The sequence below is a fragment of the Sinohyriopsis cumingii genome, chromosome 19 (genome assembly GCF_028554795.1).
Source record: "Sinohyriopsis cumingii isolate HCF-2022 chromosome 19, ASM2855479v2, whole genome shotgun sequence".
Lineage (NCBI taxonomy): Eukaryota > Metazoa > Mollusca > Bivalvia > Unionida > Unionidae > Sinohyriopsis > Sinohyriopsis cumingii.
Genome location: NC_142979.1, coordinates 71104873 through 71249051, shown reverse-complemented (window position 1 = coordinate 71249051; position 144179 = coordinate 71104873). Strand labels below are relative to the sequence as shown.

Below are 144179 nucleotides of genomic sequence, written 5' to 3'. Positions count from 1 at the left end.
CTGTCGTGTTTTTCAAAAACTTCAAGCGTTTGTTACTTGACCTGTTGCAGCAGATCCTTGTCGTAGACAGACAGCGTAAACAAGTCTGTTATTTGTTTGAAGTCTGTCAAGCCGCACTAGCCATGGGAGTATATTAACGATGAACTGAAGATTAATATGTTGAGGTAAATATACCCTGAAGCAACGGTTTCAGGTTTTTGACGTCAATGTTTTGACCGTATTTTTAAATATCACGGTTTGGCCACATCGAGTTTTTCGACGTTGAGTTGTTTGTATCTGGTTGGTGATATGCGCTTAGAGTTCTTTTTGTCAGCTCTATTATGTACAGAAACAATCGCATGAAACATGTTCCATCAGAGGCAACATTCTGATCTGAAGTTTTTTTTCTTCTCTTACAAGGTTGCTATTTGGAATTTCCTTGTCTGGAAATGTCACCGATCATTTTGTTCGTTTCACCATTTTCCTGCAGTTTTAGCATTCCGATGTAGTTTTAGACATCCCCTTCAGAGCTAAAGAATTTTGAGCAAGGCACGCGCTTGTTTCATGCTTCTGATTTTGTCATGGTGAAAACGGCTATACGTGTCAAGCGTGTTCTCAGTCATGAAATTCGACGGTTAGCCAATTCAAAAGCTTGGCGATTTTATGTAGAGTAAACATTTGACGAAATTGTCCATAATAACGTTGCAAAAGTTTCTCCACCAAATCAGCAAGTTTGAGCATTCTTCATTCAAAGTCCAATGTGTCATTATTTTGAGTTTGGTATCATGAGTTGAAAAATCCCCGATGTACCATTTGCATACCATGTTGTAGTATCGTTTGTCAGACAAATGTGGTATGAATGCATGTTGATTTAACTGTTTTGGAAAAAAAGTAAGGAAAACAATATTTAGCCAATTCAGTCATTCCAAAACTGTTTAAGCGTCTAATTCAATGGCTGCGCCAAGTATCTAGTGGAATCTTTGAACTGTGCTGTTTCCATTTTCATGAAATGATATTATTTCTGTTCATTTTAAAATGCTAGTATTCGATTTCGTTCTCTGCACATTTTTTCAAGAACACTGTCGTACTCTTAAATAGCGTAATCTATAAATTGTGACAATTGTGTAACGACATAATCGTCTTAGTCCCTGTAGTTGATGGGGTCCATGTCCCACTTACTCCGCGAATTATCTTGTCTCTTCGCCTAGAATACGCTTCAGTGCCAATAAAGACGCAGTATGGATTTCTGGATACGCTCATTTGAGAATGTGCCACACAAACCTAGATAGTGAATATATGTTTATTCTAGACATTCAAATGTAAAAAGGGCTAAAGTCTATACTTTTTATTCTTGCTGTGGATGACTATTCCTTCGTCTTGTTCGGGGGCCCCGAGTGGCCGAGCGGTCTAAAGCGCTCTCCGTTACGGATCACTGCCATCCCACCTCTGTCTGCGTGGGTTCGAATCTCGGATTCGGCCAATGTGGGTATGTGAGAAAGTTTGCCAGTAGCTTCTCGTGGGTCGGTGGTTCTTTCCGGGGTTTTCCCGGGTTCTTCCTCTACCATTAATACTGGCCGCCATGTATGGCCTATCGTGTGCTGAAAAGTGGCGTTAAACCCAACAACAACAACAACAACAACATCGTCTTGTTCCGCAAATTATTTCTTAGCACCTTTAAAGCTATACAGGGAGGGACTAAAGCTTCCTGGATTGCCTGCATCTCATGGAGACACCACAAGTGTTTACAACTCTATGTTTGATTCCATGTTGGTCAGTCAGTTTCTCTTCATCGATTTGATTAGGTTGTTTCTCTAATGCCCTTTCATATTTGCATCCTTTCCGGTGCTCTAGACGCCAAAATAGCGCGTGTTGTTTTCTTTACATGAGCTCAAGCCGCCACAGTAGCGCGTTCTAACCACAATTCATCATTAGAGTTGACATATATATAATTGTTATTTCTTCCGCGGATCATCGTTATATCTAATCATAAAACTATTACATTAAAGGTCAAACTAAAACATCCCGACTACGCCATGCTGAACGAAAACTATGCCGTCTGTTTCCCACGAGTATTTTTGTAATTTCTATGCTGAACAAGATTCTTAATGGTATGCAATTTTAATATTCTGAATCCTCAAAAAAAATCTTCTTACATTATATAATATGAGAAATGTAGAGTCAAATTGTTTAAAAAATATTTTAATAAGCCTAAACATTACATATTTAATTATTTTTACAAGTAGTTTGATTCGTATTTGGGTTCGAAAGATCTAGTTCCAATGTGCTTTACGTGATTACGTTATAGATACAAAATTTTAAACCGCGGGTTTGAAACAAGGAGGAGTTATAGCAAAGACTTGTAAAAATGATACAAACAGTGGCCTCGCTTGGCCCAAAGCATGCAATCCAACGTCGACATTACAATCACAGCACAGCGTCGGCACAGCTAGATTTTCCAACATCAATTACAACCGCTGAACGATGTCAGTCCAGCTGGTGCCCCAACGTCATATGCCCAAAGCCGACAATGCAATTATCAGCCAACGTTTGCACAGCGTATGTGTACTGTCGATCAATATGATGCTTGTGTGTATATATGTGTGTGAGAATAAACAGACAGATAAACACACTGTGTAAAGATAAAAAATAATATTTGGAATATCAAAAACAATACGTTGTTCTCCGCCATTTTCGATTACATTAGGGCATTTCTGAAAGTGACCAGCCTTTGCCAGAAAATGATACACTGTGCTAGAGAATAATTTGTTTGTGGACCGCTCCGGTGGCCTAAGTGGTCAGAACATCTGTCTATGATGCGGGGTTTGCGGGTTCGAACCACGGATGAGTTATAGCATAGACTTGTAACAATTATGCAAACAGATGCCTCGCTTGGCGCTCAGCATTAAGAGGTAAGTGTTAGGACTGGTAGGACTGGTGTCAGGATAATGTGACTGGGTGGGATATGATGCTACATGTCTGCGGCATGATGCTCCAGTGCTAGATATCACCATCGACTGCCACACTGTGAAAGGATTGAAAACATTCGGTTACTAACAGCACTATATGATATTCACAAATCCATGGCGGGTTTGCTTAATGCCTTCCGTTATTCCAAATGACAAGATCAAAAATCATGATTGGAACTATAATGTTTAAATAAGTAGCCAAAGGCTTGTTTATTTCCCAGTCACGGACCAATGCATCGTCTTCGGACAGTTCCCGAGTTGATCTAGTCTTTGTAAACAACTTAAACAATCGCCCCATTTCATACCTTATATGTAAACACAGAATCAAATGTGTATTCAATCTGAAGGCAACATACGTTACATAATGTCCCTAATTTGGTATCTGTCTTGTACCGGTGTTTGTGTGTGTAACGGATTGTCCGAGAAAGTCTGTTTGAAAGTACAATGAAACTTTAATTAGAAATATTTTAGCAAATCACCAACATTCATTTATCCTGAAGCCCATTAGTGCCAGGTGATTTTTTTCCCCGTTTACGGAGATACTATTGTTTTAAAGAGATAAAACTGAGTTATGACGAGTTAGTAATGCGTTATTACAAGAGAATATTGCGATGTTACAAGACAACTTTGCGTTTTTACGAGATAGTATTGCGATATAACAAGATAGGTTTCGCATTATTACGGGATAACCATATGTTATTTTGTAATATTATGATATTCCGTTGAAACGAGATGGCATTGCGTTATTACGAGACAGCTTTACGTTACTACGAAATAGTATTGCCTTACAAGGAGATGATACTTATTACGAGGTAATACTGAGTTATTGCAAGATAGGATACAGTCACGTTTCTGATATATAGGATTTGTGTTTAGACAGATTAATTGAATATGGCGGATATATTAGTGTTATGCATAGTTAATTTGTATTTATTAGTTTTTCTCCAATATTATATGTTACGTATAAGTTTATTTTGGATTTGACTTTGTCCGAAGTCAAGTTCATTGTATACCTGATTTGTACATTTTATTTTGTAAACAAACAATACAAAGTTAATACTTCTCTTTGAGTGTGGTATAAATATTCGGATCATTATCAATATAGACAAAATTGTTTATTTGGGTCTCAGTCTAGGGCATTCTAGTTCCCGATACTAAACATGATCTACCTGATGTTTCCCATGCACTTTGTCAGAATTTTAGCTATTTGTCGACAACTTAAAACTTCCTACAAATGAACGTTTGACCCTCATTTTGGTTCTTCTATTGTATTTTGTTTGCTGGAGAAATTACTCATTCTTGCTTTAACACCTTTAAGCAGAATCAGTCTTTTTGATGTGTTCAGATTTTCATTTGGGTGTAATTATTTATTCAAATTATTATTCACTGGAAATACAAAATGCTCATCTATAATATTCCCGGACTGGCTCGAAAATTTGGAATTATAGTGATTTCTGACAAGAGCATTTTTTGGATTATGTTACTATGATACATCGAAATACTGTTAGCATCGGCACACTAGAGCGCAGTTGAACATTAGCATATTCGAGACTACATGCATATCTACACATTCAATAATGGAATTTAATTGGAATACAACTGAAATTCATTTGTAACCTTATACATCTGGACTTGGAATAAAACGTTTAGGACAATTTTGGTTTTATTCACAGTACTCTAAGTTCTTTATAAATTTGCACTATGTATTGTAGAGAAATAAATTAGTTTTTAATTTTACAAACCATGTTGGTTTTCGCTCTTTTTCTGTTAATTAGTTTAAGACTATAGAGTTGTAATTATTGGAAATATACAATTGGTTTGGTTAGTTTTAAGATTAAATGTTTCTCACAAACATACACACATTCACACGCACGCATACATCAACGCACACGCGCACATACATACAAAACACACACACACACACATGCTGATTATCAAAACCACTCGAGAGACTGGACTTGTAAACATGAAGCTGATGTAGCTTGTTTATGATCGGGTTTTTGTTCCATGGGGAATATACTCTCAGGGCAGTACTTACCCCCTTCCTATCTGTTTTGATATCTTGTATTTAATAAATAATACAGAACGCCTTCTGCAGAACTGAGCCGCCAATCCAGCACACAGTGGAACTTGGAAATTACGTTATACATGACGAAGGCAAGGAAACAATCCTCGTTATATGAGAGAGAGAGAGAGAGAGAGAGAGAGAGAGAGAGTTCTTTATGTTTAGCACTGTTTCTTCGAAATAAACAAGAACTTTTCTAAGAGAGAGAGAGAGGAAGAGAAAGACATGTACGACATGTTTAGTAGTGTTACTTCGACAAAATTCAAGTAATTGTCTACAATAAGATTGTTTAGATAGCAGTTCAGCCTAATTTATATGGACAGAGAATAGAACATTTGCAATCGGGGGTTAAGACACAATGCTGAATATAACAATCGCTTAATTCACTGACGCGTTAGGTTATGTTATAAGCAAATCCAGATACAAGTAGAAGAGAGTATTATTGGAATATTTACAGTTTAAAACAACCAAAAACTAAATAAAAATAAACTAAACTCAAAGACCTCGTGAATATTTCACTAAATAGTAAGACTAACAGGTCATTATTGTACAGCTTAATGATACATATTGCCCCTGGTGATCCATTAATTGTTACCTTCCGGGGTTTGACCTCTAAAATGTTTCGACCTACTTCCGTAAATGTTAATAACTGAACACAATTCCTTTTCAAATCAGATCTCCAATGTCCTACTTAACTTAGGACAGGACAGATCGACTTTAATCAGGCTGTAGCTGACCACTACCTGTTTGTCCTCCCACCCGAAAACAAAATTAATTCTGCGGGGGCATCTGTTTGTGAAAATGTCTGCTGTTATGAAACCAAACACAACATTTTGATTGATTACTATACGTATTTGAGCTGTTAAAAAGTCCTAATTTAACACAGAACAATAAACCAGTTGAACAAACTAATAACATTAGGCCTACGATGTTAAATACAACCGATACTATTCACATTCGCAAATGATACTTGATCTAAATCAAAATTCAGGTGATTAGGTTTAAATAAAGATTTGCTACTTTCACAAATCATATGACACCAGACGATAAGAAACACAAATCATTTACGTATGCTAAACTCTTAAATCCATTCAAACAGAAGCGCATCAGTTTCGAAAATACGTTTAGAATCATCCCTTCCAAACGAAAGTAGTTTCAATTTAATGTTTAAACTGAATTAGTGTCATGTTTTGTTCTATCCAGTATAAATAAACGAACAGCACCTGATGTATGTCTATCATGTACTATTTAACTTGCAAACTACATGAATTATTGGGAGTTTTCACACGTCAAAGGACGCCTCAATTCAGACTTGCATAGACGAAATCTCCTGTGTGGAAAGAAAGATCCAAATCAAGCACAATATCTGATTCGTTGTCGGAGGTATTAGGATCTATTTATTGGTAATGTAAATGGATTCCAAGAATCGCAAGAAACAAATCGTAAATATTAGTTCTCGCCAACAACGAATGTCTTTGAAGTCTTAGATAAATATATATCAATACTTGTGCAAGGCACTTCACTTAACTTGCATTGGTGATAAATAACCTACTTGTGTTGCTGTACCATAAAACACCAAAACCAAACCAAACTAAACTAAGTCCCAGTGTGGAAGGGTGGTGGTGTTGAGGCTCGACTCTGGTGTAAATTGCTACGCAGATACCATCTCTATTCACTTTCTGGTAATGATAGAGTAATCAGAACAAGAAATACCCATTCAAATATATTCACCTCTGTTGAACATAATTGCAACTTCTCTGTAAAACAAATACAGGAATCATACATAAATACATACATACATACATACATGCATGCATCCATACATACATACATACATAATTACATACATACATACATACATACATGCATGCATCCATACATACATACATACATACATACATACATACATACATGCATGCATGCATGCATCCATACATACATACATACATACATACATGCATGCATCCATACATACACACATACATACATACATACATACATACACACACACACATACATACATACATACATACATATTCAGATACTCTGTTCATGTTTATACAATAACGTCCATAGCACTGGACAACAAATTTTTACAAAAGTCATGTTACTGAAATAAAATTAGTCAATTCTTATCAATTTTTATGTGCTGAACACGAATATGACAGTCAAATTGCAAAATTGGCTCTAGTTTTTTTGTAATCTGCAAGAAATTAATGTTTACATAACGAAATGCATTCCAATAGTAAAAGGTCAACTGTAATAGCCTACCTATAAAAAATCAAGTCATTGACTACATCTTAGATTTCTTCGCCTGTCTCTTGTACAGCTGTTCGGGAGCATCTCTGAGGAGTGTCCAGCAGTAGTCAGCCAGCATTGTAGTGGACCATTTTCCCTGGTATCTTTGTTCCATTGTTGCGATATCTTGATGAAAACGTTCGCCGTGTTCATCACTAACAATACCACAGTTGCTAGGAAAGAAATCCAAATGGGAATGAAGGAAGTGAATCTTTAGAGACATATTGCAGCCAAGTTTCTTATACTTCATCAACATGTCTTCTACTAGTTCCTTATAGTTTTCTGCCCTAACATTTCCGAGGAAGTTTGTAGAAACTAGGCGAAAAGCATTCCATGCTTGTTTCGCGTCACCTTCCAGCAAGTTGTTGAACCGGTCATCTTTGAAAAGCTCTCGAATCTGAGGACCCACAAAAACTCCCTCTTTAATCTTTGCTTCGCTGAGTCGAGGGAATTTTTCATGCAGGTATCGGAATGCTGGCAAAGTCCGGTCAATGGCTTTCACAAAGTTCTTCATCAAACCTAGTTTGATGTGAAGGGGTGGTAGCAAGATTTTCTGAGCCTCAACCAGAGCTGGGTGTTGGATATTCTTCTCTCCAATGGCTACATTCTGCCTGTGAGTCCATTCCTTCCTCATGTAGTGCATTTCCCTTGCTCGGCTATCCCACTCGCATAAGAAACACATGTATTTTGTATATCCTTGCTGCAGTCCCATTAAAAGGGCAACTACCTTCAAATCACCACAGAGGTGCCAGCTGTACTTGTTATACTCAATGGAATTCAGTAGCTGCCTTAAGTTATCGTATGTCTCTTTCATGTGGACAGCATACGCTACTGGAATAGATGGAAGAATGTTTCCATTGTGCAAAAGCACAGCCTTGAGACTCAGTTTCGAAGAGTCCACAAATAGTCTCCATTCTTGTGGGTCATGAGTGATTTTTAAAGCATTCATGAGGCCCTCAATATCGGAACAGAATATCAGATTACTTTCCTTTCTGAAGAAAGGCTCCAATTGCTGGTGGCGCTTTCGATATGCAGTAATTGTGACATCTTCTTCTAGAAGATTCCATTGTTGGAGTCTTGATCCTAGCAATTCTGCCTTGTTCTTTGATAAGTCCAAATCACGAATCCGGTCATTTAGTTCTTCCTGTGTTATTCTGTGTGGGGTTGATGATGCACCACAGTGAAAATCTGGATCACTGCATGCTGATGGACCAGGAGAAGAACAGGTCGACTCACCTTTGTCTTCGTCAGATGAATCAAGAGAATATTCTGCTGGAGGTTCTGGAATAGGAAGTCCCTCACCATGTGGAACTGGTCTCAATGCAGACGGAATGTTTGGGTAGACTATTCTCGACTTCTTTCGCTTCGTTATTCCGCCGGAAAGAGGAGGAACCAAGCAGAAGTAACAGTCATTTAGGTGGTTGCTTGGCTCTCTCCACACCATTGGGACTGCAAACGGCATTGATGACCTTTTGCAATTCAACCACTGTGAAAGCTGTGTTGTACATGTAGCACAGCATATATGCGGAGCCCAAGGCTTGTCTTGGTCACCAACCTTGCATCCGAAGTAAAGATGATATGCCTTCTTCACTTGAGAATTGATACTTTTCTTCTGGTTGGCAAATGTCACTTCCCCACAAATATAGCAAAAATTGTCCGCGGTATTAACACACTTTCGAGGCATTACTGTTCTTTATTGTACGTAAATGGATAAAATAATAAGTTTTATGTAACAGTAGCTTGAACTGTCTCGCACAACGTCTAAAATATTTTAAATGCTGAACCTATCTGATTGGGCTTTATATAGTACACTGCTTACGTCAGCTTCAGCAGCCACCTGGCATTAGTATAATAGGCCTACACATGTATAGTACACTGCTGACGTCAACTTACTTCAGCAGCCGCATGGCATTAGTATTGCATTGCATCAGAAAATGATGCAATCAACTGTGGATGATGTGAGCATGATGGTATTATGCAATGTTACATCATTATTCCGGATGTTGCTGCAGTCCTACTGGAGAAATTTACACAGTGAAACATAGAAAATGAGGTATATGAATATCTTCAAAACGAGAGCCAATACAAATTTTTCACGGTTATATTCGTGTTCGGCACACCAAAATACTACAGATTAGGGTCTTTTCAAGTCAGTAATGATTTCACTGTTGACCAGTGTAGTCAATGATGTTGTTCTTTGCAGAGTATTTTTATACATGCTCTCAGTTTATGGCACTACAGCTTCGCACCGACTTACTGGCTTGTTCCAGTCATTCCGGTCCATCAGAATCAGGCACAGCTATTTTAAATCCTGGTCGAAAAGCGAGCCATTCTTTGTTTGGTATTCTTCCACAATGATTTCAATATCCAAATTGTCTACTTGGCAGATTAAATTCTAGAATCCATACAGGTGGGACAATGTGTACAGCAATACGGGATCGTCGCAAGGTAGTTCCGCCCTCCGATCACTTTGGATGCAATAAGTGTTCTACATACACTTTAGCTGCGCTATCTAGTTCAGCAAGTGATACTTCAGCGTGTAAATCAGTCAATCAAATTTTGTCCAACCATCTTCACTATACTATATATTTCATATCGAGTGTAATAAGCAAATGCCGTATTAAAGAAAGAAAAAAAAAGAAAAAAAAAGTCAACAAATATAATTACTTTTGCGTCAAACATTTCCTAAAACTTCATTCGGTTACTGTATTTGTTGCCATCAAGAAATCTCGATGTATTCTTAAATGTTTAATCAAATTACACATTAAATCATTATTCATATTCAACGTGGCTAATTTCATAGAAATTCTTCATGCAGACGTTTTAAATAAATACAGAAATAACGTAGATCCAAGGAAAGCTGTTTTGCCTTTTTCTACATCTGCCTACTACATTGCCGTTACTTCCAGTAGTGTCCATTAAAGGATATGTGGGGATGTCAATCATTGGTTCCAAGACAATACGAATTAATGATGTGAAACTGAAGACCAAGAAACCAGTTCCAAAAGGGCAGGAAGAGACCCAGTGGTATTTGCTGACTTCGTGCATATTTACAGTGGCATTTGCATTCTGAAAAATGTGTATGTAGCTATGTTGTGGGTATCTCGATGATTTTTTTAGTTATGAACGCAAAGTTGTGTCCCCAACGACAGGAAGGCAACATGTGACATAACCCAGGGGTATGACTCTAGGGCACGCTTGGTTTAGAAAGAATGTAAATTGTTTACATGTACAATAATTCAAACATAAAAGCACACTTCCTGCAAATTCACAATAATCTAACAAAATATGCAGAAATTGGTGGTTCCTTTAACCTGAGAAAGGGACTCCACATTAATGAAAAAGAACACCCCGCCGTTCCTCACCATTAAGTATTGAAAGTTTCATAAAGTTCCAAAGAGTAATGTTAGAGTTATAGGTAGTGAGGATAATAACACTGGTCAACAGTGAAATCATTACTGACTTGAAAAGGCCCTAATCTGTAGTATTTTGGTGTGCCGAACACGAATATAACCGTGAAAAATTTGTATTGGCTCTCGTTTTGAAGATATTCATATACCTCATTTTCTATGTTTCACTGTGTAAATTTCTCCAGTAGGACTGCAGCAACATCCGGAATAATGATGTAACATTGCATAATACCATCATGCTCACATCATCCACAGTTGATTGCATCATTTTCTGATGCAATGCAATACTAATGCCATGCGGCTGCTGAAGTAAGTTGACGTCAGCAGTGTACTATACATGTGTAGGCCTATTATACTAATGCCAGGCGGCTGCTGAAGCTGACGTAAGCAGTGTACTATATAAAGCCCAATCAGATAGGTTCAGCATTTAAAATATTTTAGACGTTGTGCGAGACAGTTCAAGCTACTGTTACATAAAACTTATTATTTTATCCATTTACGTACAATAAAGAACAGTAATGCCTTGAAAGTGTGTTAATACCGCGGAAAATTTTTGCTATATTTGTGGGGAAGTGACATTTGCCAACCAGAAGAAAAGTATCAATTCTCAAGTGAAGAAGGCATATCATCTTTACTTCGGATGCAAGGTTGGTGACCAAGACAAGCCTTGGGCTCCGCATATATGCTGTGCTACATGTACAACACAGCTTTCACAGTGGTTGAATTGCAAAAGGTCATCAATGCCGTTTGCAGTCCCAATGGTGTGGAGAGAGCCAAGCAACCACCTAAATGACTGTTACTTCTGCTTGGTTCCTCCTCTTTCCGGCGGAATAACGAAGCGAAAGAAGTCGAGAATAGTCTACCCAAACATTCCGTCTGCATTGAGACCAGTTCCACATGGTGAGGGACTTCCTATTCCAGAACCTCCAGCAGAATATTCTCTTGATTCATCTGACGAAGACAAAGGTGAGTCGACCTGTTCTTCTCCTGGTCCATCAGCATGCAGTGATCCAGATTTTCACTGTGGTGCATCATCAACCCCACACAGAATAACACAGGAAGAACTAAATGACCTGATTCGTGATTTGGACTTATCAAAGAACAAGGCAGAATTGCTAGGATCAAGACTCCAACAATGGAATCTTCTAGAAGAAGATGTCACAATTACTGCATATCGAAAGCGCCACCAGCAATTGGAGCCTTTCTTCAGAAAGGAAAGTAATCTGATATTCTGTTCCGATATTGAGGGCCTCATGAATGCTTTAAAAATCACTCATGACCCACAAGAATGGAGACTATTTGTGGACTCTTCGAAACTGAGTCTCAAGGCTGTGCTTTTGCACAATGGAAACATTCTTCCATCTATTCCAGTAGCGTATGCTGTCCACATGAAAGAGACATACGATAACTTAAGGCAGCTACTGAATTCCATTGAGTATAACAAGTACAGCTGGCACCTCTGTGGTGATTTGAAGGTAGTTGCCCTTTTAATGGGACTGCAGCAAGGATATACAAAATACATGTGTTTCTTATGCGAGTGGGATAGCCGAGCAAGGGAAATGCACTACATGAGGAAGGAATGGACTCACAGGCAGAATGTAGCCATTGGAGAGAAGAATATCCAACACCCAGCTCTGGTTGAGGCTCAGAAAATCTTGCTACCACCCCTTCACATCAAACTAAGTTTGATGAAGAACTTCGTGAAAGCCATTGACCGGACTTTGCCAGCATTCCGATACCTGCATGAAAAATTCCCTCGACTCAGCGAAGCAAAGATTAAAGAGGGAGTTTTTGTGGGTCCTCAGATTCGAGAGCTTTTCAAAGATGACCGGTTCAACAACTTGCTGGAAGGTGACGCGAAACAAGCATGGAATGCTTTTCGCCTAGTTTCTACAAACTTCCTCGGAAATGTTAGGGCAGAAAACTATAAGGAACTAGTAGAAGACATGTTGATGAAGTATAAGAAACTTGGCTGCAATATGTCTCTAAAGATTCACTTCCTTCATTCCCATTTGGATTTCTTTCCTAGCAACTGTGGTATTGTTAGTGATGAACACGGCGAACGTTTTCATCAAGATATCGCAACAATGGAACAAAGATACCAGGGAAAATGGTCCACTACAATGCTGGCTGACTACTGCTGGACACTCCTCAGAGATGCTCCCGAACAGCTGTACAAGAGACAGGCGAAGAAATCTAAGATGTAGTCAATGACTTGATTTTTTATAGGTAGGCTATTACAGTTGACCTTTTACTATTGGAATGCATTTCGTTATGTAAACATTAATTTCTTGCAGATTACAAAAAAACTAGAGCCAATTTTGCAATTTGACTGTCATATTCGTGTTCAGCACATAAAAATTGATAAGAATTGACTAATTTTATTTCAGTAACATGACTTTTGTAAAAATTTGTTGTCCAGTGTAATCAAACAAAAAAACAAGTTGCTGTAGATAACGCGGGCATTGACGACTTAATCACTATGTCTGACATTTTTTCTCCTGAGGAGACAAGCATGTCGTCTCTCATATTGATTTATGAAAGTGAACGGAACACTTGATGAGAAACAAAGTGGTTAGCTTATAGCTGTCTTGTAGTCGTTTCCGATTACCTAAATCATGCACACGAGAAGCCTTTAATATTGAAAACAATCCTATGCTAACAAATGCTCATTTGAATACTTTTCAGGAAGCAAAATCGTAACAAATGTTTCACCAGATAGTCGCCACTAAAATAACTATCTTGTTGTATTTTCAAAATAGATCGATATATAATTGTAGACATTGTTTCTTGAGGACACTCGACCAGAATTCAACGCGCTGATTTGCTTCGTTGTCTCCTCATGTAGCAGTATTGTCATCCGCACGATCATCTTGATGAGTTCTAAAAAAGCTTGCATTTTGTGGGGAAAAAAAGATTATTCTCCACCCCCATGACAGCACGCAGTTTTTGAGTGTAACCTTTCTTACACTTAACCGCTTATATGAAATAATTATACGTTACTGCATTTGTATGGGGAAATATGAACAAGTTTTTCAGAAAATAATGCAAGACCTACCGGAATGCAATATTTTTCAGAAGAAAAAAAAGCGAATTCATATTTTTCTATCAATACCTTCAGTTGACTAGTTTTTCTCGAATCTAGTACTTTGACAAACTTGCTAAAAGGTCTACATGGTTTATTTGCAAAGTAGTTTCTAATACACTATACTCTCTTTAGGCACACGTGTCGTGACCATACGAGCACTATGAAGGTGTTCAGTATCCTAAAACACTGCACAATTCTGACAATGTAAAGTTAATGGAGAAAAGAATGAGCAAATAATAATGAGCAATACTACGGGCCATTCCTCCACAATTAGCCTGTAACCAAACTATATGTTGCGAAAATCCACCAACGCAGTGCCGGATTAACATTGTAGCAAAAGTAGCAGATGCTAGTGGCTCCGCACTTTCAAGGGCCCCGCACTAAATGCTTTCATGTAATCAATTACCTACATGTAAATAATATTATTACTGAAATGACTGAAATATTTTGTCGTATTACCTGGCTGTATGGCAAATCAAAGAAATACAATGACTTTACTATGCAAGTTAAACATTTATGTGTTTTAATATCCATGTGGTGTTTTTGGTTGAATTTAGGGCCCCTTTATAACATATGCTAAAGACCCCACGCTAGCTTAATACGGAGTCAGGACAAACAGCTGCTCAGAATGTCTTGCTCTGAGTATTTAAGTCTTCATTAGATTTAAGACCGCTCCGGTGGCCAAGTGGTTAGAGCGTCCGTCTCAGATGAGGGAAGTCGCGGGCTCGAACCCTTGCCGAATCGTACCAAAGACTTTTTAAAACATCGTACTATCGGCTGTCTCTCTCGGCGCTCAGCATTATGAGGCTAGTGTTAAGAGTGGTCGGCCTGGTTCAGGATAATGGGACTGGGTGGAACATGATGCTACATGACAGCGGCGTGATGCTTTACTGATAGACATCGCTATAAACTGCCACAAAAGCAGCCATTATAACAATATGACTGGAATGTTGTAAAAGCTAAGCTAAAAATCCAAATCACACACACACACACACACACACACACACATTTAAATTTGACTAAGAATAAGTTGTGTACAAATCTGAACGCCAGCCTTGCATACAGTTGCTTGAGCCTATACATAATCAGGAGAATTTAGAACCCATTTAAAGCTTCCTGCAGAGAACTTCTCTACTGATGCAAATGAACCATAACTTGAGACCCAATCAGAATGGGGGAAGGTGACCAGCTGAGCCACGTTGCCCGGACCTCAACCCCTCAGAAGCCTCGAAATTGTTTTGTAATACAAATTCTGAAAACAATAAGTGAACTTCTAAATCTTTATATAGTAAATGATATTGGTTTGTTTTGGCAATACCCCGAAGCTATCTTCGCGTCATTTTTCCCACATATATAAGTATATGTACCAACTCATGCGTATAATCACAATCATCACCACTCACACACACACACACATATATATATATATATATATATATATATATATATATATATATATATATATATATATATATATATATATATATATATATATATATATAAGTGATGAACGTAAGTGTTGTCCTTTGTTAAATACTCAACGACACCATATATTGTATTATTGAGGCCTTACACACATCAATAAACACAGAGGCCTTACAGGCATCGATAAACACAGAGGCCTTACATACATCAATAAACAGAGGCATTACATCCATCAGTTAGGGCAGAGGCCTTACATATATCAATAAACACATGATTTTATTTTTTTTGTGTAGAGATATTTAAGCTCTTTCTAAATGATACGATTGGTACACACGGCACAAATCATGTGAAAAAATACGTCTATAGTTGTTGCAATAATACGCCATTCATATTAGAATGAATGTTTATGTTCAGGTTGTTTAAAATAATTTTGGTGGGGCTCACAGAAGACCCTTAGACTCTGAAAAGCTTAGATGTAGTCCAAACGTAATACAAAATCTCCAGTATCTATACTAATCCATGAACCGTCTTCATTGACAAGGTTACACACTTTACACACAAAATTGCTTCTTTTCATCCAGTCATGTACATAACACAAATACATTTTCAATTTTAATATTAGGGTTTATCCATATTGGTGTCTTAGGTAAATCTTCTGTTTTATATACAGTAAATGTATCAAGTAAATATATGCTTCAAAAATATATGTTTAAAATTACATTCAAAGTATGCCTTTGCGTTTAAAACTAATATTCCGTCTTTGCATTTCAATTGAATAGTCCATGCCTTTGTATTTAAATCGAATATCAAATGCCTTTGTGTTTAAATCTAATATCTCATGTCTCTGCATTTCAATCGAATACCCCATGCCTTTGTATTTAAATCGAATACTCCATGCCTTTGTATTTAAACCGAATAACCCATTTCTTATCAAACCCGAAAGTAATAACAAAGTAACCGGAGGTCGATAAATCCATATGATGACTCTGAAAACATTCTTGCACTGGATCAAGCCTAAAAGTCTGGGTCATTGTTTCACAGAGTTTCACCGATTATAATACGATGCTATGATACCCCTTATCCAAACAAACCAATATCAAATGAAAGCGATTTTGATGATGTTTTCACTCATTTCCTTGGCTGTTATCTATTTTTATAGATAATAATCTTGTCGCTTTCGGGTGACCGGTAGAGTTGTTTAAATTCGGATTTCACGTGGTTTTACCGTTCATAATCCTTTGCTGTACACTATACAACCATTCAGATGTCAAATAAAAGTGACGTTGATATTGTTTCACAAATTTTCATCGTTATAATCTTCCGGCTATTTCTTTTTGTTTTTAATAAGAATCTTGTCCTTTCCAGGTGACCGGTAGATTGTTTAAAGTGCGTAGTACACGGGCTTGGCGGAAACTGAATCGCATTTGTCAGGGATATTTGATAAACGATTTAAATAACAAAAGGACAGTATGTGAAATATTTTCAAAACTGATCGGCAATGACCAAAACGCTGTCCAAACGTGTTTTTGTGCGATAGTTTGTTAACGACACAAGATAATACCAAATATGTTGTTCCCACGAGAGAGACACGAAAAAGCTATGTCGTTCCTGTGAGAAAGTTAGGTCATTCCTTCAAGGTAAATATGTCATTTCTACGCGATATTGTGGTGCAGCATACGAACGCATATGAATGGCAAGTAAGGTAACTCTTCCTTCTTTTCTTTTATGTCATTCTGATCCTTTTCTGTAGTATAATTCGGGCTCATCTTTCTACCCCATCAACTAATCTTCCAGACAAGTCCATTGCTTGCTTATATTGTACCTCTACGGAATGGATCCCGAAAACAGGGGTGGGGGGGGGGGAACTACTCCAAGACAATACCATTATGTGCCGAGATATCTACAGTAAATTCACTTCTCTCATAAAGCACTCTGTGTCGTTCTTGTTTTCAGCATGGTGGAATTACCCTATTATTCTACCATCAATGTACAGAGTAATATATTCCCCAGTTCAGAAACAAAATCTTTTCTTTGAAATCCTTCATTGTGATCTTTGCCGCTTTTGCTTGATTAGCTAGCTGGTGCTTAGTTAACTGCGAGTTTTGTGTTAGAACTAGACATGACTGATAATCCTGGCACAGTTGGGATGTAGAGCTAGAAATTGCGGGACGAATTTTTTTGTAACTTTTGTGAGGGCTAGAGATTGCTGATATTATTGGAAACATTGTTTTTTTTGTGAGTGTTATGCATATTTAATTTGCATTTTTTTTTTAAATTTCGTCATATGCTATTGGCAATGTAATATTGTATCTAGTTTGGGACCTTTACTAAAATCAGTGTCAGTTTTGTAAAAAACAACAACATAGTTTACCTTTTTCTGACTGGTGGATAAATAAGGATAAATATTAGGATTATTATCTTAAGCTGAGTCATTTATATGATTTGACATAGCTAGACCTGGTCTACATGATGATTGTCACATGTTTTGTTATGGTTTCAGTAACATACTTTCTAATTTTAATTAAAATTCTTCTAGGAAAATGAACTAGCGACTAGCCATCCGGGATTTCTTTGTTTTGTCTTTTTTTCAATATAAATCTTGTTTGCTGGAAAATTAGTCATTCGTATGATATCATCTGAGCAGAATCAAACTGTATTATTATTTTACATTACTTTGATTTGGGTGAAATTATTTTATTCGAAATATTATTCTCTGGAAATACGAAGTGCTCAAATATAATATTCTTGGATATAAAGACTTGGATTTGTAGTGAAATTCAAGTAAGGATATATTCTTGGATTGTAATATTGTGATCCAACAAATGACTGTTAGCACATCGCCACGACACAGGCCATCATATGCACATCAACAATTCCATCGTTTGATTTATTTTGTAAAATCACTAATGTTTGTTTAGAAATTTGACCATTATAACTTGTATTAGAAATTCAAGAATTATTTGGATTTACTTTGCTAAACCGTAAGTTATTTTTTTTTACATTTTCACTTTATATTTTAGTGGAATAAATTATTTATTGAATTTTACAAAGCTTGTTGCTCTTCACTCATTTTTGTTACTTATTATTATTACTGGCAATAATGGGATTTTTTTTCTGAGAGCTTGATATTACTGGCAATACTGGGATTTTTTCTGAGAGCTTGATATTACTGGCACTAGTGAGATTTTTGGGGTGCTAGATCTTACTGATATTAATGGCAATATCGCGACCTTTTGTGAAATATAGATATTGCTGGCTGTATTCGGCTTTTTGTGATAGCTAGTTATCACTGGCAATATTCGGATATTTGGAGTTATGATATTCCTTGGAATATAGAAATGTTTGTGGAGTTAGATATTTCTGGCAATATAGTTAATTTTTTAGAGTAAAATTTCATACACTGTTTGAAAAATAAAACCAAAATTGCACATCTCGTCAGTATTTGGTAAACGAAGCAAATTGTTCCACAACCAGCAGTGTTAGAAAGATATTATACGAGATTAATAGGAGGAATAAGATCTGAGATATTTAGTGAAACCAGGGGCTGATGTTGCCACAGATGAATTCACTCACCTCTATCATAGCGATATTGTTTATCGGTGAAAACGATATGGGCTAATTCAACCTACAATTCCCACACATTCTATCCTCATCTGGCACATTTTCTGTCTAAACGCATTCAAGACACCTTTTTTCCCTACACCTATAACTCAAAAGCTGTAGAGAAAGTTTTAAATCTATGTAAAAACACGCAACCTATTGTTTCTTGGCTAATTATGAAAAATCGCATTGAAGTATGTACGAGAAGAACTTGACTTCTCAGGCGTTAGTTGTTGCAGATAATGCTGGTTTCGTAAGATCAATGGACATTTGAGCTTTGTCTCCATTTATTTCTGATGTCTTTTCATCTCACAAAGCCAGTGTTTATCTGGGACAATCGACACCTGATGGGTATGACTTTGTATTTATTGCTTTAAAATGGGGTGGGGGGGGGGGGCGGGGAAATAGCTTCATTGTTTTAAAAAGTACAAATATGTATCCATTTAAACATACATTTCTTTAATTTTTAATTTTAAGTCAGTCAGCGCTGACTAGACTGCTTTCCTTCCGGAAAATGGATTGGTATAATGGCTGGTGAAAATTAATCGACGCCACAACAAGTTATTTATAATGGACGAATATTCATACCTTAGAAGGCTTCAAAGGTCAGAGTTGGAAAACAGAGATGAAATTAAGAGACTCAAAGATTTTAAATCAATGAATTTAGGTTGGAAATAATAGATAAATAAGTGTATTTCTTCAGCGTTTATACGCTGATTTCCCTGCCTTAAATCTTTAAACAGAAATTATATATTTTGTAGGCGTGTATGCTGTTCTAGCAGTAACACAGAAACTGCAAAATCGGTGTTTGAAATCACACTAAGACAACTAATTAAAGAATTTGAAGTCTCTAAAGGCTCAGAATGGAAAAATAGGTGTTCAAACACACACTGACACCTATTATAAAAATTACGAGCCCTTGATGAGTTCAAAATGGAAAATGAATATATATTTGCCCCTGGGGCCAAAACTTTTGCCATGCATCCGCAGACAAGACACCAGCTGAGGTGAGAGCATGTCAGTTTTTGTCACCGACCTATAGTTGTACAATGTATATACACTAAGCAGCAGAGAAAGGGGAATAGACCACTTGCTGGAAGGTCCATTTTCGAAACAAATGTTTCTACGAAAATGAAAATTAAAAGTCAATAACGTCAAACCGAAACTTCTAACTTACCGAGAGTTTCTCTAATTGGGTTACTTTATCTTTGTCGTTTGTGTTTTTCAAAATTATGTTTACCCACCGCGACACTCATCTGTGGTCGCACCTTCTCTTCTGCTGTATTTTCACGTAATTAAATCATTAATATATCAGTCTCTCAACAAAATACTTTATCAAGAACTATACCGTATCGCGATCGAGGATCATGTAAAGCTATTGTTACAAATCCTTGTGGAGCAGATTGTGCTTTTGAAAAGACATTTCTAAATTTAATCATGTCCATATCCCCACTACACCAAGTCTGATGAATATTTCGCAGAAAATGTGTATCAACTCCATTAAACACAAGTAACATATTACAATTATCTCTGATCACTTTAAGGTATTTGTGTATATCGCTGAGTAACATAAATCACATCAGTATTTTTATGTCTGCCTCGAGAAAATATTCTTGCTGGATTTGATTGTTTGTCCAGCATTACGTCATTCTATACTACAAGATTATTAATAAACCTATCTAGAGATGGGGCTTCATCAATATCGGTGATAAAATCAATAATGTCGTTACCATCGTCGTCCAACAATTTAGCATTTTCATTAAAATCTTTTAGTACATGTTAACATCTCCGATCATCAACTGACGGAGCTACTAAATACAACTTATCCCATCTGAGCCATCTCATTATCAGATTAAGTAACAATTGCGTCTTACCAGACTCAGATGGACCTGTGATAAGTGCTCTGATATAATTCGGTAGCGCTGGATTATGCTTGACTGGCTATTGCTTGTGTCCCTAAGAAATCAATGACATCCATGTTATACAAATATAATAAATGATATGAATCTATATTGTGTTTGGTGTAGAGCATCCACCCCCACAAGTGAAGAAACAACAATAATAACAAAATATAAAAAGCGTACACTTACAGGCATGTGTAAAATATGGTACAAATAAATATAACTTTATTTCGTCTCGTATGAAGACAAGTGATGATATCGCTACTTCATTATAAAAATTAGCAAGAACTCCATGGGCTAAATACCCAGGATAAAAATACCTTCCAGGATATAATTATTGCGGTCCTGGAAATCGACGTGATATTCGACTTGACCTGGTGAATGTCCTATAAACGCTATTGATAAAGCATGTCACGTTCATGATGTAGCTTATAAAACTAATGATTTACATCAACGACATATTGCAGATGTGAAGTTAATTCACTCGTTGAATTCCATAAAAAATAAATCTGTTAGAGAATCATTAGCTAATTGGTTATTAAGATATGCGATTAAAGGTAAACTAGTGATAGGGGCTGGTAATTAATCATCGATTATTAAAATAATGAAATCGATTTAGTGTAGCCCTCGAGGATATTGGAGGGATACAGCAACGATTCGTAAACTTGCTGATGTAGCAAATGTTACACGTTCTGTTGCTGCAAAATTGTTAGCACGACAGGCAATGTGGCAAATTTATCTACCACCACCTAAGCAAATTCAGCATGAACATTTTGATGTCAGCACTCCTAATGAGGTTCATCGAGCAGATATTCTGTTTTTACCACATGATACTATTAAAACACGTAGACGTCAATCACGTACATACAAATACGCGTTAACTTCGTTGATGTTGCAAGGATATATAAGGAAGCAGATCCATTATCAACTAAAAAAGCAGCCGAAGCTGTATCTGCTTTTGAACGAATTTATCACCGATGTCCCTTGCGATGGCAACAATTACTACAGGTTGATCCTGGCAAGGCATTTCTTGGTGCAGTATCATCTCTGACGAAAAAACATGTCAAAAATACAAGAGGTCAGCAATTCATCATGATCAGGAAACTGTTGAACGATTTAATCGAGCACTTGCTGAGCAGTTATTTGGATATCAATATGCGAAGGAAATATTTCAGAAAGATATGTGATCTCGCGAATGGGTTGCAAGATTACCAAATGTGATAGCTGCGTTAAATAATGAAACAACTGCCATGCAATCCATTAATGCAATTACAATATTAAAAAAGACACATACTAATATAACGACATGACTTTTCAAAACAACCACTACTAAGTAATGTGACTGTAAAATATTGTATGAACCTGGTGAACTTAAAGGTGGTAAAGAAAGAGCGACTGTCCTATTTGGAGTATTACGACACATAACATTTATAGCGTGGTAAGATCCACGGGTAGACCTGCAATCTACAGACTAGATTCAACTGTTCCTCAACGTGGATTTGTACGTGAACAATTACAAGTAATTCCTGGAAAAAAAAACAATTACAACCGCATTCACTTTTATAAACTAGCACCTCGACGTCGATTACATTCAAGACAGGTCAACATCACATTTTCACGTACATGACCAAAATTACTATTAATTCTATATACGGGAAATTGTCGTGGAATCTTTTTAAATATTGCCACAACATTACCGTGTTACAGCTGGCATAATGATTATTCTGTTGTTGTCTTAATGTCATGATAAATTTAGCGTCAAGATCAAAGTTACGCTTATTTTTGTCACTCTGTTTATAACTATATTTTTATTACTATATCGTCGTTAGTTTCCTGAATTTAGTTATTATTTTCTGTGAAGTGTATGACAGTTCTCCAAGCTGAGATATTCTTCTGACTCAAGACACCGCGAGATAAACTAAATTTGACCGTTCGATATGATCATCGACGATCCAAACATTTGTGTCAGAGATGGTTAATCATTGTGATGAATGAATTGTCATTGCATATTCTAGCGTCCATGGAGTTTTGTCCATAGTTAACACTCTCTCAACAACACTGACAGGAACTAAAACAATATCATTTGACACAAGATTTTGTTAATCTGACGATCCTGGTATACCAACGTCGATATTCTGTCGTCGCGTATCTGCTGGACGATAACACAATCGTACGGGTAGACTTGAAAACTTTTCTTTATGTAACATAAATAATTGTTGTTGAAGTATATCACGAACTATATTTTTACTTGCAACTACCAAATCAGCTGGTCTCCATCAATTCCAAAAATTGTTAATAGGATTTTCTGCAATTATTTCACGCATTATTTCACATTGAAATGTATTCAGTTATAGTCTTACTAATTTCTTAAACTCGATTAATTCTGATCAAGTGCTCTATGATCATCAGTTATATTCTTCATAAAAATCCAGAAGATTTTCAGCCTTTTATATGGAGACAATCCAACAAAAGGTGGTGGTTGACAATGATTGCCACACATTATTACAGCAGTATTTTTTATCAATAACCAATTAAGAACTATTTTTAACATATCTAATGAAACAGTGCATATTTCATTCCAAACAATAATACTTGGAATATATTTCTCTCCCATTCGTTCATCAGTCCATTTATCTCCCTTCCATCGAAAGAACTGGTGTTAAGTGCATGATTTAATATTTCTTTCTTTCATTTCTCTTGCTAGTCTGTGTGTAGGTGACAATACCACTATTTCTGAACAACAGTTCAAGAATAATTTAATCACACGTGTTGTTTAACCAGAAAAAATCAGGAATTTCATCATCAGAATATTTCTTTTGTTATGGTAACCAAATTTATTTATGCGAACTATATGATATAATTGCTTCACTTACAATCAACGATATCCGTATTTTTACATCAATCATATGTCGTAATAATACTGTTTGTGTCCACATTTTTTTCTGAAAAATGTTTGCCAAAAAAGAATTTATTCAAGAATTATACTTTCATGTGCGGTCACAGGAAACGCTCTTTCATAAAAGGGATAAATAACTGCGGTCACAGGACACGCTCTTTCATAATACGGTTTGTCAATACCAGTCAACATTCCTATGTTTGGAATGTTTAATTAATACGGTGATTTTTTCATTATGAATGACAGGGTCACGTTTGTCACTGATAATCCAAGTACCTTCTATTTTCTTAATAAACTTTACTCTGAGAAATGTATTTGATTGTGGAGATAATTAATTATCGTCGCCGCTCGTTGATCGTTCATTGTGGCATCAATGACTTTGGCGTTACTGCGTATGATTTTGAACGTTGACGACACTTGAGTTGCTCCATCTATACGAAATTCTTTCTTAGTATCGCGACTAATTTCAATTCGAGTTTCCGTTGGATCAACAAAAGCTTGTCCTCGTGGGTCGGGGTCCTTCTATCAAGTTCGAATCTATATTCAGACTTGATCTTAATCACTGTTAATTCGTTCATATTATAATTAATAAAAATCTTTCTCTCTCTCTCTCTCTCTCTCTCTACATATATGTATATATATATATATATATATATATATATATATATATATATATATATATATATATATATATATATATATATATATATAATATATATATATATATATATATATATATATATATATATATATATATATATATATATATATATATATATATATATATATATATATATATATATTGATTCAAACAAAGAATAAATGCAAATGGTTTATCATAGGTTTTACAACCCCCTGTAACAAAGCTTGCGTAAATTAATTCTGTGGACTTCACGTGTAAAGCGTACAGAGTGGGAGTTTAGCCAGATTTTCCAATCAATCATTATTTAGACAAATGATATTATTATATAAATGGGGCAAAAAGAATTTGTCAAACATCCTATCTTCAAGGATTGCGAGACGTCTCTTGATGGTATCATCATGCACTTTCGACTAATAAAACAATCGGTTCTGTTAATAGTAATGGTTTTTTTCAATTAATTGTTGGGGAAGAAGCAATATTTTGTCACAGGTTCGTTTACGAATGTTTTAACGGATTGATCGAAGACGGTCTTGTGAACAATCGTATTGATCCAAATCCAAAAAATAATGATTTATGCAATTTACAGGTGGTTACACGGGGTCAGAATTCTACATCCGGTGGTACAGGACAACTCCTAGGGCCGTTAAGTCCATAAATACAGAGACTGGTGAAGAAATAACATTTCGATCGATAAATAAAGCTGGTAAATATTTTGATATTCACCCGCGTTCTGTGCAATATGTCACATATAATATTATCAGATCGGCATTTTCTAAGAAATATAAAGAAGATATTACATTTCAGTATATGCTGATTGTGTTATATATAAACTGAAGAGAGATAACTCTGTCAAGATACGCTCTCTCCGGCAAAGTAATTCAGCAATTACCCAGCATGTTACTACGTAATATTTTTTTTTTTAACTTTTCAGTATCTCCCATTGTGTTAGATACAAACAGATGAAAAGAAACACTACCAGCAGAGTATAGATTTATAAAGCAAATCCAGCAGGCATTGTTCCAATATTTGGCTACTGTGAAAGCACAGAAGTTTTAAAAAATCGCATCTCTCTCAAGGGTGATTGAGAATATTAGATTAGAATTATCTCGCGAATACGAAACGAAAACATTATTAACTCGCGTTTGAGGCATTTGAGAAAGATTATCTCAGATCTTGACAATCGAAACATTGACAAAGTTATTAGTGGAAGTGAAAGTAGGAAAGGGGATTTTGAAAGTGAAAGTAGTGAAAATGTTACTGATGTAAACGAACATTACGGCAACTGGGGTCGTGGTTAATTTTATTTTGACTTTTTTCTGCCTGAGAAATATATTAAAAAAATAATTTGACCTGTGCAATTTTTTTCGATAATTTGAATATACCCATGAAATCGTTAAGATTTTGCGTAGAGATTAATATTCAGATTTTTATTTCTTAAATCAGTTAAGTGTCCGGAATGGTCAGAAAGGTTGAAATGTATCCTTGATAATAACGGCTTATGCCATCGAAAATGAACCGGAATATGGTTTGTTGTACAAACAAATATTCAGGAGGTACTTGAGATGTAAATGTACATAAAGTATGTCCTTGCTGGGCCTGACTAGATTTTTCAAAATCTATTTGATAGCTGCCATCAATTGCATCACATACAAGCCTGACTGCGATTGTTGATGTTATGTTTACAATTCCGGGTGAAATATCTCTGCCGCCGCCGTACGGATTGTTGTTATGTGTGAGAATATTTGATGGTGGGGCTGTTTGTTTGTTTTTTCCATTCATCAACGATTTCTAGAAAATGTTCATTAATAATACCATGAACACTCATTTTTAGTTCGCCAGTTTCAAATTCTGGTATCATAAATGTTGCTAGATCTACTTCGGTTATTTTATAAAGGTTGAGAAATATCTCTATATAGCTAAGTATTCTTTTCTGGTGATTAAATTATCGCATTACATTTTATAATATCAACAGTTGCTTGATTAATATAATCAATGTCTGATGTAATTTGATTTAAATGTTGTATTGTTTCAACGACTTTCTTTTTTAGATTATTATTTGGATACTCCAGAATATAATTTTTTAAATAACCATTCTAATGCTGCAGATAGAATTGCATGTTCATCTTTAATTTTTTCTAGATAATGATTTGAATATTCTTTCATGAACAACATACACGTAATTTTCATCACGTCTGACTATATAAGATGGATAGAGATAATGAAGATCAGGGTGTAATGAAGATTCTTCTTTTCGATATTCTGGATTATTTATAAAAACAATCGTTAATAGAGAAATCATCTCGTTGAGGTTCTGGCTATTTTTTATACTCTATTGCTATTTCAGGCCATCCTAACACTGATCGGATTAATGGCTGATAAATATCTATTATGTAATCTGGTGAATATATTTCTATCGCAGCTGATAAAGTTGGTTATTGAACAGTGATAGCTATTTTGATTCATTTCGATTTAATTCTGCGCTGGCATCCATCATTGATTTGTTTGATTTGATAATTCCCTTTTGAAATTCTTAAAACTTGCAAATTTGGAATTCCATCATCTTTATTTTTATTTGCAAATATAAGCGAATCGTTTGCTGGCAATCCATCGAATGATTTTGATATGATATTTGGCCAGCTGTAAAATACTCGTAATTGTACTAGCGATACTCCTATTGCTGGAATTGCAGTAGGAAAGTTAACACTGGAGTACACTGATATCATCGTAGTTTTTGACAAAGTTGTATTAACGACAATCTGCTTATTATTATTTAAATCACGATTTTCTAAATCAGGCGCGGATTCTATGGAAGTTATTACGTCTTTGTAAATTTTAATGATCTCCGTGAACTCAAAATCTGATATTTTCCCATCACTAAGGCTTGTTGATAATAACGAAGATCATGTGGAGTATGCTAAAGTCGCTGCCCACAGTTTTACTGCGTCCTCGTGTAATTTTGTGTTGGTGCATGTACATACATTTTTGCGATGATATTAAGAAGGCCAGAAATTGTTGTTGCAGCCGAAACACAAAACAACTGCTGGTGCCATCACTAGCGATTGTGTTATTGTTGATAATAATACACCGGTTCCAGCAATAACAGCAAACGCCGAAAATCCAATTATGTCAACGACAGCTAGAAATCTGCGATAGTTTTTACTTTTACAGTATAATCGTCAACATATATTTTAGTTTTGTTTGCCATTTACTTGCTTGATTATATCTGTGATGTTGCGCTGCACGTTCAACGTTGATTTGGTAGCTCATTATATTTTAAGTAGGTGGTAGTTTAGCAATTAATTGGATTCACCAATAATACAACACCGGGTAACCTTTTTCTTCGGGTTCCACCATGAATATTCCCTCGTCGTTTTGATCCATCTAACTAATATATATCCATATGATCCAGTTAAGTGGACAACGTCGTGAAATCGTAGCAGATATTGTATATGTTGTAGTAGCGAGTATTGAAAATCTATATATACCGGTAACTTCAGCACGATGTTAAATGGATTGATTGAGTGGTGACCATAATGCTGATCCAGATGATAACGTATATACTACACGATCGGTAAATGTTTTATTATCAGAAAGCTTAATGTCGATATCTGGTGGACTTTAAAAAATTCATTAATGCCTCTATTTATGTCTCTACGAAAATTTTAAAAAATGTTTGTACATGATTAGAATATTCAGATCTAAATATGGTCATTCCAACGTTGATTGTCGTTAAAGAGTTCGAAATCACAATGTTGCTATCATCGACATATTTCTTCGTTGCAGCGTCATCGTTTCATTCTGGTTCTACAAGACCAGTAATTTTATTATTAGTCATATTGAGAGAACCAGACATTGTTTCACCTGTGGTTAATAAAAGATCATTGATCACAGTTCTGATCGTGTTGTTGTTGCTGTCTACCTATCTTTCTGTTACCACATCATCGTCTGATTTTGGTTCTCTCACATTATTAATTGTATTTTTACTCATATTGAGATCGCTGTACATAACATCTCCAATTCGTCTGATACGTCCAGAGATTTCTCCCATGGTTGATAGAACTAATTCCTCCGAGGTTTTAGTTTTAGCGTTTTTAGTAAACACCATTAAGGTATCTTCTGTTGCGTCAGGAACCCGCAGAATAATATCTGTCAGCGGGATATTACTCGCCTTTAATCGTCGTTGTTTATATTGAAAAACGACGACTTTGTTTTGGTCCACGTTTGCAAGACTAAAAAGATTAGCGAGTTCATCCTTCACCTCGTCAAGGGTTACATATTTGGATAAGTTGCCTTGCTGAGTCTTACTTAGGCGAGACGATCTTCCGTAAATGTATACCATTATACTTTAAGATCTGTTGAAAACGACGTGTGTACTTGTTTACTCGTGTACGATTTTATGAGGTGGTACTGTTGATAAAGACACAGCATCGAGTACAGCAATTACTTCACGCCCTCATATTGGCGGATATTTATTGTTTGTGTTGGCAATGTTGAATAACAGACTGAAGTTTGTATTGCGTTTACGTAATTTGTAAATTCTTTCGGTGGAGCCAGTCCATACGGATCAAATAAACAATTCCATGTGGATCAATTGCGTATGCAACCCAATGAGTACCAGGACCAGAACTATTATCGACATTACTAATGCCGGTTTTAATACTGTTTGGTTGTTTTTGGTCATTGATCGCGCATAAAAACACGTTTAACTTTTCTATGTTTATTTTTAGCAGCATCAAGTAAATCAAACTTTGACATAGGAAGAATCAGCTAAGTGTCCCTGGAAGTCTAAGATCTCCTCCGTATCGATAAGGAGTTCCTGGTAATCTTAGACCCCTTCCTCTTTATTTATTCCTTTTCCTGTTATTAAATATGTTGCTGCTAATCCACCAACAGCTCCAACAGCACCAAGTACAGCTGCTTTTGCAACAGCTGGAGTTTAAAGCCTGTTTTTGATTGTTTGGCTCTACTGAAATACCTAATTTGACATCCTGACAATGTGATCTGATCTTTTTTTTAGTGATATTTTTATTCCACAGTTCTTTGCTGAATTTGATTGAAGTATTTTAATCTGAAGGGAGTCAGACTGACACTAACATGCTGATATGACATTTTTATAAGTAATAGGTTATTTTCAACTGAAAATGTTACATGTTTTCTATCAGTGCGTCAATTGCTCACTTTCGTCTGCCAGTGCCTTTAAACAAGATTGCTTTATCGCTGAGGAGTATAACTGCAAATGCTCTATAATTAGAAATAGCTTCCTTATTTACACGAGCTCGAAAGTGAATATTAGCAACAGATCGTTTGAATAAATCTACATGTTCCAATGAAAAATAATATATAGGATACAGTGCTGTAAAATACAGCTTTGATATTTACAAACCAGTATCTATAGTTTGATCAAGCACCATAAATGTCATTAAACAATGGTATGCACGTGCTTCATGATTTGTTTTCAAAATTTAACAATATATCTTCGTTTCTTTCATTGATGTTCCTTTATCCGTAAAGAAACTTCACTAACTCCAAGTTTGTCAAATATGATATGACTATGTATTTGTGAATTTACTTGCCCACTTTATAAAGCAATAAAGATATGTCTAGGTGCATAAACTCCTTGTTGTGATCCGAAATGCCATGTAAATAACTCATTAATATTACTTTCAGTGCTACCTGTAGTCATTATTAGCCATTATAACAATGATTTTCCGCCTGAATTCATGCAACTAATTAACTTTTCTTCTTTGGCAATTGTTGGAATCATTACTGGCATCCACATCGAAAGTTTTGGTAATATTACATTTCCATGGCGTGCTGCAGTTGCACCATCATCAGCACATAATTGATGCCAAAGTGCATCATCATCAGTAGCTTTTCTAACAAGCAAAAATGTGTGTTTAGCTCCAAAGATAACTATTCTGATATTTCTACAAAATCCAAAGTTATGAGATAATGGAATTGCGCATGAAAATCTTTTACGATTATCTTCCAACATTGTTCTACGTACAGTAAATCCTAAGTTGTAATTTGCGTTGATTGATGAAACTCCTGGTCCATCCGCTGCTTCTCCAGAGGCTCGTACATTACCCTCAACTTCCTTGACGTTTTCAAGACTGTCACTGTTATTTTTAGCAAACATCATTCATGGACCAGCTGATCTTGTATAATTATTTGAATATCTCGCTAAATTTAGTATCGTTGTAGCAACATATTCTTTTTGATTTGTTTCAGTATTTCTTCCATCAGTCATGTACGTAGCGCTGTCAAATAACGCCATAATACCATTGTTAACAAAACTAACTTTAACATCATTTCCATATGGTATATCATCTCTTTTTATGATTTCTCCTTCTACTTCTATAAATGCTTCAGCAGGCAACAAATATCTGCTGGTATCTTGAACTTGTAGTTCTATTCGACCACGTTGATTTGGTATACGTACGTCATAAGAATAATATTGATAATCGCGAACAGGTTCATCTTTACGAACTGGTACGTCCATATCAAACGTTGGATCGGATATAGGCTTAAACCTTTTTATTATGAATGTTATCATCTAACACGAAGACCGCGTTGTCTTGAAATTCCACTTCCTGAAATAAAATTTATATTTGCCAGTATAATTTCATTAGCCAACTTTGCAGGAACGACTTCATTAGTCAGTTTTGCTTATTTTCTATCCAACTTTGCTAATTTTTCATTCAACTTTGCAATTTTGTCATTTGCAATTTCATTAATAGCCAATTCTTCAAGTTTTTCATTAGAGCTTGATTTATTTTACTAACATATGCAGGTATAACTTCGGTACTGGGAAGATTAATTAGCTGTGAGGTTTTTTGTGTACTAATCGAGCTAATCTTTCTTTGATAAATGAACTGCTTTACCAGCAAGATTGCCAGCTGAACCTAATGCTTTATTTCCAACAAACTCAATAGCTTTCATACCTATTTGTTTTGCAATTGGCATGGCTTTTGGAGCCATTCTTCTGAATAAACCAGTAACGATATCACCAAGTCCGTCTCCGTAAGTCACTTGGTGTGTTGGTAATCGTGAATTTACTACCCTAACTATTACAGTCCACATTAAACATTGTGTATACTCATTTTTTAAATTACAAATTGGTTAATTAAATGTTTCAATCGCTGTAATAATCATCGACAATTTCATTAATGAAAGAATGATAAACATTACGATCCATAACACCTCCTGTAAAAAATATTTGGCAAACATCAGACATTTCATTAATAATTTCTGGATAATTATTTCCTACATGTTTTCCTCCGATGAGAATTTCTAATCTTTCAACATCAGCGAGAACACTTTCATGACAAGTTCATAATCCGCTTCAGGTTTTCGGTTCAGGAGCATCTACACTGCAAAGAAGATCTTCTTCTCGTTGTAATCCTCGTTTTCTTTCTTTTACTTTATTATAAAGCATTTTTTAAAAAATATATTTCCTTATCCCTTTCAAGAGAAGGATCAAGACCAGTATTAATAGCAAGTACACTTTTAATCCAATCATTTTCTGACAAAGATTCAACATATTCACGTTTTAAATATTTATCTATTTCATCATATTTTACAGTGATATCTCTTATTTCATCACCTTCTTTTATTTTTCTAATATTTATTAAAGCCTCAGGCATACATGTTCTTTTAACTTCATTTGCTCTCTGTATTCTTCTTTCCTTTCTTGTTCTGTATGACAAATTTGTGGTCGAGTTGGGGTAGATTGAGGTTGAGCAGGATAAGGTTGTTCTCTTTTTCGTACTTCTTCAAATGTTTGAAAATCAGAATCATCAGGTTTGAGAGAACTTTGTTAGGTAAAGATGAATCCAATGATATTTTGTCGATGGTCCATCATATCTTATTCTTGCATATTTATTTTTATATATATCCATGTTTTGCAGATAAATCATAAATATCTTCTACTTTTGCATTCTCGATAGCATTAACACCTTTAATCGGCAATTTATCTCTTAGAAAAACTTCAGGTTTAGGTTTAAGTTGTCTTTTAGGTTTAAAATGTTGTTCTATCTCTGAATAATAATTATCTATTTCATCTAAATATGCTAAATTATCAAGATCGCCATTCCTGAATTCTTACCTTCTTTTTTATTTATTTGAAATATCCATTTGAACCACTTTTCTTTTGGCATTTGTTCAGCAGCATGTTCAGGGTTAAAATATATATCCCTATAACTATAACTCTCAGCAAAAAATGCAGCTAAATCTTTTGGTGTTTTTTTTTGTAACCTTTATCGTAACAATACCTTTATCGGTAAATTTATCAAGCATTTCAACTCTTTCTTTTTTCGTTTCTGGTTTTGGTTCTCCTCCAACAGCGCCTTCAAGTTCTTCTTCAAGTTAAGGTTGTGGTGGAAGCTGAGCGGCAGCTTTTCCAGCTGGAAGATCTCTTAAGATCTTTTTGGTCCGTTTGGTTCTTCTTGCTATTATTTTTTCAGTTTGCTCAGCAGTTTGTCTTACTGCCGGACGAAAACTTTCAGTTGCTTCTGTAACTCTTTCAGTAGCCTTTGTAACAGGTTTAAAAAATCGTCATTTTTCTTTTCGCATAATCAACTTGTGCATCTTGGCGTTCTTGAAGTTTTCATTTAAGAGCGTCACGAACAGGCATATCTTGTCTGATTGCTTCTAATCTTTCTCTAGCTAATCTACTATTCTAAGTTTCCATTACTGATATATTAATGATTTAATTACTCACACATTGATAGCAGCAGAGAGGGTGTGACCACAAAGAAGTGTAACGACAGAAAAAAAACAAATTTTTAAAATCATAAACGTCAAAAGATAAAGTAACCCAATTAGAGAAACTCTCTGTACGTTAGAGGCTTCGGTTTGACGTTATTGACCTTTCATTTTCATTTTTCGTAGAAAGCTTTATTTTTCAAAAAAGGAACTTCCAGTATGTGGTCTGTTCACCCTCTCTGCTGATCACTATGAACCCGGACGTTATTCTTTGACGAGAACGCATGATGTACTTCATTCAAATAGGAAAATCTGGTACTATAAATATCCACTCACGTGACTGGTGCTGCATACTAGGAAATATTTTTTAGTTAGGCTGTCTACGTATTATTTTAGAAACAAAACGAGCTGAGGTGTCCAAATCCTAACCATCAATATATGCGGAGCTCGGGCTAGTGGTTGCCAAAATTAATCTCAATAATGAAAATATAGTTTAATCTATAAAGCATTTTATGTACAAGAATGTTTTGACCTGATCCAATCAAACTTAGCGGACAATGTCCTCGCTGTCTGTCCACGTGGGGACGGATTTAGAACACGCTCCGTTTCCCTCTTGCGGGTTTCTCTAATCTTAGGACAAAGCTGTAACACATAGTTGGGAAGTCGCGCTATCTAATGCCTGTGCCGATTCAAGATGTCGGATCTTCTCTCTGGTCACGGTAACCTTGCGTAAGCGATCAACTCTAGCTTGCGGCAACGTTTAAACATCAAAACATGGCTTGTAATAATACCTCAGTTTATACACAACTTACGAACTGGGGCTGGGCATGCGTGAGAGCGAGATAATGGCGTAGTTCTGTATACAGGTACATACATAATGAAATACTGTACGACTGATTATCATGAATTGCCAGTTTAATTGTGCAGTGTTTTCAAAACAGCACATTCAGATTAATGCATGCTTTAAATAGTTTACTTTATTTCAATTAGAAATAATTGAACCGCTCCGTTGGCCATGTGGTTCGGGCGTCCGCCTCGTATGCGGGAGGTCACCGGTTCGAACTCCTACCGAGTCATACCAAAGACTTATTAAAATGATACAAACAGCTGCCTCACTAGTCGCTCAGCATTAATAATTAGTGTTTGGTCTGGTCGACCTGGAGTCAGGATAATGTAACCGGGTGGTACGTGATGCTACATGTCTGCGGCATGATGCTAGACATCGCTATAAACTGCCGCACTGCGGACATCGTAGCGATATGACTGAAAAATTGTTAAAGCTATGTTGTTGTTGTTGTTGCTGTTGTTAAAGGGTTTAACGTCATTTTTCAGCACAAGATAGGCTATACATGACGGCCAGTATTAATGGTGAAGGTAGAACCCGGGAAAACCCCGGAAAGAACCACCGATCCACGAGAAGCTACCGGTAAGCTTTCTCACATATCCACATTGGCCGAGCCCAAGACTCGAACCCACGCAGACAGAAGTGACATGGCAGTGATCCGTGACGGACAGCGCTATAGACCACTCGGCCACTCAGGGCCCTTAACGATAACAGTAAAATATAATATTGGGTTTACTTATAAATAACTCTTTACACACTATTTATTTGGTAAGCATAATGTTAAGAAATTGCGATATGTATGATGAATAAATAAAATCCAGGGGTCAGTTTGTATTCATTGCAGTTTGATATCGTTTGAAACTTGATCATACTGACCTTATTTTTGTTAAATGATTCAATTTGTTATTCAAAGATATTAGTCCAAATAATATTTTGTTGCCTTTAATGTAATCATTGAAACATGATTTTCGTTAATAAACAATGAACTTGATGGCTCATACCTGTTAAATTTTGATTTTGGCAATACATTTAAGAACAATTATTTATTCGATTTGACGTGACGGAAACATTTCATATTAATGCAATAGCTCAAAATCACCCTTGTTCACTTTCTCATTGTATTTGCAAAATTGTAATAATTGAAACATTATTTTGGTTTATAAACAATACACTTGATATCTCTTATTGTATTTACAAAAAAGAAAAAACAAGTACCCCAACCCACCCCCAAAAAACAGAAAAATACATAATAAATCATGAGTGCGTTCCGTTGTTTTTTCGATAGCTATATAATATTTCACATTGTCCGTATCAGGCTCGCATCTAATCTGAATCAGTAGGTAATTTGGTCCAAGTAAGCCATGCTCGGCATAACGCTAGCGTAACGCAAATCCGATGTTTTATTTGCTATTTGATTATGAAACTGACTGTGGCTCCGAGTGGCCGAATGGACTAAAGCGCTTTCCGTTACGGATAACTATCATCTCACCTCTGTCTGCGTGGGTTCGAATCTAGGATTCGGCCAATGTGGGTATGTGAGAAAGCTTGCCAGTAGCTTCTCGTGGGTCGGTGGTTCTTTTCGGGGTTTTCCCGGGTTCTTTCTCCACCATTAATACTGGCCGCCATGTATAGCCTATCGTGTGCTGAAAAATGGCGTTAAACCCCACAACAACAACAATGAAACTGACTGAGAGTAGAAACAAAAAGTGGAGTTTTACTTATTGGTCTACTCAACTGACCTAATGGACGCATTAAATACAATATTCTGAAAATGCCATGTCGGTAGACACAATAAGTCAGCCTGTACACAAAATAAGGAAGACGGGCATTGGTTTTGCCCATTTCATATTTCGGGTTCATTACACCTAACTTAGTTATATTGGATGGTATCTGTTTCCGATGGACATAAGTAGGACTCACTGTCCTAATTCAGTTCCCATAGTAAACATATGCAAGCACCATGATATTAAAAATTCAATAACTTACAATTTTTTAGTGGTCATGATTAAACCTATAGTTATCAGTATAGATGAAACCTGGATGTCAGCTTCTGAAATAATAGAGTATTTACGGGTTTGGTGGTCCATAATTGGTTAATAATGAAACTTAAAATTTTAGTAAAAATATCTTTAGAGAGCTTATCCTATATGTAATTTTAAAAAAAATATAGACAAATTTCTACTGATGCAATTTTAGTATTTTTACAGGCGTGACTCAGGAGTATTCAACAATGAAAGTAGCACCTGATTTATTTGGTGCAGGATCAATAACATGTGTTTCATGCACATGTAGATAAACAAAATGTCGCGGCTCATATGGTGTTCTCCACACATAAGCTTGCACCAAGGTTAGATGTGCATGGAGAATTATAGGTCTCATCATCAGCACCCAGAAATTTTAAGTTATTGAATTTTGAATATGATAGTGTTTCCATATGTTAACTATTGGAGTTGAATTAGTACCGTGAGTCCTTCTGTGTAGAGGAAAGGATATGAGGCCGCATTTTCTGGACCTGCATGTGTTTGAAACATGAGCTTTCCATTCCGCACGAAAAAGTCAGGTGCTAATTTTAGTAATGAGTGTTCCAAACTCAAGACTGTTAAAGGACTGAAGTCCATGAATTAAACAATTTCTCTATGTATTTTCCACTTACAGCTAGGATCACCTCTCAAAAGATTCTTTTTCCTACAATATAACTTACATTATTAACCAATCCTGGTCAGCCTAACCCATATATACTCTATTTTATGTCACTCATTTCCAGGCTGGTTCCCATTTTTCCGTACCATTAGTACCGTGTGTCCTGGAGGTTTATTTAGGATATAACGGTACCAATTGTACAACGCCAGGTGGGCGGAGCTTATATTCAGAAATAAACAATACTATCTGTGATTGGTACATTATGTAAGAGTTGTACTTTCTGTTAGGCTTAAAAAAGTTTAGCCTCTTGGCAATATGTTAGATTATGTCAATTCATATCTAGATCATATTTTGTATGATTTTTTTTTTTTTTAAATGTGGTACACATGGCTGAAAATGTGTTGTGACTAGATTACTCTCACCACTGTCTAGTTCCAGCAGAGTTATCTCTCTTAAATGCAAAGGAGTATTTGGTTTTGTCCTTGTCAAATTGACAATCTAACATTGTTCCCTATGACAGTGTGTTGCATGCGTGCTGAAGTACGATAGAAAGTATATATATTTCACAAAACATTCAAATTGAGGTCTAAGGAAAAACAATTGGGACCGTTATATTTAGAGATCGCTACTGAATGTTGGAATATCTCTACTTTTACCGTGTTAATTCAGTGTAATTTGTCAACAGAGGGCGATGATGTGGCTTCCTGTTAACATGACGTCATTCTTGTCACCGGTACTCCAATAATGGAGACCATCAATGCCCGGCTGATGTGAAAATATCCAAGGAATTCACACCTGCACTAGGTAAGCCGATAGCCAAACCACGATGAAGGATTGTTTAACATTCTGAGAACTCAAACAGGGGGTTAGTTGCTGGCTCATTTAATGTTAAACTTGCTCAGTAAGAAGACAAATTGTACAGGTCAAGATAATTACTTCACGGAAAAATAAATTCTCACGACGAGGGTAGGTTTTAAAAAAATAAGGTCAAAAATAGGCCTGAATCAATATTCAGCATTGATATACATAAAAGGTGGCTGGGGTAGGTGTGTGTTGATTTATGATGGACAGTAAGCCTATATTCGATGTAAAAGTAGACGTGATGTGAGTTTAAAACTTTGTACGCGACCCCTTTTGTGTTATTATTTGCAGAATTTAGTTTGTACATAACATTATATAATGTTGAAAATACATTGTTGTAATTTTGCCGTGCATGCGGTATAACCTTGATAAGTATTAATATGTGATAAAATTGATTGATAGTTATGGTGAGCATAATTTACTACTTTCAGTTTAATAACAGACCAAATTCTGATTTTTTCTTCTTCTGATTGTTGGATGATATAGTCCTACATGTAAGGTCAGACGCTGATAACACCTAAACAAAATCAACATGTGCTATATGTCTTACATGTAGGACTAGTTGATAACAATTTGGTGAAGACATGATTATCATGGAGTGTCCACTTAAGGTGAATTATTGGGCTGCTCACTACTAATTATTTCGAATAATCTATGTATATGGACAGTAAGTATACGGTCTCTCTAAACACCCTAAGACTCTCCAAGAACACCCCAATATTACATATATTGGCACCAAAACTCTCCAAAACGTGCTAAGAAGCAAGGGAAAAAAATGCAAAAACACATACGGATATTGTTACCATCAATGATTAATAGTATTGGTTGATGTCCCTATTTCCAATAACCTACGGAAACTAACTCTTATGCATCAAATCTCTTTAATTTTATAATATTATTAAACAATTTCCTTATTTAATGGCTATGCACCATACTTTTCTCATTTATTTTGTTATTAACTGTTTATATACAAATTTTAATTTTAAATCATGCATCAACATTTTTTACCTAGACGTTTAGAATACATGACCAAAGAGTGTTACAAGCTCCACGTGAGTGATTTCCCTTGATTTTATGTAACGGTGAAGGAAAGTCGCTCTGTAATTCCTTTCGATTTTACATCAATGTCGTGCTTGATATATCAGATGTAATTTATCTAATCTGTCTGATTATATAGGCCATTTAATGATTGGTACAGCCATATAGACAATTAATTATCAACAATAACTCACAAACCACCAAGTCATTTAATTCTCTGTATGAATTACTCTGTCTCAATACCAAATCCTGAGGACATGACAAAAATATTAGCCAAATTACAGACTGATTAAAAGAAGAAAAATGATGAAACACACATAACTGGTTTATTTTAGAAGTTATTAATGTTTTCGCAAGCATAGTAATAGAATATAAAAGGTAGATTTTCATCGTTTTACATTTATTTAATATAGCAAGTTTCTAGCTGAAATCAGAAAAAATATATATGAGCTATCGAATTTACATTTGTTTTTACCAAAATAACTTTCCAGTGTTTCCATAAAGAAAATATAAAATTAACTTTTAGTAAATCAGGCCATTATCAACACTATCAAACAACAATGCATATTTATTGACTATTGAGTTCTCTAGCAAATCATACTTTTTTCGCATTATATTTACAAAACAAATTGCATAAAGAGTTATTGACGAGCAAAACGATAGTACAACGTATCAAAGAGTTATTGATGAGTAAATCGATAGTATAACATATCAAAGAGTTGTCGGAAACATTACAAACTAACATCCGATATGTACTGATCCTGTCCTTCTGTACACAGACGCTTCTTACAGAACTTACAAGAGCTTTCTGGAACATATTGCTACAGAGCTAGATAGAGGTGTTGAGTCTGTGGAAGTAAGAGTGTCTGAAATTATGGAATTTGGAAGTGATGATGAGAAGAGTATAACCAAGCCAATAGAGCCTGTATTCCCCTCGGTTACACGCTATCTTCGCACGAAACATCTGAAGGATAATGTCAGGCACTTCCTTCAAAATAAAATATGGGTGGAAAAGGGTGAACAAGATGTAATAAAGACCCAACTGTTTGATACCGGTGTCATCACAGACGCAAATACTACAATAGATTTTGAAAGTCGTCCGGAACTTTTGGAAACAGTCATAAATGAACATCATCCGACATTTACACCATACTTTATAAATAACTTGAAACCCAAACTACATAAATATTTTTTCAAAAGATAGCTGCATAAATACTGAACGCATGAATTTGACTAATGACAATGCATCCATCAATAACATTCTAAATCTTTTCATTTGACTGGAAACCACAACACGTGCAAGATCTAATACATAAACTTTTCAGCATGACACAGCTCCATTTCATGGTTGATAGAAGTGCTCTTTACGACGGCGCGAATTATCAGTTAACGAAAAAAGAACACATTTGTCACATACATGACAGCATCTGGAGGTGCAAATCTGAAAAGCAAACCAGAGATTTTCGGAAACGTCCTCAAGGACATTAAACGTATATAAAAATCAAAGTACATGAAATCACTAAATGGAAAATACACCGTAAATTGATAAAGCTATTATTATTATATACTACTAATTATAAAATATATATTGTGTATTGGAAAGCTAAATGTTATTAAGAATTTACATGTATCTGTAATCGTAGTATTGATTTATTGTATAGAAGATTTCGCTACTAACTTTATGCTCATTAATAATTAATTTAGAAATAATTTTGGAAACTACAGAACATGATATATTGGCATTTAAAGTCAAAGATTTAATACTTTGCAATTGCTTCAAACAATGTTGGACTGCTCCGGTGGCCTAGTGGTTAGAGCGTCCGCCTCGGATGCGGGAGGTCGTGGGTTCGATCCCCGGCCGAGTCATACCAGAGACTTAAAAAATGGTACTAACAGCTGCCTCGCTTGGCGTTCAGCATTAAGAGGTTAGTGTTAGGACTGGTCGGCCTGGTGTCAGGATAATGTGACTGGGTGGGACATCATGCTACATATCTGCGGCATGATGCCCCAGTGCTAGACATCACTATAAACTGCCACATTGCAGACATCGTAGCGATATGACTGAAAAATTGTTAAAGCTACGTTAAAAATCAAAATCACATCAAAATCACATCAAACAATGTTGGAGTCAGCCTGGAATACTGAAATTAGTAAGATGTTTTTACTAATCGTTAATTGATTCAATATTTAATTATTTACATTATGTTCTAAAAATAAAGAAATTCTATAACTGTATGATGGTTGGTAAGCTTGAAGGAAAATATATATATATATATATACATACATACATACATACATATATATATATATATATATATATATATATATATATATATATATATATATATATATATATATATATACTTTTATATCTAAAACGTATGAATATACAATCATCATCTATGCTACTTGATATGTTCAATTCAGAAATAGATAAATAAATAAGAGCGGAAGACTGACATAATAAAAAAGGATAACGAATCATTACACTAACCTATATCGCAAATGCGATGCTGTCATTTCCTGCATATATTACAAGACAAAACAAGCTAACGAGGCCTGACATGATTATCATATTGTACACAAGGATAAAATGCCATTGTCACAATTAACACATTTCAGTTCATATTGTACCAAAATATATCTGATCGAAATGTCACAATATAAACTGTAATTACTTTAAATTAATCCACAATTTACACACATATGTGGCTCTTTTGTACAAATTTAAAACGTGTGGTGCATTTAATTTTCAAACCTTTTTATTTTCATTCAAATTAGCATGCATTGATTAACTTAATAAAAGTGACTTTAATTATAATTAACTGTTTACATCTTTGTTTATTGCAGACATCAATGAATAACTATGTGATTAGTGGCAATGACCATTAATAGAGTGCTGATTATTGTTTCTAAAACAAATCAGATTTTTTTATGCAAATTTCTAGTGTGCAGTAAATGTGATTTCTTTTCATTCAGATTAGCGTGCATTCATTAACTTAATAAATGTGACTTTAATTTTAATTAACTGTTGACATTTTTTTTTTTGGCGATTTAGAGATGTGTTGGTATCTTCTTTAATTGTAGACGTCAATGAATAATGGCCTAATTAGTGGAAATTAATATCAATGCTAATTATTATTTTCAATATGCATGAATTAGGGGCGAATTGTCCCTTGACTGGAGTTGAAGTGTCTTGGGGTCGAAATGTCTAGGGAATTTTCTTGGGGTCGAAATGTCTTGCTCCCATGTGGTATTGCTACTTATTTATAAATGTTGATACATATTCACGTTACTGCACCCGAACACTCTTCGTCGAAATGAGTTATTTCCCTTGGCAAATCTTTGACCTCGCTACTTTTTCTGTTAAATAAACAATCACTAAATATTCACAATTTTTGTTTCTATGTTTGTTTGTGTTGTCGTTGAAATTTAAAGTAGGTAATTGATTGAGTCTTGATGTGTTTTTTGAGAGTCTTGGGGTGTTTAGTGAGACCCGTAAGTATATTCCATCATCAGTTGATCCACTGGGTTAAATTCTGTTGAACGTACACTTTTTAAAAAATATTAATGCTTGTCATATCAGAGCACCAGTGTATTCAGCAGTACCAAGACAAGAGCAATGCATCATAACGATATAGCAAATTCTATAACACCTTGATCTGATTAATGTGTGAGACCATTACAACAAATTGCACCTGCCTTGTGTTGACGTTGCTTTCCACATGTGTACATAATTCTTATGTAATTGTGTGACATCATGTTATAAATATTACGATGAATTGGAGGATTATTTTGACTTTTTTTAATCAGGGAAATGTCAGCGCATGACTGTCCCTGACGAAAAAGAACTTGGCAGTTCAAAATAAAAAGAAAACACTCGATTATAAAAATTCAGACATAATTCTGAGATGAGTGGAACAAATTTGATGAAAGTTTTGCCTTGTCAGTAGCAGAATAGAGTTTATGCAGCATCAATTAATCCTTTTGTTATCCAGTATTAGCAATGCCAAATATTTGTCTTTGGTGGTCAATAAAATACTGCATTGCAGTTAATTATTATTTGTTCAAATTTCATTTGGTCTTCTCAGTATTTTGAAATATGTTGTGTAGTAAACAAGACTCTTTGATGCTTACTGTGTTTCACAATAAATGTAAATGAGTTTCAACCATTTTCTTTCCCCATGTTTCTAGTGACTCTGGTGTTCAAGATTATGACTTCTGGAAATTTCATCCCAGGAGTGAATGACCCTTCATTTTCATGAATTAAGTGAAACCCTGATTATAAGTCTTGAACTTTCTGCATTTATTTCACCTTATTTATGCAGACTTGCTTTGCCCTGCTCTGGTTGGGAAGTGTGTGTGTGTGTGACTTAGATTTTTAACATAGCTTTAACAATTTTTCAGTCATATCACTACAATGTCTGCAGTGTGGCAGTTTTTAGTGATGTCTAGCACTGGGGCATCATGCTGCAGACATGTAGCATGATGTCTCACCCAGTCACATTATGCAAACACCAGACTGACCAGTCCTAACGGAGCGCCAAGTGAGGCGGCTGTTAGTACCATATTTGTAAGTCTTTGGTATGACTCGGCCAGGGATCAAACCCACAGCCTTCTGCATCCGAGGCAGACCACTAACCCACTAACCACTAAGCCACTGGAGCGGTTCTGTGGTTGGGAAGTCATTTTGCCCAAATATTATAGTCGCGCATAAACTATTGCGATATGGAAATTTCACTAATAGCAGTGTTACTGACAAATTCTTGTATATTTCGAGATAATAGAATTGGCTGTTTTATATTGTACAAGTGTATGTATTAGACTGGTCACTTGTTGGCTGTAAGCAGGACTCCTCTCACGTAAAGTTTACAACTTTATGTAATAATTTTCAGTTGAAATGGATTATGCTGTGAACTAAGTCACATCTGCCAAATTGCTTTAATGCAAAACATGCCATAGGATGTTAATTAGTGATGATGTCATTTCTTGTGTCCACATTCTTATTCTGCAATTTTTTTATTTGTGGTCACAAGTGCAGCCATGTAGGTCACAAATTGGAATGCTTTGTCATCTGTGCTCGTTGTCAGCTGTGGAACGTTGCAGCTTTCTCTCTAAAAGAAGAGTGAAGTTATTATCTGTCAGTGTCATTCAACCATCACTACTTTACAAATAGCGACTGAATTTTAGATCACATGATGGTCAAAGCAAGGGTAAAACCTAGCGTATGAATGACTAGTGACTACACAAGTGGGGATTGTACACAGTGCAGCATTAGGTACTTCAAGTAGAGGGGTAAGACTGTTAAGAGACATCAAGTCATAGCATGTCTTGAAAGCACATTTGGCACTTTACTCAGTTAAAATAGTTTTTTTTTCTTCTCATGAGTATTAATTTATGCAGATATGCCCATATCTAAAGCCCTCCATTATAAAACATAGCATATTTTTAAAATATATATATTGTAGAAATCTTGATTGTCCAATGAGAATATAATTATTCAGACGCAATTCATTTTCTGTCATCAGAACATTGTCACTTTACTGTGTTATACATGTACTATGGCATCATATAACTCTCCACTCTATCAATTTTCATCTTGTAATAACAAAATATGATTTGGCTCTTGTCCATATGCATATGAATTGTTCTTATTTTGTGAATCAAGTGTTAAACCATGTATATGTGTCGTATATGTGCATATATATTCAAGTCCACTATACATTGGCATAGTTTTGTGCCATATACATCAGATTTTCGTGCAATCTGAGTTTTATAAAGGTTGTCTTTATTTAATTAATAATGTATATGTCTAACTAAATAAACTTTTGCTTTGCAATATACATTTCAAATACCAGTAACTTTTTTAGGTGAACACTTGAGAGATACAGTATATACTCATCTATAAGTTGAGTCCAAACAACATAGACCCAGTTCTTCTGGCATATCTAGGTCTATGCAGTTTGCGATTGTGATGAAGACCTACTAATGCATAAACACAAACAAATTATGTGTGTAGGTGATGGAGGATGCTATTATCATTTAATGTGTGCTCACCAAAAATCACCAAATTAAATAATCCAGTACTGTAGTGGGAAACTTGTAAGAAATAGGGTTGCTAATTAGATTTGTTCAGCTCGATGTGAAAGAACAAAACTTGTTGCTTTGCCGTACAAAAAGTAACTGCATGGAAAAAAAATTACCCTTATTATATGAATCTTTCTGTCATTGCTGTCTGGTCACTTTTGGTCATCTATGAAAGGCGTGATCATATATCATAAATTAAAATCCTTCATTTTTGCATAGTTTTCTGTAGTCTTTTGACACAGGGAGTCTAATTCTCTAGAATTTTTGAATCCCTAATAGGGAAAATTGGAAGTCTAGGTGAGAGAAAGGGAAAAGACTATTAGTGTCTTGCTGACCCCTTCTGTTACTTTAAATTTTAGAGTGACCACATGAAAAACTCCAAAATAGGGACCTGAGAGGTCTAAAGTTCTTTACTGATTACTGTCATCTCATCTCTGTCCACATGGGCATGGTCTATGTGGGTATGTGATAAGGCTTGCCAGTATCTTCCTTTGGGTTGGTGGGTCTTATCAGGGCTTTTTCAGGGTTTTCCTCCACATGTTATGCTGGCTGCCATGTATAGCCTTTGATGTACTGAACAATGGCATTAATCCCAAAACAACAACTTCAGCTCCCAAGTATAGAACAAATGTGCAAGCCCTTAAAATACTGCATTACAATGGTGCATTATACTGGATTAGTTCCTTAAAATACTACATTACAATAGTGCATTATACTGGATTAGTTCCTTAAAAAACTACATTACAATGGTGCATTATACTGGATTAGTTCCTTAAAATACTACATTACAATGGTGCATTATACTGGATTAGTTCCTTAAAATACATAACAGGTGGTAACCCTTCACTTTATCATTGTCACCGTTTGAATTGTAAAGTTTCATAATTTCTGTTCATCAGTTAACCTTTTTTGCCAATTTGGTCTTAACTATGCATCATATTTGGCACAAATTACATCTGTAGGATTCAGTTTCTAAAAACAGGATCCATGACTAGTTAGGATCCAAAGGATGTCCATTCTTCAAACATGGCGAGGCCAAGACTAGCATTTAAGAATGTGAGGGGTGATTGCTTGCAGAGAACTCTGTTTTTTTGTTGAAATACAAAAGGAAATATGATTTGATATATATTTATGAAAGAAAAGCATTCTTAGCTTATCACATAGCTTCTATTGTTTTATAGAAATGTTATTGTTGTTGCTGTAATAACACCCCTCACTTTCACTATCATTCTTTGACATGTCTTTTATTACCATAGTCTGTTGGGCTTGGTAACATTGACTCGGTAAAGTTTAAGGTCTCTTCAGTGTGACATTTCTTTTAAGAACAATCTGGGTGTTTTTGAAAATGTGACACATTACAATTAATGTTTTCAGTATATAAACTTACAAGCGTCATTAGCACATCCTTGACCTTTGGTTTTCTCAAACCAACAATGATCTTCCCCAGCAGGTTTAAAGAAAGAAACAAAGGATGCCTAGTTGGCATAAATAAAGAATTCTTATATTGAGAATTGAAGTACAAGCTTAATATAAGTATGGTCAGTATGGTTTAGTATCTTGAGGAAAAAAAGTGCCCAGTTTTGATATTAGACCTTTGCCAATTTCTCGAGAGTGAGGGTCCATGACTCTTAGTGTCAGAAGCATAGAAAGAGCTGCAGGATTTTGGAGACTATTACAAAGACTAAAAAGATTCTGTGGAAGTGATTTATGGATCTCAGGATCATTATGTTTTAGGAACAATATGATCTGTGGGTCACAGGATCATTAGGTTTTAGGAACAATGTGATCTGTGGGTCACAGGATCATTAGATTTTAGGAACAATGTGATCTGTGGGTCACAGGATCATTAGGTTTTAGGAACAAGGTTATCTGTGGGCAGATTGATCTACTGTATGACTATCTGCCATCACTGGTGGATCTGCACGATGGACAATGGCAATAGCAGAAACATGGGCATGAAGTATGAAATGACCTACAGGATTTTTTGCAGTTTCAGCCAGCATTTTGAGAAAAGAGAAGGCAGCCAACTAATCTAATAGATATTGACTGCTCCCGTGGCCTAAGTGATTAGAGTGTCTGCCACGGATGCGAGAGGTTGTGGTTTCAAACCCTGGCCGCATCATGCCAAAGACTTGTAAAAATGGTACTAGCAGCTGCCTCGCTTTGTGCTCAGCATTAAGAGTTTAGTGTTAGGACTGGTTGGCCTGGAGTCAGTATTAGACTGGGTGGGACATGATGCTAAATGACTGGCATGATGTCCCACTGCTAGCCAACACTATAAACTGTCACACTGCAGACATCATAGTGATGTGACGGAAAAATTGTTAAAGATGCTTTAAAAAAAACTAAACAACACCCTCCAATAATTATACATGTAAGGCATTGAAAGTCTGATAATAACAAATATAATCTGTGAACACACATATATAATGGGTGGGTGGGTGAGTTATAGCATTCATTTGTCAAGAAATATCATTGAGTACATTAACTTCCTCTTGTAAAGTCATTGATCGCCGATGAAAAGTACGTAACTCTTTGGAAACTGACTATTGATTCTGTGGTATATGAAATAAAACCAAGTACTTTCTTTGTTATACATGGTAGTTATGACTTGTTATGAGAAAGCTATGACAGATTTTCATGGGAGATGATCTTTTCCACCATAGTTTTTGATACACATAATATCAGAGGTCTCGGAAACGCATAATCACGCATATTTGGATGCAAACTTTTTATCTGGAAGGCAGAAAAAAGGCAGGATCCTCTATACGCATGTAAGAGGTGGCGGCAAAATTCAGACTTGCCAGTTCTGCTTTAGCCACCTGCAGAATGGGAAAATGTGACGATATTAACAAAGAGATGTACATTATTGTGCTCATTTCCAAATATAGCTGAATAAGTCACTAAGTAAGTGCATGTGACCTGGAACTCAAGACATGTTGAGACTTAGACAAAATACTATTTGCAAATTTGGATCTGTATTTTGGGATTAAATGGCAAACTGACGAAGATTGTAAAATGAGATTCACAAGAGTGTGTAAGTTTCTAGAACTAGTAGAGTTTGAATGGGACAGTAGCCAGGTGTAAGATATTGTGTGAAGCCTGGCTTAGTGTTTGGAATAAGACCTTTCCTTGGCTTGACAGAATTTAGCCACACTCTGATGGATAATCAAGCTTTATGTTAGTGTTATGAAGAATGTGGAAATTATACAGTGGCAACCATTAGTTCTTCTAATCTGCAAAGTTCACATTTTTGGTAGGTTACTGCAACCTTTTAACAAATTGGGAGTCCTGGACACCTTAAGTTTTAAATTCCTAGTGAGACCTCTGAGTATTGTGTCCAATCATATTTCCAGATTGTGGTACTGTCACATATCTAAAGTCAATTCAAGTTCTTTTTTGTTTTATTGTCAAATTCCTTAACTTGGGGTGTTTGACCTCTGACCTTTGTATGTCTTCATTGTTGAAAAATAATGTTTGTTCGTAATGGCGGCAAAGTGTAAATTCATGTATATCATATTGTTAAATAATTTGAATAAATGCTTGCATGTTTGATTGATATTGGAGTTTTTGTACATGACAGTACTATTATGTCATTGTTGCTATGATTGTTAGCTAATTATGTGGGAGTTTTGACAAGTGGTAATGAATGAAACTATAAAGTTGAAAATTGTGCAAAATGTGACATGTATTATCATATATATTATTATCATGCTTTCAAGGGTGGATTCTTATAGAGGTCCATTGTTTCTTTCAAGGTATAATTTTTAGAAGTTTAAGTCATTATTGTTGGAAGTTATACAAATTTCATTGGCATTATTATTTTGAAATATAATTGGTACAAACCTTTTAGTATCCTGTTGTATTTGTGATAGCCAGGAAGACATTCAAAAGAGGTAAAGCCCTTGGTGATTATTACATAACCAAATTTCTGTTATAATTGTGCAGTGAAGGGTGGAAAGGAAAGATTTAAGTCAGTTTAGAAATTTATTGTTGGGATGATCATCAGTGGAGAGATTATTAGAGACCTAATTGACTGTGGTTTATTTTCTTTATTCATAATGTACAAGCGTCTAAAATTTCATGCCAATTCACTCAACAAGTACATGTTGACAACTACAGATTGCCTGAAGAACAGAAATTATTAGCTAAAAAACAAAAAATTGAATCAAGTAAATGATCATATACATAATTTGGATTTTTAAGAGTTGAGACTACTTTATTGTGATTTAAAGGATCTGTACCAGAAAATTACAAGAATAGAAATCTGAAAAATGAATGTATCACACACACACACACACACACACATATATATATAAATTTTACCATAAATCATTTAATTTGAAGAATACTTGCTTATAATCAAATAGAAAGCCGAACCAATGCACTCCATTATTGTGGACCTTTTAAAGAGTCCATGTGAATTGCCTGTGGAATTTGGCAACACTGTTTCTGTTTTTCCATCTAACAATACATGCTCATATTATATATGTTGTTGAAATTATTTAGATTTGTTTTATTTTGGTTTCAGTATACACAGCTTGATGGATGACAGTTGCACTTGATGTGAAGTTGACATAGTGGTATTAAAAGATTGCCTGCCTTACTGAAAATTCGAATACCATCATCAGGTAATGATTTTTTTTACAAAATTGTCTTATTTTATGTTCACAGTTATTTTGTCTGTTCGGAATCTCAGGATTTCACTTAGCCCATTATAAACTCAGACCTTTTTTAGAGTCCAAAACTGGGCACAACAAAATAGGATGGTAGTTAATGAAGGTAACAAAAAAATGTAGGATTTTGGGGACATCACAAAAGCTACACAGGTCAGGGAACCCAGAACTATATCTTGCAACAAATAATCATCTGTTGGAAAATGTCAGTCACGAAAAGCTTGTAGGTATGTCTGTAGATAATAATTTATTATGGGATGACTGTAGGGTAAAATTTGTAAAACACCGTCATCCAGAATTGCCCTACTCAGCAGAATCAAGAAATATTTACCTATGGAAACTCGCAATTTGTACTGCAAGTCATATATTCTTCCGACAAGGGATTATTGTTCAGATGTATGGGGAAACTGTGCTAAATCTGAGCTTGACAGGATTTATAAACTTCAGAAACGAGCAGCATGCATAATTTTAGATGCCTCTATTGATCATCTCTTTAAAGCATTGTTTACAGAACTCAAATGGTTCACAATACATACATGTGTATGACAGGATAGCTTTTCACAAGGCAGTTCTTTTATATAAATGTCTACATGGAACTGCACCAGGGTATCGTCAGGACTTATTTAGGCCTTTGTCACCACAATTCCAATTGAGATCAATATCACATGGAAACCTTCTAGCACCAAAACTAAGAACAGAGCAATTTAAAAAGAGCTTCCAATACTCTTGTACAAGCTTCCACTACATGTAAAATCTGTTGATAATATTACAGTATTTAAGAAGAGATATCATGAGCACGTATGTGTTTCTAGTAGATATGGAATTGAGTATTTTAATACTAAACATGTTAAAATAAACAGTAATACATGTAATCGCTATCTTCATATAATGTGCATTGTTATACTCTCCTTAAGAGGGCCTCAAGGGAGAATAGTCCTCGACTAATGAGTCACCTTCTGTAAATAAAGCATTATTATTATTATTATTATTATTATAGGAAAGTCCCCACTAGTTAGAAATATGTGAGAATTTACTGGCTTAAAATATGGCTGCCACAATGGTCATGCTAGAAATCTTTTAAATATGTCTGCCACAGTGGGCATACTAAAATTATTTTAATTGTTACATTAATGTGGAATTTTTACTTAAAGTCTTGTAATGGTGTCCAGTTTTTCCTAAATGAAAATGATGCCCATCTTACATCCAATATGGCAGTGGCTAATTTGAAAATGTTAACACTCAAGAATATCAGAGATAGTTTCAACACTGTGTAGCCAAATAGAAGAAATAGTCACCTTTTCAGTTTCTGGAAATTCCTTTGGACAGTCTAGCATCAGTTCCTTCATTGATCTCTGTTATTGTTTAGTAGGGTTCATAAAGTTTACGTCTATATAATAATAATAATAATAATGAGGACTTTACAACATTAGACGACACCTATAAGATAAAAAACATATAATAATATTATTACAAAAACATGCATTGCAGACACTTGCTTAGTACTTGATGAATCTGGTTTTCTCCACCTTGCTGCGATACCGACAGGTTTCTTGTTGTTGTTCACAGAATAAATATGTTTGGAATTAAGTGTGCATTATATTTATGTACAAGTATTACGTGACTTTTAATTAATATTTTTGAATTCTCTGTACAACAACTTTCAAAATGGTATTTTGTTGATGTCTCATGGTTATTGGACCTCTGATGTTATTGACATGTAGATTGCAAGATTTGTGTGTCGTGTAACTCGGAATGCAAACAGTAAGTTCCAGGTCAAATTTAATCAAAGCTGTAGTTAATCCCGTCTGTCAGCAGATTAAAGATATAATGAACGCTATATTCATTATTTCTGAGAAAATAAATAATGTTCCTATAGATTTCATGCAGATATATCTCGATGAAGGGTCGTTATAGTTTGCTAGGTCGGAAAGTAAGCGGCTACCGTATGCAAATTCCAACTTTTTTGATAGGGAATGGACTCTGACCGGCTACACCTGAACATAAACGTCCAAATATCTAAAATGGGGTGGCAAGGGTCAGAGGAAACTCGGACTGGGGTGTGATGTGATAACTGTCACAACCTCATGGAATTTACATTTCTCATTGACTTTACTGGGTCACATATATGTTGACCACAAATGCATAAAATGTCTAGATGAGTAAAATTTGATCTGTATTGTATATTATTTTTTTACATGTATATTGTTCATAGAATACCCAGTCAAATTATTTATAACAACTCATTAAGATCGTATCAGATTCTCTGAGTACAGCAAGGGACAGTTACTTCCAGAGCATGGGCTAGATAAGTGACTTTTGAAGTCACACCATATCATGTAAAGTAATAGATAAAAGCAGGCCACTGGCTGGATCTGGCCTGTGGTCTTGTATTTCTTCCACCCCTACAGTACAGTAATTAATTAATCATGTGTTTTTGAAAAATTGAAACAATGTCTTTCGTTGATCCCATAGGGAGATACCCTAACTCTCAGAATGGTGAGGGAAAAATGTTTTTTTTTTTTTATTTAAAGTACCATCCTATTGGATCATTCCCTCCCAGACCATTATATAGAAACTGTGGACCAAACTTAATGAAATCTGAGGGTCTAGATATTGGAAGTGCTAGAGCTTTCTTTTTCTCTATTTTTGTGAGTCTCATCTTTTGTTTGTCTGCCTCTCTGCTTTTGTGTCTGTCATATTTTTGTGTGAATATATTTAATAGTTTTGAAGTTTTCGAGATACAGGAAATACCTTTTAATTTAAAATAGCTAGTATATGATCAGTTAGAAAAAGGTTGTCCATCATATGGCCAATGGGCCAGAATCCTGCATGTGATGGGTATTATTGGGCTCATCAACCTTTCATAAGATGATCTGATAGTAGTGATAAAAGCAAGCCAACTTCATAAACAGTATCATTGTGAAAAAGATTGCAATGTTGCCCTTCACATGAATAAGTTGGACACCAGGAGTTAGAACCAATAAAATGACTCAGAACATGATATCATACTCATGGTAATTTTCAGAGAAATGTGTGAGATTGGGTGCTTGTTAAGTGCATACGTATAAAGACTTCCAGCTTTAGGATATGATTAGGCATGTTAGGTCATTGTGCACATTGTTTTCAGTCTTTCAGGGTAGATGTGGGTGGTCGGAGGGGACAAATTAGTTATCATATTATATAAAACGTTAGTAATTTAAGAAGTGCAATATCACACAACTCATCAGACACTGATGATACAGCTGCCCTGTTAATGACCAGTTTTTTAATTTTGATCTGCCCAAGAGTGGATCCTTGGTGGAATGTGGGACATTTGTACATGTATGTACATTGTGTCGTGTTGTGGGAACATAGAGGTAAATGAGGACAGTGCAGCTTTTTATTATGCAGTCTATAACTCCTGACCATATATGTACTGAACCAAAATAAAGAGAGAATGCTACTGTGCATGGAACTGAGATATATTGAGAACAGTTAGTTTTGTTCACTAACAGTGTTTTGAAAAGGAAACAAATATAAAACACTTAGTTTAATGTTTTTTTTTTAAGACATTGATATGATTATGGTAATTTGGTCCATCTCAGGGATGTGTTGTTATCAGGAATTGTGTATAAACATGGTACAGTGGGGAAGAGCATCATGCAGATTTCCAGTTGATTTTGGAGAATTCTACTGTGCATGTAATTTTTTAAAAAATCTGCATTTTGGATTTTTTCTTTTATGTTTATTTTGTGCTGCATTATTTTTGTCTGTTTTCATTCATTTTTTGTTTTTGTGTTTCAGCTATCATTTTATTTTGTTCTGTGTATGGTTTATGATTTCACATTTAGCACTGTCATTCATCATTACTTTCATTTCATTCAGTTGAAATCATGTTTACCAGAATTGGAATTTTCCAGTTTTAATAGTATTAAATGGAAAGAACTTTTGTTTTGGTACCTTGTCAAATTGGGCATTAATAAAATAGAAAATGAATAAACTTCAAAAGACAGCATAGAATTGTTCATAAAATACAACCACAGCTGTTATAAATGTCCATGTACAAGTGGTATTGTAGAATATTTGCCAGCAAATTTCATTATAATCAGATTCCAATTGTATAGATATAAATACTGGTGGTATGGGGTGGCTTGATGTTGGTACTCATTGCATCAATATCAGTTCTGAGAAGAATTTCATCAACTTGTCAATAGTTGAAAATTTCCCATCACTGTAAAGCATAAACAATTGCAATCAGAAAATGGGTTATCATGCAAAGGGCTATAGAGTGGAAATTTAATGACAGCCAAAATCCTGGTAAAAATACTTTCAAATCTATTCATGAAATGCATTCACCGTTCATTTTTCATGTATCATTCATTGTTCCGTGTGTGTGTGTTTTAAAAATATTTTAAGGTATCTAACAATTTGAGTCATATCACTATGATGTCTTTGATATGACTTGGCTAGGGTTAAAACCCGTGACCTCCTGCATCAGAGGCAGCCACTCTAACCACTTAGGTCACTGAAGTAGTGTTTGTTGTTCTGCATTTTGCATTTGTGTTCACTCTGTATTTTGTTTTTGATTAGTTTTCATTTCACTGGTAGAAATAACTGTTTCTGGGTTTGTCCATCTGTAGCATTTATTTTTCAAGCTATATCATGCAAATCATACAACTCTGCCCAATGACAGGTCCATAGAACAGTGTTAAACTTCATTTTGTAAATCTGTGCACCTGTGAAAATAGTACCTATATACCTAAACTTTGGATGGACAGGTACCTGTCCAGGCTGGATTTTATGTTCAAATTTTATCTTGGCCTGTCTGACGAAGAAAAAAATAAATAAGAATTTATTTTATGGCTGACTAAAATGGAGATGAGAGAGGGTGTGCGGAAACTGGTCAGAATGGGAGAGGAGAAGCCTGATTCGGTAAAAACTGACATGGACCCAGTATCTGCCAAAATTTCCCTACCCATCCATACCTTGTCTAAACTGTATCAAAGAAATTGTACTCTCATACTTTTTGGGGTTTATTAATATGCCTTTTTTCTTCCCACATAAATATAATGAAAGAAATATCCAATATTATACTTATTAATATATCTTCTGTACTTATGAATGTATCTTTTATGTGTTGGTATTGTTTATTTTAATATTTATCATCTGTAATCAAATGCAGGCTTAAATCTCAATGTAGAATGTACAGGTTCAATAATGTTCATAAAAATGAAAATTTGATATGGATGTACATCAGTTTTTTAATTCTTTTAGTGTTGTTCATGAAACATAAATTACACCTATAATATGTGCATGCTAGAAATAGCTATTAATGAAAACTTTCTCCATTTGCAGAGATCGCTTGTGTACTGCTTTTAATCTTACCATCCTGGCATCCTACACAACATAATCCTAACCTGCTCACTTTCATGTAGCACATATATATGCTCATCGTTGATCTCCTGACTATCACATCAAAGTTTGCTAGCTAGATAGTTATTGCATTGGCTTCAACACTATGGCTAATTTACTTGATCTGGATGATGACGAAATGTTCGGAAATCAAACCAACAATAGAGCAGTTAACATAGACCCACAATTCCATGGACACCTGTCGCCAATTAACAGTGATGGTCAGGCACAGACTTTTGATGACTTCCTTGTAGTTACAAGTGATGAAGGTAACAACAACCAGGGAACCAGCTATGAGGATGATGCTTTTGGGATTTCAAGTAAAGATCATGGAAACATGGCAACCAGTGACATTGACCTCCTTATATCAGGTTCATATAATGCAAACAGCACAGCAGAGTGTTCAGAAAAGCAGAGTGGTTTCCTGGATGACATTTTTGACTCGTTTATGAATGACAACAACATTCATACTTCTGGCAAGGCAGAGCACTCCAGCGGTAGTGATGACCTCGTAGATTTATATCCATTTTTGGCGAGTAATAGAGATACTAACCTGGAAAAGGTAATTTTCCTGTCACTATAGAGTGCAGTTAGTTTTATGGCCCTACGTGACAGTTTTAGGGCATATCTAGTGTTACCCTTGGCATTTTTTTTCTATGCTTTCCTGTCCATCACACTATTGTTAAGTTTTGCATTTAGGTCATTGCAAGCACTGTCAGTGGGTATCTGTGTTCCATGAACACAGTTCTGGTAATAAGTGTTTTTTTATACCTTATGCTACCAACAGATTGCTTCTTTTTGTCTTTTTTTGTAAGTCTCTTTTTAGAAATTAAATAAATATGCCATTTGTCAGTGAGATTGGTTGAAAATGTAACATTGTGTGTGTATATTGTACTCTTTAAATCTTCATCATTTAACAAGCTTACTGGTAATTTCTTCTTCAGTACATGCACACTACAATGTCCATTTACTGCATCTGTTACGGGGACTTTTGAGCTTTTCCAAGAACCACTGTCATCATCCATCAGATCTGTAAACATTTACTCCAAATGATCGCTTAGCCGTAAAGTTCATCAGCTGATTGTAATTTGGATGTGGGAGGTCATGGGTTCGATCCCCATTCAAGTCATAACAAAGACTTACCAAAATGGTACTAACAGCTGCCTCGCTTGGCGCTCAGCATTAAGAGGTTAGTGTTAGGACTGGTCGGCCTGGTGTCAGGATAATGTGACTGGGTGAGACATCATGCTACATGTCTGCACCATGATGACCCAGTGCCAGACATCATTATAGACTGCCACACTGCAGACATTGTAGTGACATGACTGAAAAATTGTTAAAGCTAGGTTAAAAATCCAAATCACACACACGATAGTTGTAATTGAAGAAAAATCATAGATTACCCTAACATGTACACATTTAAGTGATCAAATCCCATTTATACTATATCCAGAACCAATCCATTTTTTCTATATTTCGTTTGTAAAATTATGTCACCAAAAGTGTTCACAGGTTGTCTGCTTCACAATTTAAACAATACAAGCAGAATTGTTGACATGAATTTTAGATAAAGTTTTGTACCTAACTTGGTGTGGGGGGCATTACGGGTGTATTGTCAAACTCATGAGTTTTGTCCAGCTTGAGATCTTAGATTCAGTAGTATAAAGACAAATTAAAGAACCCTGTCATCCCTTCAGATTCCTAAAATCTCATAACTATTCAATTTTTCTACAACAACTTGAGCAATCCTATATAGAAATGTTAATTAAATGTATGAACTGTGAAAATGTTTATTAAACACACTGTTTCAACATAACACTTTCAGATGTAATATTTTGTAAAGAAAAAAATTTGATAGCGCACTAACGATGCTCACTGTATTTCTCTATAGCCATGGTAACAGGATGTTCTCTTTTGAGTGCCTCCCCTCAGAGATCACCTGGGAATGCTCAGCTCTTTAAAAGTAATTATAGTGAATGTTTTTGGGTATGGTTTCTAGGTTGTATCATTGAGACAGGCTGTAATAGCAAGTATTACATTTAAAAACTTATTTTCTTACTTTTAAAGTATTGCATTTTCACCTTACGTTTTTCATTTAACTGTACTTAGATGTTAATATCATCTTAGCATTTGTATTGGTCTCAATGTCACAAAGTTTAAAGTCAGACATGTATGTAAATTATTTCTCCTTGAATTGATGGTGAGTTCTTGACTCGCAGACAAGTGAAGAAATTGGTTTAAGCCTTCTTTAATATTTGAAGCATGTTTCAAATACAGCATAAGTGTAAACTGCAGGTAAACCCATCCATGATTACATTACAAAAATTATAAAATTTCTAAGTCTTTGTATAGGTGTCAAGGTAGGAAGTATTAAAGCATGTTATCTTGACCTCTGTTTTACACATGATAGACTACATAGACAAGCTTTGAATTAAAATCTGTATAATTTGTCTATCTTTTGCCTGAGAATTTGGTGTTAGATAAGATACTATCATTAATCTTGATACCTATTGTGTTCATAAATATTTCTGAAATGTGGATAGATAGAAACTAATACAATAACTGGATTCCTAGCTCTCACATTTATTATTCCTTTGTCAAATGTGGTGAAAAGAAATACAAAATTGACATTGGATATTTTTTTTTCTCTCATGCTTGGCATTATTTTTCTTGTTGCTTAAGCATGTGTAGCTCATATGGTAGAGCATTGGACTTAAAATCCAAGGGATGAATAATGATGTCAAATATTGTAATTTTAACTTTGAGTCTTAATTTAACTATGGATAAATTAAGCCTACAGGAAGTTGCACTTAAGTATCTTGAGCATAGATGATATAAGCAGTATAAGAAATGTGCATATCTTCAGAGTAAAAACTTCATTTGCATATATAAGTGTGTGTGTGTTTTGGATTTTTAATATAACGTTTAAAAAAAATCAGTCATGTTGTTACAGTGTCTGCATTGTGGCTATTTACTGTGATGTTTAGCTCTGGGGCATCATGCTGCAGACATTTAGCATCATTTCCTACCCAGTCATTATCCTGACACCAGGCCAGCCAGTCCTAACATTAACCTCTTATGGCTGAGCGCCTAGCAATGTAGCTGTTAGTACCATTTTTGTAAGTCGTTGGCATGACTTGGCCAGGGTTTGAACCACAGGCCTCTCGCATCTGAGGTGGATGTTCTAACACTAGGCCAGTGAAGTGGTTTGCATATATGGTGAAGGTTTGAAGTTGTAGGAAATCACTTGTTCATCAGGAAACATCTAGCCATTGTGTGTGGAAAGCATGTGACTGCTTATTATATATAAATAAGACCTAAAACACCTAGCTGTTATCTGTGGAAAGCAGGTCACCATTTAATACTAGTGTGAAATTTTGCTGAGGCAAATGAGAATGGTTGCTTAAACCATGTGATGATTAAACATTGATCAAAGAAAACATTTTTCAGACACATTCCCGGGGCTGGTAACTTAAAAAAAACACATGCTCTAATTCAAATTCCATATGCCCAGAATCAAATTACTTACTCAGATGTTTCTTCCAAAATCAGTTTTTAGTCTTTCGCTACCTTTCATCCCACCTGACTCACCTGCACCAAAAACAACTGAGTTATAGTCCAAGATTCAAAAGCCATCAGGGACCACATTTGATCCATTTATTTGTTATCACACCTAAGAACCCCACCCCCACATTTGGCCTAATTTCTTAAGATTGCAATAAGGTAATCAGCGAATGTGTTGATAATAAAACAGTATATGCTGCTGTAGATGACCCTAAAACAGTACTTTTGTCCTTCCACATTAGAACCACATGTACAGGGTCTCGTATCATGTTTTACAATTTACCTATAAATGATATATTTACTGTATAAAGTATAGCATACAGTAGATATATGATTATCAGTACATGTAAAATGTAAGCAAAAATGCAAGCCCCTGTGATCACATGTATTTTAACCCAAGTGAAAACTAATTATATGCAACCCAGGCACTCGGGTCCCCATTCATTGGTCACATGATAAAAGTATAGTAAGTATGTGATATTCATAAAGAAAAAAGGCCCACATGGGGATGAATATTAATAATTCACTATTCTCTCAACAATTCGAAGTAGAATTCATCATTTTGTTAGTGTGATCAGATTTTACATACACATACATACACACATTGAGGTAAGATAGGGAAACCATGCACATTATAACATGATGGCCAGGTTCACAAATTTCCTTGTCCCATACTTTTGAATCATGTATCTTGACAATCTTAACCCAAAGAGACATATCATTAAAGTGGGCGTATGGTTGTTTTGACACTGATGGCTGTGTAATAATAATTGCATTTTTTATCAAAAGGGTTGGATGCATGCCCTTGAGATTTTTGATGTATAGAATTTAAATTTGACACATTTCTGATGCAAGGAAACTCCAACCTGTGCGTTTTCGTTGTGCATATTGATTTCAGTCATAAATGTAATACCAGTGCATAGATGTGTTGTACTTGGGTTATGAATGTTGGCATGTGTACTGAGAAAAATATTATTTTGATTACCTTACTGATGTAACCTGTATTGAGGCCAAATGTGGGATGTTTTTTTTTAGGCGTTAGAAATAATAATGGGATCTAAGTTGGTTCATAATGGTTTTCAAATCTTTTATTAAAAATGAGCTGACCTTTGATTTTTCAGTTGTTGAATTGTTCTTGCTTTGCTAAGACAGGAATATTGAAGGGAAGTTTATACATATTTTAATTCAATTCCTGTTGAAATTTTCTCCCAATACCTAAAAAAGAGCACAAACAAAACAGAAAAAATGACACTGAGAAATATGAAATTTGAGAGTGCATCACATGTCCAACTCTGAAACTTTTCCCTTAGAATTAATTGGAGGAGCATTAGAGAACAGTCAGCAACTTTAAAATGCCATCAGTGATCTTGTGAATGAAAAAAATGCTGGTCGGTTTTATTTTAAAAAATCTTGGCAGTGAGCTATGAGATATACACCTTCCTTCTTCGTTAAATTGTCCTACACCAGCTTAAAATAATTAACCACAATGGCTCAAGAAGTACATTTTCTTTCCTGTCTAAGTGTCAGAAACAACCTGACCATAAGACTCAAGGGAAACAGAAAGTTAGTAACAAGAGAAGGAGAATATATCTCCTAAAGTTGTAAGAAATCTTCGGCATCAGTTACAAAATGCTGAACAAGTGTTTCTGTTTATTTAACATGCGACAAGAAATCTTGAGCAACAAACAATCCCAGCTGTGAGGTCATGACTAAAATACAAATGACTCTAGAGATATTTGTTTTGACTCTACGGGTCAAGTGACTTGTCAGTTTTGGAATCAGATTACAAGACTGTTTAGAAGGGTGAAAAATATTGATACCTTTTTGTAACATTTGTACAAGTACGGAAAAACATTGTTTTCTTCATTATTCACAGTAGCACCATTGATTTTGACTTTGGATGATAATGAGATATAGAAGATTGTTGCAAATATTGGAAAGAAAACAAAGTAGTTTCCTTTACTACGTATTCTAGACTGGCAAATCAGACGAAGTTTATTCATAATTGATACTTGTCAAATATGGAGTGATGTTTAACTTCGACATTTGTGAAGGGTAAGAAATGCATTCAGATTTATTTTCAGAGTGCAAATAATCATCTACTTGGCCCAGGGACAAATATTTAGTGAAGTTTTACTCTGTGAAGTCAGTTTTTATCCATTTGGGATGAGAGGAAGAGTGGTTTTTCCAAAGCTTGCTGTATATACTATATCGGAGAGCAGCACTGATCCTGCCCTATTGTTGCATGATGTGTCTGTAGACATGGGCTGGAAATGATGAGTAGAATTAACATCATTGACCCTAATCAGTTGACAATACACCTGCAGATGATGGTCTGTATGCATTGTTTGGAAATGATATAAACTCAACATCATTGACCCTAATTTATTGATAATTTACCAGCATATCAGGGCCTGTTGACAGTCAGCAAATTATAAGTAGGCTGGACAGAATTGTGATTTGCTAGCACAGTTTATTACATGATTTTGATGTTGACTTCATTCTGATTGGTTAAATAGTCCCAGCTGTCTCTTTATGTAAAATGTTGTAGTGCCTTTGCATAAATGCAGGTGTGCTACAAGATTCAAACAGCTCATCTGCTATTATGTCATTAGTGTAGCATTCATGTCATTAGTGTATCAATCATGTCATCAGCATAGTATTTGTATCATTAGTGTAGCAATCATGTCATTAGCATATCATTTGTATCATTAGTGTAGCATTCATGTCATTAGTGTTGCTAGTCATAGCATGTAATTCTGTTTGTGCATCATGCAGCATTAACAATGAATAGAATGTATTTTATGTATAATTATTCATCTGTTTGGCCTTCTGCTTCTTTCCTTTTGGCTGTCCATATTTTTAAATATTAAAATCTAAATTTAATGGGCAGAAAATGAACAATATTTTATCCTGAATGTTTACAGTTTATTTGGTTTTTATGTGCTACTGGGTTTATACTGTTCACAGCTTGGTAAACATTAGGGCTCTGACAGATTTACTAATGATATGGTAGCCCAGCAGGCAACCAAGAAATGAACCTTGTAATCTGGCTTCAATTCAGTGGACAGGAAAAGGTACTTGAGTGTAAGAAGTACATGTACTACTTCTAGGCTGCCGGACTATCATAATTTTAACATGATAGCCCATATACGGCATCATAATAGCCCATTGGCAACCAGAATTTTAACTATCCCATACTTGCTCATGTAGGTCACTATAACTTGTAAATCACACTTTTTTAACATTGATCAACATTGTTTTCAACTTTATTCAGAACCTTTTCGAAGATGTAGCATATAGTGTTGTCACAGATCAATGTTGTGTCTAAGAGAACAGCTATATAACCTCTCAACTAGGTCATTGTTTTCATTATTTTACACTTTGGCCTCAGGTAATTGTCGTGTTAAATTTAGCATCTCGATTAGAGTGTATGGTAGTCTCAAACAGTATTAATTTCCCCAAGTTTAATATTGTGATGAACAACAATGACACATTGACCGGTTTTGCACTTCACTTGAATATATTCATGAGCAGTGTGTTTTAAGCAGAATATATTAGAGTAGTAGAAGTGAGTGAATATAAACATACGTATATGAGAACCCTAACTACATGTCTATCTCAATTTTACATTTCTAATGTATGTTTCATTGACCTGCATTTCACACTTCATTGACTGTGGTAAGTGTTAAAATTTTGTTAACATGCATAGCACTTGGTGAAATGATTAAAATCAGATAGAATGCATATATTAATGTCTATGTCATCCTGATGTTCCAACTCGGTCTGTGACTGTGACCATCTAGTATGTTTCCCAAGTCAGCGAGACCTTAAAGGTTTCCTACTAGCACTGCCTCAAGAAGGAATGTCCTATGTATATAGTCATGGCTTGCCTTAGGCCAATTGGACCGATTTGGCCCATTAATGGTCTGTGGTCACAGGGGTCTCACTCGTTATCTTTTTAAATATATCTTTAGAAAGTAAGTATTTTTAAACCATTGGAAAAAAATATTAAGTTCAGTATCGTATAAAACTGTAAAGTTTTTTTCCAAATGCCGTGCTCACAGGGGGCCCCACCCCTTCCAAAATGATCCCAATCGGAGCCCCCATTTGCTAAGGGTGTTACTGGCTATAGTATGTCAAAACATGTTTTGAGAGATCACTTCTGCCACAGAAATTAGTCTCAAGAGACAGGTGGTCATTACATTGCATAAAGCAGCTGGCCTTTGCATGAAATATCTTCTTCTAAAAATGTTCTTTCAGGCTATATTGAACTGTATTAAATTACTTTTTGTAGGAATTAAGCAAGATCTTCTTCCACTCTACGTCAGCTTTTAAAGACAATGCTACATGTTTTGTTGAAATCGATGCCATACAATAATTTTGAAGTTTCTGATCTAAAAACAGTATATATTAAATTGTTGAAAATGTGTGTGTAGACTTTTAAGATACTTTGTAGCATACTGTTTACTTATAGTATTTAAAATGTTTATTCTCTGATGTTTCTTGAGTTTGGTTACTTACTTAATTTCCAGCCTCATGTCAGAGAACTCACATTATGTTTCTTCTTTCGGGTTTTCTGGTATATACCATTGTTATTATGTACAGTTAGTATTGTTCATGGTTTGTAGCTGTATGTATACAGTATGCTTTTGCATATAAACCTGTTTGCATTCCTTATGAATTTGTTTGTGAAATGAGGATTGGTGAAACAGTTGTACCTTCTTTATGTTTCAAGGCAGAATCTGCTGCTGTCCCAACCAGCACATACCTTATTGATGACAATTTTGGAAGTACGGTTGTGAGCACCCCAGAAAGCACAGTTGAGACCCCCCAACTGGAATCTGTTGTCATTGGACACAAAATGGAGGACAGATCACATGGTACAAGGGAGAAGAGCTTAGGGGTAAAAAAGGTAATCTAGACCATTAATTCTTGCTTTAAAACTCAGTTCTTAAGTCATTTTTAACAGTTTCAATTGCATTTCATAATTGTCATGCAGTAAATGTAGTTATGTCTGACTTTTCCAGTAGAAGAAGCAGTCGTATATAATTTGTATATTATTTTTTTTAATTAAGTATCAGTACACATTTTTTTCTTGCTTCTTTTAAATCTGACAGTCAAATATTAGAACGTCAATACATGTTATTAGTATTATTATTATTATTATTATTATTATTATTATATAAATAGATCTTCAATTCTGGATTAGGTTCCCTTTGTGGAAGCAATCATATCATTTTCCGTTTTTCCTTACATTCAGTGTCAAAAAGACTTAAATTTGTTTACCAGAGAACATGAAGAACCAGTTGTGGACCTTGGGTAAAATAAAATAATCAGGGTTCCCACGCTATCAGGGAAAAGTAGGGAGAAATGATAATTTTTTTACCGACGTGAAAAGTCCTTGAATTTTAAAATTTTTGGCGAAAGTTAGGAAAACCCCAGGAATTTTCCTCCACAATATGACGCCTGAAACAATTACGTAATAGAGTCGTAACTGAACTGATTGTGAGTGAAATTTATCAAGTTCTAACCAGAATATTAGGATGTTGCAGTATGGATCATTTGGGTGCTTGCCATAAATATATTTGTTTAGACAATCCAAACGCTCAGTGGATTCGATTCATCTAGTAAACTTTTTGTTTCACAGACAGCTCGATATTTGTATTTTTTTTATGGAAGGTATGAAAACCAGTCTAGCATCACAAGAGGCCAATATGGTGGCATTAAAGCATAGCCGCTTAGCGGATGGGCTGGCAAGCTTAAACGTTGTTAAAATGAGTTATACCTGCATGAAATCGATATGAAAATTATTTATTTTCTCAGAAATTGCAAGAGTATTAATATCTTTATGTCTTTAATCTGCTGAAAGACGATGAAACTAATGCGTTGATGAAATTTGATCTGGTACTAGCGATTTTGATAGCATGTCGCATAAGCACACAGAATCTCATAACTGTCATTTTCAAATATTGTAGAACAAAAATATTAATTGAAAGTTATATACTGGTTGCTGTTGTTGTTGTTGTTGTTGTGGGGTTTAATGCCATTTTTCAGCACGAAAGGCTATACATGGCAGCCAGTATTAATGGTGGAGGAAGTACCCAGAAAACCCCGGAAAGAACCACCGACCCACGAGAAGCTACTGGCAAGCTTTCTCACATGCCCACATTGGCTGAATCTTATGCTTATTATGTTGTTTCCATATAGCAACATAATGCAGGTCAGCAAAGTAAAGTTAGAATGTGTATTCTGTACATTGAAATGGCTTTAAATGCCAATTTATGGGAATATAGTCAAATTTGTTTTGTGTGACTCATTTTGTGGTTTTGTACATGATCATCTTTTCTGATATATATGTTTTGGAGAGTCTTGGAAGAGAAACATCTTGAGAGTTGGAAAATGTCTGTTTTATAATCCAAAACGTTCTTTCATTCCATTCATTAATGGTCATATGTTAACCTTGAAAAAATTAATTTCATCCTGGAAAAGACCTGGAAATTTATATTTAGAAAAGCGTGGGAACCATGAATAAACAAGAGAAGTGATTATGTATGGATGCACGGGCAAGCAGAACACACAGTGATGCTTGCCCAATAGATGTATTTTGCATACCTTTGCTGTGTGTTGGAATGCTGTAAGTTTCATTTTATTACAGAAAGTGGTTTGGTTCTTAATTAATACCAGAAGTAAATGCATCATGAGCCATATTTTAAGAAGCCGTTCATTTTCCAATGGTAAATCCATGAAAAATTTCTGAAAGTATGTAGCAGATAGTCTTACAGATGTCATGCAGCAAGTGCATGGGTCCTGACTGAGTTTGACCTCAAAGGCATATTTTGCATTGTGATAATATGCATTTTGTAAATATTTGAGTCACTCATCCACATTTCTAAGAATGTGAATGCTTTATATTGATTCATGACCTGTAACACACACACATATATATATATATATATATATATATATATATATATATATATATATATATATATATATATACACATATACACATATACTCACTTTTAAGATGATGCAAACTGCACAGATCAAGATCTGCTATTGTATTATGCAGTGGCAGATCTGGGTCTGTGCAGTTGGTTAGGAGTAATCAGTGGAACAAACAACATTGACTCTTATTAGCAGGCACATTATGCTACAGTGAATCAGGGTCTTTGTTATTTGACTTAACTTGCAAGCAAGTAAATAGTATTTGTCATAGACTATGGATACTATTCTTCTTACATATATATTCACTATTTATAGCTCTGTCTTATACTGCTCCTAGAATTGATGGCATGCATTAGTCAATGTGCATGTAGATGAATCTGTTTTCTTGTGTATAATGTTTAGTGAAAGCTCCCAATTTGGACCAAATATAGGACAGCCATATGTACTCACTTGTAAGTCAAGAGTAAACTGCAAGACAGCAACGATCCTGATCTGCCATCACAAAATGCACTTGCAGACCAGGGCCCAAGTTGTTTGTACTGCTGCTTACTCCTAACAAACTTCACAGACCAAGATCTGCTGTTGCATTATGTGCTGGCAGATCTGGGTCTGTGCAGTTGGTAATTGGATTCCTCTTATAAGTGAGGATGTATGGTTTGTCAAAGTTGTTTTCATTGGCAGGTGGTTTGATTTCAGAAAATAGGTTTCTTTGCTCTTCTGCAAAGTAAATATTTACTGTCAGGGAGTAGACTTTTGAGGTGATCAGAATGGGAGATTTTGCTCAACATAGGTTTTCCACTATTATATGCCTGATTTCTATTTTACATATGTATTTACTTTTAAAAGCAGTCTCCTGCCTTGTAAAACTATTAACCTTGCATATTATATACATTGTATTATTAATTCACTTTCATTTCTGAATCACACTCTTACTTGTAAACTTGTATCTAAATTCCTTTGATAATGAAACATGACTTTAAAATAAATATCAATATGCAGAACATATTTAATATACATGTTTCTCATACTCATATAGGCTTTTAATTGATAATTCCCATTCTTTTTCAAAAGAAATTTTACTGGTCATAAACCAGAGGATATTTTGCTATAGTGTCATGGCTTCTTGTCCATTTTCAGTCAAGTCATTAGTACAAGATTTTTATTGTTACTGCTCCTAAACTACTTGGGGGAAATCCATAAAACTTGACACACACACACACATACACTCACACACATCTTGTGCCATCTTGAAAATCTTATTGCTATATATCCTTAAGAATGGTTGGTTATATCAGCATTGTTTTTTATCTTCTAAAACACTTTGATGGAAATGGTGCTGATCTGATGTCCAATATGACTGTCACAGCAGACATCTTAAAAACCTTATTAATTGAAGTATTCCCAAATTGACATGGAGTTTTCACCAAGAGACTTCTTTTGATGTCTAATTGGTCAAAAGTGAAAATAGTGCTACTCGTACTACCAGTATGACCATCAGAGTTACCATTGTGAACATTTTGTTACTGCTGCTCCTGAATGGTGCCATATCAGCATAGGGTTTTCAACAGAAGATACTTATAATGTCTGGTTGCTTCAGCTAGCAGCATAAATTTCATGACCAGTGATTGTGTCTGCACAATTTTTATTTCATTGAAATAAGAAAGGAAATAAACTATACTGACAGATACTCAGTAACTCTAGTTTTATACCTTTTGCAATGTCTGTTATGTATATATATCTTAATTTCTTCCTTGAAAACATTACCTAATCACATTAACATTTAGCCTGCCATCTCCTGAAACTAGTTGTACTATATGATGAAAATTTGCTTTTTCTTTCTATATCCTGCAGACAAAGGGCAATAACACTTTCCCCATTACCTCCCTTTGCCACCACTAGTTACCCGTTAAACTTCATTGTCATACAGTTGGCATTGTACCAAAAACTTACCATAAATCCATGCCAATTTCAATGTGAATTTAAACCATCCATCCAGGAATTTAGTTTGATATTGTGCATTAATCATTATGCTACAAGATGTGTATATTGTGAAACTTTTCCAATATTTTTGTGAATTTGTCGTTTGACATTTTCTCTGGTTTATGCAAAACTCAACCAAGGCAAAGAAAGAAGGTGATGACATTGCATCATTGTTTTCATAGTTGTTAAATTTATACTGGTAATTATGATACAGTGGGGATTACATCCCAGGTTTAGTAAGTACCCTAATATATTCTTGCGTGGCCTTCAGGCCTATAATGCAGAGTACTTGGAGTTTTTTATGAATTCACTCTATACTACAACATCACCATCTAGATCCGACCATGATCATCAAATGAGCTTAGCTGGCCGCACAGCCATCTCATTGTGTGAATTTCTTACTGAAATATCTGTCCATCTTGCCAGACCTATGGCTTTGTCTTTATACAATTATAATTATTTTGATGATAGTTCTGTCTATACTGACATGGCTACAGTTACATACAATTGCAGTTACATGGAGCCCAGTGAAGATCTTTTGCATACAGCTACATAGACATCTTTTGAAGTGGATTTTGGTGATAGATCCTTCAGTATAGTCATGCCCACAGTAGGGGTGATAGCAGCAACAACTGGACTGCCTTTTACATGGGTGGTAATCATGCTAACCATACTCTCAATGAACCAGCTTTGCAGACTAGTAAAACAAAATCGTCTGTTGGAGCTTGCTTGGTATTGGCCATAGAGACAATGGCATTGTATCGTCGTCGTTACAGGGAATTGATTTATCCCAAATTGGAAGAAGGTCATGAACAGGAGACTTGATACATGGATATAAAGATAATCCTGGCAATGGTTGCATTGGCAGTTATCCAGATTGGCCAAGCAACACACTTGGAACTTGATGGGCGAAATTGCTCTGGTCATTAACAGAATAGCTTACCATTCAATGGTGAATACATCGATAGCCTCAACCACTCTTGGCCTGATATGTCATGACATTTGTTTGAACTCCACATCCTATAGCCTCATACTATGGCTTTAAGGCTGGCTCCGTTTTTGCTTGCAATTGCTGTTTGGGGGAAATATTGACAACAGTCTGCCATTGGGCAATGGATTCCTGCAATCCCAATCACACAAGATCAACTTATTTCCGCTGAATGAAAGGGTGATCCAAGTCATTTTGTAATGGCTTTAGATTTTGTTTATCTACATCCTTTTCCTTTTTTTCCCTTCAGATAGCTGTGCCATCAGATTTGGAGAAAGGTGATATTCTTCAGCAGGACATAGTCACTTATCTATGAATGGGTTGTGGAGATTGTAAGAAAACCATGATCTCATGGGTTCTGTTTACAGCTGTCCCTTAAAAACGACCAACCTCAAGCTGAGGCCGGTCAGTAACCTGACTTAACACAAGTTCATGATCCTGCCAAGGTTCAGGATGGAGAAAACTCTACAACTCTGCATCCAAAGGGACAAGTATGCCATCAGTCTCAAGCTCTCCAATGCCTACTTTCAAGTCTCTATTCATCTGACATTGCAAAAGTGTCTCAGGTTTGCTTTCCTCTCAAAAGTTTACCAATTTCAAATTATTCCATGTGGTCTTTACCAGAATTACAGATTGCATTGCTACCCAGTTCAAGTGATACTATTCTGTGGCATCTGTGGCATTTCTTGAAGATTTTACTCCAAAAACATGTTAAGTTTTATTCTTCTTAAGGGCAGAAGTGATCTTTCCCTTTTCAGTTATGTCAGTTTTGTTGTGAACTGGAAAAATCGGACCATTCCCATTAGAACAGGATGTGGACTTCAGCAAGAGTTTTTGCAACTTTTCGGGTTATACAGTACGGTAGTGAATTTGATACTGCAGGGCCACCTGTTACAAATGACTTTGCTGGCTCAATGGCAGCCTTATTAAGTTCACTTACTAAAGGTTATTATCATGAATGAGGTACGACCATTCCTGTGTCTGTGGCACAATCACAGTTGTCCCATGATGGAAATTCCTATTGAGAAAATCCAACTGGAAGTGATGATATGTACAGATGATGGTAGATATGGATGGTGAACCAATTTGTTGCCTGACCTCGATATAGTCAGTGGCAAATGGGGACCAAGCAAACGTCCTCTTAACATTAACCTCCTCAAAATGAAGACAATACTAAACACCGTTTTGTTGAATGATCAGCTGTGGGAAGACAGTCATGATCATGTCTGACAACTATGTTGTGGTGACTTGCCACCTGATACAGAGGCACCAAACTGCCTGACCTGTGCTTGTTAGTTAAGCAGTTTCTCTTTTGGTACTGCCAACTTTAGATCAATCAAAAATCAGAACACATTCCTGGCAGACTCGGCATCCTGGCTGATGTTCCATCCAGAAAGAGTCAGGTTATCCATACGGAATGGTCCTTTCATCTATCTGTTTTTCATTGGCAGAGTTGCCAACTCTCTCGATTCAGGAGTGGGACTCGCATGTTTAATGTACACGCCCATTCTCCCACTTGGAGTATAACTTCTCGCGATTTTTCATCATCGCAAAATAAAAACCTCGAAACAATTGTAAATTCATATTCCACTTCCCTGTCATCATGGTGTCTGCATCTGTTTATAAACTATTATGGAAGTTAGTGCATTAAACATACTAATACAGTGTTCTTTGTTCAACATGGATCATGTTCTTAAGTTTTATAAAATTACATCCAGCAAAATGGCAGAAAGATCTGAGAGTTTTCAAAAAGGGGTTATGCACAAGCGTTCCCATGTATTATGGAACCAAGGAAAGGTATGTCTTGTGCATTTTGTGGCAATGTCAGTGTGATTTCTCAATCTAGAGTGACATAGCGAAACACGAGGATGATGTACATTCAGTTGAAATCACGAAAAAACTAGATTTCAGTTTTAGAGAACATGATGACAGCCTATTAATGTGGAATGCTTATTGACTTCATTCTGTATTGAATACAGTTTGTCCCTTCTGTCTGCGCCTGTTCGAGTCTCATATTCAGCCAATGTGGGTATGTGAGAAAGCTTGCCAGTAGCTTCTCGTGGATGGTGGTTCTTTCCGGGGTTTTCCCGTGTTCTTCCTCCGCTATTATTACTGACCGCCATGTATAGCCTATCATGTGCTGAAAAATGGCATTAAACCCCACAACAACAACAACGACAATTTGTCCCTAAGCTATGCAAATCATTCTGGTGCATTTCAAAAATGTTTCCTGATGGTGAAATGACAAACAGTTAGCTATGCTGAACAAAAACTGCATCTATTATTGTAAAGATGCTTTTAAAGTCTAAGGTCATGAGGGAAAACAAATCTCCTGATGTTTTATGTTTGAAAGTGGGAGATCTCCGATTTCACACTTTTATAAAGTTGGCAGCTCAGCATTGGATTTGTGCACTTTGGATGAGTCCAATGATCAACATTTTTGCAACAAGGTGGAAGCACAAATAGCCACCTTTCTCTCACTGGTTCCAGACCCAGAAAATATAAAGTGCTATAAATCTGTTGGTAAGGGTTATGAGCCTTTGCACACCACACTCTGCCCCCCCCCCAATCTTTGTACAGGAAATAAGTGGTTAAAATTGCATGATACATATAATTCTGATGGCCGTCTCAAGTCCTGCATCAATGAATATACTTGATCTAGCGATAGACCTACCCTGGAAGATTTTGGCCAAGCCACAGACTGTCTTCTCATTCAAACCTAGCATACAGCCTTTTGGGTGAAAGAATTTAGACCTACAGATTTAGAGAGAATCTTGAGAACAAGAAAGCCCTTTTCACTAAATGTTCTTGAAGAAAAGTTTCATATTTTCAGAGATATGTGTTGAGTCCCTTGGAGTGCCTTGATCTCTCAACTAGCCAACTTTTTTGTCTGGCTTTATGTGGAGATATGGTTGGCACCACCTAACATCAAAGGCTACTGCTCCATGATATCTGACACATTCAGGCACCATGGCAGAAAATATATCAGTATGATTAAGGTGTATCAGACATGCTAACCAATTTTGATTTGAATAGACCGAAATCCCTCACTTTTTTCCAGAATCAAATCTGTTGTCTTAACATGGCTTAATTCATAGAAATTTTAATGCAGGTATGGACCATGCCAAAGCTGTTGTCATACAAGACCCTGTTTCATGATGGCTTTAACTTCTAGACATGTAATGTGAACAAGTTACATGCCCTTTCAGGCGACCCAAGCTATCCTGTCTTCAGATCAGAGATTTTGATGATCCTTATAAAATAACAAGACTTTGCAACAAAACAAAACCAGTTACCATTAATAGGCTAGTCAGAGTCATTAAACACTCTCAATGGATTAGTCAAGAGCAGTGACTAAACAGGGTCCTACTTGAAGTGCACAGAGACATATTGTGGCAACTACACTTGACTCTTTCGACCCATGAATGTGGGAAGGCAGGATATCACCTCTCAAGCCCCATCTTCGTGGCTCAGTTTGGTAATACACTTGGTGTACTCTGTTGTCTTGAAAGATCAGAGTCGCCTCATGAGGATTTCAGCTGATGAAATTAGACTGACCTCTGTCTTTGCTGATTTGCAGAGTTTTTATCTCATCGATTTAGCTCTGAAGAGACAAAAACATGAATCTTTTGGGTCCAGATGACCTCCAGGCCAAATTAAACCAAAACAGCCTCTTAGCTTCACTGGAATCACCAAGGAATTTTAACAGTAAGAAGATTTCATTAACCATCTTCTAATGCAATTGAGTGGTCATGTTTCACAAGACCATAGGCTGTATTGCTTTAAGTAGAAAATTGAGTTACCATTCACACAGGAAATCCAATCATTATTTTCTAGCATGAGACCTGAGGTATAGGTAGGCTGCTCAGCATTCCCTCCTCCGATTACCAATTCTCCTAATGTTAATGTGATCAAGGAATTATTCAATTCTAGTAAATTAATTTTGTCCAGTAATACTTACCAGATCACATTACTTAAGACTCTCCCAACCATCCTGCCATACAAGCATCTTCATTCATAGTTTGCTCAGCTTTACAATTGGCAATACCCAATTATTGTAAGGAGAGCTAATGTGCAAGAGTTATTGCCCCTTTGTTTATATAACCGGGACAGAAAATACAGATTTTCATCATTTGGTCAGTAGGATTAGATTTGGGAGTAGCATACTTATATTCTTAATGTGATAAGGTTAGTATTCATGGAGAAACATAATATTGAATCAAAAAATTTGTTCTATTGTAAATTCAGTGCTGGTTTTTGTTTTGCATGATATGCATTTGCTATTTTATTGAAGCACACTTTCAATGAGACAAGAAGTGAAAGTTTTTGTTTTTCGTTAACTGTCACTAAAACAGAATTAATGAGTTCAGTGAATGCATTTCCATTTCATTTGAAGCAAGCGAAAATGAAATCTTGGAAGCTATAAATGCAAAATCTGTGTATGTTTGTAATTACAAATGAGAAATGACGAGATGATAGATGAAATGGAAATGACACAAATAATTGGTATCAAACTGACCCATTACAGGGTCTGTACACTAAAATCGGGTACTTTTACATTTGGGCTGTATACACAATAGATTACTTCCCTTTCAGCGACTTCTACTTGTCTGGTCAAGTTCGTTTTCTTTTTAGGAACTGTCTTTCTCTACCCTATTCATTTTATTTGATATGAACTTCTCTGTTAAGATTTATATGGTCATGTTAAATGATTTTAAAACATTCTACCAATTATCAAGATCTATGTAGATTATAGATGCATCAGATATGAAATAACATCAGATTTATAGACCACTTTGCATTAAATAAAACTGGAGTGCATTTATGTTGCAGAAGATACAAATAGTTCTCAGTATATCTCAATGTTATCACTACACATAGCCACATACATTTCCTAACTTAGATACATATGACTTTACCTTAATCATTAATTTGAAATTCAATTAAAAGAATTTAATGATAAATATATTTAAGATTGCAAGGATTTTGTTATCCTAAGGCAGGGCTACTCATACAGTAGAAGATCAGTTAGTATGTTGTGAAAAGTATGTTTTGAATATTGTTGGTTATATAACAATGTAAAGATTGTAATAATACTTTTAGTATTAGGATGGAAGGTTATACATACTAAGTCACAATATTATCAATTTCTTGTATATATCCTATTTAATAACAATGTAAAAATTCTTAGCTGCTCGTCTATTAGTATTATCACATCAGTATTAGCAAGTTTTTAGGAACATGTTGACAGTGGATATTGAAAAAAGAGTGTAATTTAGTATAGACAAGGTTGTAGTCATGCATGACTTGAAATATTTGCATAAATATGTATGTAATGTCTAAATGTATTTTTCTTTTAATGTGTTTTTATGCATACATCATAAGGCATTGATTATCTGGATCCATTAAAAGAACCATTTTACAGAGATGTTGATAATTGATAAATGATAATACCATAAGTGGGAGCCTGGCAAGGGCAGTGGTACAAAAAATGCAGTGGTGGATCCAGAAGTGGTTCAGAGGGTTCACTTATCCCATATGTTTTTATGCCCCCACCGTAGAAGGGAACATATTTTTTTGCGGTTGTCCAGATGTATGTCTAAACAATATGAATCTTATGGAAACTACAGTCATTGTAGTTCAAAGAAAAATTGGTTTTGTGGAACAACTTAAGTTCTAAGGTAAGTGACTTGACTTGAACCTGTGCATGGCTTACACTTAAAGGTAATAATCTATTGATTCTGGGTCTTAAAGGTTAGCGGTCTGTATGTTAAGTTTGGTTCAAGGCTGTTCACCTTGACCAAATAATTGTGGTCATTGAGACCCTTTGGTTAGCAATCTCCCAACTCAGCCATAATATCTTTTAGTTCCTACATAGAAACAGAAACCTTATTAAGACATGTTGATGAAAACCATTTGAAATAATCCCAACATAGAAACAGAAACCTTATTAAGACATGTTGATGAAAACCATTTGAAACAATCCCAACATAGAAACAGAAACCTTATTAAGACATGTTATTGAAAACCATTTGCAATAATCCCAACATAGAAACAGAAACCTTATTAAGACATGTTAATGAAAACCATTTGAAACAATCCCAACATAGAAACAGAAACCTTATTAAGACATGTTGATGAAAACCATTTGAAACAATCCCAACATAGAAACAGAAACCTTATTAAGACATGTTGAAGAAAACCATTTGAAACAATCCCTACATAGAAACAGAAACCTTATTAAGACATGTTGATGAAAACCATTTGAAACAATGAGAAATTTGGTATATGTGTTTGTATGCATATACAGATGCCGTTATAAATGTTTATGGATGCGTAACAAGTCATTTTTGTTGGTACTTAATTTCATGGCTTGGGACGCGTGTCAGATCTTTGCAGAAGAAATTATGTTTGTTGGGCGCTTAAATTCATGCTTGGCAGCAAGCGCGACAGAAAATGCTGAAATTGGTAACAAATGACAAATAATGCAGTCACAGTATTAGACATAAAATTAAAGAATATTTTTTTATGACCACAGTTAAAATGGGCAAATAATAATAAAAATAATGTATATAATCGTCTATAAGTCAAGTCCAACTGCAAACTGCACAAATCCTGATCTACCATTGCATAATGCACTGGCATATCTTGGTCTATGTAGTTTGTTAGTTTGGAGTAATCTGTCGAACAAAACAACATTGACCCAGATTTACAAGTGCATTATGCAACAGCAGATCAGGGTCTATGTTATTTGCAGTGGCGCTCTATTTATATGCAAGTGTTTATAGTAGTATCCAGATAATTTATGTTTTATGATGTATTGAATGTGTTGTAATGCATTGATCTTATTTTTGCTACATATTAAAACTTTTATCCCCATGAATTCATCAACAGTCCCTGGAGAAGAGTTTTGAGGACCTGCTGCAAGGTTTGACGGATGAGTCGGACCCTGACCTGGATGATATGCTTAGTGATGTTTCAGTTGATAGTAGTTCTAACCTAGAGGTTTGTTATTACAATCACTGCGTAGTTATATGTACATCTACTGATTAAGTACTTATATATGAGTTGGGTCCTACTGAAAACTGCATAGGACAAGATCTGAGTTGTGATGACTTTGTGGTCAGTGAGCTGGACTTGTCACCAAAAGGGTGCAGGTTGGAATTCTATCATCGAACCAGCCTGGTCAGCAACCATGGTATGTCCTTGGGAAAGGTACTTTACACCAATTGCCTTGGCACAAGTAACCTATTTATGTTGCTGTGTCATACAGCACCAAACCAAACTAATCCAAATCAAACCAGATCTCCCCTTATATAATGCATTGACAGATAATCAGAAGAGTAATCAGTAGAACAGACAACATAAATGCTAGCACATTTTGTGACGGCAAATCAGGGAATATGTTGTTTGCAGTTGGACCAGGCTTATATATGAGTATATATGGTAAGTACATACTGCTTGATAAGGAGAGGATGTAACTCTTTGTTGGTCTATCATGAAATTTTAAACACAGCAGGAGTAATAAACCGGATAAACACTTGAGTTTTGGAGTCACATGGGGATATAAAACCCTTGCATACTGCACAGACCAAGAATGTTGCTTTTCATGAACTCTTTTTTAATGTAAGTTTGAACTTTTTCATGTTTTATTTAACAATTTGGGCATATCATACAAAATTTTCAAGATTAAGTTCTGCATATTTTCAACTTGTCACAGGCTGTAATAAAGCAAAGAAATTTTCCAGCCATGGAATTTATGACTTTTCTACTTATATAGTTTAATATATCTTTTTCTTGTTTGAGTAATGATAGACCTTCATATGAGATTACTGTGTATTCTCCACATGCTTACTAACATATGCTTTAAGTTATTAGCAATTTCTTTACACTCTGGCATAGACCATTTTATCTTGTCAGAATGATGACTATGAATGTACATGATGATGACAAGAAGTTAAAACAGTAGCAAAATCCTAGCCTCCCTCATTCTGTCAATAGTAAGGTCAGAGTCTTCACTAGATAACCTAATGTTTACTTGCTTACTTTTTAAAAAATGAAATATTTAGGTTTAGCACGTTGTGTAACTTTCTAGACAGTTTATTAAGCATGTTGAAAATATTAATTTTCAGAGATTTCTCTAACTTTTTCAAGCCTAGGCCCAGGTTCCATGTAATTGTGAGTTGTGTTGTGTATAAAGGCCAGATATGGATATTGTTAGCTGGTTTACAGAGTTCACACATGTACAAAGAAAAGGTTCCTGAACATTTAAATAATGAAATAACCTAGAATGCTTTCACCTTTTAGATCACTTGCAAGGTATGCATTACAGTTACTGATTAAGTACAGTTTGCAGGTTTAGATCACTTGTGATAGTAATTTCATAGCAGTTGCATTGGCTTTTATGAAATGTTCTGATTGGACACTGTCTCACCCTAATTGGGAAAAATGAGCAGTTGTAGGCATTGGGTATTGCCAAATTTTGGTCTTCTTGTAATACTGCAATGATTTATTTATATCCCAGTGATAATTATTAGGGCATTATAGGTAAAATAGGTGGTTTGTGTTAGAAAGTAAAAAGAAAAAGACAGAAAAGAAATTCACATTATGCCAGAAAGACTTTAAATTGTTTGGATGATTTGGTTTTTAGAGTCAGTTCATAGAGTTTTGTTGGGGAGTTTTAAACTGCAGCTTTGAAAACCATGGGTGATTGTTGCAGATTCAGAAACTCTGTGTATCATTACCCGTGTCCAATCATCTATGCTTCCAACTGTAACGCATTGGTTAAGTTTGCTGTTTAGGTCATTTTAGTTACAGTGATAGTGGATCCATGTTGCATGAACTTGTTTCCATTTGGCACAGGCATGGAGAAGAAATATCGTCATTTCAACATGGGGTTGTATATCACTGAGCATACAGATTATCATTGAGCATACTGGCAGAAGCACAGAGATCACTTTGGTTTGGTTGTCTGTTCTTCGGTAGCATATGTCGGTCCAAACCCTAGATTCCTAGATTAACCTCACTGGGAAACTGTCCCATGGGGTTATATAGTTAGGCTTGTGTCTTACATAAAATCTCATGAGTACAACTGGACCAGTCCTGCAGTTTCTGATGGATTGCAATGACTGGTGGTAAATGTTGTAATCTTCAGCTGAGAATGCACATACAAACCATTTCACGGCCATCATTTTTCTTAGAATTGCAGTGCTTTGAAAAAGTTTAAATGTTTTGGTCAGAATCTAAAGATGTGTTGGTTGTTAGCTGACTTTATTCACATTTTTGTTAGAGTTGTTGCTCTTTTGTTTTTGCGGCTTAATGCAGTATACATCACATTTTCATTAGTACAGCTAGTTTCACAGGTTTTCATTGATTGCCATGAAACTATGTGAATATTAGGATATTAGGATTTTTTTTCTGAATATTTGCATATTATCAAATATACTGCTTTCCTGCAATTTTTTATTAGAGTTATTGTTTCATGTAGTGTGTTACAAAATATTGTAAATACAACTAGTCTCATATTTTCATTAGATAGATCTCCATGAAACTTGGCTCAACAAGAAACTTTGAACATGTTATGGTCATCATTTGAAGATGCGTATTTTGACAAATCACTCTCCTTCCCAATTTGCTTGACATACCACCTTTTTTGTCTCACTGCTGAATGCAGCTAATGCTTGAAACTTAGTATTTACTATAGTCATCATTAGAAGATGTGTATGTCAAATTCTGATGTTCCTGTAATTTTTGTTTTGGTTATAAAGTTATTGCTTTATTTTATTGGAATCCTGATTTAGTGTATGACAGAATAATGTGAATATAACCAGTCTCAAAATAATCTGTATATCACTGTGAAACTTTGTACGTAATTATAATGGTCATTATCTGCGGATCTGCATAATTATCAACAAATCACTCTACTCGCAGTTTTCATTGTAATAATTGCCCTTCATGTGCAGCTGAATGCAGTGTAATGCAGAATTGGTACAACTTGTCCTGCGGCATTCTGCTCACTTGGCCATAAGCTGTTACATAACATACATCACTTTTGCTGTTGCTATTACTAATAGAATTCATTGAAATTAGATCAGTGAAACCTTTTTTGCCTTTTGCGTTTACTTCTGAATTAAGTAAAAGCTGATTGATTACTAACTTGATAGCTTTCTTAGTTTTTTTTATTAAACAATTCCAACAGTATAATGAGTGGCTGTAGTGATTCAGTGGTTAAGGCACTGGATTCATCACCAGAAGGGTGTATGTTTGATGATACCCACCATTAAATCTGCCAGAATCATTTGCCATGGTGTGTCGTTTGTGAAAGGCACTTTATTCAACCTGCCTCATCTTGATATAACGTAAGCACTTAGCCAAAGCAGATCAGCCAGTAGTAGAAAGCTGGCCCCAATTTGATGGCAACTGCATTTGGATGCAGTATTCTTCTCTCATAGTTGTGAGATTTGTACCCTGGAAATTTGCAGGAAAAAAATGTCTTGAGGATAACCTTTTTGTTAGGCAATAGATAACATATAAAATATTTCTTCTGAAAATTACAATTACATTGATGATTTTAAATGAAAAGACAGTTTCTTTACACGAGAATAGTTTTGAATTATATTTACTTTAGTAAATATTCAGTTTTAGTAAAAAAAATTTAGATTGTTTAATTTTTTTAATATATCTTGTATATAAACAATTTCCTGGAATTGTAGAAGTGAAAGACTTTTGGTATAATGAGATTTCTGTGTTTTGATTGGAAATAGCTGCAAAGTTATTGTAATTGCATCAATTTAGATTCATTGTTGCACCTAGGATGCCAAAAGCATGAGACATTGTGTCTCCCAGTTCTCCAGATATGGGGGACATTTGCAATTTCACAGAGACAGTGACAAATACAAGATAGTATATTAATGCACTAGTGGTAAAAAAATGAGATAAGCTTATTTGCTTTGACAGTTTTGCCACTTTCTCTTTGACATCATCACTGTACTATCATCTTTTCTTATGACATGTTGTAAATATTTTATGTTCTCAATTAATGAATAAATCGTTTGCATTTTTGAAAATCTGGTTCATCTGAAAAGAGATGTACTATCAAATTATCCATTACAGATCATACTCTTATTCAACTTTTTAGTGTTCACTCTTATATGACAGTCAATATTTTCATCTGAATTTGTTGTTTTTCTAAAGTTAATACTGCATTGATTAAGTGTGAAATTGTGTATTTCTGCAAGATTTTCACCCCAGGAATTGGGTAATTTTTGCAAATAATTCAACATCAAATTCATGTTAAACTGGTGGTCATCAGTTATTTTACATTGCAGCTTAGCAGACAACTACAAATTTATGAATGTTTTGATTACAATAAAAGTCACTAAAAATATATATTTATTGCCATTTAAACATATTATAACTGTTAGCAACCTTTGTTAATTGCTAGAGAGAACATATAAATGCACTAAAGAAAATAGGTTGACTTGTTGTTTCCCTGATGAAAATGTATGCTGAAGGGGTGCACAAGATACAAGATTATGGGGACAGGACAAACATTGCAGGAAACTTGCAATCCCTAGCTCATAGTGCAACATTGATATTCTTTACCATTGGACAGACTATCTTAAGTGTAAGCAAACATTAGTGTCAATAACTTTGTTACCAGTATTGGTAACACCAAAGTCTTTTCTGCATTTACTCCATGTTTTATTCTCAGTCACAGAAATCATTAGAAGTGTTTAACAAAATCAGAACTGCTTTAACAAGAAAACCATGTTGTGGTAAAGAGCTGCCTCAACGCTTCTTTAGTATGTTACATGCACTTAGATTGGCAAAGCATCTCAGACTACTCAGTGGCCTAGTGGTTAGAGCATCTGCCTTAGATGCAGGAGGTCATGGTTTCGAACCCCAGCCAAGTCATCAGAGACATAAATATGGTTAGTGTTAAGAGGTTAGTGTTATGACTGATCAGCCTGGTGTCAGGATAATGTGACCCGGGTGGGATATCATGTTATATGTCTGCAGCATGATCACTATAAACTGTCGTACTGTAGACATTGTAGCGATATGACTGAAAAATTGTTAAAGCTACATTAAAAATCACACACACACACACACACACACAGAGAAAACATCTAATTATAAAGGGAAAGCATAGTTTTGTACAATCGAGAAAAATACTTGAATTTGAAAGATAACCATGAAAACTTTGAAAATGTTGATTTTATCATGAAAAGTTCTTGAATTTGTTCACAATTTCCTTGTACTTTCCCCAAAACTTGAGTTTATCAGAGTGAATACAAAATGTTATAAATAAATAAAGCTTGTAGCTTGTTAAAATGCACAGATTTTTTTTATTTACTCATTTTCCAAAATAATGAGACAATGAGAGAAACTTGGTTTGAACAAATGATATAAAACTCAACATAGGTAGTTACCATATGGAGTAGTGTTCCTCAACTGTACTGGCAGGCTATTTATTTATTTTTCTTCTACATTTTCTTCTGATTTATGCACTGATAAAAAAAGTAACATGTTGAGAAGATTGTATTTCTTGTAGGAAAATGTACTCCTTGCAAACTTTTGGAAGTTACTGAAATCATGCAAAATATAATGGAAACTATATGATCTAATAGTATGAACTATGTCAAGGGAAACATTAGCTTGATTGATGGGTTCAGTAGTCACAAGATATACACAGTTCATATAAACATGTCCAATCCATACAATTTGAGCTATTGTCTTGAAAACCTTCTGAATTGTTTCAAAACTCATTGAATTTATCAGAGGGAATGTAAAACTGGAAAAGTGAGTAAAATAAGTTTCTTTTTAAGTTAGGAAATTTTCGTTAATTGTACATTTCCAAAAGTAATATGGGATAAGATGAATTGGATCAGACAACCCAGTGCAGGTTCATAGCAGATGGACTAGTATTCTGTCGTTGCAGTAGCATATTAGATAGTTACATATTGAACTTTACTAGTCATAGACCAGGAAAGCATATGGTACGGGATGTTCTGTTATCCATCATCCATCTTTCTATTAGCATGTTTTTTATGTCAGCCTACTTGGAAGATTGCCATGAAACGTTAAAGACACATTCATCCCATGATCTGCATGGTCATTAAATGAAAATGATGCTGTTCAGACATGCTGCCACAGTAACCATCTTGAAATTCATTTAATCATTGCTCCTAAATGACTGGTTATATCAGCATCAGGTTTTCACTGAAAGACTTTGTGTTTTGTCGTATTGTCATGAAAAGGGTGCCTGTCTGACTTCCAGTTAATGGCTGGTCATATTAATAATGTGCTTGCACCAGAAGAATTCTTTTAAGTTCTGGGTGGTACTAAATGGAAATGGTGCCAGTCTGTTATCCAGTATGACTACAATGGCAGAAATCCTGAAAATCTTGCTATTGTTAACTAACTGGAATGGAAAGTCATATCAACATGGGACTTCACCATAAACCTTCTTATGATGTCCTATTGGTCCTAAATGAAAATGATGCTGATCTGACACTCAAAACAGCCGATTTGAAAATCTTTTTATTGCTGAGGAGCGTCAGAGATGGTATCAACACTCAGCATTTCAAAGGAAGAAATGGTTTCATCTTGAATTCCTGGAGATTCTTTTTGGTTAGTAGAGAATTATTCCCTTTGAATGATTCTGGTCTTGGTGCAGCTGCTGTAATTTCTTTAAGAACTAAGTTGTCTAATTTTTGTAATCAGTTGAGAACAATAACAATTGCAGAAAAGTCAAAGACATTCCAAATCCATGCATCACTTATATTTCATGTTGAAAGATCAGGCTTACCGGTCTATATTGTTTTACTGAATCAGATGCTAATTATGCTGTGTATTTTAAGTTTGTGAAAAATCCTTTCGGGTGCAAAGCAGTCCTCTTGAATTTACTGACCTTTGTCTTTGTAGTCTCTAGTCAGCAGCCAAGAGAAGACCCATCAAGAACATGTCATGTCTATTGAGGAAGTTTCCAAACCAGATGTCAAGAATTGGTTTGAAACCCCACCTATTCCTGCTGGAGGACCACCAGAAATGGACAATCTGAGAGACGTGGATGTTGAAGACGAGGATACTTGGGAGGTTGTGAATGGAGAGGAGAATGCAAAGGATGAGAAATGGGAAGAGGAAGAAGAAAAGGTGGAGGAGGAGAGAGATGACACCTCTGCTGCAGAGATGGTGAATGTTGAGAGAGAATACTTCAGACATGGAGACAGTGAGATGGAAAGTGAGATGTGCATGAAAACTCTGATCGAGAGACAGGAAAGTGAGACATCACAGGTAAGGTGGATTTGCAAGTATTTTGTTTCAAATGATAAAGTACATAGTAAGAAGCAAATACTGGTCATCATAGTTTTGCAGTATCTTCTGTAAATAGATTAGTTGAAGGGATCTGATAATTAGAGTAGCAATGGATGGTGAAACTGAATATCTTTAAGCTTCCTGTTGATACATTAGATGTAGAATTTCATCTATGGTCATATTGATATGGATTTTCATTTTCTTAATGTGTTAACAGAGATTCTTAATTTTCATCCCCACACATTTTGGAAGAAAACAATGTAGGGATTATGTAAATTTTGCTTATCAGATGTGTGTGCATGCAGGGTGTATGTGGTTATGGGTACATTTTGTCATGCAAGTCCTCCAATGCCATATACAAGAGAGATTTAAAAGTTTTATGATATGATTGGATGTTGTCTGTAGATTTGCATATGTGATGGGCAAATAGGGATGACTGATTGAATGAGTAGTGCCGTATAACAACACATCAGCACATAAAAGATTATTGAGTGCAGTGCATTGGAAGTAAAGAGCCTTGCCCATAGTGTTGCTATGGGAACTAGACTGGTTTGAGATGGATTGGAATCCACAAATTGCTGATTTAGAAAAACATGGGAATTACTTGATTTGCTGCTAACTTCTAGTTTGAAACTGTATTGCTAAAAAAAAATCTGATAGCCCGATGCCCTGGCCCCCTCTAACTTTGGAAAGGGGCCTTCCTGTAGTGAGTGAAGTGCCCATTGGGCTTGTCAGAAAAATTTAATTTACCTGAGAAAACATTAGTTGTGCTGATAAAATGCGAAATATATTTTCCAGATGTTAGAAAGACTAGTAAATTATTATTATTGCATTCTCTTGTGTTGACACACCACTGACTGACTGAACAAATTTCCAGTTCTACACAACTGCCTGTTGGAATTGGCTTCAGTATGATAAGGGGTAAGGTTAAGAATCTTGAATTATTATAAATAAAAAAATTTGGACTGGGAAGTTAGTGGCATTTCATAATACAGGTATACAGATTTTCAAATGATTTTGTAAAATGCATTCATGTTTTATTTTGTTTCTGTTTATCATTCAGAACTCTGCATTTGCACTTTCTGTTTCCATTAAATTTCATCTGACTTTCATCTGTTTTTCATTTGCATTCATTCTGTATTCTGTTTACATTCAGGTTTGTTTTACTGGTAAAATGACCAGTTTCAGGGTCTGTTCATAGAAAAATGCCAGCAGTTTATGTTCCAAAAATCCAGTTACAGCCTGATTAATAATGGGGTGTGGGATATTTTTCATGTAAATTTGCAGATCTCATCTTTAAAATTGACAAATCATTACCATGTATACTCACTATAATTTAATTAAGTGATGACAATTCCCAGTTTGTTAGTAATTTCTCATGAATTTCAAAACAGATAGGGAATTCTACTCTTTGGAGTTATGTAAGGTGTATTTCCAGCTTTGAAGGTGTTGAGTTTTTATAAAAGAACTGTATGAATAGACTGTTGTGTTTCAGCAGATGTGTGTATAAATACCTTTTAAATTAGTTTAGAAAAGATAAAACTTAATATTAAAGTTCTGATCCTGATAATTATCAAAGTTGTTACTTGGTATAGTATGACAGTGGAACATTATGACTGGAATATTGTGACCTTGGAACAGTAGGACAGTGGGATATATATGACAGGAATACTTTGACAGTGGAACATATGTGGAATGTTGTGACCTTGGAACAGCATGACAGTAGAACATATGACTGGTATAGTATGAAATTGGAATATAGCATTGGCATAATATCAGACATGATTTTCTTCATTTTAAAGCGGAATTCCGCTTTTCTCCTGACTTGAATTAGATTTTTCTTGATATAGTCCATTTTTTATATCGTCTCTGATCTGGTTTTTTAAACATCATCTGTCTGCTCCCATTCTGCAACAACCCTTGTAAATTATTTTTTCCATATATTAGTTAGCACATGACTCCTGTAAAGAGTTTTCTGATTGGTCAAAGGTTTAAATTCATCCAATGAATCTTCATGTAATGGAAACTGATGGTAATGGAAAGAAGAAGCATGCTTGCAAAACATGGCGTCCTGAGTTATAGAGAGAGACCATGACACAAAAAGTTTAGATAAAGGTTTAAAAAACGTATAGAAATGAGAATGGCTGGAGCAAAAAGTTGATGAAAATTTAGTTGGTCAGTTTATAAGAAAACTGAACACTAGAGAACTGGCATTTTGTGACCTCTGCAATAAAGATCTGAATTATGGTAATCGTGGTTGGAAGAGTTTGGAACAGTACCTACAAAAGAAGCTGCATACAAAAAAAATTGAAGCTCAGTAGGAATCTGGAAAAAGTGCAGTTAATTACTATAAAAAGAAAGAAATATGCACACTGCATGTTTCCAATACAAGCACCAGCTTGAAAGGAAAAAGGCTCTCAATGAGAAGGAAAAGAAACAATTACATATTGAGCCATAAAGTCAGTGGTGACAAAAAGGAAGGCGAAAAAGAGCTCAGCTGGTATATCAACAGGTTGTGTCCAGTGGAGAAAAAGACAAGTGAATGTATGGGATTATTTGTATATAGTTGATGTACTTGGGTGTTTATTTTACAGATTTGTTATGAAAAGAGGGAATGTATAGTAAATTTGCTGCAGAAATTGAGAAATTATTGTGACTTAATTACAGTGTGAACACTGACATGCACATGAAAGTACTTCAGCATCAACAGTATTGGAGAACAAATTTATGTGACTATAAATATCATGAAATTATTGGAGTCGAGTTGAACATTTTTGGTAAGTTTATTAGTTTTTCAAATGATTATTTTGGTTTATATTATTATCATAAGTTGCACCAGGAGCAGTTTTTTATGAGTGCAAAATGTGTTTTTGGACCCCAAGGTCATGGTCATTGCCACTCGAGACCCCGTTGGGGAGAACTCCCAAACCCCCCTTAAAATATTTTCAGCCTTTTTTATGGAAGACCAAAATCATGTCTAATATGATAGTGGCACCCTGTCATATTAATTGGAGCTGCATACAATGCAGACAGAGCCACAAAATATAGAAAACTAGAAAATGATAGAGTCTGAGTGTGATTTGAATTTTTGACATAACTTTAACAATTTTTCAGTCATATTGCTACCATGTCTGCAGTGTGGCACTTTATAATGATGTTTAGCACTGGGGCATCATGCTGCAGACTTGTAGCATGATGTCCCACCCAGTCACATTATCCTGACACCAGGCCAACCAGCCCTAACAGTTCAGTTTTGCCCATCACCTCTGGGGGGGTATAGGCCGCCCACAAAAGATCACCAGAGGCTTCTATCCTGTGCCATCCCAGGAGCTGACTCCACGTGTAACCCATTTTAGTGATGTCTGCCTTGAGGTCGTGACACCAGTTGTTTCTTGGCCGGCCCCTTCTGCGCTTGCCTTGAGGGTTCCACCTCAAAGTCTGTCAGGTAATGTTGGTTGGCAGCTTATGTTGGTTGTGTCCTATCCAACTCCACCATCTCTTCTTGATCTTGTCTTCTACTGGAAGCTGGGGGTTCTCTGCCACAGGTTGGTGTTGCTAATGGTGTCAGGCCAATGGATCTGGAGAATTCTTTTAAGGCAGCTGTTGATGAATGTCTGAACTCTCTTTATGGTTGGCTTGGTGGTTATTCAGGTCTCTGTTCCATACAGTAGGACTGACTTCATGTTGGAGTTGAACAGTCTGACCTTGGTAGTCAAGGAAATTTCTTTGGAGCTCCAGATTTTCTTGAGCTGTATGAAAGCTGCTCTTGCCTTTCCAATCCTTTGCCTTGATGTCTGTGTCTGTGCCACCCTGCTGGTTGATAATGCTGTCCAGGTACTTGAAGGACTCCACCTCTTCCAGGGGACTTTCATGCAGTGTGACTGGGTTGTTACTGACATAATTGATCTTGGTCTTGTCTTTGTGGATGTTGAGACCAATGTGTGGTTGTCAGTATGTAGGTATTGTTCTGCATTTGCTGCTGACTATGCAACAAGTGCGCTAGGTCATTGGTAAAGTCCAGGTCCTCAGGTTGACACCGCAATGTCCACTGGATCCCATTTCTCTGCCCATTGGTGGACATCTTCATGATCCAGTCGATGGCAGGAAGGAAGAGAAACAGCGACAGCAAGCAGCCTTGCCTCACGTCAGTCTGCACTAGAAAACTGTCAGTGTGCTGTCCTGATGAATGACTCTGAAGGACATTCCATTATAAGCGTTCTTGATCAGGTTCACCAGTTTGGTTGGGATGCCATAGTGGCAAAGAAGTTTCTTTTAGAGCGGCTCTCGGTCCATGCTGTCAAATGCCTTCTCATAATCGACAAAGTTGATGTAGAGTGAAGAATTCCACTCCAATGATTGCTCGACTATGATGCGAAGAGTAGCTATCTGGTCCATACATGATCTTACTCATCTTGTAACTGGGGGTCGACAGCCTCCTTCATCCTCTCTAAGTGGATACAGTTGAAGACTTTCCTGGTACTGACAAGAGTGTGATTCCTCTGTAGTTTTAGCAGTTGCTGAGGTTGGCTTTCTTTGGGATCTTGATGAGGTGTCCCTCCTTCCAGTCAGTCGGTATTTCTTCTTCCTCCCAGATCTTCTCAAATAGGGAGTATAGCATTTCCACTGAAGCCTCTAGGTCTGCTCTGAGGGCATCTACTGGGATGTCATCAGGTCCAGCTGCCTTGCAGTTCTTCAGCTGGGTGATGGCTTTCCTGATCTCGTCTTGGGTGGGATTGTCACAGCTTATGGGGAGATCTGCATTGGCTGGGTGGATTTCTGGGGGATTTGGTGGTGCTGGCCTGTCAACAGTTCTTCAAAATGTTCTGCCCATCTATTCATTTGGTGTTCTGTACTTGCTATGGTCTTTCCCTGCTTGTCCTTTAGGGGTCTCTCTGTTTTGCTGTACTTTGCCAGACAGCTTCTTTGTGATGTCATACAGCTTCATGTTTCCACTTCTTGCCGCTTCTTCTGCCTCTGCTGTCAGTCCTTCAACATAGTTTGTCTTGTCTATCTTGATGCTTCTTTTCACTTCTCTGTGGGCATCAGTGTACTCTTTTTGTATCTTTACTTTTTTAGTTCTTGTCCTACTGCTATTTAAGGGTGCTTTTTTCTGTTTCTGCTCCTGGATTTTGCACAATGTTTCAGCTTAACTCCATTCTTTCTGCTGGTGCTTCATGTGGCCTGGCTAGTACTTCTTAGCATGTTGATTTTACTGCCTCCTTAACTTTTTGCCATCTGTTTTTCGCATTGTCTTCCTCATCTTCAAGAAGCTCTTGTAGCACTTGGTACTTGTTGTTAAACATCAGTCTGTATTCTTTAGTTTTTGCATCTTTCAACAGGCTGATGTTATACTTTTTTTTCTTCTCTTTTGTGCCCATCCAGTTCTTCAGATAAAGTTTCAGCCTTGCGACAACTAAGTGGTGGTCAGATGCCACATCTGCTCCCCTCTTCACCCTCACATGTTGCTTGGATCTTTTGAACTTTTTGGCTATGCAGATGTGGTCAATCTGATTTTCTGTCACATGGTCTGGTGATATCCATGTGTTCTTGTGGATTCTCTTATAGGGAAAGATGTACCCCTGATGACCAAGTTGTTCTGTACGCAAAGGTCTGCAAATTTCTCTCCACTTCCGTTCATTTCGCCCAGGCCGTGGATCCCCTTGGCTTGTTCATATCCTGTGTTGTCTGACCCAACTTTGGCATTGAAGTCACCCATGAGGATGTTGATGTCTTTGTCTGGGAAGTTCTTTACTATGTTCTGTAGTCTGTTGTAAAACTGGTCCTGATCTTTTTCTTCGCCGTCATTTGTTGGAGCATAGCACTGTATGATGTTCATCTTTATTTTCTCCATTTTTATCCTAAACGTTGCCATGAGGATTCTGGGCCCGTGTGGATTCCATCCTATCAGTGCATTATATGCTTGCTTCAACAGCATGAGCCCCACCCTGTGTATGATGCGCATTATCTTCCTCATGTCCTGAATATAGTAGCATCTCTCCTGTCATCAGTCTTCTTTGTCCAGATTGAAGCCATCTTGTCTCACTAATGCCCAGTAGGTATAGGTTGTAGTTCTTCATCTCTGCTGCTGCCTGTGCTGTTTTTCCTGCCTCATGCTTTGTCCTCACGTTCCATGTTGCAATGTTAATTCTCTTATTTGATAGTTGGGTGGTCTGCTTTATGGCTTCTGTGGGCTTGCAGCTTTCACCACATAGGGTCATAAGGTCTGATCAGTCCTAATACTAACTTTTTAATGAAGAGCACCAAGCTGTTAGTACCATTTTTATAAGTCTTTGATATGACTCAGCCGGGGAACGAACCCACGACCTCCTGTATCTGAGGCGGATGCTCTAACCACTAGGCCACTTGATCGGTATCGAAAATGATATAGAAAACTAGATTTCTGCTGATTAGAGTTTCACCAGTTTTAGTTATTAAAATACTTTAAATTTTTAAAACTAAATAATCAATGATAGTGCCTCACTATGTACAGCAAAATGTCACTTTAGTAAACACATGCTAGTAGTTCTTAATCCAGGAATTAAACCCTTAATTGATAATTTAGGTTTCAGGTTTTGTTTGCCTCATAGTGAATGTGTGTGATTTTCATGCTCATATTGTACAGGACTTTTCTTTATAGCTGGGAGTCTGCGCTCAGTTGGTGCTTTTATTTTCAGAGAAGTAATGCAAGTAGTGGACTCACAGAAGGTGATGATGCCAACCATAATATGGACTTGGATGCTGTACAGGTAAGTTTACATTATTGACAAGTAATCAATTAGTGGCTTCTAGTTTAACTCACAGTCCTATTTGTGTGGGGTCATATTTTCAAATGTGGATGCTTCAGCAGAATATTTGCCTAGCTTGCAGTGAGAAACAAATATAATTTTTTTTGTTTTGCTGCACATGTTTGGTGAGATAAAACTATAAGTTATGTCTTGCCTAGCTTATGTGTGGTGAGATAAGGTATAATTTGTGTGGCGAGGTTACGGTATACATTTTGTCTTGTGTAAATGAGCATGGTGAGATAACAGTATCATTTTTGTCTTGCCTTGAACAAGTGTGCTGAGGTACAGGTATAATTTGTGTGGTGAGTTTCAGGTGTCCTTTTTGTCTTTGCCTGCATGAGTATGTTGAGATAAAGGTATAATGTTTGTCTTGCCTTGCACAAGTATTTTGAGACAAAAGTATAATTTGTGTGGTGAGTTTAAGGTTTAATTTTTGTCTTGCCTGCATGAGTATGGTGGGATAAAGGTTTAATTTTTGTCTTGCCTTGCTCAAGTATGTTGAGATAAAGGTATAACTTTGATCATACCTTTTGAATTGTAGTTAGATTTAGGTATTTAAACAGAATAAAGTATGCCAAAATGATATCCAGTAAAGACAAGTTTTCAAAAATATCTCTGATTAAAATTGATGTTTGAAGTAATCATCAATCTTTAAATTTCAATCGACTCCCAAAACTGTTCATAACAAAGTTGACTGGAACACATAAAATACTGCCATTGGGAGTACTTAAAAAGTGATCTTTGAGGACAGATGGTTTTGTGTATTACATGGTGGTTTTGATCATCCAAAGTGTATATAATACATTTTTGTTGTCTCCTGACAGGTGGTTTTTCAATGGAGATGGTCTTTAGCCCGTGCTAAACCATCTTGTTCATGACCACCATTCAGTTTTACAATGAGTTACAGGTATGCAGTACATTTTGTATGGATTAACTGTTTCGAAAATTTATTTGATCCTGTGAAAAGAATTTTAAAAAATATAGTTTTTGTTGAGCCTGCCTTCTCTTGAGCCCACAGTTGGAATCAATTTGGTATCTGTGTGCATGCCTATCTGTCCATTTATCCATCCATACCCTTGATTAAGCTCAGTGTTAAAACTGTTAAAGTTTTGTTTCTTACTTTTATGTATGTCTTTTCAGGGAGACAAAAAAATCAAGTATGACAGAATAGGGGCCTCTTGTTCCTGATAATCATCTTGGAGATCTGTTTGTTGTTGTTGTGGGGTTTATCACCATTTTTCAGCACAGGATAGGCTATATATGGCAGCCAATATTAATGGTGGAGGAAGAACAACCGACCCATGAGAAGCTACTGGCAAGCTTTCTCACTTACCCACGTAGACCGAACCCAAGACTTGAACTCACGCAGACAGTGGTGAGATGGCAATGATCCATAATGATGAGTGGTTTAGGCCACTTGGGGTCCCAGATCTGTTTGTAAACACTGCTGTAGATAAATAGGATCAAATCAAAATCCTAATATAATTTCAGGACACCAGTCATTTGGATGTGGATGTGACAAAGCAAAAGACAAACTTGAGAAAGAAAGGTTCACTTGCCAAGCGCAGAAAACCATCTAGACAAGGAAGACGATCCATTATTGAAGAAGGAGAGAACAAGTTATTTCAAGATACAACTGGTTATTGTCATTATTATTCTTATGCTGTTTAGGATTTTTGGTAGGGCTGGGATTTGCTTTAAAATAAACATGCTTTCTATCATTTGAAACTAACTCACCTCCAAAGATGGTGGTTAAAATTCTTGTATAGCAACAGTTGTAAGAACATTACCTTGCAGAAAATTACCCCCAAATTTTGTTGATATTGTCACATGTTGCATGAGGTTTTCTGTCATCTGTTACAGCTTTTGCTTTCAGTTTAAATTCAGATCTCATTACCTGGTCAAAATCAATGAGTTTATATGTTGTTAAGGTTAGTAATTCTCTTTAGTGATATTGGGGGAATGTACCAGCTGGAAGTAAATGAAATTTGGATGCAAATAAATTCATAATTTATGAAATAAATATAGCATATTGCCAATCCTTTTGTAGATCTGATTTTTTCTTGTTTTTTTCTGCATTGTAAGCATGGGAACAAGTTTATTAATCATTTGACTTAAATATGCAGTTTTGTTTGCAATTTTGTATTGTCATTTTTGTTAGAAGCATTCTGTACCATCATTTCCATTCATTTGTTACATCTAGAACCCAGGCCTGAGAAAGATGATGATGATGAGGAGGAGGAGGAGGGGGAGGGGGAGGATGAGGATGGTGTGTTTGCTAAAGAGGACATGTCACCACCACACAAAAAGCCCACACCACCAACAGCAACTACAGTATGTTTTTAATTACTTGCATTTTGGTCATCTTGCTTTTGGTTTTTAGGTCTACTGATTATAGGACAGGAGGATTTTGGGATAGACTTTTGTTTGCTGCTAACCATCTGTTAGCACAAGGTATTATTATGTCTCCTAAATTACATGGAGGATTGACATGTAATTTGATACACATAATAATCACAAGGTTTATTTTGGTTTGGTTTTGTGCCAATTTTCAGCACATGATAGACATATATGGTGGCCATGTTATTTGGTGGAGGAAGAACCTTGGAAGGCCCAGCAATCCATGGGAAGCTACCAGCAAGCTTTTTCAGATACCTATGTTGGCTGAGATGAGAGTCTGACCCATGAGGTCAGATGAGATTGATCTGTAAAGGCAAGTGCCTAAGACGACTCCCCCCAGCTTTAGTTGGCTGTAAATGAAATGGTGCCAGTGACAATCTTGAAAAGCTTATCACAGTACCTTTAGACTGGACAGACATAATGATGTGGGCTTTTCAGTAAAGACTTATGATGTCTGGTAATAGTGAAACACATCCCAATATGACATTGAGTAAGGATGTAATAGCAGCTATCTTAAATATCTTGTTATTGCTACCCAGTTTAAACTGAAGTCACATGGACATGGGATTTTCACCAGAAGATATCGTATGATGTCAGAAATGAAAATGATGCAGATGTTACCCCAATGTGGCTGCCATATGAGCCATCTTAAAACATTACCACTGCTCCTCCAGAATGGAGGGCGGACTTCTTATAGTGTCCAGTTGGTTCTAAATCTTGCTGCTCCTTATCCTTACTTTATGTCATATCAACATGGTATTTTTGGTAAAAGACCTCTTATAATGTGTGGTTGGTTCTAAATGGAAATGGTGCAGATCTTACGTTTAATATAGGACCACTGTATCCATCTTGAAGATCTTGTTGCCACTACACCTTCAGGATGGATTTTCCCTTTGAACATCCGATGTTCGCTAAAAGACTTCTTATGTTAGTCCTAAATGAAAAATGATGCCCCCTTGGACATCAATTATGGCCACCATCTTGCTATGGTGGCAGGGGACAGTTTTGTAAATTAGCCCCTGGCATATTTCTTAACTTAAAGCTATGGTGTGACTTTTTGAACTATTATTGTGTAATAATAATTTAAAGATATGGATATATTTGTGAATTTGGTGGTCTTTCCAGCTTGTGTTGTTCTTGAAATTGATGTGAGGCTTGTACACGTCATATAGTCACTGCACCATATGTAGCCATTGAAATACAAACTGTCAGCTAGGAAGCAGAGCTAGCCACTTATAGCAGTAGACACATTGATTCAAGGCAAGTAGAATATCTCAAAAATTGCCTGGAGGACAACTATTTTGTATTGCATCAAACTATTAAGTACACAATGTTTTTCAAAATTATCACCTACTGGGAATGGGCTTGTGATTGCACTGTGAAAAATGCATGTAAAAATTTGGGGGTGGGGTACATTAACATTGTATTCTATGAATTTCCAATGACTTATCAGGTCAAGTGAATGATACTGGTTTTGTTAGGTTTATCTGTACAGTGATTTTTGTACAAAAATTTTGCAAAAATGAATAGAGCTCTCCTTCATTATAATGTAGTAGTTTGGGGTCCTTAACTGTTGATGGCATTATGTACAGAACCATGTTATGATGAGGTTTTGTTTGGTTTGGTTTGATTTAATGCCATTTATCAGCACATGATAAGCTATTTGTGGTGTCCAATATATTTTGCAGAAGAAGTACCCAGGAATAAGCACTGACTCATGGGAAGCTAATGGTAATGCTTTCTCACTTAACCAGTTTGGTCAAGCTGAAACCTGAACTTGCATGGTGAGATGTATGAGTGATCTGTAAAGGCAAGCATCTCAGACCACTCAGCCACCTTTGTCCCCACCTTGTTATGGTGAGAACTGCATTATTTATGGAACCAAAAGTATTGCAAGATTTGTGCATATGTCCCTAATCGTGGTATTGCATGAATTATCAGAACATGTCAAGTAAAAGGAAAGCAGCATAATATGAAGCTTGATGCTGTTTTCTTACAGCTTGTGTAGTCAGTCATACATTTGACAGACAAATTAAAATATGATTATTTAATTTTGGTCATGGGGTCCATATAAGTACATAGTTTGTCCAGAATCATGTTAATGAAGAATGTTACAACAAGGGAGATCTGTAATTAGATATAGGTTTTGTGAACACATATACCCCAAGGTTCTTTTCTGTTTTAGCTTCCATTACTACAAGGATCCAGTATGGAAAAAATCAGACCAACTGATCCGAAGGCAGTCAAGCCTCCCCCTGGAGGAGTGAGATTACCTGCCATTCCATCTAGTCAGCTGAAACGAAGCTCTGAAGAAAGTAAAGAGGAGATTACATCCCCTGTGAAACCTCTTCATTCACCAATGAAAGATTTGCCACCAGAACAAACCACTCAGTCCAATGATTTTGGCTTTGATTTGCCAAAATTGAGAAAGGCTTCAGTAGACAAGGATGAGGATTCATCTAATGCAGTCCAACATACTTATGAAAAACCAAGTTTACGGAGCATACCAAAAGTTGAGGGAGAGAGTAAGACAAAGGAGGAGACAGGAGTGTTTTCAAAACCTCAATTGAAAAGTGCACCCAAGGTAAATTCAGATAACAAGAGTGAAGAAATATCAAATGAAGAAATATCAACCAAGGGTGTGTTTAGGAAACCTTCACTGAGATCAGCTGCTGTAGACACTAAGACAGAAGATAACAACAAAGTACCTTATATTGGTGAATTTGATGTAAAGCTGCGTCAGGCACCAAGAAAAGGTTCTGAAAGTTTAGAAAAAACAAGTCCAGGACTTTTAGAAAGTCCAGTTTTACGTCCAGCTATTAAACTCACCGATGCATCAAAGATGGATGATTCAGACAGTCATTTCTTTGATAAGCCACCACTTAGAAACACGCCCAAGAAGAATGTTGAGACAAAGCCTTCAGAAGCAGATCAGCACACTTTTACAAAACCAGAGTTGAGAAACGTTAACAAGAAAAAAACATCAGATGTAAGACCTGATCAAGATGGTCACTTATTTGAAAAACCATCATTGAGAGGTACACCTCCAAGAACTACAAAGGCAGATGAGCTCCCAACTGGAAAGTTTGATAAGCCAGCTCTAAGAAGTGTTTCAAGGTCCTCTGTATCACCAGAAAAAGAGAAGACTAGTACTGCAAAATCTGGCTTTGAGAAGCCAGCTCTTAAGCCAGTAGAGACGATGCACAAAGATCCATTCGATATGGAGAAAAATGGCTCTGTTGAAGAGAGTGAAGAGAATAAACCTTCATGGTTGATAAATCTGCGAAGAACAGGGAGCCAGTCTGTGGAAGACAATGAGAAAACTAGGTCAAGTGAACCAGAATGGTTACAGGCAGCAAAGATTAAGAAAGCAAAAGCATTAGAGATCATTCATTCAAAAGGTAAATTTCAAATTAAAGTATTGAATATAATTGGAAAGCACACATTGAGTACAGAGAATATCAGGCAAAATAACCTAATACATAGCAGATGATTAGGGAAGAGTTCATGATTTCATCAAAGTATGTTTAGAAATATTTCCACAATTACTTTTTATATTTATTTTAAAGTTGTTTTCAGTGTTAGGTGTTAAAATTTGTTTGATTCAGCAGTGTTAAATTTACCATCTTATGTTGTATAAATTTAAGTTTTAAATAATTGCTTTACATTAAGATGCTTTTGAAGAAAAAGATATTGCAACAGTATAAAACCTTGCCTAGAAATGGTATTCTGTTTGTCTAAATCCAGAAAATCAGAACCAAGAGGTAGAGAAACTATCTGCACCTTGGGTGGAATCTAATATACTGAGAAAAACGCCGAAATCATCCCCTCTTCAGGAGAACAACACTAATGAGGAAAATAGGCAGATTTTCAGCACATGTCAAGAACGACGCTTGTCCAGTGGTTCAAGTAAGGATTCAGATATTGTCAGAGATACAAGAAGTAGAAGTCCATCTGTTGGAACAGGTTTGTCCATGATTCCTAAGCTTTTGTAATCTTGTTTGTAAATGGCATAAAACTGTTGTCACATTTCTGGCAATAATGGTAGTGTTGACATAATTAGGGTAGCACCTTTCTGGCAGTAATGGTGATGGTGATGTTGACAGTATTTTTTTTATAATGCTTTTGCATATATTTTGCATCAGTGGTTTTATTCATGCAAAGCTTTGGTACTATATTATTTCATGTCTGAAGTTTGTACTGCAATATGTAAGGAGGGATAATCATGAATGAGGTTTCAACTGCTTGGCTTTCCTCAGTAAACTAGAGAAGAGGTATTATACTAAACCTGGTTTTGGCTTCTGCATTGTTACTGGTGTCTCTGTATGTGTAAAACCATATATAGGTCTTCAGCTTCACTGAATCTCAATAGTTCTTCATTCCGAGGTCTTTGGCAGTAGTTTGGAGTGGGTTTCATAGCACCTACCTCCATGGTATATACATGGACATTATTGGAATTTTCTTGATTAAGGTTTTCTGCATTTAGCTCCTGTATTTTTCATCCTGTAGTTAAACATCTATTATCCAGATGCCCATTATCCAGATATTTGCTCATATGGACTGCAGCCATGTCCCCCCAAATTTTTATTTACTGCTGTGTACATGTGTCTGTAAATGAAAGCAATTCGCTGATCATGACACCAACATAAAACAAAATAACTGATATTAGAAACAGACACAATTCATTTTAAGCTAATGCAGTTATGATTGCAATAGTACTGTATTATGAGTGACCAATGTCCTCTTTTAATAGAAATGACTATAATTGAAAGGGGAACCACATAGTAAAGTTTATTCTTAAACTTGAATGTCACAAAGCAAATGGTGATATGAAAATACATAATTTGCATACATATATCTCAAGCTTATCAAGCATAATTTGATGTTGGAGAATTTTGAAGCAACATTTAAGAACCAAGGTTATGAAAATATATTAAAAATAATCTGTGGTGTATACCAGATCGCTATTATAGTGCCTCTAGTTTGATATCAGAAAGTAAACCAATGTTCTGTTTGTTGCTTTATATGATTTATGTCCTGTCACAGATGTGAAGTTTTTTTGTCACGTCATTTTTGTCTGAAGTTATTTTTGCATGATAATTATACAATGACTGCTGGAGACTTCTAGAAGCATCAGATAGGTAAGCTTTGTAATTGTTGATCACATTCTGCAGGCAGTTTGTGTTTTACCTTAATATTCATCAGATATATTTCTTTCAGGCTGCTTGCTTATGCATTAGTTTAAATAAATTCCTTTTTATATGCTCATGAGAAGGCAGAGAATAGTTTGTTATAATACTGTCTATCCGTCTGTCCATTGTCTCATGTCGATTGTCGTGTTCATCTGTACATCAGTCTCTTCACTGTTTTGTATCTGCACAATAACTCCAGTTTGGTGCCATCTACAGTAACCAGAATTTATAAGTAGTTTATAAGTAACCTGCATTGAGGGCAAAAATGAACCCCGTTATTTAAGGCTCAGAAGGTCATTGGTCAAGGAGACATGAAACTGAATGATGTAGAAGAGGCCCAATGTACCATATTTCATCATTATAAGAGTTTGGCTGATGGAGGCAGGAGTTGCAGTGGCCTAGTTAGTGTGCTCAACTTGTGACTAAATGGTTCAGGTTAGAATCAGCCCAGATCAGATTCTATGGTGTGCCCTTGGGCAAGGCAGTTTACTCTAATTGCTTTTGTTCTAAATAACCTATTTGTGTTGTGTGCCATAAAACACCGAGATGACCAAAGACCTGTGGACTGAAAGAAGGAAAGCTGTTTTCACACAATGACTTTACTTACTAGACTCCTTGACCGCACGTGGTCAGTGACTTATCTTTGAGATAAGAAAGACACATTAATTTTGGGGACAAAAAGGTCAAAGGTCAAAGTCATAGTGACTTTAAGAAGAAAATGTTTTCTACATGATCTGCTTTGATCAAATTTCCGTGAGAAAGCCTGCCAGTAGCTTATCGTGGGTCGGTGGTTCTTCCCAGGGTTTTCCAGGGTTCTTCCTCCACCAATTATACTGGCCGCCATGTATAGCCTATCTTGTGCTGAAAAATGGCGTTAAACCCTACAACAACAACAACAACATTGATCAAATTTCATGGGTGGTTTTCATTTGAAACAAGGAAGATACGTATTCATTTGGGGGTCAGAGATAAAAGACCAGTAATGAAAAAGAAAAATGATTTCCAAGTTCTCTACCACATGCTTTGACTGAAATTTATAGATAGCTTGCATTTGAGACAAGAAAGACACCTCTTGATTTTGGGGTAAATAGTTCAGAGGACATTGTCATAGAGACAGACCGCTCTGGTGGCCTAGTGGTTAGAACATCTGCTTAAGATGAGGAGGACAAAGGTTTGAACCCTGGCTCAGTCATGCCTTCAACTTATAAAAATGGTACTAACAGCTGCCTCGCTAGTTGATCAGCATTACGAGGTTGGTGTTAGGACTGGTCAGCCCGTTGTCAGGATAATGTGACTGGGTGGGACATGATGCTACATGCTTGCAACATGATGCCCCAGTGCTTGAAGACATCACTATAAACTGCCACACTGCAGACATCATAGTGATATGACTGACAATTTTTTAAAGCTACGTTAAAAATCCAAATCACACACACACAGACAGAAATAAGGAAAATTATATCTGTAAAATAACTCCAGTTTTGTTTCTTTACTGTGACCAAATCAGAATTAGAATGCAAAGTATCAAGCCAATTATGAAAGTTTTTACATTAAAGAAGTATAACATTCTTTTGACCACATGGTGGGCATATAGTGGACCATTAGTGGAATTCTTCTTTTGTAAGATTATAAAAAGGTACATTTATGCAGAAATTGTTATTAACTGACACCTGCATACATGGTCATGTAGGTAAAGACAATTATGTACCCAGCTGGATGAAGGGACACTCTGCAGGTGTTACACCTCCAAGAATAAGCACCACAAGCAAGCCTGATTTAATGAAGAGACCCACAGATGAACTCCCCCAGTGGAAAAAAGAACTAGCTGAGAAGAGGAAGGCAAGAAAAGAGTCAGAGGGATTGGTATGAACCTAAAACATAATTAGAGAAACAGAGAATTATTCTTTCTTTCTTTCTGAGGTAATGGCTCATAAATCCTAAATGTACTTCCAACTTTTACAGTACAAAATAGCTAAGAGAGATAGGACTCAGTAGTGCCTATAATTGTAATGAATGCTGCTAAATGTCATAATGTAACATTTAATGTTCGTTGTGAGGATTTTACTGGCTTTATACAGTAAGTTGTAACCCATAGAGAGCAAGTCTCAGTTGTGTCAATAAAGTGTTATGATGGCAAGGAAATTTTATAAAGTGACATTTACCATTGTTTATGAAATTGACTTTTTTTGGTCAATAAATTTCCCCTTTATGAAATTAACCAGTAACTCTGTAGGCCATGTGACCTTTATCATTGACAGTGCACTGTCTGCATCACAAATTGTGACTGTTGCTGTTGAGAAAGTACAAAATGGTAAATGTAATATTTTTCAGGTCAAAATTATCGCTGTTAGGGCACCTATAACTGTCCACCTGTGTGTTTTCCAGTCTTGCATTCATCTGTCTTCATTTGCAAATTTTTTCTTTTGTTGTATTTAAGACAAGTAAAGAGCATACCTTCTTCTGCACCTGCCTGCCTATCTACCTGTCTATCTACTTACTTACCAACAATATCTGCCTATCTGTTATCTTTCTTTTTGAGTATCTGTCTCCCTTGGCGTCATAGTGTGGTTTTCATTCTGGAATCTTATAATTAGACTAGCCTTTTTGCTACTGTTAAGTTTGCTTTTAGATCCATTTCTCAGGCCATTTAGCTGCAGAGGCACACAGCTTGGTATGTAGGTGCATCTTGGTGAGTGAAACACCCTCATGACCAAAAGCAGTTCACTGTGACTTACATTGAATGCTGCAGTGACTTTAGTTAAATTGTGTGTTTAGGTTCAGTTCTCATGCATATATAATTGTAGAGTTATGCAAAAAGGGTTTAATTGGGGGAGAGCATTTGTGTTCTATGAACATATTTTAAGTTGGTTAAGTATATTAAGTTCTAAAAGTAATCTGTTTAATTTTGTTGCTCTAACTCTATCTGCAATTATTAGATACTCAATCATTGTTGGTTGCTATACACGTTTCTGATTTTTCCAAAATAGGATCCAGCAGTCCGGAATGATGAAGCTGACTCACCAGGTGTACCTCTTTGGAAGCAAGAATTGTCTCAAAAGGGCCTAAGAGCAGCACAAAAGACAAAAGGTTGGTACTTGAATATGAAGTTGCGTTGCACCCCTTTGGTTATGTATTCATTCCACGGAGGCAATATCTGCCAGATTTAGAAAAAAACCTTTCCATGGTCAGTCACTGTGGTCTTTCCTTAGATTATGTAGTTGCCACGACTCAAATACTACTTCATTACATTATGTAAATAATACAACAAATCAAAATCTGGTATTTTTTTTCTTCTAATTTACATCTATGCAACATCACCTCCTGTTGCATATGACATCTTAAGGTCTTATAAGACAAAAGTGAAATGTCCCCGACATCTAGATGTACTCATTTAGGTGAAATGTCTGAGACATCCAGATGTACTCAAAGAGTGTGATTCAGAGAAAATGCCAGAGTCATTCAGGTGAAATGCTAAAGACATCCAGATATACTTAAAGAGTTGGATTCAGGTGACATGCCAGAGATATTCAGCAGTACTTGAAGAGTTAGATTCAGGTGAAATGCCAAAGACATCTAGATGTACTTGAGGAATTGGATTCATGTGAAATGCCTGAGACATTTAAGCTGTACTTGAAGAGATGGATTCATGTGAAATGCCTGAGACATTAAGCTGTACTTGAAGAGTTGGATTCATGTGAAATGCCTGAGACATTAAGCTGTACTTGAAGAGTTGGATTCCCATTAAATTCCCAAGACATCCAGAAGAGTTGGATTCCCTTTAAATTCTCAAGACATCCAGAAGTACTTGAAGAGTTGGATTCCCATTAAATTCCCAAGACATCCAGATGTATTTGAAGAGTTGGATTCCCATTAAATTCCCAAGACATCCAGATGTACTTGAAGAGTTGGATTCAGGTGAAATGCCAGAGACCTCCAGATGTAGCCTAATAGCGTGATTCACTTGAAATGCGAGACAGCAAGATGTGTTTGAAGAGTCTGATTCATTCATTTTTGTCATGTAAATTGAGTGATATAAATTGTATATTCAGTTATCAAACTCTTTAAATAATTTCAATCTTTGTATTTAAGGGGATTTTCAAAAGGAGAAATCACTGATCTCATCATTGGCAGACTTGCCAACTCTTATGATTTTGCTGTAAGTCTTTCGAATATTACGCTTAATATATGGACTTATGGCATGCTAGCATAAACTATGGAAAAATTATTGTTGCTGAAAAATCTGGATAATTGGTTCATCCGTGTTTTATTTGGATTGGGTTTCATCTAGGAATTAGTCAGGGAACCAGACTAACTTTACAGTATCACCACAGATGCTTTAAACTGCACCTGTTTGTTCTTGTGAAGTGTCTGCATGATCTAACTGTTGATTATGGAATTCTTAAAAATGTCGTCCAGAAGGCAATGCATGTTTAAGACAAAAGGGAAAATAAGCTTCTGGAAAAGTGTTAATAATCAACACAGAAGAATCAAAAAGAGTATTCAGATTCTTGTGAATAAAAGCTGGAAAGGACGCAATTACGTTTATTGGACATCACATGCCAATTTGAGTATGTCTCATGGTGATTGCCATCATCATGTGAAATGGAAAGGAATTTCCAACATGTCAAGTTGAGAGATAGCAATAAGTCATTGAGCTGCATAGGGTTTGGAACTAGAATTTGTGCAACTGTACTAGTGGTAAATAAATTCTACGCGTACATTACAAACTTTTCAGTTGAACATAATGTTGATCGTCGATGCGTCAAACTTTTAGTTACGTTTTCCAGCTTTACAGTAGTAGTTATTGATATTTTGTTACACGTTACTGAAAACTGGTATATCTTCTGGAAAAATTCAACTGCCTTACTGAGACAGACTCGTCAGGGTTGGCAGATCTGCACTGGGAGTACACCTCGCCCTTGATAATTCATAAGTGATGGGTGTCCAATAAATAAATTGGAGCATAAAGGAGGGCTAGAAATTGTGAGGTACACTCAAGCTCGACTAACACTTGGTGGTGACAAATTGACATTGATGAGAGTAGTAAATTCTATTTTCCTATACAGATAGAAGTCTGATTTTTTAAACATTTTGGATGATGCGAATCTGGAAGAAGTCAAATAAAGCCCAGTAATTAATATTATCCAATATTACAAGCAATACTAATATTGTACATGCAGCAGTAAAGTAGGAGTTTACATCCCTTTGGTGTCTTAGCACATATATCCATTTTTAAGTAAACACAAAATAATAAAGCTTCCAAACTTAAATTTCACTTGTTGACCTAGGCATGGCTTCATTACTTGTTATTCCACCACTAATTGTTGTTGGGGCCTTGGATGAACAAATGGTTTAAGGTAGTCACCTTTACAGATCACTGACATCTCACCTCTGTTCATTTGGTTCAGGACTTACACTTGGCCAGCGTTGGTTTGTGAGAAAGCTTGCCAGTAGCTATCCATGGTTTGATGGTTCTTTCCCGGGTTTTCCTCCACTAAATGGACTGACTGCCACGTATAGCCTATCATGTGCTGAAAAATGGCATGAAACTCGTAAGAATAACAACTGTTTGTGTGCCCACTGCTTGTTTTGCCCCCACTACTTGTTCTACCCATACTTGTTCTACTCATATTTGTTTTGCCCCCACTACTTGTTCTACTCATATTTGTTTTGCCCCCACTACTTGTTCTACCCATACTATTTGTTTTGCCCCCACTACTTGTTCTACCCATATTTGTTCTACCCATACTTGTTCTACCCATACTTGTTCTACCCATATTTGTTCTACCCATACTTGTTCTACCCATACCTGTTCTACCCATACTTGTTCTACCCATATTTGTTTTGTCCCCACTATTTATTCTACCTATACTTATTGTTTTGTCCCCACTACTTGTTCTGCTGCCACTACTTATGCTCCTCCTGCTTGTTTAGGTCCCGCAACTTGTTCTGTCTCCACTGCTTGTTATGTCCTCACTAATTATGTCCTCACTGCTTGCTATGTCCTCACTACTTGTTTTGCTCACACTGCTCATTTAGTCCATGCTACATTTTGCACCTGCTACTTGTTAAGCACTCACTGCTTGGTTTGCCCATACTATTTGTTAAGCTGACACTGCTTATTTTGCCCCCAATTTATTCTACCACAATACTTGTTGTGCTCACACTGCTATTTCTGCCTACATGACTTACTCTGTGCCTTGTGGACAAGTGGTCTAAAGTGCTTGCCTTTTCTCTGACAACTCACCTCTGTCCACATGGGTTTAAGTCTCAGGCTTGGCCAACATGGATATTTGCAAAGGTTGCAAGTAGCTTCCCATGCATCAGTGGTTCTTCCCAGGGTTTTTCCTGGGTTCTTCCTCCACTAGATATACTGGCTGCTATCTATTGTGTCATGTACAGAAAAATGATGTTAAACTCATAAAAGCAACTTGTTCTGCCTCTGCTACTTGTTCTGTCTTCTTTTCTTGTTTTGTCTCCTCCCAACTAGTTCTGCTCCAGCTACTTCATCATCATTACTAGAAGGTGCACCATGTACCACTTTGGGTAGGGTGGGGTGAATCAGTTCCTATCTTCAAGGTCAAGGTCATTGCTTAATATGTTTTGTTTCCAATCACTTTTCTGTGTGCTTTATGACTTTCAAACTGTTTGAGATTAATAGATGAAACTTATTTGTACATCACAGCTAGAAGATGCATTACATACCAAATTTTGGGGCCTATCTTCAGGGTCAATGTGACACGTCATTATTTTATGTCTTTCATCACCCTTTCCCTTCTACTGTGTATTTTATAAGCCATTGGAGAGTATGGCTTGCTATACTTGTACATAATCACTAGAAAGTGTGTCATGTATAATTACATTGTGTAGAGGTGCTATCATTGAGGTCAAGGTCACAGCTCAATATTTTATGTTTCTATTACACGTTCTCTTCTGCTCTACAATTTTAAGGTCATTTCAAATTGAGGGATGAAATTTAAAGCAACACCAATAGGTGTGTTGGGTACCACATTTGGGGTGAAATCTTACACGTCTAGATCACAGTTTAATATATTTTGTGTTTGATATTGCTCTCTCTCTGCTCCAAACTAACTTTGGAGCTGTTTGAAAATAAGGGATGCTACATGGTATAATTGTATGCCATCAGTAGCATGTGTGACATGTACCATATTGGTGGTATTTATCATCAAGTTCAGTGCCATGGTGTTACATGGTGAATTTTTATATTTCTTTCATTTTCGCTCTGTAATTTTAGTGGCATTTATGGTATAGGGATGAAATATGGTATAGCTACATACCATCACTACAATATATGTTGCATACCACATTGGGGTCCTGTGTTCAAGGTCAGGGTCATAGGTCAAATATTTGTTTTCAGTCGTATTTGCCCTTCTGCTTTCTAACTTAACGGCTGTTTAAGATGAATGAAGTTTGGTATATTTGTATGCTTTAGTGGAAGATGTATTGCATGGATTATTTGAAGACATTTCCTCAGAGTCAAGGTCACAGGTCAATATTTTAACATTTCTTTTGTTTCGGCTTTTTATTATTAAAGCTGTTTGAGGTACAGAGATGAACCATGGTATATTTGTGCTTTTGAGTTTAAAGTTCTGTGTCACGGTTTAATTTTTATAAATCCTTTTCTGCCCATTTCTTTAAATGTTTTATTATAACAGCATGAAACTGGTAGCTTCAAAGATGTTCCAGTCACTTTACAGTGCTGTCATTAAGGTCAAAGTCAGATTTCATAATTTTGACCTTTTAAGACCTCATCATGGTAGTCTGTGAGCAAATGTTAACTGAATTTGCTTGTTTTCTGATGTTTGAATATGCCATTGTCCACAACGTTTACAAAGTATAGGCAAATTTTATCTTAGAAAGCCTCGTTGGTTCAGCTTACAGTTTTTTAATCACATTTATTACGTGGCCCCACCTCTGAACTGCTTATAATGGGAGAAATGCTATAAACACTATAATTCATCCAAATTTTGGGTGAACTGTTCTCATTAAACCCCAAAATTATGTTATTTTCAATAGAACATTTTTCCATTTTACTAGAAATGCAGAGCTGATGTAGACTGACTTTGGTAATTCATATGGAATATTAATTGCTAATCAAATGTAAGTATAAGATTTCATTTAGGTGTTTGAAGATTTAGGACATGGAAACAATAATTACTTAACATGTGTAATATGTGAAGATTATGAAATAAAATATATTTTTCTGGCCTGGAGATCATAAAATTCAGAGACTTGAGTTTCCACTGTTGGCCAGTCAGAAATGCATTTCAGCATTAAAACCTTTTGTAATTGATAAAAACAAATTCTTGTGCGCAAGGTTAAACTTCAGTTTTATAATATCCAGGTCTGGTTCCCAGTGAATAGTGATGACCAAAATCTACATGTTTATTGTGTGATGGCAGATCTAAGTCTGACTTAGGTTTGCATTTGACACAAACAAATATAGTACATAATTTAATTCCCATATGTGTCGAGATGATTCAGTAGACAAGGGTTAGGACCAGTTCATGATAAATCATTGAGTGTGATTTAGATTTTTAATGTAGCTTTAATCATTTTCCAGTCATATCGCTACGATATTTATGTTAGGTAAACATCTTTTGTCAAAAGTGCATTTTGTTTTTCCAATGTGAACATCGTCTCTAGTGTTTTAACATTTTCTCTTTGTCCTAATTTTCCGACTAATGGAATAAACACAATTACTTTATCTTGATGTGTCAGTTCTTCTGGAGCACATCTGATGCTCCGGTGGTTGGATTGATTGTACGCTTTGATTCCACAATTTTTAAGGTAGCTTTAACAATTTTTCAGTCATATCGCTATGATGTCTGCTGTGCGACAGTTTATAGTGATGTCTAGCACTGGGGCATCATGCATTAGATATGTAGCATGATATCCCACCCAGTCACATTATCCTGATACTCGGATGACCAGTTCTAGCAATAACCTTGTAATGCTGAGTGGCTAGTGAGGCAGCTGTTGGTACCATTTTTTAAAGTCTTTTATATGACTCAGCCGGGGTTCGAACCTGTGACTTTCCGCTTCCGAGGCAGATGCTCTAACCACTGGGCCACCGGAGCAGTGATAAATCATTGATAAAATGATAATAAATTGAAGCATTAAATGTGATGATGGATAACTCTTTTTTTAATCTTAGGCAACATTTTTAAAATTAAGATTTGGGATTACTTGCTCTTGTAGATTTTTTTTATTAACCATATTAAGTTTTAGTGCTGTATGTTTGTCCATTACCAAGTTGGAGACCATCACCTCGGCCTATCCACCATAATATATTTACAAGACAATGTGGTCACAGCTTGCACATAGGGTATGGATTTATCCAATTTATTTCATTGGCTGAAAAGCAGATAGAGCAAAGTTGCTGTAAATGCAAGAAGATAAAAGTTTCTACAAAATAAATTAAGCTCTCCACCATCTACAGTTTTCAAAGTTTGTTAATATTTTGCACTTCGTGTACGGAAAAACCATATTGATACATCACACTCAGAGTTCAGGGTCACTATAACTGAAAGAAGAAAAATGGTCTCTGCACTGTAACATCATTTCTGTATCAAACTCATTATTAGATGACTTGTATTTTGGTTAAGGAAAGAGTCTAATGATTTTGGGGTCAAAAGATTGAAGGTCACAATGTCAGAGTCAGGGTCTCCATGGCTGAAAGAGGTAAAGTTGTTTCTGTACAGCAGCATTAGTTCTGCACTGCAAATAGGAACTTGACTTTTTTGGGATGGTTTGCTCTAAAGGTAAATAAGTAGTGTGCCTATTTTGGGGTAAACAGGACATAGGTCCGGGTTGGGGTCAGTTATATAATTATACTGTACAAATATTTAATTTATCTACAGAGAGAACCATTAAACACGGAATGTGTACATAATGTACTCTTGTAGCTCATTACTACCACAAGCAATATCTTATACACCTGTGTAACTTTGACACTGGAAGACAAGTTTAATATACAAAACTTCTGAAACATATTGGACTCCAACAGTTTGGTCAGCAATGAATTGCAGTTGTAGCATATGTGTTTTATAAAAACAGTTCTATTTGTTTTAGATTTACATTTTTAATAATTGTAACAAATTCTATTCTTTTTCCGTAGCTACACCTGAGACCAGTACATCAGCTGAGCCAGAATGGAAACGTCAAGCAGAGGAAAAGAAAGAAAGGCTTAGAAGTAGAGTGCAGTGATGATGCTAGTTATTAACTGACACACAAAATCAAGCATCCACCTGTTATGAATTCCACAGACCACTTATGAAATAGTCTTTATTTAGTGCATCAGAATTATCTTTTGTTTGTTCTACTCAGTATTCCTAACAAACTGCATAGACTCAGATCTGCCTGCACATTATACAACTTGGATATGGGTCTATCCAGTTTGGAGATGGAGTTACTTGTGAGGGAGTATATACCATGCTCATTTAAAAGTACCTAGAGAACTATCTTTCATTTTTAATAAATGCAAATATATTTTGATTTTAATACTGTGAATGTGTAAAAAAAGAAATAAATGAATTTAGATTTTTATTAATTTTTTAATAATGAATTATTACTAATGTTATGTTTCTTTTGTCTTCAGATATTTTTTAATAATTTATGCAAACAAATGAATTTTCACACAGATTATTAGTAAGTCATGTTGTACAAAGGAAGACTTTAATGTACTTTAAAATAATTGTTAAAAAGTGACAGCCTCTTTGGATTTCTGTTGGGTGTGGTGTCCAGGTTTTTTTTTGCTTTGGTTTCAGAATGATAGTTATTTGGAAATATTTGCCTACAAATCAAAGAATTACTCATTTTGTCATGTATATTAAGTTAAACTTAGTTGATACATTTACAACAATATACCTTGTGTAGTGAAGTTTTGGTACTTGATGATAACAATCCTGAATGCCAATGAAATAGATGAATGTCAAGAATACTAATTAATTTTACTGTAATTTTATTGATGTATTTTCTGTTTTGGATTCAATCCAAAATGATGCATTGAACATCTCTCATCATTGTACTTAATAATTATCAATGGAACATTATTTGCTTTGCATAATCATTTATTACTCATAGAGCTGTGGTGTTTATTGGAGATATATTGGGTACAGTCATAGGTAATTAGTCATAGAACCATTTTTAATATCAGACTTAGAGTTTTAAAACATTATCTAGTTTTTAGTTTGTCCATAAAGTTTGGACTTCTTGAAATCATGAAGTGTTGTTATCATACAGAGATAAAAAGGATTGGGACTTGTAATAATGATTATCTTCAAAGTACATATCCAACTTATAGGTTTTATATAAAACTTTTTTATCATTCAGTGTGTTATATATTCTGGAATCGACAAATGATATATTAGGTAACTTTCGTACAAGTCAGTTTTACGATATCACCAGTATCCATGGATTTGGTTACATAACCATTAAAATTACAGTCTTGATTTCACAAGTGACATTATAAAATCTTTAAATGCAGAAATTTCTAAATGTGTGCCTTTTCACTTTGTTTGCATTTTCATTGAATAACAATCCGTAATTTGATAGGAGCCACAGTATCTCCGTTGATGTAGCTTTGGGTTTATAATCCATGGTTTGTGGTTTAGATATCCACCAAAGCCAGTCCAGGTTGGCTGCCTTGGTTTGTCCTTGATAAAGTCAGTAATGTGATAAAAGTACTTTTAAAACCAATAAAAAAGAAAAAAACTAGAACAAATCATCACTTGTTAAGTAGAAAATAACATTCTTTTTAAAAAAATGAAATTTATGAAGTTGGTTGAATGTACATTTAATCTGAAATAAGTACCCCTTTAAAATTTATTTATTTTTGCACCTATTTGGAGATGATTATTCTCTTTTTCTATATCTGTAATTTGTGAATCTGCAACTCTGACTTGATTGTCAAGATGCCATTTATATATACTTCATTCTTATTGATGCTGACAGACCTTTGGAAAGCTATTAATGATGCTGTCTACACTCACCATGCCTTAATATTGAAGACAAGCAGTGGTGCTGTTACATATATTTATATATATAACTGTGTCAAAACGTATTTTTTAAACCTTATTGATTCATATCAAGTTTAAAAGCTTTACAGATTTGAGTGTTGACTGTGATAGTTTTTTTTAGCTGTACTGGTCATTGACCAGTAGAACTTATTGGATGGTCTGTTGTCCATCTTCCATCTGTCCATTGCTAATCCTCCAAAACATACCTGGAGGATTGCCCTGAAACTTTGCACATGCATTCACCTGATAGTCCAGTTGGTCCTAAATGGAAATAATGCTTGGAACTCCAATATGGCTGTCACAGCGACCATTTTGTTAGCACTACTTTTCCTAAATGGATGTTTATATCAACATAGTGTTTTCACTAAAAGATTTTTATTCAGATTTCGACACTAACTTGTTTTTATTTAGGAATCCCACTTGAATTCCTGCTTATGAATGCTGGTGGTCTTTCTGTTTGATAAAAGGTCCTTCTCATTTACAGTTATTCTTACTGAAAAAATGTATAATCTATACAACAAAAAAAACCCCACAAATATACAAGGTTGTTTTTATTACAGTTAACATTAGATTCATCAATGCTGTCTGTCATGGGTACATTCTTTATGCCAATAAAATGAGTGTAAACCTGAGAAGAAATAATAAATTAATTAATTAACAAAATTAAATAAACTAGAATGAATCTTCTAATGTTAAATTGGTGGTTTAAGAATTTACAATAAATAAATGGTATGAATATAAATTTAAATTGCTGGTTTAAGACTTTACAATATTATAAATGGAATGGATCTAATAACTGACAAAAATTGAAAGGAGGAAATAATATGGTCCTGTTCTGACCTGCAAGTATTGGTAATGAGCATTTCTAAACATGACAAGTATTTCAGAGGCTGTCTTATTTAGCAATATAATTGACTTCTTGCCTTCAGAAGAAGCATGGACTGCCTTCTCCGCTTTCTTTCTTAAGCTATCATTTTTGTGGTGCTCTGATGAGTCGTGGGTTCTGCCTGTATCAGTTGTAAAGGTTTTTTGCAGCCAACTACAAATGTTCCCATCATATGATACGCAGAACAAACTGAACATGTCATCTCATCCTTCTTCATGGTGTGGTTAGCCTCAGAAATTCCTGCTTCCAGGTATCTTGTTATTTTGATTTTCTTTTGGTTTTGTCATGTACACATTATACTTTGAGTTTCTCATGTTTTGATTTTTGTTGTTTTGGCTAGCAGATAGACATTATCAAGAAATATACAAATCTTTCAAATGTGTGAAAACACGTAACAAAAATTAAATTGCGTAAACGCTTAATGGTCTTACTTGGTTAACCCAAACAACAATTTACACTGAGCATCCAAATGACAATAATAATTTGGTTTAAATGGTATAGGCATGATTTTTGTTTCGTTTCAGCTTTGTTTCGCTTTTGATCTTTGCCATGTTTGAGATATTTATAATTACAAGAAAGATTTATAGAGTTGTATAACATGGGATAGATATATTTGTAATATCCACAATTTAAAATTTCAGGCCCCACAGACCACCCAATTTTAGGAAAGTGGTGGTCCTTCTGAAAATCAGGTGGCCTGAGGCCAGTGGACCTGCCTTAGTGTCTTGTTCATTTAATGAAGATCGTGCCAATCTGATGTCCAGTATGGCCACCACATGGTTATCATTACTCCTGAATGGATGGTCATATCATCATAGGGTTTTCACTGTAAGACTTATCATGATGTCTAGTTGGTCCTGAATGAAGATGGTATTGATCTGACATCCAGTATGGCCATCACACTTGCCATTTTGAAAATCTTGTTTCCACTACTTCTGAATGAATTGTCATATCAACACATATTTCATCCAAAGACTTCTTATGATGTCTAGTTGTTCCTAAATGAAAATGGCACTGATAAGACATCCAGTATGGCAGTCACAGCAGCCATTTTGAAAATTTTGGTATCGCCACTTCTCCTGATTGGATCATCAACATTGGGTTTTCTCCTTATGATGTTTAAGTGTCTAATAGCTGCCATGGCAGCTATTTTATACATTTTGTTACATCTCTACTTGAACAGAAAGTCATATTGATATGAATTTTTCACTAGAAAACCTTTTATGATGTCCATTTTGTTTTAAATGGTGCCAATCTGACATCCACTATGGCTACCACAGCAGCGATCTTGAAAATCTTTTTATATTTAATCTTGAATGGAAGGTAATATCTTGGAAATATTATCTTGACTTTTCTCCAAATGGATGGCTATATTTACATGGACTTTTATGCAGTTTACTGATACCTATTTGGTCCTAAATGAAAGTAGTGCATTCATACATCCAGTATGGCTGCCATGATGACTGTCTTAAAAATCTGCTTGCCATTATTCCCCCAGAATGGATGGCCATTTTGACATTTTCACTGAAAGACTTCTAATGATGTCTATTTTGTCCTGAATGAAAATGGTGTCAAGGTGACATCCAATATGTGTACTACAGCAGCTAATTTGAAAAATCATATGATAGCTCTAGAATATCAGAGATAGTTTCAACACTATAGTTAGAAGGAAGAAATGGTCTTGAATTCCTGGAAATTCTTTTCTGACAGTAGAGTGTCAGTCCCTTCTAGGGACTCTTGATTTTTGTTTAAAGGTTTCAGAAGAACATAATAGACAGTCTTTTACTGTAATTCACAGGGTATATATATTCATAAAATATATTTTTCCAATTTTTCAGTATAATTTAGCAAATAAGGCATTACTTTATTCTTGATATCTTTTAACTATTAGAAAAAATCTGGTTTAAAGGAACATTCATATTTTTGCAACTGAATTGTGTCAAATTTAAAGATTTGAAACACTTTTTTTTATCATGTTTTAGAAGCAAAAAAATATTTTTTTATAAATTTGATAATCAGAAAACTAATTTATTATCTTAAAGTAACCTAACTTTACACTAAAAGTTTTGGACTTTTATTTGTCCCTGTTTGATTCTTTGTTGGTTTTATGATGCTAGGACATTCTCATTTTTGTTGCTATGATGTTAGCATCCATGATTGTTTTCTCTCTTTCTTGCAGAATTTAAATTACACTTTAGGAAATGTTCAGAGAAGTAAAAAAGTAAAACGGGGGTCTTAACAAAATATATTTGTGTGTTGGTCTGTTAAGAAATAAAGTATATATTAGATTTTATTTTATTGCAGTTCTGATAAGAAGACCATTGAAGATTACCTTGTTTTGCTTTTGACCATTAAGAAATCCTTTTCAAATCTATGTCATCTCTGAATTAGATAGCAGACTTTTAGATCATTTTGTGTCAGGCCAGTGTTAGCAGGAAAGTGAGTTATATTGCTTATCAGCAGCATGGTGTCTATTTTGTAAAGCAAGTTTGTAGGTGGGTTTGACATGTGGATTTTACAATGTTTTTTTTAATTCTTTTCTTTCTTAAATAAGGTATCTTCCAATATGCCTGTTAACTACTCACATAAAAAAGGCAAGCTGTTCAGTTATCTTAAGAGTGAAATAATTTTGTTTATTATATGCTCATTATTTTCTCTGTTAACTTTTCATTGTCAGAATTGTTCAGTATTTTATGATATTGCACACCTTCATATTGCACTCACACGCAGGACATGTGTGCCCAATAGTGTATTAGGAACTGATTATGTTTTGATTGATTAAACTTGTTTCTGAATGAACTAAAGCAGATGTTTCGTGGACTGCCACATACCAGCTGCTTTGCTTCATCCGCATTAACTTTTTTGACACATTGTTTCAGATTTTGGCAGTAGACACCAGATTTTATAAAATTGCTTGGTACCTACAAATAACATGCAAGTTATAAAGGCATAAAATGTCTCTTTTAGTTGGTAATAAGAATGGTAAAATATACGTCTTACAGTTTTACATTCTGAATTTCATCATAATATACTAATTCTTAGTTCTGCAAATCCGAATTACATGAGCCATGTCCTGAGTTATCAAGCTTGATTACACATTTTGAAGTTGTACTGTAATCTCAGTTATATTCCAGGTGCAGTTACATCCTCCTTACTGCACTCAAAAACGAAATAAACATTAAATTCAGTAGCGTCTTTTTGATAATTGCACTTGAAACACTTCATATTTTCCCCACATTATGATTTCAAATAGTCAATGACAGAACAAACACACTTGCAGATGTAAACATGCTTCTCCCTTGCTGCTTGAACCCGATGTATTTAATGTACAAATTGCACTGATGAATCCGGTCCATAATCACCAAATTTCTTAAATCAACAAAAATACCAAAATCTATTCATTCCAGATCAAATGGAAAACTTGTTGCATACACAATATGACTCCAAATTTCAATTTTAAGTAGACAAAAATGCTATTTTCTTTCAAAACTTATGCGCAACAAGTTCAGATTTATCTGGGCGGAGTTCTGTGTGCATTAATAATGTTGTGTAATGATGAATCTGTGCTTGTGTATTTAGTTTGGAATACAGCATACATTCATTTACATTGTTTCTTGTAGTGCATTTTTGTTTATATAATTATGCCTTAGATAGAATAAGAAAATGAACATATATTAAAAAGGTTACTGCATTTGTATGACAAAATATGAACTCCTTTTGTCAGATGGATATACTGCACTCTCAAGATTGTGCAGTATTCCATCCAAAAAACTTGTTCATATTTTCCCATACAAATGCAGTAACCTATAAATCTAATTTCCATGGGTTTGTCTGATAAGAAATCTTTTCAGAGTTTAGAGGAAATGTTTACCTCATGTACTTGCTTGGAAATCAGATCCAACTGAAGACTTCGTAGATCCAGATTTGACATTGAATAATGAAGAGTTGGGTCTATGCAGGCTTTTGGGGGTAATCTGGAGACTTAGCATCATAGACCTTGATCTTCCATTGCATTATGCAAGAGCAAATCTTAGTCTATGTTGTTTACATTTTTACTTTGACTTGTAAGCGAGTGTATGCAGTAAATATAATGTACAGATTTGGAGATCATACTGATATGGCAACTTAATACTGCAAGATAGTTGATTGTATTTATAAATTGACATCTTTATATGTATATAACACAGGCACAGCAACAACCAGTCAGCATTGTTGCATAAAACAATGCAGATTTCAAACAGCTGTTCACTAAGTGATGCTGTCATGAGTCGGAACTTGTATGACAATATTGCCACATTTTTGTTTGTTCCTTGCCAAGTGCCAAGGCCATAGCTACTTGGAAAATTCCACTGGTTTTCTTTTGCCTTTGTCTGAAGACTGTTGCTATTTATATTTGACAAGCAGATATCAGTTGAAATATACTAAAGCAAAACCTGTCTTTAAAGACCACTGCTACAAGAGACCACATTCTTGATGCATGGATATATTTATTATATAGTGTTATGACCTGTGGTGAGTGACCACCTGTCCTGAGAGACCATTATTGTTTGGCAGGAGAGGTGATCTTTCAAGACAGGTTCTGTTGTACTACTAAGGACATGGCTTTTTGAGGTAAATGTGGTACTCTGTAAAAGTGCTAAGTATTGTAAAGAATTTGTACTGGATTTATGAGGACTGGGCTGTAAGGAAGACCTCTCAGCTGTGTATAAAATCTCAGATATTGGGGGGGGATTTTTTTGTGGTAAGTTTAATCGTAATGGTAATATATGATAACATCACCACCAGTCACTGGAAATCAGAAGTTGGGAAAACATAATATATCCTGATCAGTTAGCATGTCATTTCATTTTATCAGTAAATGTTTCATGAAAAGATCAGTAAATTTACCTTGACAGTGGTAGATCTACTAGCTTTAGCATGTTTTCAGTATTATCTTTTACTTTTGGCAAGATTTTTGAAAGCAAAATTAAAGCAAGAAAAAGCCATTTTGCACTTTTGCAGGTTTTTTAAAACAGAATTTAGTTTGTGGTGGCAAGGTTTAACGGGAGATAAATTGTGGCAGAGCGGGTCTAATGTGATCAACGTAGTGTGTGAATTATACATGAATAGCTACAGACATATGTTATGGAAGATATGGAGATTATTTTAATCAGTGTATGACTTGTGCTTATACAGAATTTATTAAACAAGAATATTTTGTCTGTATTTTTGTTTACAGCTTGCCTTTAAGGTGTTCAGAATTGTGTTTAATATTGTAATGCTGTGAGTTGATCTGCAAAGCTAAAAGGATCCATGCATTTTGTACATTTCATTGGCCACTTGTGTATAAAACTACATTTCATTGGCCACTTTTGTGTAAAACTGAGGTCAGTAGTGTATTTCAGAAGCTATTATTTGTTTGATTGTAAACATTGCTTGCATAACATTTGCAACATTCATTTTATGTATATTTCTTAATTACAGTTGTTTTGCCTACTAAAAAAATGGTGAGGGCGTATATTGTTGTACTTGTGCATCTGACATGAGTGGTGAGGTATCTGTGCTTCATGAATAAATCGTTTGTTTTTAATCTATACTTCAAAGAAGATTTAAAATAGGAGTTTGTTTTGTATTATTTTTACAGTTTAATTTAGTATGTAAATTGATAATCCATGCAAGAAATCATATCAAATGCATTTACAACCAAGAAAGCGACCTAACTCAAATGACATACAATTCATTTCTTTTTTTTCTTCATTTTGGGTCAGAGGATTATTATTTCAGTATCTGCTGTTTGATAAAACTCAGCAGCTGCTTTGTGGAATGGGTGAGACATTAACACTGATTGATTCTGAAGATGAATTAATTAAGTTCACTTGTTTGGGAATTTGTATTATGATTAAAATTCATTTTTCTAAAAATAATTAATGGTCATTAATTCTTTTCCTTCATATGCTAAAAGAGTATTTTTTTTTTCCTTAATTGGTACTACAAGGGAGTAAATATTATTTGAACAAAATGATTCACAACCCACCACACCTTTCTTTTTTAAAGCATAGTCTCTTGTACATAATGTTAGCAGTTTAATGAAAATGACAAAATGTGAATTTGAGTTTTGTAACACCACTTTGATGTGCTTTGTACTGACTTATTTGTTGGTTCCAACTGCAAATAATGTAGACCCTGGTGTACCATCACATAATGCAAATAATGTAGACCTTGGTCTACCATCACATAATGCAAATAATGTAGACCTTGGTCTACCATCACATAATGCAAATAATGTAGACCCTGGTCTACCATCACATCATGCAAATAATGTAGACCATGGTCTACCATCACATAATGCAAATAATGTAGACCTTGGTCTACCATCACATAATGCAAATAATGTAGACCCTGGTGTACTATCAAATAATGCAAATAATGTAGACCCTGGTCTACCATCACATCATGCAAATAATGTAGACCATGGTCTACCATCACATAATGCAAATAATGTAGACCTTGGTCTACCATCACATAATGCAAATAATGTAGACCCTGGTCTACCATCACATAATTCAAATAATGTAGACCCTGGTCTACCATCACATCATGCAAATAATGTAGACCCTGGTCTACCATCACATAATGCAAATAATGTAGACCTTGGTCTAATGCAAATAATGTAGACCTTGGTCTACCATCACATAATTCAAATAATGTAGACCCTGGTCTACCATCACATAATGCAAATAATGTAGACCCTGGTCTACCATCACATAATGCAAATAATGTAGACCATGGTGTACTATCACATAATGCAAATAATGTAGACCCTGGTCTACCATCACATAATGCAAATAATGTAGACAATGGTGTACTATCACATAATGCAAATAATGTAGACCATGGTCTACCATCACATAATGCAAATAATGTAGACCCTGGTCTACCATCACATCATGCAAATAATGTAGACCCTGGTCTACCATCACATAATGCAAATAATGTAGACCATGGTGTACTATCACATAATGCAAATAATGTAGACCATGGTCTACCATCACATAATGCAAATAATGTAGACCCTGGTCTACCATCACATAATGCAAATAATGTAGACCTTGGTCTACCATCACATAATGCAAATAATGTAGACCATGGTCTACCATCACATAATGCAAATAATGTAGACCCTGGTCTACCATCACATCATGCAAATAATGTAGACCCTGGTCTACCATCACATAATTCAAATAATGTAGACCCTGGTGTACCATCACATAATGCAAATAATGTAGACCCTGGTCTACCATCACATGATGCAAATAATGTAGACCCTGGTCTACCATCACATAATGCAAATAATGTAGACCATGGTCTACCACATAATTCAAATAATGTAGACCTTGGTCTACCATCACATAATGCAAATAATGTAGACCATGGTCTAACATCACATGATGCAAATAACGTAGACCCTGGTCTACCATCACATAATTCAAATAATGTAGACCCTGGTCTACCATCACATAATGCAAATAATGTAGACCCTGGTCTACCATCACATAATGCAAATAATGTAGACCTTGGTCTACAATCACATAATGCAAATAATGTAGACCATGGTCTACCATCACATAATGCAAATAATGTAGACCCTGGTCTACCATCACATAATGCAAATAATGTAGACCTTGGTCTACCATCACATAATGCAAATAATGTAGACCATGGTCTACCATCACATAATTCAAATAATGTAGACCCTGGTCTACCATCACATAATGCAAATAATGTAGACCATGGTCTACCATCACATAATTCAAATAATGTAGACCCTGGTTTACCATCACATAATGCAAATAATGTAGACCCTGGTCTACCATCACATAATGCAAATAATGTAGACCCTGGTCTACCATCACATAATTCAAATAATGTAGACCCTGGTTTACCATCACATAATGCAAATAATGTAGACCCTGGTCTACCATCACATAATGCAAATAATGTAGACCATGGTGTACTATCACATAATGCAAATAATGTAGACCCTGGTCTACCATCACATGATGCACAAGCAGATTAGTACTTAATATGCTACATTAAATTATCCTCAACAAACTGCATAGAGTCGCATCCTCCAGCTCATTATGCAGTGGCATGTCTTGGTTTATGCAGTTTTCAGTTGGATCTGATTTATATGCCAGTGTATGTGGCAGGGGTCTGCAACCTATCACACATGTGCCACAAGGTGACACATCAAGAGGTTTTAGGTGGCATGCAAAGGGCAGCTACAAATCTCGATGTTAACAGTGTTACTGGTGGCACATGCTCATTCATTTTGTAATTAATCCAGAAAAAAGTGGCTTGCTATGTAAAATAAGTTATATATGGTATAAATGTTTCCTTCAGCAGCTTGAGATTTTGTATTCAGAAAAAAATTCCAATGATGACATTTATTTCTGGATGCAGTTAGTCTTATTTTAGGGCATAACAAGTTTATAGGATTTGCTAACATCCTCAAGCAACTTAGCAAATCTATTTGTTGCTAACTGCAACCATATATGATAATTGTAACTTTATGCTCTTTAGATTATAATATTACTGCAGCATTGATGTAATTATATTTAAAGCTAGTAAGATATTTCTTTGAGGGCTTGTTTTAAATTTTAAATTGGTTTATGTTCTTCTATATTGGACATACAATGATTTACATGATTTACACATATTCGACTTTCCTGCACTTGTGTTTATGTAAATTATTATTAATGCCCAAGCAGAAAAGTGCATCCTGAGACGTGCATCATTCATGCAGGAACTGCCATTTTTTGTATGTGTTTGACGGGGATGAAGATTCAGCTTCCCATTGATGGTTGGATTCAAGTCGCACAAACTCTGTATACACAAGGTTTCTCAGGAACACAGAATATGCGTAATTCAGGGTTTTACTGAACATTGAAGAGGGATCCATATATTGTGTTTTTGTGTATACATTTATCTTGTTATACACCTGTCACAAAGTTGAACAGCATATTGTCCATCTTTATTATCCATCTGTCCATTACCGATTTTGTTTCTGCAAAGCAGCACAAGTTTTCCTAAATCTACAGTTACCAGACTATGTGCATGGATGCACTTAGGTGAGAAAAAAGCCTGTCAGTTTTATGGTTCAGTTGTCAAAGGTCAAGGCTACTATGACTGAAAAAAAAACAACATTTTTTCTTGAGTATGTTTCTTGACCAAACATTGCGGATGTGTTGCAATTAGGTATAAAAAATATTGACTTACTGTCATGACATGAACACTTACTGGCTTATCGTATGTGATATTATGCTTATAAGAATAAAACATGATTTGGTATATAAATTTTGTGGGTAGAATGGTAAATGTTTTTTTACTTACATAGTTTGCATTTGTAGTGAAACTTGTTAACTTAAATATTCATAAATTCTTTGATATTTTCCATTAACACTTCATTTTTGTTTATTCAGGAAGTACATTAAACATTTTTCGTATAGTTAATTCAACTAAGAATGATAAACATTTTTATCTATTAGTAAATGTTTCAGACATTTCATTGTGTTAATGTAGCAAACAGAAACTATTTATGTTGAGAAAAAAAGTGTACTTTAATTTATTTCTTTTGCTTTACAAATGTTGGTAGTTTTTGTACTTATGATACTGATTCCTATTTTTATTATAGCATTACTTGCACTTTGATGGAAATTTGTAACATTTTTAATACTACTGTTCAGAACAATCAGTATGACACTGAGGAAAGAAGGCACATTTTGTTCTCCAATTTCACAATTTTTTTCTCCGATTTCTTATATTAGTTAAGCTAATGTATTTATGTAGCACTGCACCATACTCAGCTTTCTTTTTCCAGGTCTATTACTTTTATACCATAGGAGAGGATTTATTTCTCATACAAAATGAAAATCAGATATTCATTTTGTTCAAAATGTGCATGTTGTTTGAAATCGCAGCAGTATATAATTTAAATATGTATATTTCTAATATTAGTGCTGGTCCTTCCGAACAGTTTTTTAAAATAATTTTTTTTGAATGCACCTTATTTTCACAGAAAAACCCCATAACTAACCTGTACCAAAATGCTAATGCATATTAGAATATATTTTGTAAATACAGTACTACCCATTTATATCAGCATCCCAGGGTCTGGGATAATACTGTCGACATAAGTGGCTGTCGAGATAAGTGTTATCGAGGGTGTGTGAAAAATATAAATTTAGCATATACATGTACCTGAAATTAGATTGGGTAACTGTTAATCAATGCGTGAGATCTAAACACTGAAAATAAACAATTGAACATTTAATTAAAGGCAAAAGACAAAACCATATTGAAAAACACTTGTATATCGATGGCTTAACATTTGTGTTACCTCTGCGCTATACTGTACAATCCACTGTCAGTCAGCATGCCAGCGACACATGGCTGCATGTACATAAATTGGCTATGATTTTGGTCTGCCTGAGACAACAAAGGTAAACTTAAAACTTTTGTCGACATTGATGGCTTGTCAACATAAGTAATGTCGACATAAATTGATAGTACTGTAGTTACTCACACTTTGGATGAAGGTATGATTCCGAAAGTTTCACATTTTAAATTTGTGTAAGTAGTCAAGGAATAAAATGATTTATATTACAAATGTTATTTTTCAGTGTGTGAATGAAACAAAAGCTTGTTATTAAACAGATGTGGTCAGATTTATTTATTTGCTGGTACATGTAGTTTTGTCACTGGAGTAACTGTAAAATAGGGATGTATTTTATGATCTTGAAATTGGGGGTGGGTGCATATTTTATCTTGATTACAGTATTTTAACAAATGTGTTTTTTCTTTACGCTGGACTGTCTCATTTTAATTTTGTATTTTTCCTAAATTTTTTGATCCTGTAAACAGAGGCTTAGTGGTGTAGGATTTGACTGTAATTAAGTTCTGTCTTCTTGCCTGCTAAAAATGTATTGTAAATGTCAGAAATCAACATGGTTAGCATTCAACATATATATATTAAAATTGTACCGACATATATTTATTTTACTGTGCTTCTTTGGAGTTACTATATTAAGCTGCGATTGGTTGTCTTCCTTAGTCTGGCTTCATATTTGTGAAACTTCTTAAATTGAGTGCACACTCAAACCAAAGTTTGCTTCTCAGTAGTGCATGAACTGGCATGTACATATCAGTAAGAAGTTATGATTTATTAATACAAATCTGAGTTTGAGTATTCACTCAGGTTGACAAGTTTGACGGATACAGAGCCAGATGACTAGGGTTACACCTGGAAGGGAGGAGCATCATCATGACATATCTGAACTTCACTGATATTTATGTCATCTTTCAAAAGTTTTGTAATTAGGGCCATACATTGAGCACTATAGTTGTCACCATTTCCATATGTCTGTCAGTCCATCTTTCCATCCAGTCAGACCTCTTGTTACCAATAAAACTTTTCTGTCCTTGCACATAATTTGATGCCATTTTGTAGGTGATTTGCCTATCTTTTTTTCGGAGGGTCCAATTTAGACAGAATTATTGTTGTTTTATGATCTGTTTTACATCTCCACTTAACAGCATAGCACATGAACATTGTAATACAATCTGGTGTGTGCATTGTGTCTGAACATAGATGTTTTTTATATGAGTATTGGAAGTAAACTCCATTTTATTTGTTAGTGTTATGGCCCATAACAAGTAACTTTGTAACTGACATTGTGATGGCTCAAAAACCATTGAACATACTCTGAGACTGTTTGATAAGAACATTGTTTTATGGTTTTTTGTCATAAGTTCCATTTTGGATAAATTTATGGCCCATGATGATTATATATCTTCACATGGAACATTACTTGTAACTGGTATAACTTGAGAACCATTCAACATGTTATGATGCAATTTGATGTGGACATTGTTTTATAAACTTGTATCTGTCACATCTACTCCATTTTGGACATAGCTATGGCCCATTTTTGGTCCACTTTGTATCTTTTACATGGATGTTGTTTGTATTGGCAATTCCTTGAATGAGTTGGATTTCAAGCAGTCAGCCTCATCATTGAGAGGAGTCATGACTGCTGAATATGCAGCTTCTCCTATCTTTGGTATGACAGAATAATTTCCTCTGTTTAAGACCATAAAGAGCAAAACTTGTAAGTGGGACCCATTGCATGCACCTGTTGAAAATAGCTCAAGTTTGGAGATGCAGTTATGAGTGAAGTGCATGATCTGTACCAGTGTCATATTTGAAATAACCTTCAGTCATCACTTGTAACAGATTTAAGGACACATCTTTTTCACTTATTTTGGTTCATGAAATTTTGATTTGCCAAAAGTGTAAAATGAAAGTAACTTATTCTTGTGTAAGTTAAATGTTAGTTGTACATCAGACCTTTTTATTCAATGCACATCTTCGGGTCCATACTTTTGGTACCTGTGTAGGCATATGTTTTTCAAAATTAAAGAGTAGCTATTTGCAAAGACACATATTGAAACATTGTAATGAAACCAATTATTTGTTTATTTGGGACTGCACCAGTGGCCTAGTAGCTAGAACATCTGCCTTGGATACGGGAGGTCATGGGTTCTATCCCTGGCCAAGTCATACCAAAGACTTACAAAAATGGTACTAACAGCTGCCTTGCTTGGCACTCGGCATTAAGAGGTTAGTGTTTGGAGTTGGACTGGTTGGCCTGGTGTCAGGATAATGTGACTGGGTGGTACATCATGCTACATGTCTCCAGCATGATTCCCCAGAGCTAGACATCACTATAAACTGTCACACAGCAGACATAGTAGCAATAGGACTGAATTTTTTTTAAGCTGCATTAAAATTCCAATTCATGCACACACACACACACACATTTGTTTATTTGGTATTTTTCTAGGATGTATAGAAAGTAACGTAACATTCTCCATCGATATGCCATTATCATCGAAAGTAATATAACATATTTCTTCAGTCTCCAGTTATGATAAAAATATTGTAAGTTTTCCCTTTTGTCTTCCATTAAAGTCAAAGGTCATGTACCATTTACATTATATCTCCCAACATAATAAACAATTGTGTAATATTCCACTTCATTCTCCGATAATAAAAATTAATGTAATATTCCCCTTGAGGCCCCAAATTATAATAAACTATTGTAGTGTTCACCTCAGTCTCCCATTATAATACAAACTAATAATTCTATTCAACCTCCCATTATAATAAACAATAACAAAATATTCCCCATCTGTATCCCATTATAATAAATATTAATCTAGAATACGCCTTCAGTCCTTCCTTAAAAAAAAGTAGGTAACATTTCCCTTTAGTCTCCCATTATCATAAAAAGTAATGTAACAATTATTGTCAGTTTTAAATGGCAGTACAGTCCTCTTACCGGAAGAATAAAGATCATATAGATGGATGTTACAAGATTGCACTTACATCATGTTGGTGAAAATTGTGATTGTGATCGAAGGTGCTACATAGGATCTGTATGTTGTATACTGGTGTTTTCTTGATTTCCTCTAGAAAAAAGCATTGTCAGTTATGTTATCAGTTTTCTTTTTGTTATGAATATGGATATGAATTGAAATTTTTGTCAAGTGACCTGCTGTTGCTACATGTGCCTGTGATCTTTTAAATCTTTCATAGGAAATTCTGATTATGGGTTTAATATATGGACCAAATGATGAGGAATTTGTTCTTAATTTTCAACTGACATTTTAATTTTAAAATATTATCTAGGGACCAATTAGATACTAGTGGATATTATCTTTTTTTCTGATTTTGTATTTGAAATCTGTAAATTACCAATTTTTGTTTTATGATATTGGACACAAATAATGTATGTGCAAACATAAATAGCCAATAACATTGTAGTGAATAAAAAAATTACAAAATATATATATACTGGAATTATTTCTGCATATATATGTATATTAGAGATCCTTAATTATTGTGCACCTCTAATTGCTGGACATGTGCTGTATATCAAAGGTGTTGACTGGTGTGTACTTGGAGCAAGTGGACATCAGTCACAGAAGTTCTCAAATATCTTTATATCAGACAAGATAAAAGAGGTGTGAAAGGAAAATCTCCTGTATATGGCCACTACATCGGCCATCTTGAAAACCTTGTTATCTCTACTTTTCATGAATGAATGGTTGTCTCAGAATGGAGCTTTTACTGAAAGACTTTTTATGATGTCAGTTTGGTCATAAATTAAAATTGGGCCAAACTCACATTCAACATAGCTACCACAATGGTGATTTTGACAATCTTTTTATCAGTACTTTTAAATGGCTGGTCATATCAACATTGTTCTTTCATGAAAAAATTAATCATGATGTCTGATTGGTTATAAATTAAAATTGTTCCAGTCTGATGTCCAGTATGGCTACAACTGGCCATTTTGATTTTTTGTTTGTTTTTTTTTTGTTTTTTTTTTTTATCATTACTTTTCCTGAATGAATGGTCGTATCTGCAGTGGGATTTTAATGAAAGGCTTCTAATGATGACTGGTTGGACATGAATGGAAATGGAAATGATGTTGATCCGATGTTCACTAAGGTCACCATGTCAGCCATCTTCTAAATCTTTGTACAGTCGTATCAATAAGAGGAGTTATACTTGAAGACTATTTACAATGTCTCAGTAGTCCTAAATTAAAGTTTTTTGTTTCTTTTAGACAGATGTCATCTTGAAAATCTTTTTATTGCTACTATTCTTAAATGGAAAGTAATTTTGACATAGGGTTTCTATCAAGCATATTATTATGCCTGGTCCTACATGGAATAATGCAAACTCACCCTCTTTTGTGTTATCTTCAAACTATTGTTATCTCTACACCTCTGGACCGAATGGCTGTTTCAGTTTCGAGTTTTTAGCAATAGACTTAGATGCTTAGTTGGTCATAAAATGGTGACACTAGTTGTCCAATATGGCTTCCAGGATGGTTGTCTTGAAAATCTTGTGGCAATTTGTAATTACACCCGCTGAACGGAGAAGGGGTGGGGGGTGGCAAGTGGTTTAAAGCACTTGCCTTTACTGATCACGGCCATCTCCTATCTGTGTGGGTTTGAGTTTATGGGCTCACACAGTGTGAGTATGTGAGAAAACTTGCCAGTGGGTTGGTGACCTCTTCGGTGGCCTAGTGGTTAGAGCATCTGCCTCTGATGGGGTGAGATTGCAGGTTCGAACCCCTGTTGAATCATACCAAAAACTTATAAAATTATTACTAACAGTTGCTTTGCTAGGCGCTCTGCATTAAGAGATTAGTGTTAGGACAGGTTAGCCAGGTATCAGGATAATGTGACTGGGTGGGACAGACATGTCTGCATCATGATGCCCACAGTGCTAGACGTCACAATAAACTGCCACACTAAGACATCATAGCGATATGGCTGAACTTTCTTAAAGCTATGATAACAATTCAAGTCACACACGTACACACACACTCCTGTGGGTTGGTGGTTCTCACCTGGGCTTTCAAGTGTTCTTTCCCACCAGTTATACTGGCCACCATGTATAGCCTATCCCGTGATGACAAATGGTGTTAAATCCACAACAACCAAATCCCCCAGAATGAATGGTAACATAGACATGGGGGTTCTGACTGAATACTTATAATAACATCTGCCTGTTCCTACATGAAAATTGTGCCAATTTGACATGCGGAAATGTCCACCATTGCGTCTAATTTGAAAACCATGCTCTCACTGAAAAATATAAGAAATGGGTTTTCACACTCCGAAGTTGAAAGAAAAATTCTTATCATGAATTCCTAGAAATTCTTTTCCGCCAATAGGGCATTATACCCTTCTACGGACTTTTTCTTTTTTAACCAAAAAACCCACAGCAAATGTGATACTGATGAATGGGTAAAGATGGTGTCAAATTATTTGCACACATGAAATCGGCTAATGTCATGTATTTGTCAGAAAATCATCTTGGATAATATTTCAGTATTTCCTTATAGAGTCTTCACCGAAAATTTAATTTGTAACATTTTTGTTCGCATCAAAATAATACTAGGTCAGGTAAGTGATTTTGTCTCCTGTACAGGGGTGTTGGCGATGGTGTAGTTAGATTGCTTATATTTCTATTTTTACTTATTTAAAAAGAAATTATTATAAAAAGAATTCTAGATTTTTGTGCATGTGAATGCACACAGTTATGTATTTGCATACTGGTAGCTATATTCCACTGACTGGAGAAGGTCAACAATTGGTCGAAATTGCAGAAGCCTACAGAAAGCCACATTCCAGATGTAGGTTGACCATCTATTGGAACCTTGTCACTTTTTGACAGCTACATACATATATCATATCAAAACAATATTTAATCAGCAAACATGAAGCATCTATCCCATGATATAGTTGGTCCTACATAAATATGGTGCTTATTGGATGACTAGTTTCGCCACCACAATGACCTGACCAGTTTGGCCACCACAACGACCATCTTGAAAATCTTGTTATTACTACTTTGTAAGTTTTCAACAATACTTCCAATGTCGACTAGTTGGTCCTAAATGAAAATTATGCAAATTAGGTGTATAAAATGGCTATGACCTGGTTTTCTAATTTCATAGTGTTTGTTTTTGTAATCATATCATTGTGTTTTTTATCTTATAGGTGTTGTCTAATGTTGTAAAGCGCTTAGAACTTCTAATGATTAAGCGCTATACAAAGTCTTCATTATTATTATTATTATTATTATTATCACAGCAAGCATCTTGGAAATGTCATTGCTAATGCTCATGAATGTATAGTGTTTGGTTGGCCCTAAATAAAAATGGTGCCAATCTGATATCCTCTATGGCCTCCACAGCTGTCATTATGAAAATCATTATTACTATATCCAATGAAAAGGATTGTCATATCAACCTGGTTTGTTTCACAAACAGACTTCTTGTGATATCTAGTTCGCTATAATGAAAATTGGGCTGATATGATGTCCAGTATGGCCATCACATTGGCTATCTTGAAAATGTTAATGCTACTTCTCCTTAATGGAAAGCCGTATTGTCGTGATTTTTTCACCAGAATATTTCTTGTATCTAGTTGATCCTAACTGAAAGTGGTGCCAATGTGATTGCCTTAAGTAAGGCCACCAGAGCAACCATAATAAATGTTGTTAGTAGTCATCTTGAATGGATAGTCACATCAACATGGGTTTTTCATTAAAAGACTAATTATGATGTTTATTTATTTAGTCTTAAATGTAGATGGTTCCTTGTCTAATGTTAAATATGGCCACCATAGTTGCCACCTTGAAAATCTTGTTAGTTGAAAATCTTGCTATTTCAGAACGAATATAATATTTTCATGGGGTTTTTACTAGAGGTCTTTGTATGACGTCTAGTTGGTCCTCGATGAAAACGGTTCCAATCTGATGTCTAGTTGTTCCAAAATGACAATGATGCTGATCTTATTTCCAGTATGGCTACCATAGGTCTGATCTTGAAGATCTTGTTATTGATAATCCTCGTAATGCTCTGGAGTTTCACCAGAAGACTTGCTATGGTGAAAATATATTTGGTCCAAAATGAAAATGGTGTCTGTATGATGCCCAATACGACTATAACAGCAGTGGTCTTGAAAATATAGTTATCATTCCTGAACGGATGGTCATATCAACATGGGGTTTTGATTAAACAGAGTATCATGATGTCTGCTTGGTTCTAATGGTGGCATTCACTTATTTAATACGCATACGACAGTGGCCATCCTGAAAATCTTGGTATCACTTTTTCTCGTGAATGCATGGTTATATCAGCATTTGCTTTTCACTGAGAGACTTTTTATGATGTCTAGTTGGTCTTAAATGAAAATGGTACAGATCCAGCAAAAATGTGATTGCCAAAATAGTCATCCCTACTTATCCACGATGGTCATATCAGCATTGCGTTTGTATGAAAAGACTTCTTATTTTATCTAGTTGGTACTAGATGGTGCCAATGCGATATTGAATATGGCCACCATGAGATCCATCTTGAAATCTTGTTATCATTGCTCCTCAAAAACGGAGGGTCATTTCAACGTGTGGGTTTCCGCCAGAAAACTTATTAAGATACCTTGGTTAAAATTTTAAAATCTTTTTATCACAATAATATCAAAGACGTTTTCAACACCCTGTAGATAAAAGGAAGAAATGGTCATATTTTGAATTCCTGGAAACTATTTTCAAGTCGGTGTAGCATCAATCCCTATAGGGTACTCTTGTTTATTTATTGTGTATTTTCATCTTACTAAATCACATTTTTTTCTTACTATTACAACATACAGATTGTGTATTATGACTTGAAGTTAATTCCTAATATAAATATTAGGGTTAATAATTCATTGTATTTTGAAACTGTCTTCAAGAAATATTGGTCCTACAAACATTATATTGTTAGAAGAATGTTAGGTTTTTGATTGCATAGTATATATTAATTTACACCGTCAATTTTGTTTCCATATCTAATTTGGGTAAACCTGACACTGACTAAAACATGGAGACTCTTTTCCATATGTAAAAATGTCATTATTTTAAAGTCCTTTCCAACCCAAAAGGAGGTAATATCTCAAATGCAAGTCCAATAAAATGACAATAAACCATAAAAGCGCAAATCTGAATGCAATTGCATGGACAGTAATTGATGTTATTTACAGATGACAAGCAGTGAGCGGCTGCTGTTCTCTTTTAGTTTTTTATTATGCAGAATGTCACTCTGTGAATAAGTCGAACTGTTATTTATTGCACGTTATAGAACAGTTAAAGGCTAATCATGTGTTGACTGATATTCCCTTTCATCACTGCATTAACAGTGCATTCAAAGACATTTTGACCCCAATACATTTAACAAACAATATATATATATATATATATATATATATATATATATATATATATATATATATATATATATATATATATTGTGCTGTATATTATTTTTGGACATTATATTGATGACAGTAAATTGTAATAATTCGTTATAGCTAATGCCTCGCTTTGCTCTCAGTATCTTTCCTCCATTTAATTAAACCTGATGTCATAATAAATAAATATGTATTTCACTTGAATCTAAAACATTTGAAGAACTCCAATATATTAAAAACACAGCTATGATAGTGTTTTTTATACACATTATTAAATGGTGCAAAGGTACATCTAAAATAGAAATGCCAAGATAACACGTGCGAAGTGAACAGGTTCTTGAAGAATGTTAATATTTCAAGAAAACAAATGAAAAATATAATATCTTGTTTAAAAAACATTCGAAGAATTACAATTTTACTTTTGAAAATCATTCGAAACGTACTTAAATGATAATAAACATTTAAAACATAAAATAATCTTTAATTTGATTCCAATATGTATTTAAATTTTTCATGGTTATTTTTCCTTAAATCTAAACGATCTTACAACTTGTTCTCAATTATTTCTAAAGGAACTAAAATAGAAATGGCTATTATATAAAATTAAGCAAGGTTTTATAATTTTGCGAGTATTTATGAAGTATCTTTAATTAATGCAGAAAGAGAAATTCTAGTTGCTGCTTATTTCATTATTTCTAGAACACAATTTTCCTTCATTACAATGTTTGAAAAACGATAGAAAATTATGAATGACTAATAACGGTTTTAATTAGCCTTATCTATTTATGTCTCCTTTATTTCCAATAATAAGTACGTAATTCAAGTGTTTATAACATGTATGTTAGCTTGCTTATATATTATGACTTCTTAAGTGTTTTTGAGTTATTTGCATTGATTACTAAAGAACAGAATTAATTGGTGAATTCGATGATGTGGCTTGACCAAAACCTTAAAGAAAGGCACACATTTTTGAAAAATTCCTTATAGCTTGGTAAGAAAATATTCACTTTGCCCCCCAACTCTATCCCTAAAAACTGTTACCTAGCTGTTATATATATATATATATATATATATATATATATATATATATATATATATATATATATATATATCTATCTATATATATATATATATATATATATATATATATATATATATATATATATATATATATATATATATATATATGTGTGTGTGTGTGTGTGTGACTTTAATTATCTGAATTCATATAATCTGGGTGACTTTTGTGGTGTGGACTGGGGTACAAAAATTAGGTCAAGTTCTCTTCGATTAGTGGTTGACTGCTCTGACATTTAAATGACGTTTGTGCTTATCTTTAGATTAACGGATTGATAGGTGATTTTTTTTGTGTGATTTCCTGCCTCGAATTGTCAGTCTAACTCATGAATTAATAATCTTTTCAATTTTTGAAAGTAATAAAGTTTTAAAAAATCATTTATTTATGACTTTATTTTTCACAATGTAGTATTGGAATTTTTAAAAAAGAAAAACTAGTGAATGGGTGAGTCACTGTAGTCTAAGGATTTAGGAGAAATGAAAAATGGCGGAGTTTCACATGCCCGTGGCCTTGGTTGTTTGAAAGATGCGGATAGTCAAATTCTTACCTGTATACCACATAAAGCCTGCTGTTCAGATTTTATAATATCATGACAATGTCAGGGTGATATATAGGTGTTCTAGCACGCACGATATATATATATATATATATATATATATATATATATATATATATATATATATATATATATATATATATGTATATATCTATATATATATATATATGTATATATCTATATGTATATATATCTATATATGTATATCTATATGTATATATATCTATATATGTATATCCATATGTATATATCTAAATATATATATATATATATGTATCTATATCTCTCTACACATATATGTATCTATATCTCTCTACACATATATGTATCTATATCTCTCTACACATATATGTATATGTATATATATATATATATATATATATATATATATATATATATATATATATATATATATATCTGGGAGCAGCAGAGGGGCTGTACAGACCGAAACTTTTTGCACAATAAACCCCTCCAGGAAACTATTCCTCGATAGAGGGCTTATTTCGACGAAATAAACCCTTCTATTCAGAATACAGGACAAAAAAAAATGTCCCCCGAAAACTCGAAGAGTTTCCAGGGACAAACTCGTTGAGTTTGCACTGACAACTTGGGTTACTTCAATAAATCTGAAACAGTTTCCGTGGCGGGGTCGTTATTGAAAAATCCATGGGTCGGGTCCATCCCCTCTGCTGCTCTGGGAAATGAGTTTCCAAGGAAAAACATTTTTATGTTGCAAATAGTGTATCAAGTCCAATACGGTATCTTGTTCTGGGATCGTGTAAATTTATTGTCACAAATCCGTGAGGTTTTCTTTGAGCATGACTGAAGAAATTTTTAAATTTATTTAAATCCATATCGCCACCACACCAGGTTTGATGAATATTTCTCAGTGTATGTGTATCAACTCCATTGAATATCGCAAGAAGATTACAATTATCCCTGATTACTTTAGGAATTTGTGTATAACGCTGAGTAACATAAATCACATCAGTGTTTTTGTGACGTCCCCGGGAAAATATTCTTGCGGGATTTTTTTGCTTGTCCAACATAACATCATCATACACTACTAGGTTGTTAATTGATTCATCAAGATCCTCGACGCTGGGGGCTTCTTCGATATCAGTGATAAATTCAACAACATCCTCACCGTCTTTACTCAGCGCGCTTGCACTCTCATTAAAATCTTTTATAACGTTATAGCATCGTTGATCATCTACAGATGGAGCTATCAAATACAGTTTATCCCATTTCATCCACTTCATTATCAAGTTCAGCAACAGCTGTGTTTTACCTGAACCGGATGGCCCAATTATAATCGCGCGGATAGAGTTTGGTAGCACTGAATTATGCTTAACTGGCTCTTTCTTTTTTGTCGCAGAAAAATCTGTAATTTCCATTTGTATATAAAGAATAATAATTATGGATCTATATTGTGTGAAGTGTAAGGCACGAACCCCTACGAATGATCTAACAACCATTACAACAAAAAATAACAGACAAGCACTTTCTGGTAAGTGTACGCGATGTGGCACAAAAAAATTTAGATTTCAAAAAAAAAGCGAGAATTTAGCGGAGGTGACATTGCAGCCAAACTTGGAAAGCTCCCCGGAACTCCCTGGGCAAAGTATCCCGGAGAAAAACATCTCCCAGGATACAATTACTGCGGTCCAGGGACCCGACTAGATATCAGACTTGATGAACAATCTAAACCAAAACCGGGAGAGTATCCGATAAACGCTATCGACGCAGCGTGTCACATACATGATGTTGCTTATCGAAGTAAAGATCTACAAGACAGGCATATCGCGGATGTGAAATTAATTCATGCACTAAGCGCCATAAAAAATAAATCATTTAAGGAGTCACTCGCTAATTGGTTAGTAAGATCAGCGATGAAATCTAAATTAGTATTAGGCGCTGGATAATTAAATAAAAATGCAAGCGATTTATTATTCCCCAATCGGATACTGGAGAGGTAACTCAGCAATTAATAAACTCGCCAACGCGGCATCAGTAACACGCGAGGTTGCCAAAAATTGGCTATCAAAACAAGCAATATGGCAAATCTACTTACCACCACCTCGACAAATCAACTTTGCACATTTTGATGTTAGTGTGCCCAATGAAGTTCATCAGGCTGACATACTATTCCTGCCTCATGATACTGTCCGTAGAAAAATATACAAATACGCGCTAACAGTAGTTGATGTTGCCAGTAGATACAAAGAAGCAGAACCGTTAGCGACTAAAACAGCGTCCGAAGTCGCCTCTGCGTTTAAACGAATTTATCAACGAGGACCTCTAAACTGGCCACGATTATTACAAGTTGATCCTGGCAAGGAATTTCAGGGCGCGGTGTCATCACTGACAAAGCAGCATAACGTTACCATACGACGAGGACATACTGAAATTCATCGGGATCAGGCAATTGTTGAGCGATTTAATAGAACACTCGCTGAGAGATTATTCGGATACCAGTACGCGAGGGAATTCATTTACGATACGAGATCTCGTGAATGGGTTGCAAGACTGCCAAACGTGATAGCCGCACTGAATAATGAAATTACCAGAACAACAAACATGAGACCTGTAAATGCAATCACAAAAAAATATATACCCCGCGTCAGTGAACGCGGACAACAGCAACAAAATGTTTCAACGCAGCCAGGGACGCTAGCGTCCCCACTGCTGGGTAATGTCACCGTTAGGTATTTATACGAACCAGGCGAACTAGAAGGAGGAAAAAAAAGAGCAACCGATCCCACATGGAGTGTTACTACACATAAGATATCCAGCATAACCAGATCAACTGGGAGAAACGCAATCTACAGATTAGATTCGACTGCTCCTCAACGCGGATTTAAACGCGAGCAACTTCAGGTGATTCCCGAGGATACACAATTACCACCCCGATCACTAAAGTGATCCGCACTGAAGTGATTCAATCATTTAAATAACTGCAGCAACACCTCTGCGTCGGTTACACTCAAGACAGGTCAACATCACATTTTCACGTGTATGACCGCGACTGCTATCTATTCTATCTACGGTGAATTGCCTTGGGTCGTTTTTCGAATACTGCCACAGCAATAAACAATTACAACTCGCACAGTGATTATTCTGCTGTTGTTGTAATTGTATTACAAATTCAACATCCAAACTTTGTTTGGGATCAAACTCTCTACCATTTTTTTTGTCGCTCTGTTTGTAACCGGCTAATTTCTTTCTTATTGTGTCATCAGCGATTGAGCTGTCGTTGACAACATCATCTAATACAATTCTTCGTAACTGACCTATCCTTCTTACTCTTGACACGGCTAAATAAACTAAATTTGACCACTCGATGCGATCATCAACAATCCAAACTGTTGTATCTGAAATAGTTAGTCCCTGCGAACTGTGGATGGTCATAGCGTATCCTAGCGTCCACGGGGATTTGCTCATTTTCAGTGCCTGTTCAACAGCATCAACATCAACTGTGACAATATCATTTAATACTAAATTCTGTTTCTCCGGACCCGACGCAGTCAGGCGCCCTGGAATATCAACATCAATATTCTGCAATCGCGTATCAGCTGGTCTATAACACAACGGCACTGGCAACATGGGAAATTTCTTCTGATGTAACTGAAATAACCGCTGCTGAAGTGTGTCCCTGACTTTCTACTTGCCACAATTAAATCACCTGGTTTCCACGTTTCCCAAAAGTCGCTCAGCGAAGTCTCTGGAATTATTTCACGCATTATCTCACACTGGACTTTATTGGTTTGTAGCCTGATCAGTGCCTTAAACTCTTTCAGCGTTTCATCGAGTGCTCTAACATCGTTAGTTATTTCCTCATAATAATCTACAAAAGTTTTCAGCCACTCGTGTGGAGATTCACCTGTAAATGGGGGTGGTTGACCATGATCGCCGCACATCACCACTGCGGTATTTTTCTTTAGCAGCCAATCCAGAAACTGTTTTAATGTATCCAACGGCACAGTGTCTATCTCATCCCAGATGATTTTCTCGGGAATATATTTCGTTCCCATTCGTTCAGGTGTCCACGTGCCGCCGCTGTATTTGAAAAAACTGTGATACGTGCACGCGTTAACATCCCGTTGTCTCATCTCCCTGGCAAGTCTGTGTGTGGGTGTTAGCACAATCATGTCAGAGTTTCTAAATAATTCAATCGCTCGAGTTGTTTTACCAGAACCACTAGGACCGTTCAGATAAACTGTTTTGTGTCTTGTAACAGGATCGTGCACCGGCGGCAACAACGAAGTTGCCCCCGACGAAACCATCGAAGATATTTCTGCGCTGCGATACTCATCCTCGATTTCAACATCAGCCGATTTACAATATCCGTGTAACATTTCATTCTTTATTCTCCACGAGCCCCACGATGGATCATCCGATATAACATTATCCAACAGCGCTGAGTGTTTTTTATCAATATAAAATGAATCCGTTGCAACTCTCACTGCGGCAACAGGGAATCTATTGATCATCGACAACAAATTTATGGATACATAAGCCAGCATCGAAGATCTCAAATGTATGTACTGAGATGATTCTCCGTCAATATAACTAAAAACAGTCCCTAGTTTTTCCCCGTTTGACAGAAACACATCTTTGCGGTTACAGAACATGTTGTTCGTGGCTGCATCAGCGACAATAAGATCCAATTCAGTCTTGTCCATGATTAATCGACTGTGATGTTGTTTATGATCATACGCTCCACCTTGAGTGAATTTCCCTATTATTCTTCGTCCTAGATCTTTTGCTGTGCTTTCATCATTTCTGAGTTTGCTTTTAAGTACTTCAGGAGCTTTCTTGATGATAGCGTCGATAGAAGTTTCTGGATATTCTCGTGACCAATCTTCGATGACTTCTTCTAACGTAACCGGCGTTGGAGTTGGCAACCAAACTTCGGTTTGACGACAATAACATATAATCGCTTCGCTGACCGTCAGCGACAACAGTATTCGACTGTCAAGCATGTATCGCAATAACACTATCGGTGCCCATCGCTTCTCAACGAAATGTCTGCCAAACCAAACATAACACACAGGATGTAAATCCTTAGCGAATTTAAACGACGACACACAAGCAAATCCGGTCAAGTCAAAATCGGGTAAAACACCGTTGACAGCTACTCTTGTCATGGTATTGCCAGCGTGGCCAAACCGTTTAAAATATTCGCTGCATTCTCCACGCCCAAGGAAACTTCCTGGATAACACGCCGTCATGTCCACGGATATCATACCGCGGTGATCATACTGAGTATTCCACAAACCGCCGTGTCCGTATTCGACACAGCTCTGCTGGATATCAGCAAGAAAACTTTTCGGAGTTGGTCTCCATGAATTTCGTTCCCGGGCTACATGCGCGACAACACCCGGGACAGTAAAACAGTGTGTCAGTAACGTATCAGTGTTGCCAGCATGATATTTTTCTGCGAGTTTTTTCATTTCCTGCTGTAACGCCATTGTTCTGTATATTTCCCCGTTGGGTCTCACAAACTGATCATATTCTCCATCTTCGCTACTTCTGAATAACCACACAGACACTGGATCGGTTTTACTTATCTGATAAATAAAATCAAACATGCTCCCAGAATTGCTTTGCAATTCCGGATAATACTTCACAACACGGTCTTGCGGAAATATCCTAACCGAGTCAGTCCAGGCGTGACTGTTATGATCGATAATAGTTATTGGTGTTCCACGGGAATTGTATTTACACTCATACAATACCTCACCGGTTAACGATGAAACCGTTATAGGAAATTTTAGTAATCGCTCTAGCTCAGCAACATCATTTATTGACGCTCCTTTATCCGCTACTCGTGTCGCCCACGCTGTTATTTTAGTTTGTCTTAGCGGTGTTAGGCCGTTTCCTCGCATTGCATTTTTAAAATGTTCCATTACTCGCTCAGCTACACAATTCAACACCGACACCTTCATCGGTTTGAGTTTATCAACGCGTGGTTTCTTCATCGGATAAATTCCATAAACAACTGCGGTCACAGGATACGCTCTGGCATAATATGGTATATCAATCCCAACAAGTACTCCCGGTTTTGAGTCTTTACTTAACAGAACGGTTTTTCCACGAACGCCTCTGGCATCAAGAACAGGGTTTAGTTTGTCTCTGATAATCCACGTTCCCTCGCCGACTCCAACAATAAATTTTATCTGTACGAAATATCTTCTATCGTCGAGATACCCAATTATGTTACGCGCGATTGTATCGTTCATGGTAGCATCAATGATACGGTCACGAGAAATGCTCGCGTTTCCGAGGATAATTTTATACGAAGACCACGTGTGTGCGGCACCATCACGACGAAACTCTTCTTTGGCATTCTTGATAACACCAATTACCTCTGCTAACTCTCTTCGTCGTGGATCAGCGGTTAACCGGTCAAGATCGAATCTAGAACCTGATATGGGTTTTATTCTGGATAGTCTTTCAAAACCCATTATTATAATTAAGACAAATATTTAAATAGACAAATATATTATATGATGAACCAATGCAAGTGGATCAAACTAAATTCATCAGCGCCGTGTAGCAAACCCTGCAGAGGCGAATACTGTGGACAACATGCTCAACAGGTCCGCGGTGGGAGTCTAGGACCGATACCGTGTATCAGATGCGGCATTGGAGTACGAGGAAAAACGCAATTATGTTCAGCGTGTGGTGGAAAACGCTATCGAGAACTAAAACGGTATTATGATAAAAAAAATCCAGACTGTGATAACGCTCTCAAATGCGAGCGTGATTACATAAATAAGTTTTCAGACAAATTATGAATTAGACAATGATTTGCTTATAGTATAATGAATCAAGAATTCGTCCGACATCCAACTATTCCAAATTATGAGGCAAACCGAGATGGCATAGTGAGAAACTACAGGCTGAGGAAACAAGTTGGTACAGTTGATAATGCTGGTTATTTAAGATTTACTGTTAGGAAAGGGAGGTATTTATGTCATCGTTTCGTCTATGAGGTTTTTAACGGAGAGATCCCTAAAGGCCTTGTCATTGATCATATTAACGGGAACAGACTTGATAACAGTATTGAAAACCTTCAAGCGATCACTCAGAGCAAGAATACCATACGAGGAAGAGTTAAATGTAAAACAGCTATAAGAAGAGCAGTGAAATCTGTGAATGTTGAGACTCGTGAAGAAATAATATTTCAATCAATGAGCGCAGCCGGTAGGTATTTCGGTATTTGTCCACCTTCTGTACAGCATGTCGCAGATGGGATCTACAAAACAGCATTTTCAAAGAAGCTCAAACAGAAGATTTCATTCTGTTATATAACTCTTATCGTTGACACAAACGACGATAACTCCTCCGAGAGTGTGTAACGCTTTGCAGAGTTGTCGTTGCTGGTCAGAGGATTTGCTCCCCCTAAGAAAGCCACCTTGATAAAATATTTTATCGAGTTCATAACATGTAATCATTTATTTACCGTAGAATATATATTTTTTTACAAACAATATCCTCGTTTTACTGAATATATCCGACTGTTTTGCTCTTCTGTGCTTGTTATATGACCGCGCTTAAGAAAACATACAATTAAAATATTTTAAACAAGTCCCGCCCACTGCTAGAGCGAATTTCCAACTCGCAAGTAACAGTTGGGTTATATACGAAATCGCTCCCTAAGACCTTTGGGTCGATCGAAAGTCAGCACGCGCAAGCAAAACCATAAATTTAATCCGCCAATGGCGGGTGTCTTTTGTGCACCATCCAATGGTCGATTCAATGGATGGTTTTGCTCTGCTGCTGACCGTAGAAAATGACCCACCTGTGTATGTTTGTGTCGTCATAGGATAAGGTCTTAGGATAAGTTAGGATAAGATTACATGTTCATTGTGCCTTTACTTGCTGTCATACTCGAATCAGAGGTTAAAGGTTGTCTGTTCTGTACCGTCTCTTAGGATAAGATTACATGTTCATTGTACCTTTGCTTGCTGTGATACTCGAATCAGAGGTAAAGGTTGTCTGTTCTGTACCGTCTCTTAGGATAAGATTACATGTTCATTGTACCTTTGCTTGCTGTGATACTCGAATCAGAGGTAAAGGTTGTTTGTGTTGTCAAATAAATGTTTGCCGGGCCTGCTAGAGAACTCGATCCTAGAAGCCAGGGCTGTCTCGTCTTGTAAATAAATGTGCCTCTGAGTCACTTGGCAGTCAGAGGGGTCCGTCCTTAGGATAAGTTACGTGTTATATGTTTGTCCTTGTCAATTCACTAAACACGTCCTCTTGAGCCTATAGAACGTTATTTGACGATCTAGAGGCTCTTGCAGGGGATAAAGTGTTTCGTGTTACATGTTGTATTGTCATGTCGGAAGCAGTCCTCGTGGGGTTCTAGAACGTTATTTGACGATCTAGGCCCTTGCAGGGGATAAATGTTTCCGACTGTCTCGTTTTGTTTTGGAAAGCTAGCGTTTCTCATGCAAAGTGTTTCTATTAAAAATATAAAAATATATAATAATATGAATCACGAAAATATAAATACCATACTTGTTGAAATTAAAGAATTACAACAGCGAGGTTTTAATATTTTACTAGACACTGAAACAATTATGTCAGATTTTGAATCCTTGAATGAGCTATCACGCTTGGGGAAGAACAATCTCCCTGCTCGTTATAGGTTCATTAAGGGTTTGCAAGATCGTGTTTACAGATCACTTGCCGGGATAACTGAAAATCAGGTATCTGAATTTATTCCACTGTGCCGTGCAGTTGAGAAGATTCGTCTTGGATTGTCACAAGAGTATGAGACTCGAAAATTAATTAGCACCAGGGTGAGACGGTTAAAAGGTTATATAAAGAATCTAGACACGGAAATGCCTTGCATTTCTGACAAAAATACTAGTGTTTCTGACTACGAGGCCGACAAGGAAGTATAAACCGCATAGCGTGTGACTCACAGCACAAAGTGAAAGTAGAACCTGAGAACGCTAGCGCCCCCCCCCCGCTTGGAGTGTAAAGCACATTTCCACGGGTAAAAAAAAAAGTGTATTATTTTTTTTGCCCTTGGAAACTCAAAGAGTTTCTCAAGTGAAGGGCGCTTTCAGATTTTCAGGATTTGCTTAAGCGTTTCAACATCAATACAGGAATGAGAATAGTTCATAACCTGTTCTCGTTGACACCAAACTATGATCATATGATTTTGCTGTAGCTCTGTTAATTGTGACGGAGTTAACAAGAAGTCTTCGTCACCATACACGTCAATAACTATTTTAACGGGGAAATACTGTTCTGGGAATGTCTGTATTTGAAATGCGGTTTTTATTGCCTCGTAAAGAATTTGCTTATCATGAATATGAACTCGTGCATGAATGTACTCGGGTTGATACATTATACACAACCGTTTTTTTTTAAATGCGTGCTAGCACTTTCAACGATAACTTATGCTGGTTTTGATAGGGTATTTGCACGATAAAATGACGAAAATGGATCAGTGCAGAAAAAAAAACTATTATAAATATTATGGATCCCTTGACTTAGGACTTCACCAGTAAGTTTATACTAACAGTCTCGTCACGCAGGTCCAACAAATTCCCCCTCTGGTCGGTGAGTTTGAAATTTATCGTTGACAACCACGGGTTATGACACCGTAGATAGACCGGATTGATTGGTTCTTGCACAATCAGAAAACCAGGGGGGTCTCTTGGTGTGAACGTATACAGGATAAACCCCTGTTGTGCCGTCGTAGTATCTGATGCGCTGTAACTGCCATCGATGACGTCACATACAAGATTGACCGCAATAACATCTGTGATATTTACGATCCCGGGTGAGATGTGTCTGCCATCGGATGCTGTACTGTTGTCGTGCTTGAGAATAACAGGTTGTGGTTTTATTCGTTCGTACGCGGCAAGAATATCTTCGAAAGATTGATCGATGAGATCAGAGACTGATTTTCTCAGCTCGGGCACGTTATATCCAGGAAATTTAAAATCTGAAATATCATTCACTTGAATACCATATTTAATTGCAAAATCTGCTCTGGCTATCTGTCTATAATTATCATCGATATAGTCTTTAAGATCCAGTAAAGCCTGAATTATTCTTAGATTTATAGTTTCCATGGCCGATGCGAGTTTGTTTAGTTTTTCTATGGTTGTGATAATATTATCACGCGGACTTGTTAAATCAGAAATATAATCTTGGAAATATACTCGCAGGAGTTGTAGCTGTTGTTTATGTACTAGATTGATCGGAATAAATAATTCAGATTCTATATCATCTAGACGGTAAACACGGAGCTCCTGCCCCCCCCTTAACACGTGGAGCTTCTATACTCCAAGTATCGGGCATTAAAGTACTTTTTCTTGCTAGTAATTGATCTGCAAGGAGTAAATAATAATTGTACTCGAGGTCGTGTAGTGCTTCTTTATAGGTCATAAAATCCGATTTTTCAGGTTTTGGTGGACGAGGTTTAACCTCGGGGGCCTTTGGCCATCCTAATAATGTTCGGATTGAGCTGTTATAAATATCCACGGCGTATCCTGGCGTTGAGATTTCAATGACCGCAGACAGCGTTGGTTCATGAGCTGTTATATATATTTTGGCTTCCTTGCCGGTGATTCGTTTTATTTGGCGTTGTATCTCATTATTGATTTCTTCGATCTGATAACTCCCAGTGGGAAGTGTAATTGTATTCCAGTCAAGTTCACCCTGTTCGCCGGAGTCGGCTTTGCTTTTCCCGAACACGAATGAATTATTTGGCTGCAGACCACCAAATGATGCCGACCTAACATTGGGCCAGCTGTGATACACACTGAGCTTTGCTAACGCGATTTCACTCACTGGAATTGGAGTTCGAAAATTAATACCGAATTCTGGTGTCGTCGAGGATACTGAGATCATTGTGGTCCTTACCGGTGTTGTGTTTGTGACTATTTGTTGAAGCAGTTCTATTGACATTATTTATTTGTTTAGTTTTCAAATAGTCATTGTACGCATCTGACATTAGTTTGAATTCAGAATCTGATATCGTAGCGTCGCTACTTTGCACGTCTAACGATGATGATATCAGCGATGATAATTTCTGATATGCGGTCGTGGCTGTATTTAATTTTGTCGTGTAATCGTGTAATTTTGTGTTAGCACATGATGATATTTTTTTTGCTATGATGCCGAAAACTCCAGCTGTTGTTGTGGCCGCGGAAACACAGATCGTGGCGGCGACTGCTGCAGTTACCGGAGTGACCGCTGATAGTATTGCTCCGGCAGATGCAACAACGGCAGATACTGAATAAACCATAATATCCAGCACTGTTATGCGGCGCTTGTATTTTTTTACTTTTTGACTAGTTACTTCGATGACAGTTTTTAACTCAGATTGCCACTCACGGACTTGATTGTATCGATATTGTTAAGCATCTGGCGTCGTTGACATTATTCAATTACGCGGTAACCAATTGAGGCGTTGCAGCGACGAATTCCAAACAAAACCAGTAAGATGTTGCTGTTAAACTATCGTCCTCGGCTTCAAGCATAAATGTTTCCTCGGTTCCGCTGTTTAGTATTACAGTGCAAACCCCGGAATACTTATCGGTGGAATGTCTCCAAGGATATGTTGTGAAGATTTCAAATTTAGCGGCTGAAAACACAGACAACCTGTAAACACCGGTGGCTGTTGCTGTATATTTGATAGTGTTATTTTGTCGTGACCATGTTGCGAATCCCGATGATACCGTGAATACGATGTTGGTGATATGCCCCGGAGTAACTCCAGTGGGAACTTTAATCAAACTGGTTTTGTTAACGATATCAGGAATACCCGATACGATATCCTGCTGTGTTTGTTTGATCGTGTTAATGTCGGTCTTTACATCAGCGAGTTTTACATCGACGACTGGAGGAGTCCCAAAGAACTTATCCACGACCTCATCAGTTTTTACGAAGTTTCTTCGAAATCTTGTAAACGCGCCCACGTGAACATCATGCTCTGCACGCAGCGTATTTAGTTTACCGTTGACGATGTCCACGTATTGTTTGTTTGACGCATCCTGGTCGGATTCGGGATTCGCTAACGCGGTTATTTTGTTGCCGCTCATGCTGAGTTCGCCTGTCATCGTGTCACCGGCTTTTTTCACACATTTATCAACACCTTTATCAATACTGTCTTTGATGCTTGCGATTGATATATTCGAGTCCTTGATCCGGCCGCCATCACTAAATGCAACGAAGTTATCCTTGGTAGCTCCAAGAACTCTGCGAATTATATCATTCCACTTAATGTTGCTCGTTCTTAGTTTTCCTTGCCTGTCTTGGAAAATAGCAACTTCATCTGGGTCAACTCCAGCTATATTCAAAAGATTATCGACTTCATCTTTGGTCGCATATTTTGAGAGATCAGCATCTGTGCTTGGTTTACCTCCTCGTGTGAAAGGTCTTCCGTAAATATCCACCATTATTCTTATTGCTGTTTTTCAAATGCTAGCATTTCTCGATGCGGTATATTCATACACTACTTTATGAGGAGGAGTTGCTGGATTTCTTGAGATTGCATCAAGAACATTTAAAACCTCCCTCCCACAAATGGGCGGATCAATTAATGTTTGTGTTGGTAACGTCGACTGCCACACTGGAACATTAGAAAATCTGCTGACATACTTGAGAAACTCAACTGGCGGTGCTAAACCGTACGAATCAAAATAGATAATTCCACGTGGATCGATCGCGTAAGCAACCCAGTGAGTTCCCGGACCATCTTTGTTGTCGAGATTGATAATGCCAGTTTCTGGATTATTCGGTCGTTGCGGTAATTGATCTCGCATAAATACGCCTCTGAAATGTTTTACACGCAATTTTTTAACAGCATCGAGTAAATCAAAATTGCTCAACGGCGTTAGAATTTTTTTGGATACCATGATGGTGGAGTTCCTGGTAGTCTTAGACCGCGTCCCTTTTTTTTCTTGTATCCTTTTCCCGTTGCCTTTTTTAGTGCCATTCCAGCTGCAGTTCCAACTGCACCGAGTGCTGCGGCTTTTGCTACGGCTGGTGCTGCCGCGGCAATCAACGCCAGTATTGCTGCGAGAAGAGGAAATATTCCACCGGTTTTAGTCATGTCCTTGATAGCTGCAGCAGAGAAATCAAGTCGGACACCGGTTTTTGCTGTTAGTGCCTTATTAAAATGTTTAAGCTGAGTATTAGTCAACGACAATTTGTTTGGACCACCAGTAATCTGATCTCGTTTTAGTGTTATTGATGTCCCGCACGTGCTTGCGTTCTTTGATTGCAATTTCTTCGTTTGACCGGAAGTCAAGGTGACATTAACATGACTGTATGACATTATATCCTAAGTTTGATTTTAATTGCGTTACATATTCTCGATTGGAGCGTCGATGACCCTCATTCGTCCGCCAACACCTTCAAGCAGCATTGCTTTATCGGAGAGTATGACAGCAATCGCTCTGTAACCACCAGCAGGAACACCTACACGAGCTCGGAAATGTAGGTCGACAACAGATTGTTTAACCAGATCAAGATGTTCCAGCGAAAAGTAATAAATCGGATATAAACTCATAAAGTCTCGCTGTGATATTTGCAGGCCAGTGTCTACATTAAGGTCGCGCCCCATAAATGACATCAGACGATGATACGCGCGTGCGACACGATGATGTTCGAAATCTATTAATATATCCTCAGATGGCTCCTGATGCCCATTTATTCTCAACGAAACTTCAGAAACTCCAAGTGTATCAAATACCATTGGATTTCTTTCCTGGCTATCTGTTCTAGCACGGTATTGAAATGCAATGAAAATATGTCGTGGTGCTGATACTCCTTGTTGCGATGATATATGCCATGTAAACAACCCACCATTATCACCCTGAATAACGTCTGTGGTTGTTGTTTTCCAGGATAGCAGTGATTTACCGCCCGTGTCCATGAAAGACAACAGTCGTTGTTCTTCGGTGATTGACGGAGACAACACTGGCATCCACAACCACAGTTTAGTTAGTATTACCTGACCAGGGGCAACAGCAGCATCTCGCCAGATAGCGTCATTATCATCAGGTTTTCGCACAAGTACAACTGTGTGTTTGG

The 144179-nt window shown here is 35.8% G+C and overlaps 1 protein-coding gene across 4 annotated transcripts; it reads left to right on the top strand.

The window, feature by feature from the left end:
- Positions 1-37166: 37166 nt before the first annotated feature.
- Positions 37167-115216, top strand: LOC149775930 (uncharacterized). 4 transcript variants are annotated; one of them, XM_089944024.1, is made up of 15 exons: positions 37167-37265; positions 48979-49078; positions 54458-55076; positions 62817-62993; positions 74892-75002; positions 81927-82295; positions 88991-89062; positions 90593-90740; positions 91305-91435; positions 93687-94902; positions 95249-95467; positions 98384-98556; positions 99681-99780; positions 104752-104814; positions 106835-115216. In XM_089944024.1, the coding sequence occupies exons 3-14, from the start codon at positions 54621-54623 to the stop codon at positions 104763-104765; spliced, it is 3186 nt and encodes a 1061-aa protein (XP_089800150.1). In that variant the 5' UTR covers positions 37167-37265; positions 48979-49078; positions 54458-54620; the 3' UTR covers positions 104766-104814; positions 106835-115216. The 4 variants fall into 4 exon arrangements, with proteins under 4 accessions (XP_089800150.1, XP_089800148.1, XP_089800153.1 ...); XM_089944022.1 differs by lacking the exon at positions 104752-104814; XM_089944023.1 differs by lacking the exons at positions 37167-37265; positions 104752-104814 and adding an exon at positions 37304-37427.
- The last annotated feature ends 28963 nt before the right edge of the window (positions 115217-144179 follow it).

Coding starts and splice junctions, on each gene's coding strand:
- LOC149775930 (XM_089944022.1), top strand. CDS start 54,621: ATGGCTAATTTACTTGATCTGGATGATGACGAAATGTTCGGAAATCAA. Junction 91,436..93,686: donor CACCACCAACAGCAACTACA/GTATGTTTTTAA, acceptor TTTCTGTTTTAG/CTTCCATTACTACAAGGATC. Junction 99,781..106,834: donor AGCAGCACAAAAGACAAAAG/GTTGGTACTTGA, acceptor CTTTTTCCGTAG/CTACACCTGAGACCAGTACA.